Source organism: Mytilus trossulus, chromosome 7 (assembly GCF_036588685.1).
Source record: "Mytilus trossulus isolate FHL-02 chromosome 7, PNRI_Mtr1.1.1.hap1, whole genome shotgun sequence".
Lineage (NCBI taxonomy): Eukaryota > Metazoa > Mollusca > Bivalvia > Mytilida > Mytilidae > Mytilus > Mytilus trossulus.
The window spans coordinates 61,235,249-61,341,751 of NC_086379.1; the positions used below are offsets into that span (position 1 = coordinate 61,235,249).

Here is a 106,503-nt window from a genome sequence, read left to right on the forward strand (position 1 = left end):
GCAATTATACATAAATAACAACAGACTACTAACAGTTAACTGACATGCCAGCTCCAGACTTCAATTAAACTGATTAAAAGATTATGATTTCATCATATGATTATCAGGCACAATCCCTCCCGTTAGGGGTTTAGTATCATACCATCATAACATATATGAGAAGAGCATAACCCGTGTCATGCCAACAACTGGTTTTTGAATAAATGTGTTTAGTTCCGATGCAAAGACCCTATAAGTGAATCAATATTAACGCCAAAATATGCAATCTTTAATGACATGACAACAGGTATCGTAACTATATCCTTCGTAAACATTCAAGTCATAACAATATTACAGCTTAAGATATCTTCTGAACATAGTTGGCTGCATTGTCAGCCGGAATCAACACAAACCGCTGTACGAGAAATTATCAGTTTTTATTCTAGAAATAAGCGTAATATGTTTTTATCTGTATTTTTAAATCAATTTCAAAATCTGATATTACCCTTCCAAAAAGTTCATACATTTAGTTGAATAAAAATCAAGATGTCTCGTCTATGAATTTAGTATTAATATTATGTGAAACATGAACAATTGTAGAGTATCTGTCTTTAATTGTTTTAGACGTATGACTTTTGCTTTTAGTGGTTTGGTGTTGAAAGTTACAAGTTGAAATGTTTGTTATAGATATATACATGACACATTTGTCCCGTGAATTGCTTCACTTACGGGTAAATTTAAAAAAAAAATAATGATTAAACATAGCAGAAAAGGAACTTTTAAAAAACTGAATTATATATACAGTAGGAATTTTGAAACGATTTTTCGTACGTGTTTAAAAATGTTAATCGATGCAGTACTTTGCTGATGAAAACGATTTTGATGAAGTATTAAAAAATGAAACAGATGACAAAAAGTACATTTCTTTCTATTAAACCAAAGTTTTGCAAACGTTGTGGCGTTTGTTGTTGTTTTCTGAACGCTACAAAACAGTTGAACCTGTTTTAACTTTCAACAATGCATGCCCGTGTTGTTGGTAAACAGTCTTTTACAAACGAAAAATCAAATACAACGTTTAATAAGGGTGAAGTTTGAAACAAACGTAGCGTTTGTTCTAATAAACGATGAACGGCAACTGTAGCGCATTTTTAGCGAATGCAGAGTTTGTCAATTGTATTTGTAAACTTTGCAAACGTATGTAAGAAACAAACGATCAAAACATGTGTCCGCTTAGCCGTTTGCATCGTTTGCGACTACACCCTTAATTTTCATACAATATAAATGGACTAGGTTAATACAATTTAGCGGGTTCATCGGGCATTACGTTTCCTCATAACAATTATCATTCGAATTCTTCATTATCGCCTTTCTACCTCATGTGAGGTTTATACAGAAGTCCAGATTATTTAAAAACATCTAGTATAGAAATATGAAAACACTAAGCCTGATAATCTATAGAACAAATATGTTTATAAAACATGATTATGAACAGTGGTATTATGCAATTCGCAAAACCTGTGAGGAATTTTCAAGATATAAAAACCAAAAGCTGTCATCATTGAAAAACATCGTTCCGAATAAATGAATAGACACAACATCAACAACAACAAATTAATAATAACAATGATAAACGGAAATGCAACAGATTAATTATTCGTCCTTTGTAATGTGTCACATTGCATCAAACGTTTATTTTCAATTTATTGCTGGATCTGTCTGAAATGTCTATCGGTGTCTTTTTCCTCGTTAGTACTATTTCCTGCGTTCAATGGTGGATCTGTCTGAAATGTTCTATCGATCTCTTTTTCCTCGTCAGTACTATTTCCTTCGTACAATGCTGGATAGGTATGAAATGTTCTATCTGTCTCTTTTTCCTCGTTAGTACTATTTACTTCGTTCAATAGTAGATCTGTCTGAAATGTTCTATCTGTCTCTTTTTCCTTGTGAGTACTATTTCCTTCGTTCAATAGTGGATCTGTCCGAAATGATCTATCGGTCTCTTTTTCCTTGTCAGTACTATTTCCTTCGTTAATGGGAAGGTTAGACGAAATTTGAAACGGACTCGAACTATTTTGTAGAGATTCATCATTTCTAAAACAGCACACACATTTTTGTTTCAGCATGGTTCTGACTTCAACGAAACGTAGAACATATATTATCGGGTTGAATATTGGTGGTAAAACTAACGTATAATTTCCAAGGTTACCACTTTGCGATTGTCCTATTAACGCCACAAGTACCCTTGGTACAATAGATATCGTCAACACCAGGAGGATTAACAGTAAAGTAACTAGGTTCAATTTATAACGTTTAAGTCGTCTGCTTGTCAGTAAAAGTGGATTTTCATTATTTATAAACGACACTTTTGTTACCAGTTGTTTTAATTTTATCGCTGTCTTTATATATATTATCGTAATAATTACTAAAAGTGAAATCAATGGAACTTCTTTGAAAACCATGTATGTATATGTGTAATCATTTCCTAGACATCCGGACTGAAAACGGAAACCGGTAATTCCAAACAGAAAGATGGTATACATAACACAGAAAATAAACACTAACGGTATAAACTTCTTCTGTGCTACAATACCGCGACGTATTGTGTTTGTCGTTGACGTTGCTAATGATCTTTCAACACAAATTAATAATGTTTGACAAAGTGAAAATAGTATTGAGCAATACACCACTGAAGACGTTAAAAAGCATAAGTAGTCTATGTGTAAAAGCATTACTTCCATTGCTGCGTTTGTTAGTAATACGAATGTGAAAATCATAGTCAAAAAGTCTCCAATACTTAAACAAAGTGTTAAAAAGTGAAATCTACTTTTTTGCAATTTTTTCGATTTAAACAAAATAAACATGCAAATTATGTTGATCACTGCAACACACAGACAAAACATCGCCGATCCAAACAGGATATTAAACTTTTTAACATTGTTTCTGAAGATAGCTGTACTACTTGTTGTGTTCTCCATGTTTGTAGTATGTAGAAAATCAGGGAAATCGATTTAATAGGTTCATTTTGTTACCAGGACAACGATTGGATATTACAATATCATATAACAATGTTTGAATATATATAATCATCTCATTTTTTTAATCCTCGTTAATGCAGATGTGGCGAACTATAACATTTCAATCTATAAGTGGTATTTAAATTTACGTTTTGATGTAAATAACCTGATAAAGTTCATCAAAGGTCCATGGAATATAATTCAAACACCTTATATAACATAAAGCAGATAAAAAGCATAAATTACAAAATTACTGACCAATCAACACATGAAAATTACACAATAGTTGTGGTCAATCAACGAAATGCAATCTATGTTTATCGTCAGGAAAAACATCTACTTTTTGATTGATTTCATTATTTTATGAATAGTAAAAATGTATAACAAAAACAATTCCGAAGTAAATTTATAAACAAGTCCATAAGGACTGACAAAATCAAATGTTATTAACCAAAGAAACGAGTGAAAAACATCTGTCATATCTGATTTGGTACAGTGATTTTTGGGTTAAAACTTGGGTTTATTGCTATCTTAACCTACCACTTGTCAGGAAAGGATTACCTTAGCCGTATTTGGCACAACTTGTAGGAATGTTGGTACTCAATGCTCTTCAAATTTGTACTTTTTTGGCCTTTCAAACATTTTTTTTATTCGAGCGTCTCTGATGAATCTTTTGTAAACGAAACGCGCGTCTGGCGTAAATATAAAATTGTGGTCCTGGTGTCTATGATGAGTTTATTTACAAGTATGAAAGTTATTTATAGTTCCAGTATATTGCCAACCCCAACGGACATAAATTTACGGAAAATATAGTGTGCTTCTGAAATAACACTATACCTAACAACTCATGTTAAAGAACTAAAATCAAGATATCATAACATTTGAGAAAAATATGCACTTGAGCTAAGAAGACGTTACCAATGTGTACTTTGCATTACCCCCATTTTTTTTTTAAAGTTTTAGGTCGTGTTTATTCAAAACAACAATAATAAAAATGTATGGCGAATTCCAAATATATATTAGAATGTATCATATTTAATACAAATAAGATACGTTATAGTCTAAATTCAGCTTATTTGGTAAAATCAGTCATGGTGAAACCACTGGCTTCTTCCGATGCAATAGTAGCTTCCAAAGTCTGATTATTAAAACCAAAATGATGTCATGAAGTGTGTTCTTGCTTTCTATCATAGTGCATGTTAAGTGGCCCTTGATAGGTTTTACAAGATGGAGCCTCAAAATAAGGTTTTCTGAGTATTTGAAATCATTCCTTACATTCCAAGCTAATACACGTTTATTAGCCTGAGTGCATTCAAAAATAAATGTGTTGCTGATTCTTCCAATTTTATATTAGTGGCTGTGTCCTATTTTTGCAAAATTCTTCCATGATAGTCTTGGATTTTTACGTTAAACCATGAAAGTTAACTTGTGTGGGCAGTAAGAGTGACTACAAATTCTGCTTTTCTAACGCCTTTCGTATCAAATCGGTATATAAATAAGCGCTTCTTCTCCTGCTAAATTTGACAAGTTATTGATTCCTACATGAATAATAATTATATGTTAGATTTTGAGTCAGATTGAGATAGATGTTTTATTTGAAAACAGAGTCAGTTTAACTTAAATATGTTGATGTACTCTCTTGTGTCGAAATGTCTCGAACAATATTTTTGTATTCCTGATTAGCTGCATTACTAGTTCTCACTATGTTGATTTTGTCTATTGACTTATAATTCCATGGCTCAAATGACTAACCCTGGCAGCCATATGAAAAGGGATATATGGTGTTTTGTAAGTCCTTGATAACTACATCTTTTACTTTTGCTGTGGCATTTTACCTTAGTTTTTTACTATCTTATTGGGATTACCTAGCTTTTCATTGTCCAGACTCTGTTTTTGACTTTTTTTATTTGTAAGTTGTTTTTTTAGTGTCAAATTTTCCATTCTCGTATCCTTTTTAATGACATTTAAATCTTTTTCAATAATTTATTAAAGAAGTTATAATCTTTTAAGTTTTTCGATAGTTTAAACAAAAAATATAATTGATTTTGGTATCAGGCGGGTACACTTGATTGACTTGATTATGGTTTGTACTTCACTGATAACCTTATTCGATAGAGTTTTGATACTTTGACCGATGACTCCTCGTTGACATCAATTCTATTTTGAATAACAGTATGATTTATTTTAGTAATATCCTCAGAATCATGAAACTTTTCTGGTTCTTTTTCCAACCATTGTGGATTAACTTTCATCGATTCTTTCGGACTATCAAATTGATTTTGTTCATCAGTAGTGGTTATGATCCAAGTTGTTTTTTTTGGAAAATGCATCTTGTGTTCGTATGTTTGAATTATCTATGTCATGTATAATACACTTTTGTTTAGTTTCTTCTGATATATAGAACTTGAAAAAGATCCAGATTGTGCTCCTGAAATAACACTATGTCCTACAACTGATGTTGAAGAATTCAAATCAAACTATTGACTTCAACTGTGTACTTGTTTGGCTTTTTTGCTGTTTTGATATGAGCGTCACTGATGATCGAGTCTTATGTAGACGAAACGCGCGTCTGACGTTTTAAATTATAATCCTGGTACCTTTTAACCATAACTATATATAAGACTTCTAAGAAACGTTTGAATTCAGCTAAGAAGTGAGAACTTTGCATTTTCAAATATTTTATTTTAAAATGAATCCCATATTTTACGTTTTTGTTAAAAAAAAATCGGTCGATAAACATATATGACAATCTTGTACACGAACTTATCTTGATCAACTCCTTTTGATTCTGGGGACCCCGGGTATTGTTGTGTAAAATAACACTATTTTATTTCCAATATCTGTTGGGTTGTTTTTTTTTTCGTTTCCTTTACCTTGATTTATATAAATAACTTCTGAAATGGCTGTAACTAATTCATGCGTTTATACTATTGTTGGATGTGATGAAACAGACACAGTTTGCAATTGATTTGTCAGATGAAGGTCAATTTCTTCAAATGTAATTAATTTTCTTGTATTATTTTTTCTGTTTTAATTTAAGATTATTATTAAGTGGTTAAGCATTCTTCATTTTATCTGGTTTACACATGTGAATAGGTTTAAATGTTACTTTGTTAGATTGGCTGTATCGTGTGGGTTAAGGCAATAGTAGAATAGCGCTGTTAAAAAGTAATAAATCGATTGAGAGAAAACAAATCCGGGTTAATAACCAAAACCGAGGGAAACACATCAACTATAAGAGAGAAAACATGAAATAACAGAAACACGGAATTGCAACAAAAAACAAACGACAATACAAAATATTGTCACCTTCTCCTGAACATGATCATTGGCATAGTCCATTTTTGATGATATCATTCTGGCGTAGCTCGATACGTCCCGCCATTATAGTATTGTGTTATGATCATTTTTATATTCGTTTCATTTTATTTTTCCTTATTTTCTTCGTCTATGTGACATTTGTGTTATTCTTTGTTAGTATATGAACGTGATTATAACACAATGTAGACTGCTATACCACAGGCACTTGTCTCAGAAAAAAAATTTCCTATATAACTTATTATAACACAAGGTACTTAACTTGCATTTTAGAAAAATGTTGGGTGGTGATGAAGTTCCGTTATATACCGCTTTATAGGTTGTTAATCCCACTAAAGCTTGTTTTAACGTAAATCTAAATTGATTTATCTTTACAATGGTGTATAACATGCTTACATTTATTGTATTATTTGCGGTTTGCAAAATTATAACGATTGACATACTTTGGTAGGATTGCTACGGATGATTCCGACAACTTATGTAGGCATTTTATACACCATTGTATAGATAAATCAATTTAGATTTACGATATAATAAGCTTTAGTGGGGTTGACAGCCTATAAAGCGGCATATAACGGAACTTCGTCACCAGCCAACATTTTTCTAAAATGCAAGTTAAGTACCTTGTGTTATAATAAGGTATATAGGAATATTTTTTTCTGAGACAAGTGCCTGTGTGCTATACCCCTTTTTTCACATTTTTACCGATAAAGTTGTGGTTTTTTTTGGTTAACACATTGTTGTCAATATAATCAGATGTGAAAATTAAAATCACAAAAATACTGAACATCCAGGGAAATTTAAAACAAAAAGTCCCTTTTCAATGGCAAAATCAAAAGCTCAAACACATCAAACGAATGGATAACAACTGTCATATTCCTGGGACAGAAATTTTCTAATGTAGAAAATTATTAAATGATGGATTAAACCTGGTTTTATAGCTGACTAAACCTCTCACTTGTATGACAATCGCATCGAATTCAATTATATTGACAACGATGTGGGAACAATAACAAACAGACATTATAGGTTAAAATGTTCAACAAAGTTAAACAACAAATATATATCATGACAACTGTCATACACATAAGAGGATTAGCTAGTTATAAAAACAGGTTTAATCCCCTATATTCCACATAAGGAAACGTCTGCATGAAGTCAGGAAAAAAGAGATCAAAAGCTTTCTGATGTATTGCACACATTCTCAAGAACAAGAAGGTAAATGTCTAATCAATAATAGACGCCCTCGTGGTTTTAATTGATACAAATTCATAATCAATCAAAGAATCAAGCGCCTCGCTGATAGGGTCTAGATTTGGCCACATCTCTCGACTGTGCTGCTGCTCCATTTTACAACAAACAGGAAATATATTAGAAGGTTCCTATGTATTCTTTTCCAAATAACTCACTGTTGTATTGTAAACAATGTGTTGGTATTGTTTTGGTTCGCGTTGCACAGGGTAATCGTTGTAGGGTTTCTATGTTGTGTTTTGTATTTTGTTTTTATGTCTTTTCTTTTCTTTTTTGTCATAGGGTTGTCAGTTCATATTTGACTTACGAGTTTAAATGATCCTTTGATATCTTTCGTCTTCTCTTTTTGTAGACCCATTCGTTACAGGGATCGACAAACTGATTAACATATTTTGAATGCTGAATTGTAAATAAAAATGATCCCAGACTATGTAGTTTGTCACATTATGTCTGCCAAAAAAGTTTTCTTTTGTAGTTTTTCAAAGCCTAATTCTAGCCGTCTTTCCATATTATGTCAATCTGAGACCATTTGAAGCGTGCGGTGAATATAGATATAAGAAGATTTGGTATGAGTGTCAGTGAAATCACTCTTCATCCAAGTTACAATTTGAAAAAGAAAACAGCTATAGGTCAAAGTACAGTCTTCAACACGAAGCCTTGGCTCGCATTGAGTATCAAGCTATAAAGGTCCAAAACATGACTAGTATAAAATCATTCAAACGGGGACACCCAACGGTCTAATATATATTAAAAAAAAAGAAAAGAGAAACACTTTTGAACCACATCAACAAACGACATCTACCGAACATCAGATTTCTGACTTAGGACAGAAACAAACAAATACAGCTGGGTTTAATGTCTTTTGCAGTTTGGTGTCTTATTGGCAATCATACCACGTCTCCTTATTTTTATATATGTGTTTTATTTGTCTTGTCTGTTGTTGACAGCTGTATATCAGTTTTTATAAACTGTTTTTTGTCTGGTGCCTGTCTCGGTGATCCACATTGATCGCTTATCATATTAATAAGAACAAAAAAAACATTTGGGGAACAGAAAAGATACTCTCAACTTTTATTTAAATTACGAAGACTTTTCTAGCTCAAAGAAGTTATTTGAATGGTTCGGACAAATCATACTTTGTTTCCAGGACCCATAAAGGGTAACATGAAGATTAATTTTCAAAAAGATTATTAGTCGTCAAGACGCGTTATATGGAAGTGCAAAAACTTAAACAAACATAACGACTTATTTCAAAATAAGTAGAATGGTTGGTTGTGATGAATTATTTTTGTATAAAAATGTGCCCTTACGAATCTTGGTCAACATTAATTCTAAATAGATATAGGAAGATGTGGTGTGAGTGCTAATCACTGGTGGTAAGCGGATGGTCGTAACTTAAAGTTACGACCATCCGAAAATGGGAAACAACTCTAGGGATACATTTTTCTTTTCCGATTTTTGTGCAGTAAAAGATTTTTTTGAGCCAGACCGCTTGTCTCGTGCATACTAATCGTAAGTGCGTTTATATTGAAACAAAATTTGATACATAAAAACATTCCAAATTTCGTAAAACAGGCATTCAATAATTCGAGCATGATGGTCGTAACTAAAAGATCTAAAACAACAAAAATGTTCAGGATGGTCGTAACTTAATTTTGTGATGGTCGTAACTCTTTATGAAATGGGACCGAATAAATTTAAGACAAGTCAAGAGGTTTAGACGTATATTTTATGACATGAATATTTTATATGATATATTTGTGAAGTTGATTTCACCAAATGACAAAAACTAAAAGGGGTGAAGAGAGGGGTACATCTCAGTAACGTGCGAAACAGAAGCAAATTGGAACTAATCGAGAGAAGAAAAAAATACACTACTTATCAATGTAAATTTCTCAAAAGTGGAGAATTCATTTTAAAACAAGAAACAGAGCTCTGGTTATAATTATTTCAGTTACCAATACAGAAAGGGCGCTTTTAACAAATTTGACATTACATGAAACAACAGTTTCCTGATTTGTTTTCTTTAGATTTTGCATCTCTTGAAAAGATAAACTTTTAAACAACTATTATGGTGGAATTTAAAATAAAAATCATAAAATTTAATTTGATACTTTAAATCGGAAGAGCATAAGTAAGGAATCAAAATACTGTTAAGGGGGTCGTTATCGAGACAAGACCATACCCGCGATTCGCAGGTCCGTTCTCGAATTAAAGAACATACGCCTTATTCTTAGCCTGGATTTTGAAAGTCGTATTGTCATTTGGTAGTCAAGCTGATTATAAGGTGCAATATCGAAGTTCATGCATAATTATTAGTATTAGTTGTTATAGACTCGATCTAGACTCGATCCGGATGTATAATTATTTTTTTATTTCGAAGCACTGTAAGTTTTGAGAATTCTATTAGCCTCTCGAATTCCAGAGGATCTTGCCCCATGTGCGTACGAAAACCATGTCGAGTCAGTTGCTTCTCCAGCGAAACACACAATGGGTTTATCTGCTACAAACAACGGTTCAGCAATATCTGTTATACATGATTTATGAGAATCGACTGCGAAATAGCTATATGCTCCTAAAAAAGAGGGGTCTCTACTCCAGGAAGACGTTTGGGTTAATGTTGGCTCCGGAATTTCTTTATTTTTCCAGAACTTTCGTAAGATATCTGTACAAGTTCGTGCAACTTCATTCAGAGAAAGTGTTTCCATATGTTTTGAAGCTTTGCCATGTATCCAAGCTAATAGTACATTTCTACACGTCGGTATTGTGCTGAATTTGAATATTGATTTATACCATGCATCATCATCATCTGAGCTGTCCCATGCAAGTACAATACCACTTTCTTCTTTCAGCCAAAATGGAATTTCATAATAAAGGAATATTTTCCCGACACTTCCAAATCCCATTCTTTCTATTGCCTTAATTTTCTTCTCTGGCAAAGATGGATGGAACATATTGTCGTGAAATTGCTTCAAATGTCCAAGTGAACATGTTATAATAACGTGATCTGCTATAAATTCTTCAATGGTTTTGTCTTCTGTTTCACAGATGACTTTAACCGTCGATTGTTCGCTTTTCCATTGAATGCTTACAACATTCATATTAAATTTTAGACTGCTATCTGTAAGATCGTCTTTTAAAGCCTTTAACACAAGAGAGTATCCATGTGACAGAATGACGTCATTATCATCGTCATATTCACCTCCCATCTCGTAACAATTTGCTGAAGCTAGTTTCAAATCATCTCCTACGTATGTACCTAAATATCCGCTCATTATTTTGCAAAACATCAGCAGATGTGTTTTCTTCTCGTCGTTTAACTTTCTTTTGTCTATTTCCTCTGTAAAACGTTTTTCTATGTAGTCTTGACAATTTAAATCTTTTTTAAACCTGATACCGTCCTCAAGTTCGTCTTCGATTTTTTCAATTATTTTCCAAGCCTTTTTCACGGTGAGTTTGTCAATTTCGCTACCCCTTTCAGTTAACGTCTTTTCTTTCTCGCTAAATAAGAAAGAAATAAGGAAATATTAAGTTAAATCAATAGTACTTAGGCAGCAACCATTTGATTTTCTGGGGGGGGGGGGGGGGGGGGGGGCGGGCGGCTATGGGTTTTTTTTCTAAACAATCTATTTTTTTCGAGACAGGTCGAAAACAATTTTTTTCTTTCAATTTTAGCATTACATATAGTGGCAGCTCAGAATCAAAAAACAATTATTTTTTTTCTCCGAAAACTGGAAACAAACTTTTTTTCCCAAAGAAACCCCCCCCCCCCCCCCCCAGAAAATCAAATGGTCGCTGCCTAAAAACAAGAGTTTCCAAAGAGCCTGGTTCGCTCACCTGGAATTTTTTGTGTTGATCTTGCATCAATTATTAGTTTTTCTTCTATTAAATTTATATTAATTTGAGCTTTAAAAAAATGCGGTTAAGATATTCATCCATCTATGACCGTAGTTTCTGTAAAAAACACCTTTTTTTTCATGGACAATAACTTCTAAAATGTGTCAATTGCCATTTGAGGACAAAGTCATGTTGACATATTTGTTTACTTTGCTGAACATATTTGACATTTGTAGTGTCTCTCTATCTACTATAGTTTATGGAAAGATAAAAAAAAACAAAAAAACAAAAAAGACACAAAAATCTGCTTTCAAGGGAAATAAACCCTACAAGGCGTCAATCGACGAAAATCGTTTCCAAACATTGTTGCTGTTTTAAATTTACCATTTACAAGAAATCAACCAATAAATGAGAAAATTCAAACTAATTATTTCAGGGGCAATAACTCCAAATTTAAATGTCCGATTTTCTCACTTTAACTGAGATTGACTTGCGAATCATATTAACCCCAATGCTAGTGTTCCTCTTACTGTTTTTGTTTTTGTCTTTGAGATGTTAGACAAAAACTGTTTTTTACCCCTTAAATCTATTAAAAAACACGAAAGGTTTACATTAGATACCATAATTATCATTCTCATCCAAGTCAGATTGAAATTCGATCACCCGTTTCACAGGAGAAGATCATAGAAAAAATTTACGAGGACGACGAACGACGACGACGACTCCAAGTGCTTAAATTAGATCACATGACCTTTGGGCCCGGTGAGTTTAAAGCAAATTGATAATAATGAAAATGTGGATAGACATGTACACATGTACGTCTTTAGAATAGATTTGTATAAGTAGAAAATATAAGATGCCTATGACAGCACTCATATAATCCAATGATACCTTCGAATATTATTTACCAATCTTACATATTTAATTCTATTATATACACGATATAGTATGGTAAAGAATGAATATTGAAAAACAGTCACATCAATGTGTACAAGAGTCTTATTGCGTGAAGAAAAAATACGCTACGATCTTTCTAAATTTGATAACCGAAATATATGGCTGCAAAGGTTAATAATCCTACACATTTCAATAAAACAAACAGTAATTACAATTATGTTTATTTATACTGCAACTATTTGTGTTTATTTCCTAAATATAGTAACATAGCTATATTTTGTGCAATGTCAATTTCAACATTTTTTTCCAGTCAGGGGTTCATTAAGGGGTGAAAATAAGTTTCAAATTTGTGTTCCAATTTAAATAGCTATAAATGTAGCAATTTTAGTTGCAGTATTAAAACAATATTAGATCAATGTTCTAAAAATATAAACTTTTTTGTGTACTCGGCACGAAATTGGGAAAGGAGAACCTTCCCCAGTTTCTCAGCCTCATATAAAAAAGTTTATATTTTTTCTGACATTGACCTAATATTGTACATATATTCATTCTATAAACTTATTAATTCTAGTTGTACTTTGATGTTTCATGTGACTATTTATTTTGTCTATATTGTTTTTTTTCGAATTTCGAATTTGCTAGGGTCCTAGTTTGAGAATGTATTCTGTTGACATTTTTTGTTGCATTGCTGACTCTTTGACATTTGCCCATTATCGTTTACATACTATATTGTTTAAAAACTCAAACATTATAACTTGCAGTTGATTGTTTAAACTCTTCAATTAGTACGGATTTGACATAATGTATTCTTTACTTTGTTGGTATAAACCGAGTTTCTGTTTTTAACATAAAGCTTCGAAATGATCATTGTCAGAGTCGCATATCAGAAAACCCGTCTTTCTGTATTATTTATAGATATAATTCCTATGATCAATAAAAGTCGATGTGCTGAAACTTGAAGATTTCAGTTAATATTAAATAGGTCATTTTGCTTTTATTTATGTATATGACTTCCATAACTTTAGTGTCGATTTGACCATATGATGTGTTTGTTAGAAACACGTGATGCACTGCCATTGGCATCTGCCCATAATTGGATGTTTTAAATGAAAACAGAAATAAAATATTATATTTATAAACTAGGTTATCTTTGTATTGAGCAATAAATATATATGATTATATACGCATTTACGTTATTTCAATTTAATTAATAATGATAATACATAGAGGTGTGCAGTCTAGCCAAGGGTTCAGAGTAACACACAATGGGTCATACTATATATAATCCATATATTTTTGAATATTACAAATTATAAATCTCATTTACTTTGATATTAAATGTTATTCAATTATATCAAAACTGTCATGATCATGTTGAACAATGTATACTCTGTTTAACATACTTTTTTAAAAAGGAGTAGGGGCAATAAGCCCCTTATTTGGCCCAAAAATTACTGCAAATTTAAAAGTTATCGTACATATTTTCAAATCACTAAAAACTTGACTAAGGTATAAGGTACTAAGAAAAACAAAACAAATTTGACATCGAACAAGTTACCATGGCAACGAATCATGACTAAATTTGCAGATTTTGTTAAATTTCATGATTTTCCTTGTTTTTTCATCAAATTTTAAGTATATTTTAGATTGAAAAAGTATGTGCGCACACAAGAAACAACTTTATATTTGATGAGATTATTCCAATCGTTATAATAAAGCTTCTGTTAAATTATTTTGTTGTTTCTCGGCTGCGCAGGATGTTTCCTCAACTGAAATTATGATAGAAAACTGCATAAATTCTGTATTTTTCATCGTTTTTGTGAAAACAATACATATTATGACGTAATTGTGACGTCATCAGATAAAAATCTTTGTGTTTTTAATTTATATTTCTTGACCCTATACATTTCTAAACATAATGTGTCAATTTGAAATGGTTATCAAACATTTTATTTTCTTGGGCCAAAACTAGGCCTTAAAGCCCCTACTCCTTTATTTTACTTTGATATTAAACGTTTAAATCAGTTCATTATCAAACATTAGATATATAAAACTAAACTAAGAACATTTTCTTAAAAAAAAAAATTCATTATGTCTGCTCGTTACCGTGATAGGCAAATAAATGTGGTTCTTTGTTTGTTCGTTAGATATCTTTAATATACGTCTCTTTTCAAAATGGTGGTGATAAGAAAAACTATATATTCTATTATTTATTATTTTCAATATAACTATGATAAAAAGAAAAAAAGTGTACATATATTTCATATATAAATTTCACATTCACAATTAGAAATACGAAGTACGAGTTATTGTTGTATAATATATACTACAGATAATTAGATAGTGGATTAGGAAACAACAACAGTGATGTTATATCCCGAAGGACCGGTCATTTACTTTTAAATCTGAACTCGGATCGAAATTGGCTCTTTTTTCAACTTAATCTAGTAACTCCCTGATTTATGTATTAACCGATTGTATTTTTTTCAATATCATTTCAGTTTTATAACATTGATGTCACCTATATATCAAGAAGGATTTTCGGATTTTCATCACGATTTTAATCGTTACGAAATATCTACGACTCAGATGGCCAATGATATAACCTTTTTTTTTAACCAGTCGGTCTCTTTTCTTTTTTTGACTACTTGCCTCCGGACAAGATTCAGTACATGAATTAATTAGGGAATCGAATGCCACGAGTTCAAGGAATAGAAACTTTCTTCCTATCCGGAACTTCTCACTTCACGAACTTTTTTTTTTTTTGTGAAATTCGCGTTGCTCAATACTTGGCATTATGTGTATTGTGTTTCATATAGTCGTTTTTACGATGATGATTATTCTTCGACACCTTTTGTATTGTTTTTTTTCAAACAAAATGGTCATCGTCCACATGTTAAATATCGATCATTTCATAATTGTATAATATAACCAGGTTTCTCGTTGGAAATACACGAAAATCCGGCTACCTTACCAACTTTCAAATTTTCTAGTATATCATGCTCGCCATGCTCATAAAATAGACCACAAAGTACGCAACTAAACATTTGAATCGTCAATCTGCAGTAAAAGCCATTTTCTAATTAAGATTACTTTCCCCTGTTTGGATTCCAAGAAAATATCATTTAAAAAGATTGTATATATTTTACAAAAGGTTCTTCAAGGTGGCTTGCTTTGTCTACATAAACAAACACATTGTGACACGACTCCTTCTATCAAATCCCCCAAGGGTAAGTGAGGAAATGAAATATAGTAACTTGGTATTCTTCCGACCGGCAGTAAAACGCTTGCCATTTAGTGAGGAGTCCCTTTAGCTGTGTGGAAGGTATAAAGTTTGCAGCCACCATATCCGGTCGGAATGGGGACGCTGCATCCGATGCCTCGTGTAAAGAGAGTGCCACGCTCTTTGCATGTTAAGAACCCTTGCAACAACTCTTTGAGGGGTCCGTAGGTGGCCTGTTGCAAGGCTAAATTAAGTTATTATCCAGTATACCCTCATTTTTTAGTGGCAGTCCATATTCCCCCCGATCATCATTCCGGATGGCCTCTATTACAAAAACCTACCTATTGGTCCGAGATCACAATTATTTAGTAGTGCATTTCTTTTCGAACATAAATGAAAATTTAAAAAATCCCACCTGCACTTTCTCCATGAAATTTTTACAGTGTGTTGTATTACTTTTGGGACAAATTATATAAAAATTATAGAAAACTTCATCTGCTCTAACTCAAAATATGGACAATTTTGAGTTTAGGGTGTCTTAAAATCTTTTGACAGCTTCCGAAGTGCTATTTTTTTACCTTTTTTAGCTGGACCAAATCACTACTTTCCTGTAAAATTCTGGACCCAAATTTTTTTACAGTATAAGTTCACCCCCTTACTTACAATTTGAGACATTAAACATGGAGAAATAAATTTGGAAGGGGTATAAAAATTAATGACAAGTAACCCACTATCAACACTAGGGACTATATTCGTGAACCGAAAATACAACAATTGTGGTCTCGGACCTATTGCATTTATTGTTAACTTGTTCTCGTCCTGAACATGCATGAGGCATATGCCACTGGACGTTAAGCAAACAACAATTAAAGTCAACCTAATATCAAAAAGTTGGCATGCAAATAAAACTATGAGGTTTACAAGAAAATTCAATATTGTTTCATGAAAAGGTGTTCATCTGCAGTAGTCATCATGTTCTTTAATATTATCAATATACATGTACTTGAATGACTGTTATATGAACTAGTCTATATGAACCAGTCTATATGATATAGTGAGAATACTTTTAATCTGTAAGATGATAACATAGAAATGTTTGTGACAATAAAGTGTTGTAGTTCAGAGAAAATTATAAATATTTTTTTTTTAGATGGTGGTCACGTTGAATGACGCAAGTTTGCAAGTGCAAGTTTGAATGATTCGGGTTGAATCAGTTCTATATTATGTAAACAACACGTTAAGACCTTGGTGCGCCCTAGCATTTTTCTGGCTGTAATCAAAAACGATCAAACCATAAACATTTGTAATCAACAATGTATAAAAAATAATGGAATATTTTTTGTATTGAAAGAGCTGTATAACCAAAAGACTTATTAGGAGAACAGACAAATCCACAATAACATTTAATGAGATTTCGCCAAATGAATACAATAGCTCTCTCTGTACAAACACCAGTCTTGTTTTGAAGCATAGAGATAAAGAAGATATTCTGTGTATTATATTTTCTATGCATGCGTATACAAGTGATATGATTGCTGTGTTAGTAAGAATGCCAGTTTTGAAACACTTTTACTGCTGGATAAATTTAAGTTTTAGTCATTTACCTTTCTTTTTTCTTTTGGATTAGCCTTTAATTTTTATATAAAAAAATGTTCTCTGATATTGTTTTCATTGATCATGACACAGTTTGGATTAACGTTTAATAAAGTAAAAAGATGTCATTTTTAAATGATACGTTAACTAGTGTTTGAAGAACTTATCTCTGAAATTGAGTTTCATTGGGAGTAAAAACTCTGAATTCGATCTGCCTCGCGAATTCCTGAACTTCTTGCACCATGTGCGTATGAAAACCACTTCTCGTGAGTAGCTTCCCCTGCAAAGCATAAAACTGGGTTTTCACCAACAAAAAGTGGTTCTGCGATATCCGTTACGCACGTTGCATGTGAGTTGGTAGATAAGTAACTATAAGCTCCATGAACTAATGGATCTGAACACCAAGAGGTTATCTTAACTGATGTTGGTTCCGGAATATCCTTGTCGCCCAAGTATTGCCGTAAAAGGTTTGTACATCTTTCTGCAATAGTGGTATCTGTAAGGGATTTAATCTGGTCAGTATCGCTTCCATAAATCCATATTAACAAAACATTTGAACAGGTTGGAATTTCCCGAATCCAGTAAGCTGACTCGTATCCAGAGCAGATTCCAGATGATTTACCATCAATCCTTTCTTGTGAAATGAAGAAACTGCCTTTCCCCTTGCTCCAAAACGGCTTTTCGTAATGGAGGAAAATTGCTTCAACTTTTCCTGGTTCAAACCTTTCAATAGCTTCGATTTTAACGTTTGGCAGGGGTGGTTCAAAAAGTTGTTCATGGTTTTGCTTCAAATGGCCAAGTGGACATGTTATGATCACATGATCTGCAACGTATTCGTCAACTGAGGAATCAAAATCACAATATATTGTGACCTCTTTGTTGTCAATACCACTATTCCACTGAATGCGGTTCACATATCGTTTGTATCTGACTGTGTTCACTGGAAGTTCATCAACTAAACTCTGCAAAACGCCAGACAAACCTTGTGGAACAGTGATATCTACGCCATCTATTTCTTCACTCATGTGCAAGAGGTTGGCAGAAATAAATCTGGCTTCGTCCCCTGTAAACAAACTGAATCCCTTCATCAACGAATCAAGGACAGTTTGTATCTGTTCGCTTTCATTTTCTTTTCTTTGATTAAGTTTCTCTTGAAAACGTATTTTAAAGTAATCTTCACAAGATAGCTGCTTACTGTAATCAATTTCCTCATCAAGTTCTCTCTCAATACCTTCAAATATTTCCGTGGCTAGTTGAACTATGTTACTATCTATCCTATTACCAAACTGCGTAAGCCAAGGGTCGTCTTTCCTACAATGAGTTACTAGAAAATATTGTGATATGTTACATCGCTACATCTTCGTTATACGACTGTTGGCATATGTCACAGGATGAGGTAAAAATCACTGATCATTAAACTCCTATCAAGTTTTACAAAAGATAATTTTAAATATACATTTTAAAGGGTATGGTACAGTATGATGGTATGGTTTCAGTGTCCAGCGGAGTTACGAATTTACTTGTACCTTTTGATTCACAGCACATACAATTACTCCTTCGTAAATTAGATATATGTCGTGAAGATGGATTATTATGGATTAATATGATGTTATCTTTTGAAATAAGAAAAGATGAAAAATCGAATCTGTATTAACTTGAGTAAGATTCACGGGGGTCTATTTTACTTCTATCATCAATGATATGCTCTTCAACTTTGTATTTATTTGGCTTTTTAACTATTTTGATATGAGCGTCACTGATGAGTCTTATGTAGACGAAACGCGCGTCTGGCGTATAAAATTGTAATCCTGGTACTTTTGATAACTATACTATATTTGTAATGAATTAATTGGGGAACAATTATAATTGATTTAAATGAGACACTAAGGATCACGAAGCAAAATAGCATCAGTTTCTAAACAATTCATCAACAGTACATTTTATTTGTATATTTACATCCTTTATAGCTTGTAGTTCGGTGTTTGCCAAGGCTCCGTGTTGAAGGCCGTACTTCGACCAATAATGGTTTACTTTTACAAAATTCTTATATCTATTAAAGTCTATTTGGGGGGGATGTCTACAAACTACCTCTCCTCGAAATATTGCATTTGATGCTTACATCACCATTTCGTACATTCGAAGCAAGAAGAATTGAATAGAAGGCATATATAAATAAAATATAGTTGATAATGGTGAATGAAAATAGGTGATAATGGTAAATGGTTAAGTTGTTCATGTGTCAAACTGTTCTCGTCCTAAATATTATGTATGACGTATTTGTCGGTCTTTACAGCGACTATAATTATAACGAAATGACTGGACTGACAGTAAAATATATTTCATGAGAAAAAAATTATGAAACAGATTATTATTATGTAATTTATTAGGGGATTCAAACTGAAAAAAAGAGGTGATAATGGTGTATCGAAATAGGTGATTATGGTGAATGGACGCCTTTACTTCTAGCGATAAAGAATGCATGCATATTAGATTATCAGCACGATCATATTTTTGTACGATATGAACCCACTAGGTCTGATTTTCAATGTGTTAGCTCAAAAATAAACTAGAGGCTCTCAAGAGCCTGTATTGGTCACCTGACTCTACTTGGGTTTTTGAAATCATACAAAAAAGATAAAATTTGGCTACAAAGTAACCTCATAAGGAAAGGAACATTCATGCTGTTTGATTTCATTCAATTCAGTGGTTCTCTAGAAGACGACTTTTGTATGCATTACCCATAGGGTCCTATGTTAAACCAAGCCCCCGCTGGCGACCATCTTTGATGATGGATCGGCTACAAAGTAACAACACTTGGTCAGCACCACATAAGAAACATTCATGCTATGTTTGGTTTCATTCCATTATGTGGTTCTCTAAAAGAAGTCATTACCGTTGGTTTTCCCGTTTGAATGGTTTTACACTAGTAATTTTGGGGCCCTTTATAGCTTGTTGTTCGGTGTAAGCCAAGGCTCCGTGTTGAAGGCCGTACTTTAACCTATAATGGTTTAATTTTTAAATTGTTATTTGGATGGAGAGTTGTCTCATTGGCACTCACACCACATCTTCCTATATCTATTTGTATGCATTTCCCAAAGGGTCCTATGTTAAACTTAGTTCCCCGCTGGCGGCCATCTTGCATGTTGGATCGGCTACAAAGTAACAACACTTGGTCAGCACCACATAAGAAACATTCATGCTATAATTGGTTTCATTCCATTAAGTGTTTCTCTAAAAGAAGTCATTTGTATGCATTTCCCGTAGGGTCCTATGTTAAACTAAGTTCCCCGCTGGCGGCCATCTTGTATGATGGATCGGCTACAAAGTAACAACACTTGGTCAGCACGTCATAAGAAACATTCATTTTGGTTCCATTTCATTAAGTGGTCCTCTAAAAGAAGTCATTTGTATGCATTTCCCGTAGGGTCCTATGTTAAAATAAGCCCCCCTCTGGTGGCCATCTTTGATGATGGACCGGCTACAAAGTAACAACACCTGGTCAGTACCTCATAAGGAACATTCATGCTATGTTTGATTTTATTCCATTCAGTGGTTTTCTAGAAGAAGACATGTGTATGTATTTCCCATTGGGTCCTATGTTGTTAAACTAACCCCCCCCCCCCTCTGCCGGTCATCTTGGATGATGGATCGACTATAAAGTAACAACACTTGGTGATTACCTCATAAGAAACATTCATGCTATGTTTGGTTTCATTCCATTAAGTGGTTCTCTAAAAGAAGTCATTTGTATGCATTTCCCATAGGGTCCTATGTTAAACTAAGCCCCCCCCCCTTTTTTTTCCCTCTGGCGGCCATCTTTGATGATGGACCGGCTACAAAGTAACAACACTTGGTCAGTACCTCATATGGAACATTCATGCTATGTTTGGTTTCATTCCATTCAGTGGTTTTCTAGAAGAAAACATGTATAATATGTATTTCCCATAGGGTCCTATGTTGTTAAACTAAACCTCCCCTCTGCCGGTCATCTTGGATGATGGATCGACTACAAAGTAAAAACACTTAGTCAGTACCTCATGAGAAACATTCATGCTATGTTTGGTTTCATTCCATTAAGTGGTTCTCTAGAAGAAGTTTGAAATGTGAAAAGTTAACGAATACGACGACGGACAACGGACGCCAAGTGATGAGAAAAGCTCACTTGGTCCTTTGAGCTAAAAATGTGTGCCAACTCTTCCGGTACCATCACTCGGACCCTGCGCGACCAGTCCTAAATATTGCTTCCAAATTATGTTTGCTTTTAAAGCGGAAAAGAATCAGTAAAGCGTTCAAGGCTTTTGTGTCATGAATTGATACTCTATATATTTTCTTTCCCATTATACCCCAAACGGGCATATGCATAAAGCACCCGATCCGGGTGGAGGAGTTCCGAGTGCCGGAGAAGACGTTTTTGAAAATTCACTCATCAAATTTTCGATTTTCCTATCAAACTTACACCTTATTTACTATTTTGATAACATAGTACTAAGCTCATTTGGTAACAACGGCTCTACAAAAGAATGAAGAAATCACAAGATCCGAAAGTAAAAGAAGAATATAAAGCCCTAAAGAAAGATGTACAAAGAAAACAACGAAATGCGTATTGGCAATACATCGAAGATATTATCACTCCTCAAAACGACGAGAAACCATTTGAGGGATCAAAGAAATTCTGGTCTTTTGTTAAACACAAAAGGAAAGAAAATATTGGCATAACATCACTTATGAAAGAAGGAAAACTGTTCACTGAACCAGCGGATAAAGCGAACATCCTTAATGCACAATTTCAATCTGCATTCTCTGAAAAAAGCACTTTCACAAAAGATCAATTTATATCATCTAAGCGAATGAAAGCTAAGAATACATCACCAATTATGAAAAACATAACCATAACAACAGAGGGCATAGACAAACTACTGAAAAACCTGAACCCAAACAAATCACCAGGTCCGGATGGAATATCACCTAGAATCCTCAAAGAACTACATAGTGAGACAGCACCTCTCCTACAGTTACTGTTTTCAAAATCCCTAGATACTGGAGTGGTTCCAGATGACTGGCGTTCAGCTAGTGTCTCCGGTTTACAAGAAGGGCCAAAAGTATACTGCTTCAAACTACAGACCAATCTCACTGACGTCAATTTGCTGTAAAGTGATGGAACATATAATTGTATTATCAATTATGACCCATGGTGAAAACAACAAAATCCTTTACAAATTGCAACATGGTTTCAGGAAAGGCAGGTCCTGTGAAACTCAGCTCATCGAATGTATTGACGACCTAGCTAATAACATGAACATGGGACAACAAACAGATGTGCTGATAATGGACTTTGCTAAGGCCTTTGGTAAGGTCAATCACAGTTTACTAGTAAACAAACTACATACTTATGGAATAAAAGGCAACACAAATTTTAAACAGGTGGATAAAAAACTGGTTGAGTGGAAGAACACAAACTGTTGTACTAGAAGGATGCAATTCAACATCAGTCCCTGTTGACTCAGGAGTACCACAGGGCTCAGTCCTTGGGCCAAGCCTGTTTCTATACTACATCAACGATCTGCAAGAAGATTTAAATGCTACAGTTCGCCTGTTTGCAGATGATACCATCGCCTACCTGACAATAACTTCAAAAGACAGTGGAAAATTTTTACAAGAAGACCTTGATAAATTAGCTGAATGGGAACAACTATGGTGCATGAAATTCCACCCCGACAAATGTAACATTTTGAGGGTAACAAACAAGAAAACACCAATTCAAACATCATACAACCTCCATGGTCACAATTTGGAAGAAGTGCAGGCAGCCAAATATTTAGGTCTCACCATTCAAAGCAACCTAAAATGGGATCAACACATACAACAGATAACTGACAAAGCAAATAAAACACTTGGATTCCTGAGGAGAAACATCAGAATATCATCAACAAAAGTAAAGAGCCAGGCTTATATTGGACTAGTAAGACCACAATTAAAATATGCCGCATCTGTTTGGGACCCAACAACAAAAGAATCAATCTACAAAATAGAACAGATACAAAGAAGAGCTGCGAGATATGTGACAAATAAGTACAAACCAACTGCAAGTGTCACAGAAATGATAGACCACCTAAAATGGAAACCGCTGCAACAACGAAGAAGGGAAACCAGACTAGCAATGTTCTATAAAATAGAGAATAATATGGTAGCAATAGAGAAAGAAGGACGACTCACACCATCAGTAAGAAAAGGGAGAAATATACATTCTAAGGCATACCAAGTACCACACTCACGTATTGATGCACACAAGACTTCATACCTACCACAGACTATAAGGGACTGGAACGCCTTACCACCAGACATCCCACAGGCAGAGACACAAGGTGCCTTCAAGGCCCTAGTGTCAAACCTCTAGAGCCTTGGAGGCTCTTACTGTTTTTTAGCCAGTTTTTAAAAGTTTAATTTAAATTCACTGTATATAGTTAGTTCCACAGTCTTATTTCAACAATTTATTTACTTGGATGTCTTCTCCTGCAAACGGAACTCGTCAGAAACATATATAGCAGAATCTTCAGTTTATTGAAGGAGGCTATTATCCGACAGAAACAGAAACATTAGCAAAAAAATGTTTCATTCCTATTTCATGATTTGGATTGAATTCTTTCTTTAATCGGTTCGAATACAACTATCAAAAGAAATTGTCAATGCTTTGCACGTCTATTTTGTTCATTTTATATAATAATCGATAACTCTTTTAGCCTCGCGAATTCCTGAAGATCTTGCACCGTGTGTTGTTGAAAAATATCGTTCCTCTGTTGCTTCTCCTGCAAAGCACACAACTGGTTTCCCATCATTATATAAAGGTTCAGCTATATTTTTAATGTCAGCTGACTGTGAACGAACAGCATAATAACTGTAAGATCCAAGAGTAAAAGGATTTGAGCACCAAAATGACTTCTTGATACCAGTTGGACAGATATTAGTTTTCTTCGTGAATTTTTGCAGAATATTTTTACACGTTTCTAAAACAATAGAATCCGACAACGTTTCGACATATTCTGCGGCATCTCCGTGTATCCATGCTACTAACACATCTGAATGGTTAAGGACCTCATCGAAAGCAAATATTGATCTATACCATTGACCACTATCAAACCTATCCAGTTTCTGCTTCCAGGCAAGTTTTATTCCTCCTTCATCTTTTCTCCAGAATGGTTTGTCAAAAAATAAAAATATTTTGTTTACTTTTCCAAATCCCATTCTGTTGACAGATTCTATTTTTTCTACAGGCAATGAAGTTGTGAACAGGTCACGGAGATGTGCTTTCAGATAACCAAGAGAACATGTGAGTATCACGTGGTCTGCTAAATATTTGTCGTCTGCTGCATTACTATTACAACAAATGGTCACCTTCCCAGACGAATTGCAGTAGTCAATTGATTTAACAACCTTTTTAAAATATACAGGTACATCTTTCATTTCTGCTGCGATGGTTCGGAGAATTTCACAAAAGCCAGGCGGAATCTTAACGTTTCCTCCAGAAATGTTTTCAAACAATCCATTTAGATTCAATGATACTTTCTCTAAATAATCGCCTTCATGAAATCCCAAATAGTTTATCATACAGTTAAACGCGGCCTTAACCAAATCTTGATCCTCGAGTTTAATTTCATTCAGTGCGGTTTCCAAACTACTTTCCATAAATTCGGATTGGCTAACTTGTGTATCCGTTTTGTGTAAAAATGTACTTAGCGTGTCTTCAATATTGCAAAAGATATCCCAAGCTTTTACTATCAATGGTTTAGGAATGATTGAACCGTCTTCGGTACACCAATGACCTTCAATCCTGAAACATAATTACGAATGACTTCTACTATCGAGCGCACTACTAATACTACACTAGCATACGAAAATCTAAGAAAAATACGACAAAAAAAGAATTTATGTAGCACATTTTCATAAATGGATTTAAAAAAAAGAGTAAAACACGAAGAACACGGAGTTTAATCTACGCGAATTACAAGTGTATAGTACCAGCACTGTAGAATATAATCTGTGCATTATCTAATTAGGTAGGAAAAGCAACTAAGAGTGAACAACAAAATATGATATAAGGTGCTCGTGTTATTCAGTGTCATTAAAGTGCTTAAGATTATAAAATAAAATAGGTGGTGTTGTTACATTACGGCGGCGGTGTTCTATGAATATACTAAATCTCACCTGTCCAGAAATACATATGGTTCCATGATCAATCCTTTCTCTTTGGCAAGTGTATACATGGAATTGTCTTTGCCAGTCCCATGTATCCAGTTCGCACCAAGTTCTATAATACCATCTCCAAACTCTACTGTATGAATTCTTCCGCCAATTCTGTTAAATATAACCACTTATACTATCAAATACTACTAAAAAAAATATATCAATTTACAGAGTGCAATGTCTACTTTATTCGCAACAAAGATAAAAAAAAAAAAAAAAAAAAAAAAAAAGAAGTATGTATTTAATTATATAACAATACTTTCCGCTGAAATACATCTGTTTATATATTCGTTATTTATTGCGATGAACTTTCAAAGTGATGCATGTGCCTTAAAAACTCTGACAGACTTGCTGGAAAAAATTCAACAGAACAACAGAAATGTGTTACCGACCATTTGGAGTGCAGCTGCATGGACGAGAGTCGAAGATAAGAATATCTAGGGTGAATCTTTAATGACTGCTCTCTTAGTTACAAAATTCCCAACATATTTTAAAAACACTAAACATACTGGTTTACGTGACTACATGACTGTATTATTGACTCAATTTATATTTCATGTCTTTTCAGGTGTTTTTCTTTTTCTTTTCTTGTGTATTGTCTATTGCAATTGTTTGATATAAAAATCAATGTACTGACTATGGCTATAATGGCTCCTGTATTGGAAATAAAATTTATCTTATCATATTAGAAATTTCCCACAAATAATTTTAATCATGATATAAAACTAGAGGCTCTAAAGAGCCTGTGTCGCTCACCTTGGTCTATGTTCATATTAAACAAAGGACACAAATGGATTCATGACAAAATTGTATTTTGGTGATGGTGATGTGTTTGAAGTTCTTACTTTACTGAAAGATTTTGCTTCTTACAATTATATCTATAATGAACTTTGCCCATTAGTAACAGAGAACTATATTTGGTAAAAATTTACATAAATTTACCAAATTAATGAAAATTGTTAAAAATTGACTATAAAGGGCAATAACTCCTTAAGGTCAAGTTACAGTAAATGGGCTATGTCTTCGATTTCAGTAAAATTTGGCATACAGCTCTGGCTCGATGAACTTCAACTGAAAATCGAAATAATAATGCATTTATCTCAATTATCATTTGAAATATTACTGATTGAATTCTTACAAAATGGGTGAACATTTGTATAGAAAGCACATAAAATCGGCGAAAACCCTTCTAAAATTTGTCTTAAAATCGCCAAATCTCTAAATCTACTCCATAGATTTTTCTTAATAAACTGTATGTTGTTGATACATAAATTTCCGTTATAATGATGCAAAATAAAGATAGGGTCACCGACTTCGTTTTTACAGTATACATCATTCAAAGTTGCGTTCTTTGTGAAAAAATCCAACAAAACGTCGAAATAATCGTAACGTTATCGCGTTGCAGGCCGTAAAACGTTGATTTTTGACGTTTTTCACTACCAATAAGGTAACAAATTGATTATTAGATAAAAAACGAAGTCGGTGACCCTATGATTATTTTATATCATTGAAACAGAAATTTATGTGTCAACAATATATAGTTTTTTAAGAAAAATCTATGGAGTAGAATTAGAGATTTGGCGATTTTAAGACAAATGTTAGAAGGTTTTTCGCCGATTTTATGTGCTTTCTATACAAATGTTCACCCATATTAAGAGAAATCAATCTGCAACTTTTCAGCAAATAAAAGAGATAAATGTATTATTTTTTCGATTTTCAATTGTAGTTCAACGAGCCAAGGTTGTATGCAATTTTGTAGCAAAATCTACGACATAGCCCATTTACTGTTCCTTTACCTTAAGGGATCAATTGACCATTTAGGTCATGTTGACTTATTTGTAGATCGTACTTTGCTGAACATTATTGCTGTTTACAGTTTATCGCTATCTATAATAGTATTCAAGATAACCAAAAACAGCAAAATTTCTTTAAAAATTACCAATTGGAGGGCAGCAACCCAACAACCAGTTGTCCAATTCATCTGAAAAAGGACAGATAGATATTGACTTGATTAACAATTTAACTTCTTGTCAGATTTGCTCTAAATGCTTTGGTTTCATAGTTATAAACCCAAAACTGCATTTTACCCCTATGTTCTATTTTTAGCCGTGGCGGCCATCTTGGTTGAATGGCCAGGTCATCGGACACATTTTTCAACCTAGATACCCCAAAGATGATTGTGGCCTAGTAGTTTCAGTGGAGATTTTTGTAAAAGATAACTTAGATTTACGAAAAATGGTTAAAAATTGACTATAAAGGGCAATAACTCCTAAAGGGGTCAACTGACATTTCGGTCATGTTGATTTATTTGTAAATCTAACTTTGCTGAACATTATTGATGTTTACAGTTAATCTCTATCTATAATAATATTCAAGATAATAACCAAAAACAGCAAAATTTCCTCAAAATTACCAATTCAGGGGCAGCAACCCAACAACCTATTGACCGATTCATCTGAAAATTTCAGGGCAGATAGATCTTGACCTGATAAACATTTTTATCCCATGTCAGATTTCCTCAAAATGCTTTGGTTTTTGAGTTATAAGCCAAAAACTGCATTTTACCCCTATGTTCTATTTTTAGCCGTGACGGCCATCTTGGTTGGTTGACCAGGTCACGCCACACATTTTTTAAACTAGATACCCCAGAGATGATTGTGGCCAAGTTTGGATTAACTTGGCCCAGTAGTTTCAGAGAAGAAGATTTTTGTAAAAGATTACTTTAATTTACGAAAAATGGTTAAAAATTGACTATAAAGGGTAATAACTCCTAAACGGGTCAACTGACCATTTTGGTCATGTTGAATTATTTGTAGATCTTACTTTGCTGAACATTATTGGTGTTTACAGTTTATCTCTATCTATAATAATATTCAAGATAATAACCAAAAACAGCAAAATTTCCTCAAAATTACCAATTCAGGGGCAGCAACCCAACAACCTATTGACCGATTCATCTGAAAATTTCAGGGCAGATAGATCTTGACCTGATAAACATTTTTATTCCGTCAGATTTCCTCAAAATGCTTTGGTTTTTGAGCAATAAGCCAAAAACTGAATTTTACCCCTATGTTCTATTTTTAGCCGTGGCGGCCATCTTGGTTTGTTGACCAGGTCACGCCACACATTTTTTAAACTAGATACCCCAAAGATGATTGTGGCCAAGTTTGGATTAATTTGGCCCAGTAGTTTCAGAGAAGAAGATTTTTGTAAAAGATTACTTTAATTTACGAAAAATGGTTAAAAATTGACTATAAAGGGCAATAACTCCTAAACTGGTCAACTGACCATTTTGGTCATGTTGACTTATTTGTAGATCTTACTTTGCTGAACATTATTGCTGTTTACAGTTTATCTTTATCTATAATAATATTCAAGATAATAACCAAAAACAGGAAAATTTCCTCAAAATTACCAATTCAGGAGCAGCAACCCAACAACCTATTGACCGATTCATCTGAAAATTTCAGGGCAGATAGATCTTGACCTGATAAACATTTTAACCCATGTCAGATTTGCTCTAAATGCTTTGGTTTTTTGAGTTATAAGCCAAAAACTGCATTTTTCCCCTATGTTCTATTTTTAGCCGTGGCGGCCATCTTGGTTGGTTGACCGGGTCAAGCCACACATTTTTTAAACTAGATACCCCACTGATGATTGTGGCCAAGTTTGGTTTGATTTGGCCCAGTAGTTTCAGAGGAGAAGATTTTTGTAAAAGCTAACGCCGGACGACGGACGACGGACGACGGACGCCGGACGCAAAGTGATGAGAAAAGCTCACTTGGCCCTTTGGGCCAGGTGAGCTAAAAACTGCTACGTTTTAAAGCACTAAACAATCATGAAGGCTCTGATAGAAATGTATGTACTGGTTGAAAATGATTTTTCCCTGAAAGTTTTCAAGTAAAGGCAACGTACGTGAAAACCAGAATACAGGTGTAAATGATGATTTTTGTGATGAAGCCTAAAGTACACGCATGACTTCTGACACAGAACGTAGTGTTCAGGTAGTTGCTTCTAATGTTTCTTGTTGTCTATTGAACATTAAAAGACGAGGTCAAATAGATGTTCGTCTCTGTTGATAACATTACGTCTCGGTGTCAAAGACTATATGTGAAGGCTAGTTATGATACGGTAATAGTGATATAAGGGGTCACAGGGTTACGTTATCGTGACTATTGATGTCCTAGTAAGCTAAATGTACAATTTGCACTTTTCTCCTGACCTTCATCCGACTTATTCAAGGTTTTGTAGAAACAACCCGCAAACTTGCAGATAAGCAGTTTTGTAAACTTTTCAACATTTATAACGGACTTTTGTTTAGCAATCACTAGTTAAAGTATGCAGAAAATTCAATTAATCGAATATCTGTCATTTTTATTATAATTTGCATTTAAAAAGTTCTAAGCTAAAATTTGCTTGTAAATTTACATTCTTATTTTGTTTCTGTAGAACTTTGCGAGTTCAAATAAAGACTAATAAACATAATTATGATACCACTCACAGCAATATGAGTGGCCGTTCATGTCATTTGCGCGATTATATACGCGTATATAATTTTCAACGCGTATATATACGCGTATATTGTGGTTTTCAACGCGTATATTGTGGTTTTCAACGCGTATATTGTGGTTTTCAACGCGTATATTATCGTTTTATACGCGTATATTGTTAAAATAAACACGTTTATACTTTATTCCAATTTATTTATCATATACGCGTTAATATACGCGTTGAAAACCACAATATACGCGTATATATACGCGTTGAAAATTATATTATGAGTGGCCGTTCATGTCATTTGCGCGATTATATACGCGTATATAATTTTCAACGCGTATATATACGCGTATATTGTGGTTTTCAACGCGTATATTGTGGTTTTCAACGCGTATATTATCGTTTTATACGCGTATATTGTTAAAATAAACACGTTTATACTTTATTCCAATTTATTTATCATATACGCGTTAATATACGCGTTATTTGCATAAATATACGCGTTAATATACGCGTTAATATACGCGTTATTTGTGTTAATATACGCGTATGAAATCATTATATACGCGTTAATAAACATTCGTTTGTCTTATTGTTTTAACCAATGAAAGCTGCGTTCTTAAACTGGTTTGCATGTGACAATTGTATAACGGTCCGTGTAACACTTATCAAATCAAAGCTTTAAAAAGTTTTGAAATTTTAGATTTTTGGAATTTTGATCCAAGTTTTAAAATATCAAAATTTCAAATTGTGTTAAAGTTTTGAAATTTTGAAATTTTAACCAAATTATTAAAATATCAAAATGCTAAATATCGTTTATAAATTTGATAGTTGAGAAACTTGATCAAACTTTTAAAATACTAAACATAACGTGCAATTTTGATAATTTCACTTTTTGAAAGTTTTATTTTTTAAATGTGTCGAAGCGCTAACTTTTTTAAAAGTTTTTCATCGCTATTAATCAACTTATCTGGTTCATATCTAACATTAAAGGCATGGAGAATTTTTCTTTTGTCCTCTGCTGGCACAGAATATTATATCATCAAATTGAGGATCATAATAATTTTAATGTACCATTATCGAAGCCCCTAGTGGTAGTATCAAGTAAAAAAATAGTGACTATCTAAATATTGGTTTCCCAGAAGATTACTATTTATCGCTGATATAAACTTTGAAAACAATTTTCAACTTTCAAAATGCCAACACCTACAACTGGATAGATGGGTGCTTAATGTAGTACAGCGGCAAATATTACATAAACATGAATGAAACGGTTGGGTGCTAAATGTAGTACAGCGGTAACTATTACATAAATATAAATGCTCGTGAAAATAATGTTTATGGTATACATTTATATATGATATGAAAGGTTTCAACTTTTACAAAACCAGAGCTATACGTTGGATTTAAAAGTTTACTTTATTTGGCCTTTTCAATTTCATTTGACTTTATTTGCCTTTTTAACTTAATTTGGTTCGAGTGTCAATGATAAGTCTTTTGTAGACGAAACGCGCGTCTGGCGCAAAAAGCGGCAAAATTTATAACCTGGTATCAATCTATGATGAGTTGTTGTAGATACCTTGTAACAATATCTTGGCTCCAATTTTGTGATATTGGATCTTAGTACCGTCTTAATTTCAGCGTAAATAAGATTATATTAAAAACCTCCCACGTTGTGGACTAGCACAACCTTAATTAGGACACCGTGCATTCAGTATCATGAAGCGCTTTTCTTGACCAACCTTCTTACGGAACGCTTAAAGCTGAATATTTAGGGCAAACAACTTACAAAGAATAGATAAAAACGTTTAAGATGATCGTTCATTCTGTACATGAAATGACATATTCTTTAGCCAACATGATTGCAGAAAGTAAGAAGTCGTAAAGCAAAACAGAAAAAAAAATGAAATCAAAAGAAGTAATACATCGTGTATTGGGCTTTTTTATTGCTTAAGAGTTTAGTAGAAAATGTATATATACATGCTCAACAAAACCATACTATATGAACTACTGCGAGTTGTTCAGTTTTTACTGTTACTCCTGTTTCTCCAAAAATATGGGTGCTAGAAAAACCAGCAGGTAAAATGGTCAATATCAGAGCCGTACGTCTGGTATCTTCTTTGAAGAAATATTAATTTTGTCATTATTTTTTCACCGCTTACAACTGTCCGTTTTATTTCATACATAAACTTTTAAGTATCAGTATGTTTTTAATTCATATTGTTTCTTATCGTTCCGCTTTTATTTCCTTTCGCTTTTTACAGGTATCCCTCTTATTGCCCCTTTTCTATTTTGATATTTTAAGCAAACATTTGAAAAATCAAACTTTCAAAAAGTGAAATAATTAAAATTGCGCGTTAGATTTAGTATTTTAGAAGTTTGATCAAATTTCTAAACTATCAAATTTATAAACGATATTAAGAATTTTGATATTTTAATAATTTGGTTAAAATTTCAAAATTTCAAAACTTTAACACAATTTGAAATTTTGATATTTTAAAACTTGGATCAAAATTCCAAAAATCTAAAATTTCAAAACTTTTTAAAACTTTGATTTGATAAGTGTTACACGGACCGTTATACAATTGTCACATGCAAACCAGTTTAAGAACGCAGCTTTCATTGGTTAAAACAATAAGACAAACGAATGTTTATTAACGCGTATATAATGATTTCATACGCGTATATTAACACAAATAACGCGTATATTAACGCGTATATTAACGCGTATATTAACGCGTATATTTATGCAAATAACGCGTATATTAACGCGTAATGATAAATAAATTGGAATAAAGTATAAACGTGTTTATTTTAACAATATACGCGTATAAAACGATAATATACGCGTTGAAAACCACAATATACGCGTTGAAAACCACAATATACGCGTATATATACGCGTTGAAAATTATATACGCGTATATAATCGCGCAAATGACATGAACGGCCACTCATAATATAATTTTCAACGCGTATATATACGCGTATATTGTGGTTTTCAACGCGTATATTAACGCGTATATGATAAATAAATTGGAATAAAGTATAAACGTGTTTATTTTAACAATATACGCGTATAAAACGATAATATACGCGTTGAAAACCACAATATACGCGTTGAAAACCACAATATACGCGTTGAAAACCACAATATACGCGTATATATACGCGTTGAAAATTATATACGCGTATATAATCGCGCAAATGACATGAACGGCCACTCATACAGCAAAGACAATGTATTTATTCTATACAAGCCTTCATCATTTAAGTCGTTTAAGATCAAGATTGGGATGCCAAAATACCTATAATGCTTGGAAGCTTTGGAATCCATGCCAATGGGTCAAAAACATGTTTTTTTTTACTTCATCTGCAATTATTACTTCCAAGGATTTTGCATAGTTACATATTGTAATTTTAAATGAACTAATATTTCGGTACTTTTATTAACACTATGCATTTGCCTATTTAAGCCATTCAATTACCGAAATACTTATTCATTTAAAGTGATTTCTTTTTTGATTTACATATATTCATTTTTTATGTCTTGGCGGGTTGTTACTGATATTATGCATAAAATTGAGAATGGAAATGGGGAATGTGTCAAAGAGACAACAACCTGACAACCTGCGTGTTTGAGGAAGAATGGTGCTCAACTGGGCATCAATTTATATCAGTGGCCTAGTTACATTATTCCTTAGATATTCAAAGTAAAGTTCTTGTTGATATGCTCACATAAACTTAAGACCAATGAGGCCCCTCAATGAGGATTAATAACCAACAATTCTTCAATCAAACAAATTAATAGAAGTGTAGTTCAAGAAAAAATACAATGCGTTTCAGGTCAGCTACGAGTGGGTTTTATCGCTTTTGTCATGGTCTTAGTCGAACACATCGCATAAGCTCATCCCTCGATCAATCACACGTACATTTGAATTCGAATCGAATGTGAATCGAATTCGCTAATCGCGATCACACACTTTTCTTTTTTAATTCGAATTGGTTAATTCGAATTATCCAATTCGCATTAGAAATACGCTTTTGTTCATACGAACTAAAAGGTAACGTCGTTTGGACAGTAAAGCGAATTTGACGCGCATTGTAATTCGAATTAGAATGACGTTAGGACGTAAAACGTTTTGAATGCGAATTAAATTAATTCGAATTAGTTAATGCGAATCGAATTCGAATTACGTGTGAACTCAGCATTAAAATAAACATAATTGTTAAAGGCCGTACGGTGACCTATAGTTGTTAATTTCTGTGTCAATTGGCGATTTGACGGTCGCAAATGCAGCTTTACTGGCGACCTTCAAATCAAAATTGACGATAACAACTCTTCAACTACAGTACTACAATTCCGATTCTAATGCATAACAAAAAGAATTAATACGTTAGAGCTTGAAAAATGTATAAATTTGAAATAACATATAATTCCGCCAAAATGAATGATTAGGGCACAAAGGCGTCATTGCTAAACATGACGTCATACGAATGAAAACTTACAAACTGAAGGTACTTTCTTTAGATCTACTTCTACGATTCAAAATTGGATAAAATCACATCAAAACGGCTTTTTTTTTAGGTAAGTGTTGTTTTATTTTCGATAATATTGTAGTATAAATCGAATATTTGTTGATGCATGTATTCAAAATGGCGGGTCCATCCTTACGACTGGTCAACTGTGGATTTGACGTGGTAACTTTAAGCCAATGAAAAAAAATGTTACATGAAAATGACTAGTGTCAAGCTATCCAGCAATTCTCATCCTGCAATTCTGTTTATAAAAATCTATCCTGCAATTCGTCATCCTGCAATTGCGTTTGGTAAACTACTTGAGCGACAATTTAATTTTTCGTTGAAATTCTTGTTTTTGACTTTTGTTCGACAACAAGATTTACATAGAAATTCAAAATGTTTTATATTCCATTAACAAAATTTTGAATTAAGTTTGCAAATTTGTAACTCATATTTACAGTTTTGTAATTAGCATTTACAACAATATCATGAAGACGATTCGAACAAAGTATTATCTATAACGTCCAGGATGTGATTAACGCATGTTTAATCCACAATTGCGATTTTCAAAACTCATATTAACGAACAAAAATAAAATTGATGTAAAATAAATTTGTAATGATAATACCTACAACAAAACTTTTTTTTTTAAACAGGGTTACCCCACTTGCTCAAACCCATTGCCCCGGCTATTCTGTATGGCTAGGGATTATAGACCACGCTTTAATAAATAGCTATTGGGTAGTTCTACAACGAAGGGGCAAAGAATTTCTGGGGTAAGCATTCGTAGAGGACGAAAATTGCGTCCGAAAGATGGAAATAAGCCCGAATTCGAGAAAAATACGCATTGGGGGAGCCCACTTTCCGACCCATTGTCTCGGTAGTTCTTTATGGCTAGGCATTATAGACGCTACTCTTTTGAATAGCTATTAAACAGTACTACAACGTGAGGGTAAAGAATTTCTGGGGTAAGCATTCTTAAAGGCCGAAAATTTCGTCCGTTACACGGAAAAAAAGTCAAATTTGATAATATATGCACTGGAGTCGCCCCACTTGCTCAAACCCATTGCCCCGGCTATTCTGTATGGCTAGGGATTATAGACCACGCTCTAATAAATAGCTATTGGGTAGTTCTACAACGAAGGGGCAAAGAATTTCTGGGGTAAGCATTCGTAGAGGACGAAAATTGCGTCCGAAAGATGGAAATAAGCCCGAATTCGAGAAAAATACGCATTGGGGGAGCCCACTTTCCGACCCATTGTCTCGGTAGTTCTTTATGGCTAGGCATTATAGACGCTACTCTTTTGAATAGCTATTAAACAGTACTACAACGTGAGGGTAAAGAATTTCTGGGGTAAGCATTCTTAAAGGCCGAAAATTTCGTCCGTTACACGGAAAAAAAGTCAAATTTGATAATATATGCACTGGAGTCGCCCCACTTGCTCAAACCCATTGCCCCGGCTATTCTGTATGGCTAGGGATTATAGACCACGCTCTAATAAATAGCTATTGGGTAGTTCTACAACGAAGGGGCAAAGAATTTCTGGGGTAAGCATTCGTAGAGGACGAAAATTGCGTCCGAAAGATGGAAATAAGCCCGAATTCGAGAAAAATACGCATTGGGGGAGCCCACTTTCCGACCCATTGTCTCGGTAGTTCTTTATGGCTAGGCATTATAGACGCTACTCTTTTGAATAGCTATTAAACAGTACTACAACGTGAGGGTAAAGAATTTCTGGGGTAAGCATTCTTAAAGGCCGAAAATTTCGTCCGTTACACGGAAAAAAAGTCAAATTTGATAATATATGCACTGGAGTCGCCCCACTTGCTCAAACCCATTGCCCCGGCTATTCTGTATGGCTAGGGATTATAGACCACGCTCTAATAAATAGCTATTGGGTAGTTCTACAACGAAGGGGCAAAGAATTTCTGGGGTAAGCATTCGTAGAGGACGAAAATTGCGTCCGAAAGATGGAAATAAGCCCGAATTCGAGAAAAATACGCATTGGGGGAGCCCACTTTCCGACCCATTGTCTCGGTAGTTCTTTATGGCTAGGCATTATAGACGCTACTCTTTTGAATAGCTATTAAACAGTACTACAACGTGAGGGTAAAGAATTTCTGGGGTAAGCATTCTTAAAGGCCGAAAATTTCGTCCGTTACACGGAAAAAAAGTCAAATTTGATAATATATGCACTGGAGTCGCCCCACTTGCTCAAACCCATTGCCCCGGCTATTCTGTATGGCTAGGGATTATAGACTCTGCTCTAATAAATAGCTATTGGGTAGTTCTACAACGAAGGGGCAAAGAATTTCTGGGGTAAGCATTCGTAGAGGACGAAAATTGCGTCCGAAAGATGGAAATAAGCCCGAATTCGAGAAAAATACGCATTGGGGGAGCCCACTTTCCGACCCATTGTCTCGGTAGTTCTTTATGGCTAGGCATTATAGACGCTACTCTTTTGAATAGCTATTAAACAGTACTACAACGTGAGGGTAAAGAATTTCTGGGGTAAGCATTCTTAAAGGCCGAAAATTTCGTCCGTTACACGGAAAAAAAGTCAAATTTGATAATATATGCACTGGAGTCGCCCCACTTGCTCAAACCCATTGCCCCGGCTATTCTGTATGGCTAGGGATTATAGACTCTGCTCTAATAAATAGCTATTGGGTAGTTGTACAACGAAGGGGCAAAGAATTTCTGGGGTAAGCATTCGTAGAGGACGAAAATTGCGTCCGAAAGATGGAAATAAGCCCGAATTCGAGAAAAATACGCATTGGGGGAGCCCACTTTCCGACCCATTGTCTCGGTAGTTCTTTATGGCTAGGCATTATAGACGCTACTCTTTTGAATAGCTATTAAACAGTACTACAACGTGAGGGTAAAGAATTTCTGGGGTAAGCATTCTTAAAGGCCGAAAATTTCGTCCGTTACACGGAAAAAAAGTCAAATTTGATAATATATGCACTGGAGTCGCCCCACTTGCTCAAACCCATTGCCCCGGCTATTCTGTATGGCTAGGGATTATAGACTCTGCTCTAATAAATAGCTATTGGGTAGTTCTACAACGAAGGGGCAAAGAATTTCTGGGGTAAGCATTCGTAGAGGACGAAAATTGCGTCCGAAAGATGGAAATAAGCCCGAATTCGAGAAAAATACGCATTGGGGGAGCCCACTTTCCGACCCATTGTCTCGGTAGTTCTTTATGGCTAGGCATTATAGACGCTACTCTTTTGAATAGCTATTAAACAGTACTACAACGTGAAGGTAAAGAATTTCTGGGGTAAGCATTCTTAAAGGCCGAAAATTTCGTCCGTTACACGGAAAAAAAGTCAAATTTGATAATATATGCACTGGAGTCGCCCCACTTGCTCAAACCCATTGCCCCGGCTATTCTGTATGGCTAGGGATTAAAGACTCTGCTCTAATAAATAGCTATTGGGTAGTTCTACAACGAAGGGGCAAAGAATTTCTGGGGTAAGCATTCGTAGAGGACGAAAATTGCGTCCGAAAGATGGAAATAAGCCCGAATTCGAGAAAAATACGCATTGGGGGAGCCCACTTTCCGACCCATTGTCTCGGTAGTTCTTTATGGCTAGGCATTATAGACGCTACTCTTTTGAATAGCTATTAAACAGTACTACAACGTGAGGGTAAAGAATTTCTGGGGTAAGCATTCTTAAAGGCCGAAAATTTCGTCCGTTACACGGAAAAAAAGTCAAATTTGATAATATATGCACTGGAGTCGCCCCACTTGCTCAAACCCATTGCCCCGGCTATTCTGTATGGCTAGGGATTATAGACTCTGCTCTAATAAATAGCTATTGGGTAGTTCTACAACGAAGGGGCAAAGAATTTCTGGGGTAAGCATTCGTAGAGGACGAAAATTGCGTCCGAAAGATGGAAATAAGCCCGAATTCGAGAAAAATACGCATTGGGGGAGCCCACTTTCCGACCCATTGTCTCGGTAGTTCTTTATGGCTAGGCATTATAGACGCTACTCTTTTGAATAGCTATTAAACAGTACTACAACGTGAGGGTAAAGAATTTCTGGGGTAAGCATTCTTAAAGGCCGAAAATTTCGTCCGTTACACGGAAAAAAAGTCAAATTTGATAATATATGCACTGGAGTCGCCCCACTTGCTCAAACCCATTGCCCCGGCTATTCTGTATGGCTAGGGATTATAGACTCTGCTCTAATAAATAGCTATTGGGTAGTTCTACAACGAAGGGGCAAAGAATTTCTGGGGTAAGCATTCGTAGAGGACGAAAATTGCGTCCGAAAGATGGAAATAAGCCCGAATTCGAGAAAAATACGCATTGGGGGAGCCCACTTTCCGACCCATTGTCTCGGTAGTTCTTTATGGCTAGGCATTATAGACGCTACTCTTTTGAATAGCTATTAAACAGTACTACAACGTGAGGGTAAAGAATTTCTGGGGTAAGCATTCTTAAAGGCCGAAAATTTCGTCCGTTACACGGAAAAAAAGTCAAATTTGATAATATATGCACTGGAGTCGCCCCACTTGCTCAAACCCATTGCCCCGGCTATTCTGTATGGCTAGGGATTATAGACTCTGCTCTAATAAATAGCTATTGGGTAGTTCTACAACGAAGGGGCAAAGAATTTCTGGGGTAAGCATTCGTAGAGGACGAAAATTGCGTCCGAAAGATGGAAATAAGCCCGAATTCGAGAAAAATACGCATTGGGGGAGCCCACTTTCCGACCCATTGTCTCGGTAGTTCTTTATGGCTAGGCATTATAGACGCTACTCTTTTGAATAGCTATTAAACAGTACTACAACGTGAGGGTAAAGAATTTCTGGGGTAAGCATTCTTAAAGGCCGAAAATTTCGTCCGTTACACGGAAAAAAAGTCAAATTTGATAATATATGCACTGGAGTCGCCCCACTTGCTCAAACCCATTGCCCCGGCTATTCTGTATGGCTAGGGATTATAGACTCTGCTCTAATAAATAGCTATTGGGTAGTTCTACAACGAAGGGGCAAAGAATTTCTGGGGTAAGCATTCGTAGAGGACGAAAATTGCGTCCGAAAGATGGAAATAAGCCCGAATTCGAGAAAAATACGCATTGGGGGAGCCCACTTTCCGACCCATTGTCTCGGTAGTTCTTTATGGCTAGGCATTATAGACGCTACTCTTTTGAATAGCTATTAAACAGTACTACAACGTGAGGGTAAAGAATTTCTGGGGTAAGCATTCTTAAAGGCCGAAAATTTCGTCCGTTACACGGAAAAAAAGTCAAATTTGATAATATATGCACTGGAGTCGCCCCACTTGCTCAAACCCATTGCCCCGGCTATTCTGTATGGCTAGGGATTATAGACTCTGCTCTAATAAATAGCTATTGGGTAGTTCTACAACGAAGGGGCAAAGAATTTCTGGGGTAAGCATTCGTAGAGGACGAAAATTGCGTCCGAAAGATGGAAATAAGCCCGAATTCGAGAAAAATACGCATTGGGGGAGCCCACTTTCCGACCCATTGTCTCGGTAGTTCTTTATGGCTAGGCATTATAGACGCTACTCTTTTGAATAGCTATTAAACAGTACTACAACGTGAGGGTAAAGAATTTCTGGGGTAAGCATTCTTAAAGGCCGAAAATTTCGTCCGTTACACGGAAAAAAAGTCAAATTTGATAATATATGCACTGGAGTCGCCCCACTTGCTCAAACCCATTGCCCCGGCTATTCTGTATGGCTAGGGATTATAGACTCTGCTCTAATAAATAGCTATTGGGTAGTTCTACAACGAAGGGGCAAAGAATTTCTGGGGTAAGCATTCGTAGAGGACGAAAATTGCGTCCGAAAGATGGAAATAAGCCCGAATTCGAGAAAAATACGCATTGGGGGAGCCCACTTTCCGACCCATTGTCTCGGTAGTTCTTTATGGCTAGGCATTATAGACGCTACTCTTTTGAATAGCTATTAAACAGTACTACAACGTGAGGGTAAAGAATTTCTGGGGTAAGCATTCTTAAAGGCCGAAAATTTCGTCCGTTACACGGAAAAAAAGTCAAATTTGATAATATATGCACTGGAGTCGCCCCACTTGCTCAAACCCATTGCCCCGGCTATTCTGTATGGCTAGGGATTATAGACTCTGCTCTAATAAATAGCTATTGGGTAGTTCTACAACGAAGGGGCAAAGAATTTCTGGGGTAAGCATTCGTAGAGGACGAAAATTGCGTCCGAAAGATGGAAATAAGCCCGAATTCGAGAAAAATACGCATTGGGGGAGCCCACTTTCCGACCCATTGTCTCGGTAGTTCTTTATGGCTAGGCATTATAGACGCTACTCTTTTGAATAGCTATTAAACAGTACTACAACGTGAGGGTAAAGAATTTCTGGGGTAAGCATTCTTAAAGGCCGAAAATTTCGTCCGTTACACGGAAAAAAAGTCAAATTTGATAATATATGCACTGGAGTCGCCCCACTTGCTCAAACCCATTGCCCCGGCTATTCTGTATGGCTAGGGATTATAGACTCTGCTCTAATAAATAGCTATTGGGTAGTTCTACAACGAAGGGGCAAAGAATTTCTGGGGTAAGCATTCGTAGAGGACGAAAATTGCGTCCGAAAGATGGAAATAAGCCCGAATTCGAGAAAAATACGCATTGGGGGAGCCCACTTTCCGACCCATTGTCTCGGTAGTTCTTTATGGCTAGGCATTATAGACGCTACTCTTTTGAATAGCTATTAAACAGTACTACAACGTGAGGGTAAAGAATTTCTGGGGTAAGCATTCTTAAAGGCCGAAAATTTCGTCCGTTACACGGAAAAAAAGTCAAATTTGATAATATATGCACTGGAGTCGCCCCACTTGCTCAAACCCATTGCCCCGGCTATTCTGTATGGCTAGGGATTATAGACTCTGCTCTAATAAATAGCTATTGGGTAGTTCTACAACGAAGGGGCAAAGAATTTCTGGGGTAAGCATTCGTAGAGGACGAAAATTGCGTCCGAAAGATGGAAATAAGCCCGAATTCGAGAAAAATACGCATTGGGGGAGCCCACTTTCCGACCCATTGTCTCGGTAGTTCTTTATGGCTAGGCATTATAGACGCTACTCTTTTGAATAGCTATTAAACAGTACTACAACGTGAGGGTAAAGAATTTCTGGGGTAAGCATTCTTAAAGGCCGAAAATTTCGTCCGTTACACGGAAAAAAAGTCAAATTTGATAATATATGCACTGGAGTCGCCCCACTTGCTCAAACCCATTGCCCCGGCTATTCTGTATGGCTAGGGATTATAGACTCTGCTCTAATAAATAGCTATTGGGTAGTTCTACAACGAAGGGGCAAAGAATTTCTGGGGTAAGCATTCGTAGAGGACGAAAATTGCGTCCGAAAGATGGAAATAAGCCCGAATTCGAGAAAAATACGCATTGGGGGAGCCCACTTTCCGACCCATTGTCTCGGTAGTTCTTTATGGCTAGGCATTATAGACGCTACTCTTTTGAATAGCTATTAAACAGTACTACAACGTGAGGGTAAAGAATTTCTGGGGTAAGCATTCTTAAAGGCCGAAAATTTCGTCCGTTACACGGAAAAAAAGTCAAATTTGATAATATATGCACTGGAGTCGCCCCACTTGCTCAAACCCATTGCCCCGGCTATTCTGTATGGCTAGGGATTATAGACTCTGCTCTAATAAATAGCTATTGGGTAGTTCTACAACGAAGGGGCAAAGAATTTCTGGGGTAAGCATTCGTAGAGGACGAAAATTGCGTCCGAAAGATGGAAATAAGCCCGAATTCGAGAAAAATACGCATTGGGGGAGCCCACTTTCCGACCCATTGTCTCGGTAGTTCTTTATGGCTAGGCATTATAGACGCTACTCTTTTGAATAGCTATTAAACAGTACTACAACGTGAGGGTAAAGAATTTCTGGGGTAAGCATTCTTAAAGGCCGAAAATTTCGTCCGTTACACGGAAAAAAAGTCAAATTTGATAATATATGCACTGGAGTCGCCCCACTTGCTCAAACCCATTGCCCCGGCTATTCTGTATGGCTAGGGATTATAGACTCTGCTCTAATAAATAGCTATTGGGTAGTTCTACAACGAAGGGGCAAAGAATTTCTGGGGTAAGCATTCGTAGAGGACGAAAATTGCGTCCGAAAGATGGAAATAAGCCCGAATTCGAGAAAAATACGCATTGGGGGAGCCCACTTTCCGACCCATTGTCTCGGTAGTTCTTTATGGCTAGGCATTATAGACGCTACTCTTTTGAATAGCTATTAAACAGTACTACAACGTGAGGGTAAAGAATTTCTGGGGTAAGCATTCTTAAAGGCCGAAAATTTCGTCCGTTACACGGAAAAAAAGTCAAATTTGATAATATATGCACTGGAGTCGCCCCACTTGCTCAAACCCATTGCCCCGGCTATTCTGTATGGCTAGGGATTATAGACTCTGCTCTAATAAATAGCTATTGGGTAGTTCTACAACGAAGGGGCAAAGAATTTCTGGGGTAAGCATTCGTAGAGGACGAAAATTGCGTCCGAAAGATGGAAATAAGCCCGAATTCGAGAAAAATACGCATTGGGGGAGCCCACTTTCCGACCCATTGTCTCGGTAGTTCTTTATGGCTAGGCATTATAGACGCTACTCTTTTGAATAGCTATTAAACAGTACTACAACGTGAGGGTAAAGAATTTCTGGGGTAAGCATTCTTAAAGGCCGAAAATTTCGTCCGTTACACGGAAAAAAAGTCAAATTTGATAATATATGCACTGGAGTCGCCCCACTTGCTCAAACCCATTGCCCCGGCTATTCTGTATGGCTAGGGATTATAGACTCTGCTCTAATAAATAGCTATTGGGTAGTTCTACAACGAAGGGGCAAAGAATTTCTGGGGTAAGCATTCGTAGAGGACGAAAATTGCGTCCGAAAGATGGAAATAAGCCCGAATTCGAGAAAAATACGCATTGGGGGAGCCCACTTTCCGACCCATTGTCTCGGTAGTTCTTTATGGCTAGGCATTATAGACGCTACTCTTTTGAATAGCTATTAAACAGTACTACAACGTGAGGGTAAAGAATTTCTGGGGTAAGCATTCTTAAAGGCCGAAAATTTCGTCCGTTACACGGGAAAAAAGTCAAATTTGATAATATATGCACTGGAGTCGCCCCACTTGCTCAAACCCATTGCCCCGGCTATTCTGTATGGCTAGGGATTATAGACTCTGCTCTAATAAATAGCTATTGGGTAGTTCTACAACGAAGGGGCAAAGAATTTCTGGGGTAAGCATTCGTAGAGGACGAAAATTGCGTCCGAAAGATGGAAATAAGCCCGAATTCGAGAAAAATACGCATTGGGGGAGCCCACTTTCCGACCCATTGTCTCGGTAGTTCTTTATGGCTAGGCATTATAGACGCTACTCTTTTGAATAGCTATTAAACAGTACTACAACGTGAGGGTAAAGAATTTCTGGGGTAAGCATTCTTAAAGGCCGAAAATTTCGTCCGTTACACGGAAAAAAAGTCAAATTTGATAATATATGCACTGGAGTCGCCCCACTTGCTCAAACCCATTGCCCCGGCTATTCTGTATGGCTAGGGATTATAGACTCTGCTCTAATAAATAGCTATTGGGTAGTTCTACAACGAAGGGGCAAAGAATTTCTGGGGTAAGCATTCGTAGAGGACGAAAATTGCGTCCGAAAGATGGAAATAAGCCCGAATTCGAGAAAAATACGCATTGGGGGAGCCCACTTTCCGACCCATTGTCTCGGTAGTTCTTTATGGCTAGGCATTATAGACGCTACTCTTTTGAATAGCTATTAAACAGTACTACAACGTGAGGGTAAAGAATTTCTGGGGTAAGCATTCTTAAAGGCCGAAAATTTCGTCCGTTACACGGAAAAAAAGTCAAATTTGATAATATATGCACTGGAGTCGCCCCACTTGCTCAAACCCATTGCCCCGGCTATTCTGTATGGCTAGGGATTATAGACTCTGCTCTAATAAATAGCTATTGGGTAGTTCTACAACGAAGGGGCAAAGAATTTCTGGGGTAAGCATTCGTAGAGGACGAAAATTGCGTCCGAAAGATGGAAATAAGCCCGAATTCGAGAAAAATACGCATTGGGGGAGCCCACTTTCCGACCCATTGTCTCGGTAGTTCTTTATGGCTAGGCATTATAGACGCTACTCTTTTGAATAGCTATTAAACAGTACTACAACGTGAGGGTAAAGAATTTCTGGGGTAAGCATTCTTAAAGGCCGAAAATTTCGTCCGTTACACGGAAAAAAAGTCAAATTTGATAATATATGCACTGGAGTCGCCCCACTTGCTCAAACCCATTGCCCCGGCTATTCTGTATGGCTAGGGATTATAGACTCTGCTCTAATAAATAGCTATTGGGTAGTTCTACAACGAAGGGGCAAAGAATTTCTGGGGTAAGCATTCGTAGAGGACGAAAATTGCGTCCGAAAGATGGAAATAAGCCCGAATTCGAGAAAAATACGCATTGGGGGAGCCCACTTTCCGACCCATTGTCTCGGTAGTTCTTTATGGCTAGGCATTATAGACGCTACTCTTTTGAATAGCTATTAAACAGTACTACAACGTGAGGGTAAAGAATTTCTGGGGTAAGCATTCTTAAAGGCCGAAAATTTCGTCCGTTACACGGAAAAAAAGTCAAATTTGATAATATATGCACTGGAGTCGCCCCACTTGCTCAAACCCATTGCCCCGGCTATTCTGTATGGCTAGGGATTATAGACTCTGCTCTAATAAATAGCTATTGGGTAGTTCTACAACGAAGGGGCAAAGAATTTCTGGGGTAAGCATTCGTAGAGGACGAAAATTGCGTCCGAAAGATGGAAATAAGCCCGAATTCGAGAAAAATACGCATTGGGGGAGCCCACTTTCCGACCCATTGTCTCGGTAGTTCTTTATGGCTAGGCATTATAGACGCTACTCTTTTGAATAGCTATTAAACAGTACTACAACGTGAGGGTAAAGAATTTCTGGGGTAAGCATTCTTAAAGGCCGAAAATTTCGTCCGTTACACGGGAAAAAAGTCAAATTTGATAATATATGCACTGGAGTCGCCCCACTTGCTCAAACCCATTGCCCCGGCTATTCTGTATGGCTAGGGATTATAGACTCTGCTCTAATAAATAGCTATTGGGTAGTTCTACAACGAAGGGGCAAAGAATTTCTGGGGTAAGCATTCGTAGAGGACGAAAATTGCGTCCGAAAGATGGAAATAAGCCCGAATTCGAGAAAAATACGCATTGGGGGAGCCCACTTTCCGACCCATTGTCTCGGTAGTTCTTTATGGCTAGGCATTATAGACGCTACTCTTTTGAATAGCTATTAAACAGTACTACAACGTGAGGGTAAAGAATTTCTGGGGTAAGCATTCTTAAAGGCCGAAAATTTCGTCCGTTACACGGAAAAAAAGTCAAATTTGATAATATATGCACTGGAGTCGCCCCACTTGCTCAAACCCATTGCCCCGGCTATTCTGTATGGCTAGGGATTATAGACTCTGCTCTAATAAATAGCTATTGGGTAGTTCTACAACGAAGGGGCAAAGAATTTCTGGGGTAAGCATTCGTAGAGGACGAAAATTGCGTCCGAAAGATGGAAATAAGCCCGAATTCGAGAAAAATACGCATTGGGGGAGCCCACTTTCCGACCCATTGTCTCGGTAGTTCTTTATGGCTAGGCATTATAGACGCTACTCTTTTGAATAGCTATTAAACAGTACTACAACGTGAGGGTAAAGAATTTCTGGGGTAAGCATTCTTAAAGGCCGAAAATTTCGTCCGTTACACGGAAAAAAAGTCAAATTTGATAATATATGCACTGGAGTCGCCCCACTTGCTCAAACCCATTGCCCCGGCTATTCTGTATGGCTAGGGATTATAGACTCTGCTCTAATAAATAGCTATTGGGTAGTTCTACAACGAAGGGGCAAAGAATTTCTGGGGTAAGCATTCGTAGAGGACGAAAATTGCGTCCGAAAGATGGAAATAAGCCCGAATTCGAGAAAAATACGCATTGGGGGAGCCCACTTTCCGACCCATTGTCTCGGTAATTCTTTACAACTAGAACGGGATAATTTTAAAATAATTTTATTTTTTCTTTGCTTGCCATACATTGATTACAAAAAATAAACCCACCGTCTTATGAAATTCAAACGCAATTAAGTTGCGCGAAACATGCGTATATCATTTTCTTGCTTTGTTTTACAAGCCTTTTGCTATTGTACAGATAGAATCGGTTATTCATGTAACAAAGGCATATTCTTATTGTTTAGGAACTACTTTACAGGATGCCGAGAGTATGGAGGGCCATTTCATAGTATGAGTTCCAAAATGTAAATAGTGGCAAAGTTATTTAATGACACTACATTTTGATATAATCGGATGCGAACATTCGAATCTTTGAAATTTAGTATGTGTTTCATGACGATCTAGCAATTTATATGTCATTTAAGTACTCTAAGTGATATGGCAGGATCGGTATAATTTGTTTGCTGTCAACGAAACAATGAATAGTGCCAAATGTTGGTACTGTATGTATGATATGTTTTCTTCGTTCTAAATCAAATACTTTCTTCTTTTAAATAACTTAAAGTCGTGTATTTAGTGATTCACATATGAAGTTGAAACTTTATATTAATGTTCAGATGTGTTTATTCTGTCTATTTTTAAAAATGCAGATGGATAAAAGGTCCGCTGAATTATGACATCAGGTAATTGATGCCCTTAGGTAATGTTGGGAATTTGTCATTGATTAATTCGCACGAAAATATTGAACTATATTGTTCAATCTTAATTACGATTTTAATGTGGCTAAATACCAAAGATGTTAACCAAATTGCCTGGCGATTTAATTATTTTCATACCTATTGCAACGATCATTATCTTATGTGTGCGTGTTGACTGGGGTTGGATGGTAAAATTGAAGAGGATTTTCAGGAAATTAAATTGTAAAAATAACAGGACCGTATATATAGGTTATGCAATGGTGACCTGAGGTAACCTGACCATGTACAGTAAGAGTGGTGACAGTGGCTGATCCAGAACTTTTTTTTTAAAAGGGGGGGTCTACTGACTGCCTTAATAGACCCGCTACAGCCTGCTTAAGTGATTTCCGCTAAAATCAACAAGAACTTTCCCACGAAAGTGGATTTGGGTTAGATCGACAAATGTGTGAACTGGGGTAACCTGACCATGCACAGACGTAATACAATGCTGACCTAAGATTTGTTTTGTAAAGCTTGCCTAGATTAGTATACTTATGTAACGTAATGCAGTGGTGACATGAGGTTACCTGACCATGTACAGTATTCTAATGGTGACCTGAGGTAACCTAGAAATATTTGTGTTTTATAAAGCTGTTTTTATACTAAAATGTAACCTTTGAATAAACTGACTATGTACTGTAAATGCAAAATAGGCCTGTGGCAATCCTAATAGCAATGATATTGTAAAGGTGACATTAAGGAACCTGGTCTAATTTTGCATTGTAAAAGTTAATTGGGTAACACGATCAAATATTGTATTACAGTGACATTAGGTAACCTGGCCCTGCTAATGTATGTTTTTGCAGTATTGACCTCAGGTTATCTGAATATACAAGTGTATTGTAAAAGTGACTTGGGGTAACATGACTATGTACAGTATTGCAATAGTGATCTGAGGTAACCTCACCATGTACAGCAGTACAGTAGAGACTTGAGGTAACCAGAAAATATGAGTGTTTTGTTAATCTGTCATGGGGTCACATGACCACGTATAGTATTGTAGTGGCGACCGGATGTAATTTGACCATGTACAGTGATAAAGAGATGACCTAAGGTAACCTGGAATTATTTATATTTTGTTAAGCTGGCATACATTAACTTATGGCCATGCACAGTATTGTATTGGTGACCTGAAGTGTGCTGATCTGAGGTAACCTGACCATGTACAGTAAAACAGTTTCCCCTCTCTTTTTTAACATGATCATTTACAGTAATGTGTCAAGTAATGTAGTGGTGACCTGAGGTAACCTGACCTTTTACAGTAAAATAGTGGTGACCTGACTTAACCTGAAAATATTACTGTTTTTTAAGCTAACCTATGTTAACATTATCATATTTAGTTATTATGAGTCTTACTTTATACAGGAACTTCTTATGAAAGAAGAAAAGCCTTTTACTTTACTTTTGGCTGTATAGATGTTCTCTCACTAAATAATTCCAAATTTTATTGACTATGTTGAACGCCTCTATCCCATCGCACTAGAGATAAAGGGTTCAACAGATACAGTTAAGTCTGCCTCATATCTTGACTTACCTCTAGAAATGAACAATTTGCACCTGTCCTAAGTCAGGAATTTGATGTACAGCAGTTGTCAATTGTTTATTAATATATACGTGTTTCTCGTTTCTCGTTTTGTTTATATAGATTAGATCGTTGGTTTTCCCGTTTGAATGGTTTTACACTAGTAATTTTGGGGCCCTTTATAGCTTGTTGTTCGGTGTGAGCCAAGGCTCCGTGTTGAAGGCCGTACTTTAACCTATAATGGTTTACTTTTTAAATTGTTATTTGGATGGAGAGTTGTCTCATTGGCACTCACACCAAATCTTCCTATATCTAATTAGAGTCGGTTAAAAAAAACCTTTATGACAAAAAGGATGATTTCAGCTGCCCAATTGTGAACTTTCCATTGGTATGCAACATTCCAGCATCGCCTGTATACGGAGAAAATATATATCTCCCAATAAATACAATATTTCTTTTTTTTTTTATTCTAATATTTCTGGGCTTGTATTTCCTATCATGATTTTATTTTTTAAAAAAGGTCTGTGCTCACAAGGTTCCTATTAAACCATGAGTTCCAAAAGTTGAAATCCCTTCGTAAATTTTACGGACACCCTCACGATTTGGTTGACTGTTAAGGAATATCCGTTTTACATATGATATTTTGGGCCTTTTAGAAAGCTTACCCCAGAAACTCGTTACTCTCCCGATGTATTACTATAAAATAGCTATTATTTGAAGCACATCATATAACAGTAGCCATTAAGAACTATCAAGACAATTGGTTTGAAAGTGGGTGACCCTAAAGCGTATTCCATCAAATTTGGCTTTAATTCCATTATTCGAACCAGAAATTTTGATAAAAAAGTTTACCAAAGATATTCCTTACCCTCCCGATGTAGTACTACTAAGTATATAACAGCTATTCATTAAAGCAGAGAATATAATCCCTAGCCATTAAAAACTATCAATGCAATTGGTTGGAAAGTGGGTGACCCTAGAGCGTATTTTATCGAAATTTGGCTTTAATTCCGTGTTTCGAACGAGACATTTTGGGACTTTAAAAAAGCTAACCCCAAATATTCTTTACCCTTTCGATGTAGAACTATATAATATCTATTCATTGAAGCAGAGAATATAATCTCTAGCCACTAAAAACTATCAATGCAATTGGTTGGAAAGTGGGTGACCCTAGAGCGTATTTTATCGAAATTTGGGTTTAATTCTGCAATTCGAACGAGACATTTTGGGCCTTTAAAAAAGCTTACCCCAAACATTCTTTACCAGTCTCTCGATATAGAATTATATGAAACATTTTCAGTGACGCAGAGTATTTAAACCCTTGCCATTACTAAATATCCAGACAATTGGTTGGAAAGTGGGTGACCCTAAAGCGTATTTCATTGAATTTGCCTTTAATTCCGTGTTTCGAACGATATTTTGGGCCTTTAACAAAACTTACCCCAGAAATAATTTACTAACACGATGTTTTACTATAGAATAGCTATTCATAATCCCTAGCCATTAAGAACTACCCAGACAATTGGCTGGAAAGTGGGTAACCCTAGCGCGTATTTTATCGAATTTGGCTTTAATTCCGTGTTTTGAACGATATATTGGGCCTTAAACAAAGCTTACACAGAAATAATTTACACTCCCGATATAGAACTATATAATACCTATTCAGTGAAGCAGACTCTCTATTATCTAGCCACTAATAACTTCCAAGAAAATTGGCTTATAAGTTGGTGACCCCAGAGCGTATTTTATAGATTTTGACTGTATTTCCATGTTTCGGCCGAAATTTTTGGCCTTTAAGAATGCTTACCCCAGAAATAATTTACCCTGCCGGTGTAGTACTATGTATATGCACACAGTCTATAACCCATAGCCATAAAGAACTACCGAAACAGAAGGGTTGGAAAGTGGGAATCCCTTGTAATTTTTTTAGAATTTTGCTTTATTTCCGTGTTTCAAACGAAATTTTGGGCTTTTATGATACTTTACCCAAAAAATTCTTTACTATCCCGATGTCTTACTATATATAATTAAAACATTGAATAAGAGTCTAAAATCCCTAGCCATAAAGAACTACATAGACAATTTGATGAAAGTTATTGCCCCAGAGACGTATTTTATACAATTTGGCTTTATTTACAAGTTTCGGACGAAATGTTCGGCCTTTAAGAATGCTTACTAAAGGAAATCTTTATCCTCCCGTTGTAGTGCAATTCATGCATTACCTGTCTATTCGAGCAGAGTTTCTAATACCTAGCAATAAAGAATATAAAGAACTACAAAAACATGCCGGGGTCGGAAAGTGGGAACCCCAATGCTTATTTTATAGAATTTGTATTTTACGTGTATCGAACGAAATTTTGGGCCTTTAAGAAAGCTAACCTAAGGAATTGTTTAACATGCATATACACAAATCATATCTGGGACTCTTCAAATATATACTCTATGTGAAATGCACGATTTTTCTAATTGTAAATACTAGTTATAAAACTGTGAAGATGAGTTAGAAATGTGTAAAGTAAAGTTAGAAATGCAAATTGGATGTAAAAAACTTTATATTTTTTTTTTTTATTAAAACAAAACAGGTCAAAAACCAAGATTTTGAATAAAAATAAAATTGTCACCCAAGTAGTTTTTTCGAACGCAATTGCAGGATGACGAATTGCAGGATAGCTTTATCGCAAGAGAATTGCAGGATGAGAATTGCTGAATAGCTTGACACTAGTATGAAAATGGCCTACGTTCAGCTCTAATAGAGAATTAAAGTCGGGGTAAAACTAAAATGTCGGTCCAGAAATCGGTAATTTAACACCAGAGATCATAGTCAGCTGAGAATATGATAAGCATGAATAAATGACTTTACCTGTCTGTAGCCTCTAATACTATAACATTACTAAATCCATTCTGTACCAGGTGGTGAGCAGCAGACAGACCAGCAGCACCCGCGCCAACAACTACTACACGTGCATCTGTACTCGACATTGTCACACTAAAAATAAGGGAAAGGAATTCAATAAATGTGTATTTATTATCTGTTTGATACTGTATACAAGAATGATAAGGATTCAACAATTTATCTGTATAAGGAGGGAAAAGTTTATTTTCAGACAAAAAAAAAACCCAACTTCTCTGGATTCAAAAAACATTTTTTAATATTTTTAGCAAACCTGATTCTTAATCCTCGACGTTTTTAACAAAAGAAATTAAATCTTAGAGATGCTCGGTAGAGATGACAGTAAAAAGAATTATCAAGAAATCCCACATTTCCCCCAGAATTAAATGGTTCGTACCTAAGTTGTTAAGTTTAAAGTCTCATTTAAGTGTTTACAAAATAAAGGTCACAAATGAGAGCGCTCCGTTGCCGTATTGATTTTCTGAAAAACAAAGGTCACTAAAGAGAGTGCATCCTTGCCTTATATGTTTTTTCTGCAAAGTAGACAGGCCTTGACCTGACTACGAGATTATTAAATATCAGACTGTTAAAGACCTTTAAATGGCTTAAGTTTTATGTCTATTTGTACATACGAAAAACCCGACTCTAAATAAAGATTACTTTACATTAAATGTATAACTTTGATAATATATATGATAAATACAACGTGTTTATGTTGTGCAAAATATTCATGACAAAAAAAAAATAGAAATGTAATCGTAAACCTATATGTCTGTTCGGTATGTAATATAAGATAATTGTTATAAAAGAAGCATGTTTTTACTTCATTTTTTATTAGATGTAGAACTAGAGGCTTTAGAGAGCATATTATTATTATTTGCATATTAAACCAAGGACACAAATTGATTCATGTCAGACAGAATTGTGTTTTGGTGAAGGTGATGTGTTTGTAGATCTTACCTTACTTCAAACATTCTTGCTGCTTAAAATTGTCTCTCTATATATATATATAATGATCTTGGACCAATAGTAACAGTGGAATATATTTTGTAAAAATTTACAAAAATTTACAAAGTTTATGAAAATTGTTAAAATTTACTAGAAAGGGCAATAACTCCTTAAGGGGTCAATCGCCAATTTTGATCTGTTGAATAATTTGTAGGTCTTACTTTGCTGTACATTATTGCTGTCTACAGTTTATCTGATTCTTTATCTATAATAATATTCAAGATAATAACCAAAAGCTGCAAAGTTTTCTTAAAATTACCAACTCAGAGACAGCAACCCAACAACAGGTTGCATGATTGGTCTGAAATTTTTAGGGCAGATGGATCTTGACCTAATGAACAATATCACTCAATATTTCCTCTACATGAATTGTTTCAGAGAAATAAACCAAAATGTACATTTTACCCCACTGTTTTAATTTTAGCCATGGCGGCCATTTTGGTTGGTTGGCCGGGTCATTGAACACAATTGAAAATTTCAGATGGATCTTAACCTAAATAATGATCAATTTAATCCTGTCCGATTTGCTCAAAATGCTTCGGTTTCAGAGATATGAGCCAACACCTGCATTTTACCCTATGTACAAGTTTTAGCCATGTCGGCCATCTTGGTTCACGGGCATGGTCATCGGACAAAATTTTTAAACTAGATACCCTAATGATGACTATGGACAAGTTTGCTTAGATTTGTCTTGATAGTTTCAGAGAAGAAGATTTTATTGTAAAAAAAAATACAACCAGATGCTCCGCAGGGCGTAGCTTTATACGACCGCAGAGGTTGAACCCTGAATGGTTGGGGCAAGTATGGACACAACATTCAAGCTGGATTCAGCTCTAAATTTGGATTGTGATTAAATAGTTGACACAGCATAGGTTTCTGACACAGAATGAATGTGTTCTAATGAACTTAAATTTTTTATTTTCTCTTAGAGCAATTCACTATGCTGTTGAATATTAATCCTCTCAAAAAAATGTTTGAAGAAATTTTCTTTTTATTTATGAAATTTCAAATGAGAAAAATAGATTATTTAAATTTATCAGTTGGTAGTAAAAAGTGAATATACATTGTATATTGTATATAACAAAGATTTAAGTTGATTCTGGACAAAGAAAGATAACTCCAATTAAAAAAAATTCTTGCAATAAGATATTTCTTGCTTACTATTCTGGACAAAGAAAGATAACTCTAATTAAAAAAAAAATTTGCTATTTCACAATATTGTGAAATTAGATATGTCTTGCCATTGCACAATACTGTGCAATTGAAAAGACTTGCTATTGCACAATACTTAATATAATAATTTTAGATTCTGATTTGGACCAACTTGAAAACTGGGCCCATAATCAAAAATCTAAGTACATGTTTAGATTCAGCATATCAAAGAGGCCCAAGAATTTAATTTTTGTTAAAATCAAACTTAGTTTCATTTTGGACCCTTTTGACCTTTATGTAGGCCAATTTGAAAACGGGACCAAAAATAAAGAATCTACATACACAGTTAGATTTGGCATATCAAAGAACCCCATTTATTCAATTTTTGATGAAATCAAATCAAGTTTAATTTTGGACCCAGATTTGAACCAACTTGAAAACTGGGCCAATAATCAAGAATCTAAGTACATTTTTAGATTCAACATATCAAAGAACCCAACCGATTCATTTTTTGTCAAAATCAAACTAAGCTTAATTTTGGACCCTTTGGACCTTAATGTAGACCAATTTGAAAACATGACCAAAAGTTAAGAATCTACATACACAGTTAGATTCGGCATATCGAAGAACCCCAATTATTCAATTTTGATGAAATCAAACAAAGTTTAATTTTGGACCCTTTGGGCCCCTTTTTCCTAAACTGTTGGGACCAAAACTCCCAAAATCAATACCAACCTTCCTTTTATGGTCATAAACCTTGTGTTTAAATTTCATAGATTTCTATTTACTTATACTAACGTTATGGTGTGAAAACCAAGAAAAATGCTTATTTGGGTCCCTTTTTGTCCCCTAATTCCTAAACTGTTGGGACCTAAACTCCCAAAATCAATACCAACCTTCCTTTAATGGTCATAAACCTTGTGTTTAAATTTCATAGATTTCTATTTACTTATACTAACGTTATGGTGCGAAAACCAAGAAAAATGCTTATTTGGGTCCCTTTTTGGCCCCTTATTCCTAAACTGTTGGGACCTAAACTCCCAAAATCAATACCAACCTTCCTTTAATGGTCATAAACCTTGTGTTTAAATTTCATAGATTTCTATTTACTTATACTAACGTTATGGTGCGAAAACCAAGAAAAATGCTTATTTGGGTCCCTTTTTGGCCCCTAATTCCTAAACTGTTGGGACCTAAACTCCCAAAATCAATACCAATCTTCCTTTTGTGGTCATAAACATTGTGTTTAAATTTCATTGATTTCTATTTACTTAAACTAAAGTTATTGTGCGAAAACCAAGAATAATGCTTATTTGGGCCCTTTTTTGGCCCCTAATTCCTAAACTGTTGAAACCAAAACTCCCCAAATCAATCCCAACCTTTCTTTTGTGGTCATAAACCTTGTGTCTAAATTTCATAGATTTCTATTAACTTAAACTAAAGTTATAGTGCGAAAACCAAGAAAATGCTTATTTGGGCCCTTTTTGGCCCCTAATTCCTAAAATGTTGGGACCAAAACTCCCAAAATCAATACCAACCTTCCTTTTATGGTCATTAACCTTGTGTTAAAATTTCATAGATTTCTATTCATTTTTACTAAAGTTAGAGTGCGAAAACTAAAAGTATTCGGACGACGACGACGACGACGACGACGACGACAACGACGACAACGACGACGACGACGACAACGACGACAACGACGACGACGCCAACGTGATAGCAATATACGACGAAAATTTTTTCAAAATTTGCGGTCGTATTAAAATTGACTATAAAGGGCAATAACTCCTAAAGAGGTCAACTTATTATTTTGATCATGCTGACTTATTTGTAGATCTTACTTTTCTTTACATTATTACAGTTTGCAGTTTATCTCTATCTATTATAATATTCAAGATAATGCTAAAAAACAAAAACGGCAAAGTTTCCTTAAAATTACCAATTCAGGGGCAGCAACCCAACAACATTTTGTCCGATTCATCTGAAAATTTCAGGGCAGATATATCTTAACCTGATCAACAATTTTACCCAACATCAGATTTGCTCTACATGCTTTTGTTTCAGAGATATTAAACAGATATTTTGCGAAAAATACCAGTCGAGAGAATGTTGTTCAATGTTACTTAAACGCATATTCAGTTTTGTACTTTTTCAATATTACATAATAATACATACAATTACTCTGAGAACAAAAAAAAAGTGTCTGTAAATTTCGTCGTCATTGGCTGGTAACTTGTAGATTTTTCACTATCATCACGGTCATCGCGGTGTAAAAGATATTGTATGAAAAGGAAAATTACAAAAAAAACTTTCCGTTCTGTATTTTCAAACCGAGGAAATACAAAACGGAAAGTCGGTATCAAAAGCTCAAACACATCAATCAAATGGATAACAACTGTCATATTCCTGACTTAGTACAGGCATTTTCTTGTGTAGAAATGCTGGAGTAAACCTCGTTTTATAGCTAGCTAAACCCTCACCTGTATGACAGTCGCATTAAATTCCATTATATTAACAATAATATGTGAACAAAGCCAATGAAACAACTCTCCACCACAGACCAAATGAGGTCGAAGTTTACAACTCAATATATGTCGCGTTTTCTTCGTATAGATATCGTAAAACATCAGCCGCTGCACTCAATCGTCAAAAAGGATCACAGTGTTGTTTGCGGCTGATATTTTACGATATCAATGTGTAAAAATCCCGATTATCTTTACTTATCCAACCTTCTTTCGCTTGGTCATTCGACGTGATCAAGTAACGATAGACCTAGAGGGTTGAGACGCTTGGACGGTTCAGTATGTTTCGAGACTATAGCTTCCTCTATGGTTAATTATCGGAAATCGAAAAGGTTTCAAACAAGCGGAGGTGTCTATTTCTTTTCACATGGACTACTCTGTATGTCAGGAAATACACCCTGGTGTTTTATGATGATTTTTGTTAGTTTTACTCAACATTATTAGGACGAACAAAACTATAATTGGTGCATGCAACAAGCAGTTCAATCATTTCGACCAACCCCTAAATTTATAAAATCATGGTTGAGCAATTTGGAAACAAAATCGGGTGTTATTATTGTCTGTGATAAAAAAAAAGTCGTCCGATTTCCTAAATTACATTATATATAAGTAACTGTTCCATAAATTTTTTAGCGGTGCTTTATCATTTTTTTGGTCTCTCTGATATGATCGGATTCGGGATCTGACAAAATTTTAACCACCAACTTCACTAAAATATTATCAAATTGGATTGGAATACAGATCATGTGTGGATGCTTTTCTCACTACCTTGTAGGCAAAGCATGGACATACATGATCTGTATTTTACTCATACATTGGCTATTTGTCATCACTATCACAGATCATCATCTTTATCAACATGAGGCATACTACGTTGTCATGACTGCTTATGAGAATGTTGTGACAAATACATTGCTGCATATAATGTTTTGACCACTGCATTACTGCATATAATGTGGTGACAACTGCATTACTGCATATAATGTTGTGACCACTACATTGCTGCATATAATGTTTTGACCACTACATAAATAAATCTATGACCAATGTATATAAAATTATAATGCTGTGCTCACGACATATAATGTTGTGACATATATAATGCTGTGAATACTGTATATAATGGTGTGACCACTGCTGAATGTATTTCACGACTGCATATAATGTTGTGTGCAATTTTATGGAACGCCACGACTGCCTTATGTTAATAATCAGCATTATACGCAGTGTTCACAGCATTATATGAAGTGATCACAGCATTATATGTAGTGCTCACACCATTATATGAAGTGATCACAGCATTATATGCAGTGATCACAGCATTATATGCAGTGCTCACAACATTATATGCAGTGTTCACAACATTATATGAAGTGCTCACAACATTATATGCAGTATTCACAACATTATATGCAGTGCTCACAACATTATATGCAGTGTTCACAACATTATATGCAGTGCTCACAGCATTATATGCAGTGTTCACAACATTATATGAAGTGCTCACAGCATTATATGCAGTGTTCACAACATTATATGTAGTGTTCACAACATTATATGAAGTGAACACAGCATTATATGCAGTGCTCACGGCATTATATGCAGTGTTCACAACATTATATGAAGTGCTCACAACATTATATTAAGTGCTCACAACATTATATTAAGTGCTCACAACATTATATTAAGTGCTCACAACATTATATTAAGTGTTCACAACATTATACGTTTTTTGTTGTATGATGAGATTGATGTATGATGAGATTTATGAATGATGAGATCATTCGGTAAACTTCGTTTTTTTAGCGGAAATTACCGAATCCATAATTGGTAAATTACGGTAATGCCCAGCAAACAAATTTAAAAAGTTATTAAAATCATGTTATCATAAGGTAGCATACAATATTTAAAACTGTTTGAAATAAGTTAGGAAAAGATGAAACTGAGAGGTGAATGATTGAAGTAGTTCTGTTCGTCCTAAGAAATACGAATTGCAGAATGTAAGTTAAATAATAAAAAGTTTATTTAATGAAATATCGTAGGAAAATTTGTATGATATATTCTCGAGTTCATTTCCTACTGAAGAAATTTAGCAAGGTGCCACTTTATAGTCCGTACTCGGTTTTAAAAAGCTTAATTACCTTTTAAATAAAACAGTCAGCTTTCTATAACACATAGGTGCCATATTACGCTAGCTTATATATGTCATGATAGAGTCATTTTTGGCATCGATTTTCAGAATTTGGCATTTTTACATGAATAAGTATCTAACAGATATGGAAAATGCAGTTTAAAGCATTTCACTGTAGGTGTTAAACATAACTTTACATCAATTATTCCATTTTTTACAAGCTTTTTAGCACGGCAAGTACTAAGATTGTCTTCTAAATATGATCAGCAGTCTTATAAAGAAATTTAAACTTTCATAGAAAAATTTACCCTTTCAAGACCCTGTTTAACATTTTCATTTAAAGTTATCATCTCTTATGAAAATTGAGTTTGTGGGGATGAATAAAACGTTTACTACGTTTGTTCGTCAGTTTGCACGGTACATATATATATAAAAGTGGTATGCTTGCCAATGAAACAACTTTCCACAAGAGACAAAATGACATCACAGAAATTTTAAACAGCTAAACGGCCACAGTACGACCTTCAACAATGAGGAAAGCCCATACCGGATAGTCAGCTATAGAAGGCCCCGTAATGATAAACGAAAAATATTCCTAATTTATGTACAAACAAACGATCGAAAAACTAACATGTATATAACACATTAATTAACAAACGACAACCACTGAAATAAAGGCTCCTCCTGACTTGGGACGGCCACATATATGCAAAATGTGGCGGGTTTTAAAATGTTAGCGGGATGTTGGTATCCTCCCTCTAACCTGGGACAGTGGCGTAACAGAACAACATAAGAACGAACTATGAAAATCAGTTGTAAAAGGCTTGTTAGTTTTCTCGTTTGAATTGTTTTACATGGTCGTATCGGGGCCTTTTATAGCTGACTATGCGGTATGGGCTTTGCTCATTGTTGAAGGCCGTACGGTGACCTATAGTTGTTAATGTTTGTGTCATTTTGGTATTTTGTGGATAGTTGTCTCATTTGCAATCATAGCACATCTTCTTTTTTATATTAACTCATTAGATGGGTACAAATATAAATACATATGATCTAACAAGAAAATAGAGTGAACGTGCGTGTGAGCGGGTACTTGTATGTCCCAACAATAAAAAGACACTATAAGTACTGATCTGAGAGTATATATAACTAATATAGTACCATGCTATTGATGAAAAATAACATCACTCCAGACCCTTTTGTTTTCAACATAATAAATATTGCCAATAATTAAGAAGTTCCGGGTCGAATCGATACCAATAATATATTCACCTGTTAACTATTACATTATCTGTACGTTCCGCATCTGACAAGAGTACCACGAAACGCTGTATTCAAGATTTTGCTATATACACGGGTCGTAATCACAGGGTTGAAACTACTTAATTCAATCATTGTCACATTGTTCCCGATTGTAGTACTTTAATCAGTATGACTTTCTAAGATGACAATACGAATAATAAAAATCTGGACTTAAAATAAGGCGTATAGGTACAGCATGTACAGTTTTCAATTTGTTAGACGTAAAACAGCGAATCAAAGATTCAATTTTATTCATAACTCATAAAGGACAAAACTGTTGATTAAAAAATACTCCTTTCCAGAGACTTTTGTTTTCCAAACAAAATTAATAATACCAATATTAAATTGACAAGTTCCAGGTCGACGGGTTCAAACAGAAAGATGTTAAAAGCAGAGAAAACTTCATCTTATAATCGGCATGACTTTATCAGATGACAATACCAATACTAAAATAAGGCTTACGCATAGTTATATTCTTTAATTCAGTCACAGACCCGCGATATCACGGATGTGTTCTAGTAAATATATATACATATTAAGTTGTGAATATGGTGAAACTTATCCTCAAAATAAGTTTAAAATGCCCTGGTGTGGAATAAACTTGGGTTAAATTGATCATACTCCTTAATTTACTTATTTCAATTCGTTTTAAATATTGTATACTGCCTTAATGATCACATATATAATTATAAATGTTTTAATTTGTTTGCTGGGCATTAATTTACCGTAATTTACCAATTATGGATTCGGTAATTTCCGCTAAAAAACGAAGTTTACCGAATGATCTCATCATTCATAAATCTCATCATACATCAATCTCATCATACAACAAAAAACGTATAATGTTGTGAACACTTAATATAATGTTGTGAGCACTTAATATAATGTTGTGAGCACTTAATATAATGTTGTGAGCACTTAATATAATGTTGTGAGCACTTCATATAATGTTGTGAACACTGCATATAATGCTGTGAGCACTGCATATAATGCTGTGTTCACTTCATATAATGTTGTGAGCAATACATATAATGCTGTGATCACTTCATATAATGCTGTGAACACTGCGTATAATGCTGATTATTAACATAAGGCAGTTTAGGCGTTCCATACAATTTACTGCATATGACATGGTAAGTACTGCATTCACTGCAGGGCTTGAATTACTGCATATACTGCTGAATTAAAGTACTGCATGTATATACAAAATAAAGATACCAGTGAAGTCTACATTGATAACAACGTCCAAACCCTATATAAAATACGTTGGGTTAAAATCGCAATTTTTATACATGTGCATACAAAACAATTTTTTTGGTAGAGGGGTCTAAATACAGCAAAAACAAAATTTCCAAAAGACAAAAAAAAAATGCATTTGACTAGCTGGGTGAACAACTGATGTCCCTAAAACCTTCTGACAGTTGTTTGCGATTACTAAATAAACGGAGCACCAGATGAAATAAAATGGATCTTATCATTAATTGATTACCAATCAGAAAACAATTAATATGATTAACTTGACGAAAAGATGGTATATCGCAAACATGAGATGCAAACATGTGTACGCCACCGGATTTCGATAATTAATGTTAATGTGTTTTCAGTTATGTTAGGAAAAGAAACGGTATTTCGGAAGACTTCAATTTGGGATAGACTAGCTCTTGTAAGTTGAGATATACAAGATGATGGCTTTTTATTGTGCCAATCACGGCCCCCATTACTAAGCAGAATAATCCAATCGTAATTTACAAAACAAAGTAAAAAAAAATACAATACGATATGATGTTGTAAGTACAGCGAATCACGTTGGTAACAAAATACACGTAATATGTAATCATTACTGCATGCAAGGGAGCAACCTTTGGACTTTAAAGGGGGTTATGTTGGGTTTTTTTAGTCCGATTCGGAATTTTTTTTGACACTATCATTCAATGTCTTCAATCATATTGGGTTTTTTTTCCAAAATTTAACACTATATGGTCTGGGGAAATTCTGAATTTAGAATATTGTTTTGTCTTTCACTTGACCGCATAATTTGTTTTCATCAAATTATTTATCATTTTTAAGAAACCCCCTCCCCCTCTTTGAAGTTAATTTAAAAGTGATCGTCGTTCCCTAATATGTAACTGTAAGATGGCATTCCGTTCAGTTGAGCTCGCTCGCATATTTCCAATGACCATTTATTATAGTTGTCTTTAAATTTATTATCAATTTGATTGTTGAACCTTAATAAATATGACATGATGTAATGATGACATTACATGGACTGGTGATTACATTTTACACTTGATTACTGACGTAAAAACACTCACCAAAATAAAAATACGTTGCATTAAAATGAATCATTGCACTGTGACAGGATGGCGATCGAACAAAGTTCAAAGATAGGTCATTTTTACTCTACTATAAACAAAATTGACCTTGAAAATATGGTTTTCTTTTCTATAAATAGAGCTGCATTTCTATTGGACGACAACATAAAAAATATCAGCTGATTAAAAATAACACAACACGTGGGTATATATCACGCCATCCGCTCATAAATGAATTAAAACATTAAATTCGTTGAATCTAGTCAAGGAAAGTCTTAAACCTTAGCTTTCTCTATATATCGTGAGTATATTTACATGTTTTCGGCTTTAATGTTATTAGTAAAGGGATGTTGCGTACTCTACATAGTTAATTAGCAATGATGCGCAGCTTCCTCATCTATGTGTATGTTTATTGACAGCGGAGAAAAAGAAGCGATATGATAAGTATGATAATAATTTTTCCACTGTTAAATGATGTTTTGAGACTAAAAATCACGTCACTTGTATTCATAAAATCTAATATATCATGACTATTGCCATGGTGCTACATTTAATACCATGAATGGGGCGCATGATCCATGAATGAATGATTTTCGAATTCCCTTTTTAAATACCCAACTTGTTTCCACATGTGTAGGACAAGGTTGATATGCATTTCAGCTGACTAGACAGGTATCCTATGGAAACAGCATAGAATATATAAATGCCTAGAGTTTTCACAAATATATATATTATACAATGCAGTTTAGGTTTTTATTTCCTAATTATCCGGGTTCCCAGGGGAGAGGTCATAATGTTATGTAAATTGAGCGTGTGAATCACTAATCCTTCACATATATAACAACATACACGATAAATATGCCTAATTATAGTTTAACCGAACAACTGCATACAAATATCTATCCTCGTCTGTTCACACATGTTTGATTTTTAAATCGTCTCTCGAGTATATGAGACGTTCAACGAACATGCACCTAGCGCGTGAAGCAAGAGGTGCTAAGGTATACCAATATGCTATAACTGAAAATATACAGGAACAAATTGTAATGTAGAATAAAGTATAAAGGGGCCGATAAATAAATAAATATATATATATAGAATAGAATATATATATGTGTTTAATTGGTTGTTCGATTACCTGCAACACACACTTGCACTCTACACTAGTCTGGAGTAATATTGACAATACTCCTGGATATATAATAATGGACTTCTTCACTGGAAATCTCAACATACACCTGCGTGGCTGATGGAGATAACAAAAAAGATTTCAGGAAAACAATGACAGAGATGTTTTTTTTTGAAAGAGATTAACATGAATTATTCAGATCTCAAATGAGGCAAAATTATTTGGTTATTCACAAATGAAAACCTGTCTGTACTCAAATACTTGGAGTTATAATATCAACGTCTGACGTGAAGGTATCCAAATTCTCTTATTTTGACAATTTATTTACCTACGTTTCTACGTACAAAAGATTTCATTCTGTGTTTAAAGTGTATGTAGGTGTATCCTTATTTACTATTCAGTTAGTTCCACTATTTCGTTGGATCCATAGAAAATTGTGTTTGAACCGACCTACAAAATCTATGTTTTTGTATTTAGGAGTATTCGAATGCATCCCTGCTTGAACAATTCGACAATAAGTGTCCATGCTTAATACTATTCATTTGTAGCATGGCTGTTTCAAGATTTTTGCTGATTTTTTAAAAGTTGACTTTTTATAGACATCGTAGATCATCGTATGGCTACATTTAACTTTTTTAAAATAGAACACTTGTAAGATTTCCACATTTTTTTTTTGCTAAATGAGTGCTATTTGGGGCACTCGGATCAATGTGTACTGTGACGATACACAGTGTATGATTTTATGGTTCTTGTCTTGAATAAATTGTTTTGTGATTTATATGAAAAAGAAGTATATAAGTATGTATTAAATTTGTATACTTCATTTCAATATTTGTCGTATGTAAATGTCATGCTGTCAATCAAAACCCCTTAATTAAAACAATAGGTTTTTAACTCGTATTCCATCGAGCAATTCATATGTATTATGTTTGGGTTTTTTTCGTTTAAATAGTTTCACATTTTGTCAAGTAGAGAAGAAACTTCACAGCTAATTTTCTTCGTTTCAAATCGTAAGGTGACATATATAGTTGCTGTTTCCTAAACATATCACTCAAATAATGCTAAAGTCGTATTATTAAGTCACGCATTTTTCGTTTTTTTTGTTATTATCTTAAACTCTATAATAATATAAAGAAGATACAGACAGATAACACTGCGAAATTTATAATATATATATATCGACAAAAAGTTTCTACAAAAAAAGTCAACATTCCCAAAATTCGACTATCTAATGATAATTGGCTATCACAAACTAAAGGCATAATTGATATAGGTATTTCCTTCCTCTCTACTATCGTTGTCAAAGAGATAACTACCCACGGCACCATGCAATGGCCATAAAAAGGACAATTAAGGATTTGATCAACTACAGGTCATGATTCACTCTGCCAAATATTGACATGACGGCTCCGGCCATTTCTAAAAAAAAAAAACCATACTAATCTTATGTTGAAACTCATGGTAACACGGATTTTGCAAATACATTTCAAGATTTTACATATTAAAGAATGTAAGAGCTCGTTTTTGACAAAACAACGAGTTTCTTCTCAACCGTACATCTGTTCGTTTGTATGAAAATCGAGTCTTACATGCAAAAAAAATGGTCGTATGAATAACATGAATGAAATAAGGCCCTTTTCCTTTTGTATCTGGGAGTAATGATTTTAACTTTAGAGTCCACTTGAAATTCGAAAATGACAGTTATCACCGTCAACAGATTGGTAATATTTTGCGGGATGAATGTTTGCTCTCTCTCTGGATTTTTTTTTTTTTAAAGACTTGAATATGGCGGATGGAAAAAAATGATTGACATTTGAGTAGACACCCAGTCTTCATAATATTGCGACGACATCCAGTCTTTATACTATATATTGGAAAAGTGTGTACACCTCGGGCATTTACAATATATATTTATGTGAACTAACAATATGGTTGTTTTAACAGGAATGGCACCTAGAAATCCCATAACAGACGTGATTCCCGGCTCAGATGATGGAGACGGTCTAGGTTTGGATCAAGTATCGCCAGTTATAACGGAAGAGAACTATCAACAAAAACAACAACCATTGAAGATAGTTTGGCAAAATGTATTTATACAACTTGGAATTCATCTAGCAGCTTTGTATGGTTTGATTAGAATACCTTGGTCTCATCCTTTAACATGGCTATGGAGTAAGTATAATAAATTATTTTGTTTTGCTAAATTTATGATTTTGAACACCCAAGAAAATTGCGATATGCGGACGGAAATTTCCTAATTTGTAGTTTCTATACATACAGTATTTCAAGGTCATGGGTATATATTCGAGGTCAAAATTTGATTATAACACTGATTTTACTCTGAAATTGTATAACTATAAATAAGTATTTGGAATAGATGCCATCAAAACATAATTCATAGCTAGAATAAAAGAAATGTGTACAATGAAAATTGTGCAACGATAATACACGTTTGTTCGACACGAACAGCTTTTATATTGGAACTTCAATCAATCATGGCATGCTTGATTTGGATGTTACTTATATAAGCAAATACTTTAAATGCATTTTTGTAGCAAAATTCTTTGCTATGGGTAACCATACCTGATTGATGGGCAAGGTCAAGGGATCCCTGTTTTGTTTTAATTGGTGCCCCCAAAAGAGTTTTCAGTTTTCTATATATTTTTGCTTTTCATGTATTTGAGAATTACATGTTTTTATTATGATGTAAACGTGTATACAAATGCGCACATTTTGGTCTGAAGCGTAAATTTAAACGTGTGCGGTGTTCCCCTAGTTTTAAAAAGCATGGTAATCTCGAATATTACACTCAATGTTTACCGAATTATATAACAAAAGAAATTAATGATGTTGCCTATCAGACCTATCTGTTTAATTTTATTTTTTTTTACATTTTCAGCAACATTTTACTACGTATTCACAGCCGTAGGAATAACAGCTGGGGCACATCGCCTATGGTCACATAGATCTTATAAGGCAAAGACTCCTTTTCGTATCTTGCTTGCAATAATGAACTCTGCAGCACTTCAGGTAATTTAATTATTTATTTATAACTTGTGAAACAAGAAGCAGAAGATACCAAATAGACAATACAAACTCGGAAGTCGAACAGACAAAACCATGGTTACAAAACATAGAGTTTAAAAATCGACAAGTATATTTGCTTATAACTTCGAAATGTCATGAAGTCGCCCTCTGGTGTATTGGTTATTTAAAGGTGATTGGTCTTGTTTTTGCCTCGAGCAACTATTGTAAAGTTAATTATATAATCTTCGTTTAATAGTGCTGTAACGGCCGTTAATAAACATTTCCATGGAAACTTTAAGATTGAGCAATACGAACTTACTAAAAAGTGAGGTTAGGTCTGAGACGGTAAACAGTGCCTGTTCCATAAGTGGGGTTAGGTCTGAGACGGTAAACAGTGCCTGTTCCATAGGTTAACTTTATAATAATATCCTGTTAAATACGCTGCATTCAGTGCTAAACTATAATCAAACAAGGGTAGAACTATATGGCCCGACAACTGTGTTGAGGGGTCATTAAAACGTGCTTTACGTCAAATGTAACTATTTCGTTATATTTGTGGCTTGTACATAAGTTGATGGAATTTTTTTATTTCATATTTGGTTTGTTCCATTATGTAAATAAAAGTAAGTTATTGTATAAACAATTATCATTTCTTTCAAAGTATTGATAATATACATGTTTTATTAGAATGACATATTGGAATGGACTCGTGACCATCGAGTTCATCACAAGTATTCGGAAACAGATGCTGATCCACATAATGCAAGACGAGGGTTCTTCTTTTCTCATATCGGATGGCTTCTAGTTAGAAAACACCCGGATGTAGCCAGGAAAGGCAAGCAGTTAGATCTGTCGGATCTCTACGCTGACAAAGTAGTTATGATACAGCGAAAGTAAGTACAACTATTGTGATTTAATTAGTTGCTGTTGGGAGTTTTTTATATATAGTTCTTATTTTTCATGTTGTTAATTTTCCTAGTTATTTGTCCATATTTTTGCTGTTGTATACTGAATGAACGTTAGTACTTACAATAGGTTAATCATTAAATGTATGCAATGAATACTCTTCAGAATTACATGATCAAACCTTTGACAAAGTCACATAAATTGAAGGTCTTTTATAGCGTCAATTATCCGTACTAGGTAACATGAAAACAGCATATTCCAAATGTCGTCAGTTACAGATTTTGATTTTTTTAGAGATTCACTTCACAGGTTTTTTTTATATATATTATTTAAACAATAAAATATACATTTGATTTTTAAATATTTTTATATCCAAGTGAAATATTGAACAGATACTGTTTGTTTACATGTATTTTTTTATGTTTAAAGGTCAATATAATAATTAACTATGAAGTGGGACGTTTATAATATCAAGATTTAAAATAAACCTATAATTTTAGGAAAAAATCATTTTATCTAGTTTTCTGTTCGGAAAAATAAAGTGCAAGTGGCAGAACATTTTGACACTAGCTAATAGGGGTGATTGCTGTCGCTATATGGCAAATATGATGGATTTATGTATATCAGATGGTCTACATAACGGAGTCAGATACATTTCCTTCGCACTGGGACACTGTACAAGTGTAGACTATTCTGTGTGTATTTAGTTTCCAGTTTTGCTGTGGTAGGTAAAATAAACTGGTTAACTATTTATGCAATTCATCATAAATACATTAACGGTTGTGTACTCTTTGTATGGAAAAATCATTCTATCCAACTCTACAAGAATCTGAATTGTACAAAATGCTGTTACTGTTCAACTACTAGCAGTCTGTATACACCGAGTAAATCTAACGTCAAGATCTATTACGTATGCTATATCTGAAGAATTCTTTGAAAAACTTATTTTTTGTCTCCGTTGCAAATTCACATTTTTACATTGTCATTTTATAAATGTGATGAATTATACCATTAATCTCTTATGCTTTTCATTCACAGGTATTACAGACTGAGTGTTCTTGTTATGTGTTTCTTATTACCTACTGCAGTACCGTATTACTTCTGGGGAGAATCTTTTCTAAATGCATTCTTTATATCCAGTATACTCCGATACGTACTGACATTAAACGCCACGTGGTTAGTCAATAGTGCTGCACACATGTGGGGGAATCGTCCTTATGACAAAAACATTAACCCAGCACAAAATAGGGGTGTGGCATTCAGTGCCGTAGGAGAGGGATTTCACAATTATCACCATACATTCCCACATGACTATGGTACCAGTGAGTTTGGATGGCATTTAAACATTACCACAGCCTTTATTGATTTCTTTGCGATGTTAGGACAAGTTAGTGATAGGAGGAAGATATCTCATGCTACAGTAGAAAGGAGAAGGGCAAGAACTGGAGACGGATCCTGACAATTCTAGTCCGTTATTGTGTTTAACATTATCTATTGTACTGTAATTGCTAAAAAAAAAATATACAATGTTTGATGGTTATTTGCAAGATGTTGCGATTTTGAACAGATCTTTCTTGTTATTATGTTTAATTTTAACAAGTATTTAAAAGATACAAATACGTCAAAATTGAAATTGTAAAAGTATTATTATGTGAACATGGACAGTGCTAAATTGTTACAGATTTTTATGTTATTTATCATAAGTTGATTAAAAGTGACAAAAGAACAATTATTGTTAGAACTTAAATACTAAATTTTTGTTCTCCATATTGCAATATTTTATGGAGTAATGAACCACATCGAATGCTCAGTGTAGAATTAAAAAAAAGCTTAATTCAAATACGATTTTTTTTCTTGAAACCCCTCCCCCTTCTTAACTTAATTTTTAAAAATACTGATGGAGAGGTTAAAGGCAAATGCAACGAAAAGATGTTTTAAATACATTTTCGCATATAATATTATGGATAAACTTAGTTTCGGTTTTTTGTCTACTTGCTTACTATACTTGTGTTGCTTTGTTCAAAACAGATGTGGTAACAGGTTTCGTTGTCAACCAGACATCTATCCATCAAAGACCGAAAGACGAGGATGTAAATTACCACAGGCCATACATACAATGCGTGGAGGCCTTATGTGACTTCTGCCGCGGAGAGAATTGAGGTTAAGGATACATACAATAGGAGTCAACAATGAGTAAAACCATACCGTAAAGTAGGAGGGCAAATGAAAAGCACAGTACTTTCGGAATTATTTCGGATGAATGTTGCCTTACAACCAATGGTAATGGTAAATTTCAGTCTGATTAAAATCAAACCTCTGAGCGCTCCAGTTTTCTGATGTATTGCGTGGCAGATCTCAAAACGGTAGCTCTGAGAGGTTTGAGTTTAATCAGACTGGATAAATTTAGATGCAAATTTTCAACATCAAACATTTAGTCTGATTGAATAATTCGGTCGCTACATTGAAAAGTGCAAGCTGGTAAGGAAATATCCCACACCCAAACCAGCTCCATTATAGAAAAAAGGTATATGATATTACATGTAAGAATACAGTTCGGAGAATCTTTGTTAAATAACATCCTTTAGACGTTTGCAGGTTATGTATATAAAGTCAAACAATTATAAGTCTTTCATATTTGCTTCAAGCCTTTAGACCTTTTGCTTTAAAGCATGGACATAGTATATTGTCCGTATAATAGCCCTATCCAGGAAGGTCCATTTACAATTTTAAATTTTGGGCATATCACAATGATTTATGTATCGGAGGCGGATTCAGAGGAAAAAAATGGTTGATTATATAGGGAATCGCTAAAGCATGACAGGAACGAACCCCCTCTTATGCAGCCAATGGGCCCCCACTTATGAAAATTTCTAGATCCGCCACTGTGTATATGAAGTTGGGAACCGATTCGATGTTCAATCACCTGACCGGCTACTATAAGACAAGTCTGTTCGGTATTCAAATTTTCTTGGTGAAACTAATAAAACATTAAATATTCGATAACTTTAAAAGTGTTTGTCATGAATAAAAGGAGTGAACAGTTCTGTTTCGAATCGTTCTCGTTTATTCTCGGTGTCCTCGTATATAAACCCTCATGTAAACTGCATTCATCTCTTAAACAGATATATATAATTTATATTATTAGTAAAATGCAATCGCAGATGTACTTTAAAACACATTTCAATAAACAAAATCAAATGGACGCTCTATGATTTGATTCGCTGTTATACGTCATGCCCACTAACAAATTGAAAACTGTACCTATACCGTCCAGATTTGTATACGACCGCTAAAATTGGAAGTTTTTTTGTCGTATATTGGTATCACGTCGGCGTCGTCGTCGTCCGAAGACATTTGGTTTTCGCACTATAACTTATACTATAAATCTATAAAATTTTGACACAAGGTTTATGACCACAAAAGGAAGGTTGGGATTGATTTTGGGAGTTGAGGTCCCAACAGTTTAGGAAAAAGGGGCCCAAATAAGCATTCTTCTTGGTTTTCGCACAATAACTTTAGTATAAGTAAATAGAAATCTATGAAATTTAATCACAAGGTTCCTGACCATAAAAGGAAGGTTGGGATTGAATAATTGGGGTTCTTTGATATGCTGAATCTAAACATGTACTTATGTTTTTTATTATGAGCCCAGTTTTCAAGTTGGTCCAAATCGTGGTCCAAGATTAAACTTTGTTTGATTTCAACAAAAATTGAATACTTGGGGTTCTTTGATATGCTGAACCTAAAAAGGTACTTAGATTTTTTATTGTGGGCCCAGTTTTCAAGTTGTGGTCCAAATTTCAACAAAAATTGAATCCTTGGGGTTCTTTGATATGCTGAATCTTAACATGTATTAAATTGGGGTCCAAAATTAAACTTTGTTTGATTTCAACAAAAAATGTATAAATGGGGTTCTTTGATATATGCTTAATCTAACCATGTTTTTAGATTTTTGATGTTTAGGCCCGGTTATCAAATTGGTCTACATTGAGGTCTAAAGGGTCCAAAATTGAACTTTATTTGATTTCATCAAAAATTGAATTTTTGGGGTTCCTTGATATGCTGAATCTAACCATGAATTTTGATTTTGGATATTGGACCATAATAGGTAATGTCCAATTTAAAATATAAAGTTTTTAAGTTTAAGTTCTTAGACCACATTCATTATGTGTCATAAACCTGTTGTGTCAACTTTTCAATCACAATCCAAATTCAGAGCTGTATCAAGCTTGAATGTTGTGTCCATACTTGCCCCCAATATCCAGGGTTCGAACTCTGCGGTCGTATAAAGCTGCGCTCTGCGGAGCATCTGGTTAGTATTCGTGTTGTCATCTTAGAAAGTCTCAGTGATTGAAATACTACAATAGGGAACAATTTGACAATGATTGAATTTAGTAGTGACAACCCTGTGATTATGATTGTGATTACAAGTTGCAATTTTGTACAGGTTATAATGTGTACAAACATATTGTACATGTTATAATTTGAACAATGCAAAAATACAAGTTATCTATCATGTACAACAGTACATCACACATGTTGTAACATGTACAAAATATTGCTTAAAAACGGTTGTAACTTGTACAAAATTTGAAAATAAAAAAGTTAATGCCCAGATAAATAGTTTTTATAATTATTTTAAAGTTTTTAAAGATACACATGTAGTCAAAATATATTATTCAGTATTCTCACCTGATAAATTAAAATAGTGATTTTCGACTGAAAAGGCTATATGGATATTATAATTTCATACTAGTTGGGCCTTTAAAGAAGTGCATGGATAGACAGGATAGATTATACAATGAAACCCATTTTTTTGTCGAGGAAAAATTCATCTGCAAACATTTCCCTGTTTTTAAAGGAGAGGATATAAATTTTGAGAAGACATTGGATTGTGAGTGCAGTGTGATACAGTCGTCAAAAGTACCTTTGCAAAAACTCTGGTGTATTATGAAAGGGTATTTCAATCAGAATTGCAAAGTAATATACAGGGGCGGATCCAGCCATTTTAAAACGGGGGGGGGGGGAGGGGAGTCCCAACCCAGGACAAAAGGTGGGTGTTCCAACTATATGTCCCCACTCAAATGCATTGATCGGACAAAAAAGGGGGGTTCCAACCCCCGGCATCCCCCCCCCCCCCTGTATCTGCCAATGATATATGACCAATTTTACAGTGACCTCGCTGTAGTTCGTCTTCATGACATTCGACTCATTCAATATCAATTTTTTCTAAATAAAAACTGAATTTTGTAAAGTTATCTTGGTAATGTAACACAAACATGTAGTTACTATAGTCTGAGACTGATTGATAATCAATTAAGTCAACTTGTCCTCTTGAACCAAAATGAGTTTTGAAAGCTCAGAACTTTTATTTTATTTAGAGCACATTGCTAGCAAAGTTGCAGATATTTTATTGATTCACGGCTTATGTTGGTTTAGTGAGATTTCAAGTCGTGGCATGTTTTATGCAGTCCACCATGGCGTACATCAGTGTGCCTAATGGTAGCATACATTCCCTCGTTTTGAAAGACACAAACATGAAAGCAATGTCTCCTATAAAAAAGAAGATGTGGTATGATTGCCAATGAGATAACTATCCTATGCATGCTCTATTAAAGCAAGAGAGAGAAAATTGTTTTCTTTGAAACAAGCTTAATTATAAACTTTTGAATTAGTGAACCTGGCCTTCAAAAAAACCAAGACACACTCGAATGAATGGACAATAAACAAATGATTAAAGCATTATTGAAGTTGATGGCATGTGTTACAATAATAGACACATTTTTTTTCCTTCAAATTTTGTACAAGTTACAACCGTTTTAAAGCAATAATTTGTACATGTTATAACATGTACGAGGTACTTTTGTACATGCTATAACTTGTATTTTTGCATTGTACAAATTATAACATGTACAATATTTTTGTACACGTTATAACTTGTACACGACATATATAACAAAATCCGAAATAAACCGTTTGGTGGTTCGCCTGTCAGATGCGGAACTACAATATGTAGCAAGTGAATATACTATTGGTAACGGTATCGAATTCGACCCGGAACTTGTTAATTATTGCCCATATGATTATGTGGAAAACAAAAGGGTCTGGAGTGTTGTAATATTTAATCAACACCATTGTCCTATATTGGCTATATATAAAATTTAATTCTTTGATTTGTCGTTTTTACCCCATGACGTCTGACAAATACATCGTTAGCTTAGTATTATCAGAGACATATAATATATGTCTCTGGTATTATAGATATACAAGTGACATCAAGGGGAATTCGACAAATAGTTTAATGACTCTTATAAAATACAGAAATTACAAATTATTTAACAAAAAACAATTTGTGTTTATCTTTTAAAACAAAAAAATTATGTCTTTCTTTCGAAAAGGAAAATACGACGACAAATCCGAATTTTGAGCAAATATACAATATTTCGACCTTATTTAACTCAAAAAGTAACGCATTAAGGTATATTTTTTATTACATATTTGAATTTATCATGTAAAAAAATAGCCTTCATGCAAATGTTCATCAACTTGTAAAAACAGGATCAAAACTGTATCGTATGCCCTTTTAAAAGTGTTTGAAAAGTGTCCAAAATCTTTCGTCAGATGATCCTGAAATTTGACTTACCGGGTCCTACTCCTTTCATGCATGATAATGTTTTGTTTTGTTAATCATTTTTATCGTTTAAGATTAATAAACCATAAATATGGGGGAACATTAAAACTATGCAGGGACTATATCAAAGACAAATCACCGAATAATTGTAATAATAATATCTATACAGATAAAAGTCATAACTAAAATACTGTTTACAACAGCCACTTTGATATTACAGCAACGAGATATTCAGGCTTGTTGTGATGCTTCACCCTTTGTTTCGTGTAAGGGTGGATGTTGGTACCTATAAAACGTTTAAGCTGCATTTGTTTTGCATCTGTCCTTTGTCAGGATATTGATGTTCAGTAGTGGGCGTTTGTTGATGTGATTCACAAGTGTTTCTCGTTTCTCGTTTTTTTTTTGTATATTATATATAGATTAGATCGTTGGTTTTCCCGTTTTAATGGTTTTACACTCCGTCATTTTTGCGGCCTTTTTTGGCTTGCTGTCCAGTGTGAGCCAATGCTCCGTTTTGAATACTTTACCTATAATGGGCATTGGCTGACTTTTACAAATTGTGACTTGGATGGAGAGTTGTCTCATTGGCACTCATACAACATCTTCTTTTATCTAATTAGGGGTTCGAATTCTAAATGGGGATGTTTACACACTTATCACTGTGGGTTTTGCAGGGGGAAAACTTCGTCTATCGAGTTATTTGCATGGGTTCTTTTAAATAGTAGTGTTATAGCTCTTTTTTGTATTTTGTATTAGAAATATTTAATGGCGATGTTTTCATATACGAGCTCGGTGATTTATCAAGTAAATTTTAATATATTTCTTAAAGGACCAGCATACGAAGCATTAAATTAAAAGCTTAAATATATTTTACCAAACACATATATACAATGTAATACATTTGATATACTGAATTGGTTTACAAAAATATATTTAAACTCTTTAGTGCAGAAAGTTTTTGAAAGGTTAAAAACCGTGTTGATCTACATATCAATCAATGCGGTACAAATAATTCCAATTCGAACTTAAAAACTTCTAAACCAAAACCGTACCAAAAGTTAAAGGATATACTAGTACCTTCTTTACAAAACCTTCTATAAAACAAATTAACGTCGATCTAGAGGAATCTGTTATAAACAAGTGTTTGATTTTTCTTTCAATACCTATAGAATGTTCACACCGTTCAATCTATATGAAGTTAACATGTTATAAATATTTCTGACGACCTCTTTGGACATTCATGATAAATGTCTATTCTGGTATATGTATAAATGTTCTGCTACTTTTTCTAATCATATCGGTAATATGTGTTACATATATGTACATGCATATGCCTGTCCTTGTGTCTTAATTTCGTGGATAAAATTCTTATCTTATCTTATAATTTTATATGGGTATTTTTAGGATGTGTACTTTAGATATTTTATCCAACATCGTCACATAAAATCTTATGAGAAAAATAATACTCGAAGGTCAAGAACATGTCAGCATAACGTACGATCAATTGTTATCGTACGATTTTTTTTTTAGAAAGATCCCCAGGCCAAATAAGTACATCGACTCTACTTCAAGGCACTTGTATTTTATGTAACACATGTCGCCGTGTATCCAAAGAATTCAAAAGCATATATCATAGGATCGGGGATATGGTGTATTGGTTTATCATGACGACACTCATACACACTTCTTCCTTAGTGGCCATTGTTGAAATTTGCAAAATTATGTACATTATTTTAGAATATTTACCGAAAAAGTGGTTACTGAATATGGTTGGATTTTAGGATTTTGCACCAGAATATAGTCGATTTTCGTTCCGTTCTTACATTTTTTTATTTTTAACTGTGAAGTTAGGAGTATACTATTATAAATTAATACAATTTATCTAAAATGTGTGTGTTATTAAATCTACGTAAGTTCCTACTTCCTAGTCAAATTCACCAACTGATTAAATTAATTTTAAGTAGCCCTTTACACTCTAAGACAAGGGATTCGCCATTTATTAATAATGGTAAAATATTGGCATTTTTAATTCCAGGTGTAAAAAGTTGCCTCCCGAAACTAATTACTACTCCGGTAAATATATTATTATGTTCTTTTTTTTTTGGTCACCTTTCAAAAAACGTAATTGCATACGATATTTTAGGCGTTTTACGTTTCCGCATTTTGGCAAGTTACGTTTCCGAATTTAAATAGTACTCTTTTCCACATTGTTTTTACATTGATTTTGTTAAGGGTTATTAACGTTCCCCATTTTAATTTTTAATGTATGCCCCCTGCTCATCCGGACGGGGAGGTGGAAGTAGGACATAGAGCAGGATAAGTCTTTATGATTGAAATGAAACTATAAACTTAAAATGATAAAATCATACATGGTCATATATCAATTAAAAGTTCAGCACTTAAAGTTTATACAGATAAAACAGTTAACGTCTGTACACTATTATACAGTACATGTAGCACAGTTTACATGTTTGTCAAAGTGGAAAACTTGTAACCAACTGACTTTATAAAGTCTAACCTCGTAATCTCTTCTCTATCAAAAAAAAGAAAGAAGATGTGATATGATTGCCAATGAGACAACTGTGGTGCGGAAACTGCATTTTTGCTAAAAATGCGGAAACGTAATATGTCCGATATTTTCATGGATTTCTATTTCTTATTGCCACCACCCTTGCCATTTTTTTTCCAAGGTGAAATACTGGATCGATCAGCATCATCTATTATTTAACCCCGGAAAATGGCATGGTCCATGTTGGGTCAGGCCATTTTTTCCCGTTGTAGCATGACGAGCTAATTTCCCCGTTGTAATATCACGTCGGCGACGTCAGTTAGAAATTTTATAAACCAAATCCCCCAAAAACAAATCTTTTTTTTTATGAGATAAGAGTTGCCAAAGCTTCATCGTATTAATATACATTTGATATGTAGTTATATATAAAAGAAACCACATCCTATATTTATACACACAAAGCACATACTGATGTGGTGTTCACATCCATTCTCATTCGTGAACCCTTGGTATCTTTGACTAAACCACTTTAACCACTTCAGGTCAGTTACTAGTAGTATAGTTTCCCCTGGACAGACGTCTAAGATGTTTCCGACGTGATTTGGTGACATGACTCCACATGATAATTCATGCAAAGTACTCTTGTACCACCAAGTAAAAAAAATCATCGAAATCACAGATAGAGAGAATACTCGTCGACTTGAAGCTTTCATTCAGAAGAAGAAGTTCGGTACCAGTGGCGAATCCAGGGAGGTGGAACACCCTCCTTTTTTGGGACGATCAATGCATTTGAATGGAAGCATATAGTTGGAACCCCCCTTTACTCTGGGTTGGGAACCCCCTTTTTTAAATGGCTGGATCCGCCCCTGGGTACGGATGAAACTTCATTAAACCTAGAGGACATATGTACACCCGCGCAAACCCCATTAAAGTAAGCTAAACAAAAACTAAAAAAATGTTCAGCCTGTACTAAAGGTGCATAGGGTCGACCACCGTCCAGCACTTATGATACATTAAGACGTGGTAGTAAGTAATTAAAGGCTACCGTACGGCATTCAACAACGAAAAATCCTCATATAGTCGGCTATAAAATGCACTGACCATAAATATGTGAAAAAAAAATCAAACAAAACTAACGGCCTCATCTATAAAAAATAATTTACGAAAAAAACATGTCTGACATGAACCAACAAGAACAACTGTATATATGTTCCTGGCTTTGGAATGAGACACAAAGCTAATGGCGGCCTTAACCCCCCACCCCAGCCAATACCCACCCACCAACGCATGAACCTGGTTCAGCACACCGCAAGAAAAAACTAAAATATCATTTGCAATTGACTTCAATTAAAATGATGGTACGGTGCATAATAATCACTTACAACAATAAGCACAAAGCACCGAAATAAAAGTATTCGCAGTTTATATTGACAATGAGGGTCGGTTGAAGACAAAACTTTACGACAAAAGAGATGATTTCAGCTTTCCAATTGTGAACTTTCCATTTCTAAGTAGCAACATTCCAGCAGCACCTGCATACGGGGTATATATCTCTCAATTGATACGATATTCCCGTGCTTGCATTTCCTATCATGATTTTCTTGATAGAGGGTTACTGCTCACAAGGAAGCTATTAAATCAAGAGTTCCAAATGGTGAAGTTGAAATCATCCCTTCGTAAATTTTACGGACGCCATCACGAGTTGGTTGACCGTTATGGAATAACCATTTCACAAATGATATCGGATATGTTCCTTACGTTGTAACTACAATCACCTTCCCTTTCATGAATTTGACCTACCGAATTAGACTATTTACCGGATTTGTAATCACATAAGCAACACGACGGGTGCCGCATGTGGAGCAGGATCTGCTTACCCTTCCGGAGCACCTGAGATCACCCCTAGTTTTTGGTGGGGTTCGTGTTGTTTATTCTTTAGTTGTCTATGTTGTGTCATGTGTACTATTGTTTTTCTGTTTGTCTTTTTCATTTTTAGCCATGGCGTTGTCAGTTTGTTTTAGATTTATGAGTTTGACTGTCCCTTTGGTATCTTTCGTCCCTCTTTTATATTGAAATACTAAACAACAAATTTGTATATACATAAATCATCTAATTCTAACACTGTTTGGTTTAATTTCCAGACTTATATATATATAATAATATATAATAATATACATATATAGTGAAATCTATACTATGGGAAAAGATTGGCATGGGGGAAATATGACTATATGTATACGTATTGTCAAATTTCCGCGGGTGAAGAATGGCATTGATCCGAACTTTCCCTGGGGAGCCGTCGTTCACCCACGGATTTTTTTTTTATTCGTTTAGCAATAAAATAAAGTATAATATAGATATAAAGAGATAGAAGATACATACGAAGAGTGCAATAAAAAAGCATGCATACGTCAAAGAGAACATCTTCATCTACCATTGTGAAAAAAGAATAAACGACAAAAGACCAACACAGCAAAGACTATTAGACTGGACAAAACTGACCACTAAAATTAATTTCTCAATTATTTTTTTTAAAGTTAACACGTTTCTGTGATGTTAACATAATATATATATATATACAAAAAGAAGATGAGGTATGTTTGCCAATGAGACAACTCTCTGACTAGAGACCAAAGGCCACAGAAATTAACAACTACATAGGGAGAGGAAGTCACTAGTGTTGTTATAACTTGAGTGCAATCCCTTTTGCTACTTTTGCAAATAAAATGTGTTATAATTAAAAAATAACAACTATAGGTCACTATATGGTCTTCAACAATGAGCAAACACAATATCGCATAGTCGGCTTTTGAAGGCCCTGCAATTACAAATGTAAAACAATTCAAACGAGAAAACAAACGGCCTAATCTATGTACAAAATAATGAATGAAAAACAAATATGTAACACAGTAAGAAACGACAATCACTGAATTGCAGGCTCCTGACTTGGGCAGGCACACACAGAATGTCTTTATTTAAATCTTATTCTGAGTCACTGAATTTTAATTTTTTTTCAAGACATCTATTTCCAGTGAAAAGCCAACTTCATATCTGAAAGATCTAAATATTTCCGACTTGAAGGAGCCGGAGAAACCATCACCATCAACAATAACATCCATAGTACCCCAAGGAACAGTCATAGAATATATTTGTATATTTCAACGACCTTCCTACGCTGGTAACATCAGGTTGACTACATCAGAAACAAAACACCTATATGTTATTAGAACTAAATGTTTTACATTAAACAATTACAACAAAACACTCATTGCATGTTATGTGCCGATGACTTGCTTGTAATACCAGACACAAAACAGGGACTTCAATACAAACTAAACACTCCTTAAAAATTGTAAAGATTTATGACTACAGGCAGAGGTGGGGAAATTTGGTTTTTTATTAAGGGAATGAATGAAGCATGACTGGCATGAGCCAGTCAGTGCCCCATTAACCTAAGTCCTTATGAAAATTTCTGGATCCGCCAGAAAAAAAGTTATATTTTTTAACAAAACTGGAAGAGGGATGAAAGAAAACTTAACAGCTGATGAAATAATACTGATTTTGTGTTATTCAATAAAAATTTGGGAATATCCATGGATAACACTGGAAAGTTTATTGAAGCCAGAATCTATATATAAAGGGAATGAAATCTATCTTAAAATTATATGGGGATCTTAAATCATCACCATCTGTCTGCAGTCTACGTCTACGTCACGTACATTTGACCACACTATAAAACCAATGACCCTATATGGATGTGAAAACTGCATGCAGTGTAACAAATATAAGTAAAAACTAGAGGCTCTAAAGAGCCTGTGTCGATCACCTTGGTCTATGTGAATATTAAACAAAGGAAGCAGATGGATTCATCACAAAATTGTGTTTTGGTGATGGTGATGTGTTTATACATTTTGATCACACTGACTTATTTGTAAATCTTACTTTGCTGAACATTATTGCTGTTTACAGTTTATCTCCATCTATAATAATATTCAAGATAATAACCAAAAACAGTAAAATTTCCTTAAAATTACCAATTTAGGGGCAGCAACCCAACAATGGATTGTCTGATTCATCTGAAAATTTCAGGGCAGATAGATCTTGACCTGATAAACATTTAACCCCATGTCAGATTTGCTCTAAATGCTTTGGTTTTTGAGTTATAAGCCAAAAACTGCATTTTACCCCTATGTTCTATTTTTAGCCATGGTGGCCATCTTGGTTGGTTGGCAGGGTAAAAAAACACAAATTTAAACTTGATACATCAATGATGATTGTGGCCAAGTTTGGGTTAATTTGGCCCAGTTGTTTCAGAGGAGAAGATTTTTGTAAAATTTAACGACGACGGACGCCGGACGCCAAGTGATGAGAAAAGCTCTTTTGGCCTTTTAGGCCAGGTGAGCTAAAAAGGGGTTTCATTTTATGGTATAGTTAAGGACTGTGAACACACAAAACTAACTAAAATGTTAAATTTGGTAAATAACGTGTATCAAAACAGATCCAATACATTACGACAATCGCCGCTGAACTTTCTCTCCCTTAAAGAGACCAACAAAGATCAAAGACAATCGTGCCATTTTGGTATACCATCTCTGTGTGACAGCGTAGCAAAGAGTGTCAATAACGGGAGAGTTTAATTTTTTTCGACGAAACATCACTTCGTCTTTTAAAAAACAATGGCACAATCCTATGTGATCCTACTTCATACTAGGAGAAATCCTTAATTACTGACTGTAGATAGTTCACCATTCCTTCTTTCCACGAGGAGTAACCACAACCACTGCCTGCAAATAATTAACTCCTCCTTCTTTCCACATGTTACAAGGACTTACCCCTAATTCTTTGCACGAGCAGCAACCTCAACTAACGCCTGCAGATAATCAAAAACTCATTCTTTCTCACGAGAAGACAACCCAACTACTGCATGTAGATCATTAACTCCTCCTTCTTTCCACATGTTACAAGTACTTACCCCTAATTCTTTGCACGAGCAGCAACCTCAACTAACGCCGGCAGATAATCAAAAACTCATTCTTTTTCACAAGAAGACAACCCAACTACTGCCTGCAGTCATTAACTCCACATTCTTCCAACAAGAAGTTACCCCAGATACCTGATATCTGTAGATGCATTCTTTCCACGAACTGTAAGCTCAACTATTGCCTGCAGATAATCAAAATATCATTATTTCCACGAGAAGAAAACCAAACTACTGCCTGAAGATGAAAAACTACTCCTTCATTCCACGAGCAGTAACTCCTGCTAATGCCTGCAGATAATCAATCACTTATTATTTCCAGGAGGAGTAACATCAACTTCTGTCTGTAGATAATTAACCGCTCTTTTATCCTACGAGCAGTAACTCCAACTAATGTCTGCAGATAATTAACCACTCTTTTATTCTACGAGCAATAACTCCTACTACTGTCTGCAGATAATTAACCACTCCTTCTTTGCACGAGGCGCAAACTCAGCATGAATACAAGTTCAATATGTACACATCATAGTATTCAGCAACTATAGTACTAGTAGTTTAAAATCCTTCTATACCGGTATATGATGTGTTTCTATATAATATGACCTAACTGCTTATGGGGTTTAATCTGCTTATTTTCTATATGCTTTTAATAATGATGGCTTACTTTACTTTTACAACAACAACAAAATCACATAAAATTGAGAATGGAAATGGAGAATATATGTCAACAACTCGACCAAAGAGCAGACAACAGCCGAAGGCTACCAATGTTCGGGGTCTTCAACGCAGCGAGAAAATACCACACCTGGAGGTGGTCCTCGGCTGACCGCTAAATAAAAGTGTGTACTAGTTCAGCCTGAAAATGGACGTCACACTAAACTCCAAAACATACAAATGAACTAAAATTTAAAAAAAACATACAAGACTAACAAAGGCCAGAGGCGCCTGGCTTGTGACAGTCGCTAAAATGCAGCGGGGTTAAACTTGTTTGGTGACATCTCAACCCTCCCCCTATACCTTAAGCTAATGTATAATAAAAAAAAACACACACACATAGCAAGAGCCGGTAGTTGCTTTTTAGCTCACCTGGCCCGAAGGGCCTAATGAGCTTTTCTCATCACTTGGCGTCCGGCGTCGTTAACTTTTACAAAAATCTTCTCCCCTGAAACTACTAGGCCAAATTTAATTCAACTTGGCCACAATCATCATTAGGGTATCTAGTTTAAAAAATGTGTCTGTTGACCCGGGCAACCATCCAAGATGACCGCCATGGCTAAAAACCCGGCCAAACATCCAAGATGGCCGCCATGGCTAAAAACATTGGGATAAAATGCAGTTTTTGGCTTATAACTCAAAAACCAAAGCATTTAGAGCTAATCTGACATGGGGTATAATTGTTATTCAGGTCAAGATATATCTGCCCTGAAATTTTCAGATGAATCGGACAATCCGTTGTTAGGTTGCTGCCCCTGAATTGGTAATTTTAAGGAATTTTTGCTGTTTTTGGTTAATATCTTGAATATTATATTATAGATAGAGATAAACTGTAAACAGCAATAATGTTCAGCCAAGGGAGATTTAAAAAACCGTCAACATGACCGAAATGGTCAGTTGATCCCTTTAGAAGTTATTGCCATTTATTGTCAATTTTTAATCGTTTTTCGTAAATCTTAGTAATCTTTTAGAAAAATATTCTCCTCTGAAACTACTTGGCAAAATCTAAGTTAACCAAACTTGGCCACAATCATCATTGGGGTATCTTGTTTTAAAAATGTGTCTGGTGTCTCAGCCAACCAACCAAGATGGCTGCCATGGCTAATATAGAACATAGGGTAAAAATGCAGTTTTTGGCTTATAACTCAAAAACCAAAGCATTTAGAGCAAATCTGACGGGAGGTGATAATGTTAATCAGGTCTAAAACATCTGCCCTGGAATTTGCAGATTAATGGGATAAGTGGTTGTTAGGTTGCTGCCCCTGAATTGGTAACTTTAAGGAAATTTTGCCGTTTTTTGTTATTATCTTGAATATTATTATAGATAGAGATAAACTGTAAACAGCAATAATGTACAGCAAAGTAAGACCTAAAAATAAGTCAACATGACCAAAATGGTCAATTTATCTCGTAAGGAGTTATTGCTCTTTATAGTAAATTTTTAACAATTTTCATAAAATTTATAAAATTTCACTATCATTTTCCACTGAAACTAACTTGGCAAAATTCATTCTAGATAGAGATAATTATAAGCAGCAATAATGTTTAGTTAGATCTACAAACACATCACTTTCACCACAACACAATTTTGTCATGAATCCATCTGTGTCCTTTGTTAAATAATCACATAGACCAAGGTGAGCAACACCGGCTCTTTATAGCCTCTAGTTCAAGCATTGTATCACAGGGATTCGGTTAGCAGTTTAAATTTTATTGGTCAATGTTTTTTAAACTTTTTTCGTATTTCCAGTCGATTTTTATTGTTACATAATTAACGTTTCAAATTTTGGCATCACTATTTCTTTGTTTTCTAGCAATGTGCAGTTTTCTATCGGCCATATCCATAGGATTTGTCAGTCTGATTTGTAAACGGACATTGCTAGAAAACTAAATAGATATATTTTTTTCTGTTCGGTCTTATAAAATTCGTCTATGAATAAAGCTTTTGACCAGAGACATATATACATATTGTCTATGTATATATTATGTCTCTGAACCAACAAAGCTAACCAGTCATGACATTTACTGCACAAACCTCGTATTCCAGGAGTGCCACCTAGAGCACATACCGCATCAAGCCATCGAAAACGCGTCAGAGACGTAATGCTGGTTACATGCATGGAAGAAGTAGTTCTAACAGTTTAAAGGATACTTTCTAAGTAGCGGTAGTCTAGAAAATCATCTTTTGTAATGTTAAATATGTCTTCCAATATTGTCTGTTGTCTTAGTGTTTGCTTAATTTAAAAATGATTGACCAAAAGATAAATGTATTGATAAGTTCCAATGAAGAAAGCTTTCGAAATTCGTATTGCATTGTGCTCAAGAAATATGTTTCAGCAGAGCGTCTTTTATTTACAACAGATACCATGAATACTACAGACATTATTACAGTTGTATTTTTTTCTATTTTGACATTTATAAAGCTAGGGGGAAATTCCTATTTAGGAGGCGAAACAAGAAAACTGCTTCCCTATCTGGAATTGGTATCGTTGATATTTTGTCCCTACAAAAGCACGTAATAAAAATACCCCCAATAAAACATTAAAAAAAATATTTCAAAATCACATCAATCATGAATTGTTATAATAATTCTGATGTACATTTATGACATGTATTTTTTTTTATATATATACAACTTGATATTAAGATAAACTTACTATTATATTTTCTTTCTTCTCTTCCGATTTTTCAATCATGATGTATATTTGCACGAAGAGGTACATTTGTGAATTTCACTTTTTTTTTTTTTTATCAAAATTAAATTATTTAGAATTTATCTGGTTTTTTTTGTTATTAATGTTTCATTATTTATGTTTATACCATCAACTTGAGATTGAGATCAGATAATATTTTTTTTACGTCTCACATCTTCATTTTATAAAACTTACAAATAGTTACCGGATAATTCATTATAAAAAAAAACATACATGTAAGAGCAACTGTAAAAGGACTCTGAGTTATTTAATCGAAAGAGTGTCTAAAATGTTTTATTATTTATTATTATGTATAGTCAAATTATCTACATTATTTATGCACACAATTTTTTATGTGAGTCACATATTAGAGCTGTAACAAACAATTATTTAAATTTAATTAATTAGGAAAAAACGTGATTAATCTGACATTTCTGAAAGTTGTCAACATGTACTTAATTAAAGTATTTTAACTTAATTTTAAAATATGTTACAAAAACACAGTGGTCTTGATTTACATATGTATATGCTTATATTCCAGTGAGACAGCACTACATTTAAAGAAACAATTAGTTTTTGATTTAAATTTTGTAGTCCGTGTAATTTTGATGCCCTTGATAGCCCAAAAATACAGATCTTGGGGTGCGGAAAAAAATCCGACCAGTACCGGGAGTTATAACATCTCAAAGAGGAAGTGACGTTCTACGCATAGATTCCAATTTGTTGAAATATGGCGGCTCCTCAGAAAGAAACCCGCGTAGCGGGAGGAGGATTTTGGAATCCACCGCAAGTCCAATACAGCCAGCAAACACACAGTTTGTTAAAGGGTAGGTTCGGTCATATGTCGTTCATTTTCAAAGTGCTCGAAATCTATTTTTGGGTATTTTTGTCCGATCGATCGACGCTACTCATTGGACCATTGGCATTGCCATTCACTTTCGACACACTATTTCGACCACTTTATAGTCTAATCAAATGTTTCCATACGTCATATCTATTCGTTCTATACGTTTTTGATTGCATGATAATTTCTTAGTTGGTATGTCCTTGCCTTGCCATGCTTGTGGTCTGAATAACATTTGTACCTAAATGAATCCGGGTCCGTTCGCATCCACTTATGTTTGCCCCTATCACTTTCGCACCCTTCATGTTTGCGAACAATTTTTATTGGTTTTGTGTTTAATAACTTTGCAATCAAGATTTGGCAAGTATATTCCTATAACATGTATAAGCATATTTGTTGTCATTGTCTAAATGCTGTGGGATTCAGCTGTCAACGTTCTATTTTGTGTTGAATAACTTTTAATCATGTTTTGGTAAGTGTATTGCTATAACTTTGTTTCAATCATTGACTTGCTTCAAAATAAAGTAAGATTCTGACTACGTTTTTTTTTGTGTTGAGTAAATTTTATCATGTTTTGGTTATATTTTTTTGTTTCATTGTTTAAGATCAAAGGGACCAAGATGTTAAAAATAATTATCTTTTTGTGTTTTTCATTTAAAATCTTAAATTCAATGTTTTACTCTTACCAAGCTAAATAAATGCATTCCGTATTTAAACCTTAGCAATTCAACTGGAATTTAAACTAAAATTGCAATTTGGGCGTGAACGTGTAGAGTGCGAACAGACCTTGGGTGTGAACTTGCGAGGTGCAAAAGTGTATTGAGCGCGAACGGACCTGATACCTACCTAAATATAATAATTAGAATTGATATATATATGTAATTATTTTAATGTATGTGATGTATGTAGCAACAAGCATTTATTTAGTGTTATATATCTGTATGTTGAATCTGTATTTCTGAAACTGTATGCCTAATAATTCAACTAATTTCCATTTCCCTATTTCTTATACAAATCGGGCACGAACGCAAAGGGTGCGAACAGACTTCGAGGGCAAACATGTGAGGTGCGAATGTGTAGGGTGCGAAAGTATATTGGGCGCGAACTGCCCTAATACCTTATTATTTGTACATGTATCAGCGGCTGTTTGTGTTTGAATCAAGTAAAAGGATGTTAACTAAAAACTCTTAGTTTGATTTATATATAATAGTTGTCTTTAGTCCTCCAAACCTAAGTCAACTATATTACAATACTCAATAGTCAGCTTTGCTTACTTTTTATATTCAGAAATGATGCAAGAATCAAGGCTTACAAATACGCAACAAAGGAACTTGGAAAAATCTCTTAGAGGTAAGTTGTACATCAGAAAGTTTATATATGTATACATGTTTATATTATACGGGTAGATGTCATCATAAAAAACTTATACTATTGATTGGCTCTAAAATGTCCTTAAATAAAAATTTGAACAATTTAAACAAGGAAACTTACAGCCTAGCTATTAAATTTAAAACAAAACAATTTATGAAAAAATAAATATGATGGAAAAGGAACTGTTCAACCACTGAAAAACTAGCTCTTGACTTTTGACAGACACAGAAAGAGTATGGTGCAGCAGGGTTTAATATGTTTGTGAGCGCTCAACAATCCCCTAACCAAGCTTACCTAGCTAGAAAAGTGGTGTATCATGACCGGCACAACGTATTTAAAGAACAAACTGTAAAAAACGTAACTGTTGCAATTGCATTGGCTGAACTCATTAGATTACAAATTAATACCAATTTCCAAATTTTATATTTATTAAACTGATAATTAGCTACAGATATAGACTATATGTTTTGGGTAGATAACATTAGACATTTACACAGCAGAATTCTTTAGACATATTTACACAACAGAATTCTTTAGACATATTTACACAACAGAATTCTTTATTTATACCCTGATTCTTACTTATCCTGCTTGTAGTCTTAAAATCTCCATTTGCAACATACATAGATTTTTAGATGACACCATTCAGAAGAAGTAATAAAATTAACGGTACCAATTTTCTTGCACCAGATGCGCATTTCGACAATACATGTCTCTTCAGTGATGCTCGTTGCCAAAATATTTGAAATCCAAAGCTTATATAAAAGATAAAAGTAAAAGTCCTTAAGTTCACATCAAGTCAAGTAGATCATTGTTTCATATAAAATCATATTTCATTTTGTCTGTTAACATCTCAAAAAGGTCTTGTCAATCAATTTATTCATTTATTTTTATTTATTTTTTTATCTACAAGTATTTTTGATTTACATTTTAACATGTTTAATGATTTAAACAATTTCTTTTTCTTGTATGAACATGATGAATAACAAAATGTTTAAAACATCTTAATCACATCAGCTTGAAAAAGAGGAATGACAACTGAGCAATAAAATTGTTTTATTTTAGGTGGAGGTACACTTCCGCTTCAGTGTCCACCAACACATACAAACAAGAACAAAGAAGTTGTAAAACCAAGGAAACAAAGTAAAGTTCTCAACCCAAGGTAAAATATGACATTTTATTAGCCAGCAATTACGACTAAACTCATATAACTTGTAACAAGGGGGAATGAATAAATACAGCTGTCAATTCTGTGTTCTGCTCTCTCTAAGCATTGTCATTAGCATGAATAAATAATCCATAGAAGAAAATAATATGTTTATTTAACTTCTAGAACAGCCGATATAATTCCAAAAACATAATTTACATATGGGACAGGGATACTAAAATAAGATTCTTGTATATGGACCAAAAGGGACTTTCTTAGATTCTACAATCCGTGTTATATTTCAAATTTGTTGAAGAAAATGTAAAATTTAAATTGCAGGAACTACAAACCAACAGTTAGAACAAAAGATCAAATAGAAGCTAGTGGTGCTTATGAAAAAACTGATTATACACCAGCACACAACTCAAGTAAGTTATATTGTTTCATGACATCATGGTAAGATTACATGTATATATATATATATGTACTATCACACATCATATCAAAACATCATGAAAAATTATACACTTGCATGACTAAACTGCAATACAAGTGCTGGTGATTATTTTACTTGTGGTGGATTCAATTTTCATTGATTGAGAAAAATTGAAATCAATTTTTGTTGATATATGATTTTGTGGTTTTGCCAAAATCTGCATTCAAGCCTACATGTATACAAAATTTCTACTTTGTTAACATAAAATTGGTGTAAACCACAAATCCACAAAAAAAATAAGGAATCCACAGGGTTGTTTTGTTTAATAATGGATATTGTAGTTTCAGGTGAAAATGTAAGTAAAAACTAAGACAAAAATCTTATATATTGTTACAGTCGAATTAGCTCCCGATATAGCCTTTCTGTGCTAATGCTGTGTAAAGCAAACAACAATCAATCAATATATATTGTGACGGTAAATCTGATATGTCTCAAATAATTAATATAAATTCAGAAATTATTGTGAACTTTATATGAATGGGAATAATGTGATGGAGTGAGTATCACAATCAAACGACCTCCCATTCTGATATCTATCTGTATGCAGATATTCCTGAAATTGCAATATTTAATCTCTTATTTTTTTCCATTATTCATACATGATTTGATAAACCCACTCATTAATTTCTGAATTTATAGTACAATGTATGTTTGACTAAAAAGTAATTAAGGATATCAGCATTCTCTGTAATTTGTATATTATTGCATTTACATGTGTACTTCTATGTTTGTAACATTTATAATTTTTAGTGGGCAGAGACAATGAAAAGAATAAACAAAGATTAGCTAACATCATGGCATTTGGTGAAGACATAGACCCAAAAGACAAAAAGAAGAAGAAACTTCAGGTCCAAATACAGGAGCCTCCTGTAGACAGATTTGATGAATGTATGTTAAAATTTTATCTTTGTAGAATCAAAACATTTATGCTTTTAAAATAATGAGAACCTATAGACAAAATCTTCATATTTGTATAGATGAAAACATTTTAGCTTTTAAAATGAGGAGTAAATGCATAGACATGTCATGCATGTCTTCATCATGATTTACACTATTACTTGTGTGAAAATACTTGGTATGTTGTCTTAGTTATAAAAAAGGGGTGTTTTGATTTATCTTTCAAACTATTATCCTTAATTAGGAATTGAAATCAACAAAGGGACCATTTTTACAATACACCTTTTGAGGACTGTGTGAAAACTTTTACAATAACCCAAATTTGCTTTGTTCAATTTTCTTGTAATTTTAACACACCATTTGAACCCCTTTTAATTTTGTTGTTAATTTCAATTATTGGATTTGGTGAACATAACAAACCAATCATTTGATTAAAACAAAGCTTATATTTCTTTCCGAGGTACATGTATGGATTTTGACAGTCAGATAAATAAAATGCATTTTGTAAATGTGAAACATAAGCTCAATCTAGTACTGTAAATTCAGAAATTATTGCATGCATTTATTATTAGGATTTTGTCAGTTAAGACTTGAACGCAATTTTAATTTTAACGATTTTGAGTTTCGTCCTGATATACATGTATTTTTCACTTTGCTAGCTTTGCACATTTTTATGCCCCACCTATGATAGTAGAGGGGCATTATGTTTTCTGGTCTGTGCCGCCGTTCGTTCGTCTGTGTGTCCATCTGTGCGTCAGTTCGCTTCAAGTTAAAGTTTTTGGTTAAGGTAGTTTTTGAAGAAGTTGAAGTCTAATCAACTTGAAACTTAGTACCATGTTCCCTATGATATGATCTTTCTAATTTTAATTACAAATTAAAGTTTTGACCCCAATTTCATGGTCCACTGAATTGTACTTGGGACACATTCTTGTTTACAACATGCATGTACAAAATATCTTAATAAAAATTTCAACCATTTATATCTATGTTTACTTTTTCAGTGCAAGCAGAAATTGATGAAAGAAGAGGTTTCCTTAGAGAAATGGAAGACCTTGGACAGGGAGCAAAATACAGAACTGTTATAGAAACTGAATGCTCACAGGTAAAGTTTTATATTGTTGTTAAAAATCTCTGTAGATGAAATATTTCACAGAGAATATAAGGTAATAAAAAGTATTTACATTGAATGGGTTATGAATTAAGTGTACAATGGGTCTTAGTGTTCCTGATCAAATCATTAGTACATATGAAATAAAAAGAACTAGGCTATGCTGAGTGTCTATTTTGGGTAAATAATGGATAATTTTGAGGGATCAGTTCAATGAAATAAGAAAATGATGTCCTTGTCATATAAATGATTAATGTCTAAAGTTTCTTTCATATTTATGAATAACTAATAAAAGGATGCAGAAATTTCATAAAGGTTGAAAAAATCGACAAAATTGCTTAAAATCCTACCAAGGCTTTCAGTATTAAAGTATTTTTCATTCTAGAATCAGAATGCCCTTAACCTCATTTTCATTGGTCAGAGATATGTGGTAAACATTTATCTTAAAGACTTTAAAAAATAAAATTCAATCATTCAGGATCACATAAACTTTTAACAATTTCGGGAAATTTTCAATTATATAAGAAATTTTTCACTTGGAACAGTAACTTAATTCCTAATGGTTTTCAAATACAAAGATAATGCAATAAAAAAGAGCTGGTGTTTGCATAATTCTAATTCATTAATATTATTTATTTTTTGCAGTTGATAAGAGAAATGGAGTTACTTGATAAGAAAAGATCAAGAGAATTAGAAAAAATGATTGAAGAAGACAAAAGACGGAGAGAGAAATCATGATATGATAGAACATTAACATCTGACACTACCAAAGGAGACACGTGTTCAAACTCCTTAAAAAATGTCTTTCATAAATATATATTAAAAAGTTCACTGTTAAAGATGAACAATTCCCAAACTACATTCCCCATATAGATATTATGTATCCATTGTCACAGCACAGAAACTTAAACCTTAATTATATGTGTTGCTGATGTTTGTTATAAAACATATGCTTAAGATCATAAACATTTACGAATATTCTGAGTTCCAACATGTAAATATCAAATGTGCAATCTTGAATAGTATATGTGCTTACCATGAAATACAATTAAATGTAGCAATTAATCTTTAAAAAATAAAAAATTAAAAGATAGTTTAGTCTAGTATTAAAAATATGAAGACTTATCTAGTATGTTTTAAAAGAAGAACATTCTCAATATTGTTTTAGATGTTTAAAGTTTTAGCTTGTTTTTTAGCTCACCTGGCCCGAAGGGCCAAGTGAGCTTTTCTCATCACTTTGCGTCCGGCGTCTGTCGTCGTCCGTCGTCGTCGTCGTCCTGCGTTAACTTTTACAAAAATCTTCTCCTCTGAAACTACTAGGCCAAATTAAACCAAACTTGGCCACAATCATTATTGGGGTATCTAGTTTAAAAATTGTGTCCGGTGACCCGGTCAACCAACCAAGATGGCCGCCATGGCTAAAAATAGAACATAGGGGTAAAATGCAGTTTTTGGCTTATAACTCAAAAACCAAAGCATTTAGAGCAATTCTGACATGGGGTAAAATTGTTTATCAGGTCAAGATCTATCTGCCCCGAAAATTTCAGATGAATCGAACAACCTGTTGTTGGGTTGCTACCCCTAAATTGGTAATTTTAAGAAAATTTTGCTGTTTTTGGTTATTATCTTGAAAAATATTATAGATAGAGATAAACTGTAAACAGCAATAATGTTCAGCAAAATAAGATTTACAAATAAGTCAACATGACCGAAATGGTCAAATGACCCCTTTAGGAGTTATTGCCCTTTATAGTCAATTTTTAACCATTTTTCGTAAATCTTAGTTATCTTTTACAAAAATCTTCTCCTCTGAAACTACTGCGCCATATTAAACCAAACTTGGCCACAATCATCATTGGGGTATCTAGTTTAAAAATTGTGTCCGTTGACCTGGTCAACCTACCAAGATGGCTGCCATGGCTAAAAATAGAACATGGGATAAAATGCAGTTTTTGGCTTATAACTCAAAAACAAAAGCATTAAGAGCAAAACTGGCATGGGTTAAATTGTTTATCAGGTCAAGATCTATCTGCCCTGAAAATTTCAGACGAATCGATAGTCAATTTTTAACAATTTTCATAAAATTTGTAAATTTTTACTAACACTTTCAACTGAAACTACTGGGCCAATCATTATAGATGGGGATATATGTACGCAGCAAGAATGTTCAGTAAAGTTAGATCTACAAACATATCACCATCACCAAAACACAATTTTGTCACGAATCCATCTGTGTCCTTTGTTGAATATTCACATATACAAATGTACCAAGGTGAGCGACACAGGCTCTTTAGAGCCTCTAGTTTTAAAAATTCTGTTCTATATTTTTATTTGATAGCTTAAAGTGTTGAAAAAATAAAAAATAGAATGTTCAGATTGTAAAATTCTATAACAGCATTGCATAACTATATTTTCATCTCAACCAATCCGTCCATAAATGGCCAGCCATTTACATTCATTATTTGAGCATTGATTTCATGTATATGTATTTATTTATGGAAGTAAAAATGTAGCACTATTACAATGTATTAATGTGATAGCATATTTTATTTATTGTTTATGTGTTTTTACATGAATAAATATATTTGTAAATATCAAACGATGATTTTTTATTTGAATGGATTTAAAGTGCAAATAATTCTATTAAAATAGATTGATGTAGTCATTAAACTGAAGCATCAACATATTCTGATTTGAATTAGATTTATGGCAATTGGACAGTACAATATTGACTTGTTATTTAATGAAACTTTTAAGTATTATATTCATGGTTAGTTTTATATAGTAGTAGAGGAAGCTGGAGGGAATCACTAGCCTTAGGTACAATTTGGTGAGTCTTTGAATTTAGTCGAAAAAGCAAGAAATAGCGATCCTACATTCCTTCTTTTTGGTTGGCATGAACCACAAATATTCACTCTGTGATTAAAGTTTTTGAAATTAATCTTCCTTAAACTATCCTGGATTTTTACCAAAATTGGACAGAAGCTCCTTACAATCATAAGATAGTATTGCAGAATATTCTAAATGATTTTTTTCCCTCATTTTTGTTGAGTTTGCGATTAACAGCAATAGAAGGCGAGACACTGTGTTCCGCGGAAACCTTTCAATTTTTTGTAGGTTAGTCTTAGGTATGTTATTGACTGACTTCCTGACTTCTATAGGTATCTGAAGTGTGGGTTATTGATAAACTTCAAGTCTTAGGTATGTTATTGACGGACTTCCAGACTTCTATAGGTATCTGAAGTGTAGGTTATTGATAAACGTCAAGCCTTGGGAATCTTACTCCTTAAAAAAAGGAAACACTTCAAAAGGTTTTTAGGTTCCTAATTTTGAAACAGTTTAAAAACTGTTTCAGAACATCAAGAATTAAAGATATGTGGATTTGTCTCTCAATTTACAGTTGTGGTATGGATGCTGACCTCCTGGACAAGATAATTTGATACACTAGTTTACATTATTGTATTATGTGTTAAGTGACAGAAATATGAACTCGGTCAATGAAGCTGAAAAGAAGGTCATGGTAAAATATTGTCTGGGTGCTGAACTTCAAGACATGATTCAATCATCCAGTAGTTTAAAGATTTATTTGAAGGGAGTGAAACAAAAAAAATAGATGTTTAACTTTACCAAGTCAATAAAGTGTTGGAAACTTTTGTCTAGATAGTGATCTACACTTTGGGATACACCCATGATTAAATAATGTTTATTGAAGGATCAAAACACTTTGATGTACTGTTAAAATGTAACTAATTATAAAGTCAAATCAATGTAGGAAAATGTAGTTCACAGTGAAACACTTTTGACTGATTGCTGTCCTACTTTCAAGGGGCACCAATTAACATAATCACATTACATTGTATGAAGCCAACTTGTTGCAGAATCATATGGCAGAAAATTAAGATGACCTACATGTAATTTATGCTTTAGAAATCATACATGAGTTGACATGAAAACTGAGATATGAAATGTAACAAGTCAATGAATGGAAAAATGTAGCTTTGTTTCTACCATTTGTCTGGATTCCAACTTTTAACTCTAGGGTGCATCCATACCCTAGTTTATGTTATCATATTAGGTACAGCAACTGATATTTAAAGCTGGACTGAATCAATGAATCGGAACAATGTATTGTATGGCCAATTTAGATCCTACTTTTTGTTGAGACATTAACTTCCGTCGAAGAAAGGTCAAGATGGGGATAGTGATCGAATGGCAGCGCAATTAACAAACTTCTTAAAAGCTGTATATTTTAGAAAGTGTAAGACCTGGATGCTTCATACTTTGTATATAGATGCCTCATGTGACAAAGTTTCCGTCTGTTATATGCCCACTGTCTTTGACCTCCTTTTCATTGTCAGTAAGTACTTGAAAAAGTTGAGATTTTTTTGTAATGTTAATTTCTGTCTTATTATGAGTAAAAGGATAAATATACATGAATTTATTATGTGCGTACCTTGAAAGGTTCCAGGACTGTCAGACAGTTTTTACTTGACCTCAACCTCGTTTCATGGATCAGTGAACAAGGTTAAGTTTTGGTGGTCAAGTCCATAATCCAGATACTATAAGCAATACTGAGGTCTAGTATATATTTTGGTGTATGGAAGGATTGTAAGGTGTACATGTCCTACTGGCAGTTTTCATCTGACCTTGACCTCATTTTTATGGTTGAATGGTTATAGTTAGGTTTTGTGTTTTGGTATGTTTTTCTTATGCTGTTTTCAATAGGTATATTTTATTTAGAGTATGAAATGATTGTTCGGTGTACATGTGCAACTGGCTGGTATTATCTGACCTTGATCTCATTTTCAAGGTTCAGCGGTCAAAGTTAAGTATTTGAGTTTTGGTTTTTTTTTCTAATACTATATGCAATAGGTCAACTATATTTGGTGTAGGTAGATGTTTATGATGTACATGTCAGTATTGCTGGTTTTATTTGACCTTAATCCCATTTTCATAATTTATTGCTCAGAGTTAATTTCTTGGTCTTCGGTCTGTTTTTCTAGAGCCTGCAACTTTAGTTTTAATTTTATATATAGGACTGTCAACATAATATCAATGGTTATTGAAGAAAGCGAGACGACATTTAAACGTGCGCTATCTTGTTTCTAAATAAGCAATATGTCAACTATATTTATTGTACTGAAGGGCTGTACACTGTACATGTCTTCCTGGCATGGTTCATCTGACCTTGACCTCATTTTCATGGTTCATTAGTCAATGTTAAGTTTTCTTTGTTAAGACTGTTTCTTAGAAACTATAAGCAATAGGTTAACTATATTTAGTATATTGAATGATAATAAGATGTACATTTATTTTATTTTTTATTTATATGACCTTGGCTTCCGTTTTTTTATCATGTAAAGTTTATGTGATAGTTGTAGTAAAGCTTTATATTTAGGACTTTATTTAGAACTGCCGGTTGTCAAACGTCGATGGAAAACTATATAAGGAATAAAAAAACCACAAGTAACCATTCAGGCTCTGAAGAAGGACAGAAACCGGTCAGGCTTATCATCCGGCGCTATTGTTGGGTTAGAAACGATTTTATTGGTTTTTCTTTAATATATGTCAAATTTTTTGTTAAGTTCAATTTATACTTACAGTTATAACATAAGCATTGGTTTAACCTAATTTGGTTTACCTTTTTTTCTAAAGAATTGTTAGACGCACAGATGAATTCAAAATGAATTGATTTTTAATAGCATTCCTATGGACACCAGGTGTGCAACTGGTAATCTTTTGCTGACTTTCGTCTTCCCTGTTGTGATTTTATTATTTCAATAAAGCAACATCTTAGCAGGACCTGCATAAGTCAGGATTATTTATCTCCTATATTCCAGAATTGCATTTCCTATCGAAATTTCCTTGATAGAGGGTTGCTGCTAACACAGTAGCTGTTTAACCAAGAGTTCCAAGTTGTGCAAGGTTTTTTGGTGGGGTTCATGTTGCAGTCTTTCATTTTCAAAGTTGTGTTTTGTAGACAGCTGTTTGTTTGTATTTGGGTTTTTTTTTATTTTGCCGTGGCATTGCCAGTTTGTTACTTTTAATGACCAGTGGCAATTATTTCATGCATGTTTAGGACCAGGATAGAGATTTGCAGTAAATGCCAGTGAAACAGCAACCTAATAGCCTTTTAACCTAAAGTATCCTTCTGATCATTGTATCAGATATTTGCCATAAATTTGACATTTTCAGTCACTGTCAATTAAACCCGCGGTTCAGAACATTTACTCTTTGTCCGATAATGAGTTTTGTACTGCTGTTATACTCTTATCAACTGAACTATCTGGATAGGGGTCTTCATTTATTTGTTCTTTATTAAGGTAATTTTTTACATTTTTTTTTTTGCTTAATTTTCTTCATTCTTTTCTTTTTGTAAAGCCCCTCCAGACCCTCCCTTCTGGAAAGTTGTATTATCGACTACAGGCACAATTAACACAGTTTGCAAAGAAAAAGTCATAGTAACACCAAACATTTCATCATTAGTCTCAATTGCTTTGCTGTTAGTGAGAAGTGAGTCTTAAAAACAAACAATTAATGAGGGTCTGGATGGGTTTACAGAAGAGAGAATAATGGCAAAAAAAAACCTTAGAGAATGGACAATAAAATCAAAGAATACAAAAATGAAGGACCCCCTAATCCAAATACCCTATAATGAATTCAAAACAATGACATAACAACAAATGGTCTTCTGAAGGAGTCAAGTGTTGGTGGTTGATGTGATTGCTAGTCCTGTACAATATTTTTGGTGGCTCCTGATCATTTTGATGTCTTAAATATTATGATTGAGAAAACCAGCTACCTGTCATGAATGCCAAGAATTGTATTTTCTTCAATATGTTCATCCATGTACCTTCTGGACTTATTTTCCCTGACAAATCAACACACCTTTATGAACAGTTGGTAGACAAATTGACATGCCTTTATGAACAGTTGGGAAAACGAATTGACATGCCATAATGAACAGTTGGTAGACAAATTAACATGCCTTTATGAACAGTTGGTAGACAAATGACATGCCTTTAAGAACAGTTGGTAGAAGAATAGACATGCCTTTATGAACGGTTGGTAGACAAATTAACATGCCTTTATGAAAAGTTGGTAGACAAATTGACATGCCTTTATGAAAAGTTGGTAGACAAATTAACATGCCTTTATGAAAAGTTGGTAGACGAATTGACATGCCTTTATGAAAAGTTGGTAGACAAATTAACATGCCTTTAGGAACAGTTGGTAGACAAATGACATGCCTTTATGAAAAATTGGTAGACATATTAGCATGCCTTTATGAAATGTTGGTATAAATTAACATGCCTTAATGAACGGTTGGTATAAATTAACATGCCTTTATGATCGAACAGTTGGTAGACAAATTTACATGCCTTTATAAACAGTTGGTAGACAAATTAACATGCCTTTATGAACGGTTGGTAGACGAATTGACATGCCTTTATGATCAGTTGGTAGACGAATCGACATGCCTTTATGAACAGTTGGTAGACAAATAAATATGCCTTTATCAACAGTTGGTAGAAAAATTAACATGCCTTTATGAACAGTTGGTAGACAAATAAACATGCCATAATGAACAGTTGGTAGACAAATAAACATGCCATAGTGAACAGTTGGTAGACAAATTAACATGCCTTTATGAACAGTTGGGAAAACAAATTGACATGCCATTATGAACGGTTGGTAGAAAAATTAACATGCCTTTATGAACAGTTGGTAGAAAAATTAACATGCCTTTATGAACAGTTGGTAGACAAATTAACATGCCTTTATGAACAGTTGGTAGACAAATTAACATGCCTTTAAGAACAGTTGGTAGACAAATTAACATGCCTTTATGAACAGTTGGTAGACAAATGACATGCCTTTAAGAAAAGTTGGTAGAAAAATTAACATGCCTTTATGAACAGTTGGTAGAAAAATTAACATGCCTTTATGAACAGTTGGTAGACAAATTAACATGCCTTTATGAACAGTTGGTAGACAAATTAACATGCCTTTAAGAACAGTTGGTAGTCGAATTGACATGCCTTTATGAACAGTTGGTAGACAAATTAACATGCCTTTAAGAAAAGTTGGTAGACGAATTGAAATTCATTTATGAACAGTTGGTAGACAAATTAACATGCCTTTTTGAACAGTTGGTAGACAAATTAATATGACAGCTGTATAAATCTCAAAGCAGAAAAAAATAAAATTGTAACATGTATTTAATACAAATTTCATTAAAAATAGAACAATAACAAATATTATGCCAATTGATTTTACAATACTTTTGCTGAATCAGTGTTTAATAATAATTTTTGGTCTTGAAATCCATCCCTTGACCCCTCCCAATAATCCTCCATCATAATGAGCCACACAGTTATTATTGAATGTCTTATTCAGTGATGCCATTATATCAGATTCTATCAGTTTAAAAAATCGTCTAGGAGTATAGCCGTCACGTGATGATCTGCATATAGTCACAAATTTGACTGATTTTGTCTTTAAAGATTTAAAAATATTCTGTAATGTTGCTGTTCTTTCTGCTATCTCTTTTCTTGTAGGATTATGTATTAAAACTGCTGAATCTGAAGGAGAATTAGCTCCCATACATATGCCATACTGTGGTGGAAATGTTAATTTGTAAGTCTTTGGAGATGTATTTAAACAAAAGCCAACCCTTTGCATGGCTTTCAATTGCTTATTATTTAATTTTTGAAAAGAGTGTATGATTTCACTGATGGCATATTTAACTGCATGGTGTTGCTTTGAGCAGAGATGAATCTTTTTATTTTGCCATAAAATTTTCTGTAAATATGTATTTACATCAGACGTAATTTTTGCTAACTTTGGACAATTCTTGTTCATTGCAACTGGCTGTTTTGGGTTTTGACAAGTATAAAATCGTTTAAAAAAGTCTAAAGCTGTTGTCAATATATTGTCTACATATCTTTCTTGAGCAAGAGATTTTGGACATATAAGTTTATTTAAATAATTGTTTATGTGTTTCAGCTCCACTTCCTTCACTCCTAAATCAAGAAGAGGCTGAGATGCGTAAACACATCCATAGTAATCCTCGTCCAAATCAAGAATAATCTCCTCATTATTCAAAAGCCATTTTGCGTTATTCACATACTTTACAGCAACATTTTCTTGTATTTCTTCATAAGTAAAGGTTCTTTGTATTCGACATTTACTTTTTGGTATGGAAACAACAGTCACATTATCGCTTTCATAATCTGCATAGATGCAATTGTAACGGGAGGATTTTTGTTTGAATTCACACATACAGAAAACCTGATACTGAGTATTATCCTCGCCCTTTACGTTAGCTATTCCAATCTGATGGTGTTGAACAGAATATGAAGAATTATGATTCTTTTTGTCCCATTCTGGCCATATCCAAATTACTCTTTTTATCAGTCCAGATATAATGGCTTCCTGAAAATATTAGTGAAGTAATTAGAATTTGGATACATAGTGTCTCCTCTATTGCAGTTAACCATACTAAACCCCCATATTGATATGATGATTTTGCAAGATCCTTATCTTTATAACAATTATGACATACTTGCATTTCATGACTAATTTTGAATTCTAATATGACGTCCTTATTACGCTTTGTAAACAAAGCCGTGTTCTAATGAGCACAAAATATGTTTGACACATGCGCATAAACTTACTGTGTATATTAACGTTATTCTCATCGTTATCCTTTTAAATATATACATTCACGCTCAGTGTAAAATATCGACAAATATAATGCCTACCCGTGTTAAAATGAGCATAGAGCATGACATTAAGGAATTATTTCTTAAGTAATAACTTTGATTAGGAAACATGATTAGTATGAGATTTCATATAAAGGTAACATAGTGAAAACAATGCACTATCTTAATACAAAACCTTAACCCAAATTGGGACAACCTAACAGAAACACAGACTAGAAATAATAAACCCCTCCCCCCTTTCCCCATATCATCATAGCAGGGACACTAAAATTGTCAGAACCAAATGAAAATTCCAGTATTGAATCACTGATACAGAATTTGACTAAAACAGTTTAATCTCCTCAACAGCTGTAATGCTATGAATAAATATTTAAACATATATTTAAGTTATGTTATGCTGTAGTAAGACTTTAAATAGACATTAGGTAAAACATATAGCCATTGATTTGATAAAGTATTATTAATTCGATAAATTGCATCATTACTTTTGTCATTACAGTGAAATCAAAGGTTTGTCTTATTATTCTGTGTTGTCATAATCTAAAAATAAAAGTGATCAGTAATGAAAGACGGTTAGTCATTACTGAGTACTATAAATCAGATAAAAGTGAAAAAAAGTAAAAATTGATAAAAATCTATCAGGTGTCAGCCATCTGTTGTTTAAAACCTATGATGCACTGATGAAATCTTTTTTTATAGCTTGTAAATTCTTGCATCAGAAATGTTACATTTATCAAATCTGAATTTCAGGTCATGCTAGTCAACAGATTTTTTGCATAACATGAAAGCATTTTTAATATCCATATCATAATATGAAACATTTTATCATAATATAAAAACATTTAGTTTTATATTATGAAAAAAAGGAAGAGGGAACCAAAAGATTAAGTCTAAAAGATTATTACTGTTAGGTAACATTTATGGATAGAAGAACTATTGAAACTTTTTGTGATGTAGAAAATAAATGGACATATGTATCATTTTAAAGACAATTGTGAAACTTGATGCCTTATAAATGCCTTTTAGTCATGATAGCATAAATAAACTTACAATTATAAAGACATCATTCCTTTGCAATAACAACTTGAAGTCTTGTCTTGTTTTTGGCCATCTAAATGTTGGATAGTCTGGAAAATGTGATGGTGGTGCCATATCATCATGGCCATCAATATGAATCTACAAAAAAAATATCATTATGTTGTGATCTAAAACTTCTGTAAAAAAAGAGAAACTAAAAATAGGTGCAATGCTTCTAAATACATGAAATATCCTAGTATGAGTTGCATTCATAGACATGTATCTGCAATCTGAATTCAAAATACATATCAGTGTCCAAATCTGCAAGGATCTAACAGTACTTAATTCTACTTTCTGTGCTGGTGATTATGACATCAGCATACTTTAAATTCAGAAACTATTGCGAATTTGTCATTTTAGACCAAAATGATTTTTTAATTTTGTTAAATATTGAGAAATTGTTTAATTCATATATAAACCAGATGCTCCGCAGGGCGTAGCTTTATACGACCGCAGAGGTTGAACCCTGAACGGTTGGGGCAAGTATGGACACAACATTCAAGCTGGATTCAGCTCTAAATTTGGATTGTGATTAAATAGTTGACACAGCATAGGTTTCTGACACAGAATGAATGTGTTCTAATGAAATTAAAATTTTTGTTTTCTCTTAGAGCAATTCACTATGCTGTTGAAGATTATTCCTCTAAAAAAAAATTTTGAAGAAATTTTCTTTTTATTTATGAAATTTCAAATGAGAAAATTGAACCCAATTTTTTTAATCACATCCCCCTTTCCCTTATTCCAAAACTAATCTCAATTAAAATTTCTAATGGAGTTTGCAACAATTACTACTCATTTAAATACATCATAAAATATTAAGATGTAAAAAAACTGCTTGTTATCACGGAATGGTAAAGATTATTTTAATTTATCAGTTGGTAGTAAAAAGTGAATATACATTGTATATTGTATATATAACAAAGATTTAAGTTGATTCTGGACAAAGAAAGATAACTCCAAATAAAAAAAATTCTTACAATTAGATATTTCTTGCTTACTATTCTGGACAAAGAAAGATAACTCTAATTAAAAACAAAATTGCTATTTCACAATATTTTGCAATAAGATATTTCTTGCCATTGCGCAATACTGTGCAATTGAAAAGACTTGCTATTGCACAAAACTTAATATAATAATTTTAGATCCTGATTTGGACCAACTTGAAAACTGGGCCCAGAATCAAAAATCTAAGTACATGTTTGGATTCAGCATATCAAAGAACCCTAAGATTTCAATTTTTGTTAAAATCAAACTAAGTTTAATTTTGGACCCTTTGGACTTTAATGTAGACCAATTTGAAAAAACAAGACCAAAAATGAGGAATCTACAGACACAGTTAGATTTGGCATATCAAAGAACCCCATTTATTCAATTTTTGATGAAATCAAACAAAGTTTAATTTTGGACCCAGATTTGGACCAACTTGAAAACTGGGCCCAGAATCAAAAATCTAAGTACATGTTTGGATTCAGCATATCAAAGAACCCTAAGATTAATTTTTTGTTAAAATCAAACTAAGTTTAATTTTGGACCCTTTGGACTTTAATGTAGACCAATTTGAAAAAACAAGACCAAAAATGAGGAATCTACATACACAGTTAGATTTGGCATATCAAAGAACCCCATTTATTCAATTTTTGATGAAATCAAACAAAGTTTAATTTTGGACCCAGATTTGGACCAACTTGAAAACTGGGCCGATAATCAAGAATCTAAGTACATTTTTAGATTCAGCATATCAAAGAACCCAACCGATTAATTTTTTGTCAAAATCAAACGAAGTTTAATTTTGGACCCTTTGGACCTTAATGTAGACCAATTTGAAAACGGGACCAAAAGTTAAAAATCTACATACACAGTTAGATTCGGCATATCAAAGAACCCCAATTATTCAATTTTGATGAAATCAAACAAAGTTTAATTTTGGACCCTTTGGGCCCCTTATTCCTAAACTGTTGGGACCAAAACTCCCAAAATCATTACCAGCCTTCCTTTTATGGTCATAAACCTTGTGTTTAAATTTCATAGATTTCTATTTACTAATACTAAAGTTATGGTGCGAAAACCAAGAAAAATGCTTATTTGGGTCCCTTTTTGGCCCCTAATTCCTAAACTGTTGGGACCTAAACTCCCAAAATCAATAACAACCTTCCTTTTGTGGTCATAAACATTGTGTTTAAATTTCATTATTTTCTATTTACTTAAACTAAAGTTATTGTGCAAAAACCAAGAATAATGCTTATTTGGGCCCTTTTTTGGCCCCTAATTCCTACACTATTGAAACCAAAACTCCCAAAATCAATCCCAACCTTTCTTTTGTGGTCATAAACCTTGTGTCAAAATTTCATAGATTTCTATTAACTCAAGCTAAAGTTATAGTGCGAAAACCAAGAAAATGCTTATTTGGGCCCTTTTTGGCCCCTAATTCCTAAAATAATGGGACCAAAACTCCCAAAATCAATACCAACCTTCCTTTTGTGGTCATAAACCTTGTGATAAAATTTTATAGATTTATATTCACTTTTACTAAAGTTAGAGTGCGAAAACTAAAAGTATTCGGACGACGACGACGACGACGCCAACGTGATAGCAATATACGACGAGTCGTATAAAAAATTCAAATAGGAGTTTAAATTATTGTGATTATCACCTTGTAGCCTTTTCCCCAATAAATAAAAACATCGCAATAATTTCTGAATTTACAGTACTTAAATTTAACACAGAAAGTAGAACAGAAGTTTTCAGTTAAATTGATTTGTTCTTATAAGTTATTTTTATCAGACAACTAATTATCAATACGTCAAAGAATTGGATTCAGACCTTTTTTTCTGCAAAATTCTACTGATTGTTCTAACTGAAAAATATAATATACAATTACTAAAAGTTAATGAAAGCTACAAAAATGTAGATCAAAACCAATTTCAACTAATAGATAAATTGTGTTTCCAGACTTAAAATAAACCAGCACACATCAAAAGGGTTTAGTGTAAAAATGTCATACAGTAAATTCTTGTGAAATTTTTTACTAAAATCAGGTGTATATGTATGATATCTCGTTGAAATCAAAGCGTCTTGGTACTACACATAAACCATTTTGTAAACCCCTTTATTAAAGTGCAATATCTTTTTTTTTTATAATTTTTGCAGTAGTATAAAAAAAAGTGCAGTACTTACCAAGGTATTGCCATGTTGAGATATTGCTTTAGCATTAGCAGCATACTTACCAAGGTATTGCCATGTTGAGATATTGCTTTAGCATTAGCAGCATACTTACCAAGGTATTGCCATGTTGAGATATTGCTTTAGCATTAGCAGCATCAAACCAATAAGGTATAACTGAAAGAATGAATACAATTATACATATATAATCAATGTAAGCAAATCGACAAAATGCTAAATGCTGAATTGTCTGAAAGAATCATTTATAATCATGTGAATCATCATATGTAATTATGTTTAACTGAACATCCAGTGGCAAATATTTCATGAATACATTTATGAACCTTAAGAACAAATTAATGTAAACTTTAAGTCCAATTGGTCAAATTTTGGATAGATCTGCAATGCAAGTCAACCTGTACAATGTACATATTCCTTGTGTACCAGTATTTAAACTGTGTGTTTCAACCACAATATTCTGTTGGACTTAATTTATTAAATAGACCTTTGACTTTAAAACACCCAGGGGCACTACTACTTTAATGGAACAGATAAGTCAAAGATATTGATTATACATGTACATGTGTACAGGTGTCTGATTATACATGTGTACATGCGTCTTTTAATTTTTATACAATGGTTCACCTGGATCCTTTGACATATTTACAATGTACATGCAACTTTTTTAGGCTGTACTCTACACAAACCTAGATGTTGAGCAAGACTTCCATTGTGGCATCTTTATCTTCATACTGTCAAGCTAAGGTTCATAATTATCTTCATACCTTTTTCCTTTTGTTTAACATGTGTTGTATATGTAGATGATTTGTCTTACGCTTTTTTAAAAGGATTCTGTGTCCTAAGCAATTTGGAAGCCATATCAGAATATCATTCTGGACAGAATTATGACACAACTGGGAATTAATTGACTCGAAGAACCAAAAATCTGCGAAAGCAAATTTACAGATCTAACATTGTTGGGTTGATGTTTAGACGAGTTGTATATATATATCACTTTATCTTAATAATTTTGACTAGTATAATGATATATCACATATACATGTACCTTCGTGATGTTCTTCTACTACAAACAAACTCAATGGTGAGTTTGGACCAGTTCTTCTTGACCAGTTACCCCCTTTTCCATGGTAGACATTTGCGTGTAGCAGCTTCTTCCAAGGAACTTTGATCTGTAATGGTTCACCTCTGATATATCTCTTCTTTATATCATGAGATCTTATGTCAAAATGTGTATTGGCTGTATTATACCTCAATAAACACAAGTATAGCACTACAATAGATGCAACAAAAGCAAGTGCAGCTATGTTACCAAGTATGGTTCTCCTACAAATTACTTTCATTCTTCGAAAAGTCATTTACTTAAATGAATGCGATAATCTATATATCATGGCATTTTAAAATGTCCACTGCACCATAGAACGGAATATTAATTAATATATTCACACGTTGAACAACATTACAATATGTACATGTCAGCTGGTCAGGTGAAACATCAACAGGGAGATCAAACTGTTTTCTTTAGAGTTATCTTCTCCTGATGGAATCCTAGCAGAGGCACCAACGGGTTATAAACTAATTGCCCGTTTAAAAAGACATTAAAGCCAGTTTTTGAAGCTCTAAATGGAATGAAATAAAATCAAACTCTATAGACAACAGCTGTAAATCATCTCCCAAGGTGAACATGATTGTAGCAGTATTGATTTAATTGTAACTGCGACCAGGAACATACTGTTCCCAGCTGCGACACCTGCTCACATTCAGATTAAATTACTTTGGCTTTCATGAATGTTAGATCATATAATAATGATGTATTGAATTTCGACACCGATACATACAATGTAAATAAAACATTGTATTCATGTTTTTGTAATATTGCGAGATAACTTTATTGTTTGTTTTTCCAAGAATTTGTATCCTTGCCGGTTTTTCTTGCTGTTTACATGTCTATATAAATATATATGTATAGCTATAAATGACTTTGGTCCTAAACGGTGCTTTTTTTTTCAAAAAGAAATCATATATAAAGAGAAAGTTTTGACCTTTGATGGTTTTAATATTTTTTTCTATAATAT

At 34.1% G+C, this 106,503-nt stretch overlaps 4 protein-coding genes across 8 annotated transcripts; 2 read left to right on the forward strand and 2 right to left on the reverse strand.

Annotated features, from left to right (window-relative positions):
• Nucleotides 1-8,863: 8,863 nt before the first annotated feature.
• LOC134725473 (spermine oxidase-like) lies at nt 8,864-62,132 on the reverse strand. 3 transcript variants are annotated; one of them, XR_010108561.1, is made up of 5 exons: nt 61,997-62,132; nt 51,543-51,668; nt 25,312-25,461; nt 23,415-24,937; nt 18,320-18,423 (listed from the first exon to the last, which is right to left on the reverse strand). XR_010108561.1 is itself a non-coding variant. In XM_063589312.1 (4 exons), the coding sequence occupies exons 2-4, from the start codon at nt 51,659-51,661 to the stop codon at nt 9,935-9,937; spliced, it is 1,398 nt and encodes a 465-aa protein (XP_063445382.1). In that variant the 5' UTR covers nt 51,662-51,668; nt 61,997-62,132; the 3' UTR covers nt 8,864-9,934. The 3 variants fall into 3 exon arrangements, 2 of the variants coding, with proteins under 2 accessions (XP_063445382.1, XP_063445383.1); XM_063589312.1 differs by lacking the exons at nt 18,320-18,423; nt 23,415-24,937 and adding an exon at nt 8,864-11,063; XM_063589313.1 differs by lacking the exon at nt 23,415-24,937 and having other exon boundaries at nt 16,910-18,423.
• On the forward strand, nt 34,417-68,898 carry LOC134725475 (stearoyl-CoA desaturase 5-like). Of its 3 annotated transcripts, none has more exons than XM_063589316.1 (5): nt 34,417-34,435; nt 65,070-65,297; nt 66,025-66,155; nt 66,840-67,045; nt 68,097-68,898. In XM_063589316.1, exons 2-5 carry the CDS (start codon nt 65,072-65,074, stop codon nt 68,515-68,517), a joined length of 984 nt encoding a protein of 327 aa, XP_063445386.1. In that variant the 5' UTR covers nt 34,417-34,435; nt 65,070-65,071; the 3' UTR covers nt 68,518-68,898. The 3 variants fall into 3 exon arrangements, with proteins under 3 accessions (XP_063445386.1, XP_063445385.1, XP_063445384.1); XM_063589315.1 differs by lacking the exon at nt 34,417-34,435 and adding an exon at nt 62,170-62,297; XM_063589314.1 differs by lacking the exon at nt 34,417-34,435 and adding an exon at nt 62,313-62,440.
• A 16,325-nt stretch (nt 68,899-85,223) lies between these two features.
• On the forward strand, nt 85,224-91,535 carry LOC134725476 (UPF0193 protein EVG1-like). The gene is made up of 7 exons (XM_063589317.1): nt 85,224-85,410; nt 86,715-86,777; nt 87,864-87,960; nt 88,285-88,373; nt 89,192-89,329; nt 90,340-90,440; nt 91,092-91,535. Exons 1-7 carry the CDS (start codon nt 85,314-85,316, stop codon nt 91,182-91,184), a joined length of 678 nt encoding a protein of 225 aa, XP_063445387.1. The 5' UTR covers nt 85,224-85,313; the 3' UTR covers nt 91,185-91,535.
• Nucleotides 91,536-98,650: 7,115 nt separating this feature from the next.
• LOC134725477 (UPF0489 protein C5orf22 homolog) lies at nt 98,651-106,111 on the reverse strand. The gene is made up of 4 exons (XM_063589319.1): nt 105,477-106,111; nt 104,526-104,587; nt 101,225-101,350; nt 98,651-99,884 (listed from the first exon to the last, which is right to left on the reverse strand). Exons 1-4 carry the CDS (start codon nt 105,784-105,786, stop codon nt 98,742-98,744), a joined length of 1,641 nt encoding a protein of 546 aa, XP_063445389.1. The 5' UTR covers nt 105,787-106,111; the 3' UTR covers nt 98,651-98,741.
• Between the last annotated feature and the right edge of the window lie 392 nt (nt 106,112-106,503).

What these genes read in the sequence shown, in the direction of transcription:
- LOC134725473 (XM_063589312.1), bottom strand. Translation starts at nt 51,661, where the DNA reads ATGTCGAGTACAGATGCACGTGTAGTAGTTGTTGGCGCGGGTGCTGCT. An exon ending in GTATTAGAGGCTACAGACAG is followed by an intron (nt 25,462 to 51,542) that starts GTAAAGTCATTT and finishes TATATTTAACAG; the next exon opens with AATTGGCGGAAGAATTCATA. An exon ending in CCATATGTATTTCTGGACAG is followed by an intron (nt 11,064 to 25,311) that starts GTGAGATTTAGT and finishes TTTCTTATTTAG; the next exon opens with CGAGAAAGAAAAGACGTTAA.
- LOC134725475 (XM_063589314.1), top strand. An exon ending in TCCTTTAACATGGCTATGGA is followed by an intron (nt 65,298 to 66,024) that starts GTAAGTATAATA and finishes TTACATTTTCAG; the next exon opens with CAACATTTTACTACGTATTC. An exon ending in GTAGTTATGATACAGCGAAA is followed by an intron (nt 67,046 to 68,096) that starts GTAAGTACAACT and finishes TTTCATTCACAG; the next exon opens with GTATTACAGACTGAGTGTTC.
- LOC134725476 (XM_063589317.1), top strand. Translation starts at nt 85,314, where the DNA reads ATGGCGGCTCCTCAGAAAGAAACCCGCGTAGCGGGAGGAGGATTTTGG. An exon ending in AACACACAGTTTGTTAAAGG is followed by an intron (nt 85,411 to 86,714) that starts GTAGGTTCGGTC and finishes TTTTATATTCAG; the next exon opens with AAATGATGCAAGAATCAAGG. An exon ending in AGTAAAGTTCTCAACCCAAG is followed by an intron (nt 87,961 to 88,284) that starts GTAAAATATGAC and finishes TTTAAATTGCAG; the next exon opens with GAACTACAAACCAACAGTTA.
- LOC134725477 (XM_063589319.1), bottom strand. Translation starts at nt 105,786, where the DNA reads ATGACTTTTCGAAGAATGAAAGTAATTTGTAGGAGAACCATACTTGGT. An exon ending in AGTAGAAGAACATCACGAAG is followed by an intron (nt 104,588 to 105,476) that starts GTACATGTATAT and finishes TCATTCTTTCAG; the next exon opens with TTATACCTTATTGGTTTGAT. An exon ending in GGAATGATGTCTTTATAATT is followed by an intron (nt 99,885 to 101,224) that starts GTAAGTTTATTT and finishes TAATATTTTCAG; the next exon opens with GAAGCCATTATATCTGGACT.